Below are 144179 nucleotides of genomic sequence, written 5' to 3' on the forward strand. Positions count from 1 at the left end.
AGATCACGTAAAGATTGAAATCTATGTCACCAGATGTGTTCACACCTTATTATGTTTTTTGACCCCTTAAAAAATTGAAAAGAGAATATAAAGAAACTATTTAACTCAATATCTCTTTTTTTCCCCCGAGGAAGTAAAACTTGTGTTACCAGAGCGGGCAGAATTCAAGTTGAAGTTCGCGCCACTGATATGAAGTCAGATGTTGTAGAAGTAAGCAAGTGTTCAACCAGTTTGCCCCAGGTTATAACATTTTGAGCTATTTTACAGTTCTCATTTTCTACATTCTCGTGGCCACCAAAAAGTTATTTAAACTATATTTATTAAAATTTTAAAAAGTGTTCGCATTTTCCGTATAAATAGTGGCGAGTAAAAATTTTAATACGCTTAGAACTGGAATTTCATGCCTTGAGCTATTCCATTTATTGTCATTAGTAAAGCTTTTTTTTTTTTGAAAAATTAATTATGGTTATAATAAATAAGTGAAAAATTTCTAAAAAGTAAGAAATTTTCAAGAATTTTGATACAATATCAAAATAAAAATTAATATAGATCTCATTCCCAAAAGGCCATGATTTTAAAACTTCTCTTCAACTCAAAAGAATGCAAACGATGTTTTTTCTATTATTAATTTAAAAAAAAAGACATCAGGCAGACGATATTATAAAATAATTATATTAGAAATTATAAAATAAAATGATTGCAAGCGACGTCACGCCGTGATTAGGCCCAACTAAGGCTCCTATACTATCAGAGCTGACCTATCAAGCAATATTGGAGCAAACAAGCACGCAAGTTAACGTTATGTTAGTATTGTGCTTATGGTAGCTTTTTGCTCCAAAAATAGATAAGTCGGCCTGTCTAATTTAGGGGCTCTAGGCCCAACCATGTGGTTGCAAGTACCCAATTAAAAAGTTACATGCATTTCTTCATTTTTATACTAAAGTGATTAGTGGATTTTAAATTTTATTTTAAGTTTTGTGTGCATAAGTTGGCAAAGTTTTTATAAAAGAAAAACCTTGCTGAGTTAATTATGGCAGATTTCGTATTAAACTTGAATTTTTAAATTGATTTACCAATAAACGATATAAAGAGAGGCTTTAAGGGTACGATACATTTTTTGAATTTTGCCACAAATGATAAGTTTGGGGGAAGGCGATTTTCTAGCACAATAACCTCAGAAATCAGTTTCAACGCAGTTTCTATTTGTTTATTTTTATGTTCTAAAGAAAAATTATATATTTTTTTAAGCATTACAGGCTTTTCTTTCTCCTTTTGTAATGAAGATAAAAAAAAGAAGTTATAATTTGGTAGGAAACAAAAACCTCAATTAAACCGAATTACTTTAGCGCCAGAATTTTGCATTTTCTCCAAAGAAACAAGAGCAACAAATTTCAAGAAAAAAACTTTTAAACTTTTTTCTTTTATTAAAATTTTTTAAACTATATTATTTCTTTAATTTTCAGTAAACTTATTTCTTTTAAACTTAAGATTACGATTACACAACACGGTTACAAGATTTAATTTATTGAAGAAAACTAATTTATCTACATAGAGGATCAAATGAGTATTTTATTAATGTAACTTAATTAGGTTATGCTCATTCTCCTCAACTATTATTTAAAATGAAGTTATTTTAATCCATTTATTTTTTTGGTTAAAAATAACAAAAAAAGGCACAGTTTGCATTTTATTTGCGTTCTATAGAAGCCAAATATCATACATTTATAAAACATTATAATATTTTTAATATATCCTTAAGGCAGAATAAATAAACACGAAAAAAATATGCCTTCTGCTTGCGTCATTAACCAAACTCTAATTTCGTTATGGAGGTTAGTTTGTTAGAAGCCACAGCCATAATGAAAATGGTAGTAAATAAATAATCAGTGTTGACATGTAAGTTTAAAAAAATATCCCCTAAAATAAGTTTAGTGACTTATTTTTAAAAAAAAAATTTTTAAGAGAATGTAGGAAGAGAAAATTTTTTTTCTTCCAAAGAATGCACCAAAATTGCGTGGTTTCGCAGCGAAGTGAGAAAAGAATTATTTATCTGTTAATCGGCTGTCATCGATTTATGTCTTATTATAACTATGAATATTCTTCCGATGATAAACATAACATAAATAAATAATAAAAAATAAAATAAAAACATTTTTATTCATATTTTGGTACAAGGAAAAAAAATAGCAGTAAAAACCTATTTTAATGAATGCTTGATAAAAACAAACATAATTTAATTAAATTAAAGCTAATTTTTATATTATCTAAAATATAGGTTAAAATCAGATAATTTTTTTCCTTAAAATTACCAATAAGAAACTTCTAACTATGTCATTTTTAAGTATCCAACAAATTGATAGAAATACAGAGGTCTTCGTCTTCTTGATAAAACATTAACAATCTACTATCTTTTTCTTCTACTATTCCTGCTTATGTAAATAACAAACTTCATATTTCAACAGTGCTCATAAAAAATGTGCACATTGGTTAAGTAGGGAATGTAAAAATAGACAATGTGCTTGGTCATTATCTACGGTGAAGGCAGTGTGCGAATACTAATAATAAAAAAAATCAGCCTAATGAAATGTGAGAAAAAGAAAGTAAACAGATGTAACAAATTAATAGTGTGGAAAATATGTGTTTACTAGTATTTATGTTTATCTTACAGGAAAAAGTAAATTCCCAGTTTAAAATATGTAACAATAAAAATTCATCAAAATAAATATTTATGCATAAAGTATTTCAACAAGAGAGATAAATAAAATAGCTTATTGATAGTCGCAATTTTTCCATTTGTTGTATATTTCTCTTTTTTAACTTTCGACATAAATTGTTCTTTTCTTTAAGAACTGGCAATTAAAGTAAAAGGTGTGAACAGGGACGACAAACTTCTTCAACAGTTGGAAAAACTGCAAAAAATTTGCGCCAGAAGAAATATGTTTCTTCCAATACAATTGGAAGAAATTTTTATTCAAAAAGAAATATCGTACATAAAAACTATTTTTTAAACAGTTTATAACAGCAATCTAGTTTTAATTATAGTATTCATTTCAAAGCTACTTGAGGCATCAATTTTTAAATAAGCTAAAACGAAAAAGAAACAATAGAAAAGTAGATTTAATGAATTTATCAAGAAATTAAAATAATCGTAGTTCCTTAATATTTTACGTAAATGAGTATAATAAAATTTAATTTTTTAATTCTTTAACTGTTAAAATAACATAAATAAATATAGCAGAGTCCCGACTATCCGCTTTAACTTGAGCTACCAAATATTTTAAGTTTTTTTTTTAAAATCTAGTTTACTTTTGTTTATTTTTAAAACTACTGCTGAAAAAAAAATCTGAATTTTATCTTCCAAACACTCAAGAAAATGAAATCCAACATCTTGTTCCGATGAAATGATCGTTAATACCGATCAATAATATAGCGAAGATGATGAAGACAGAGACAATGAAAATCAACATACAAAACTTTCTCATACAGATGGACTAAAAGCTATCGAAAGTGCTATTGAATATATAGAACAAGAAGAAGAGGCAACAGCAGTCTTTCTGCTATCCCTAAAAAAATGGCAAAACAATACTGCAGAAAAGCGCCAAAGCATAAAACAGAAAATGATTAAGGACTTTTTTAAGAAAATTTCTTGAATTATAATATGAATTGTATGTGGTGCACTTGTTTAAATTTTGTATTTATCAAATATATTACATTTGTACCTACTCTTTTTCTTCCCTTTTTATACTCTTCGCTTTAACCGAGTTTTTCCGTAATCCGAGTAAGTCTTGGTCCACATTAGCTCGGATAATCAGGACTCTAATGCAGTTATTTATTTTAAAGAGTGCATGTGAAAAACTTAATTATTTTGGTATTATAATAAATTAATTTGTTAAAAATCTGTATATAACTAAAATAAATAATTTGTAAATAGTTATTTACTTAAAAGAGTATATGTGAAAACGGATTTTTTTTGGAATTATGATAAATTAATTTGTTTAAATTTTAGTTATTCCTATAATACTAATTGCTATATCAATATTCAGTATTTGTCCAGTTTGTTCTGATTTTTTCACTTTCTTCCGGATAAAAAGCAAACCTGGGTATAAATAAAAACTATAACTCGAAATCAAATTGAGAGGAATACACTTCATGTGTTCATTATCGACCATCGCCGATATTCAAACCAGGCAAACTTATTTTGGAAACAAGCATTCTATCCTGGTGCATCGCAGAAATAGCCATTTAAAAAGGCAATTGATCATCGAAGACTATGAGACGCTTATCGAAAAAGCTACTATGGCTTTCTAACAACATACTTTTCCTCCATTATTTTCTGTAAAAGTGGAACATTTTATTTTATTTTACAACCGTTGTCGAACAACCGACCCAATTACGTGTTTACGACTACTAATGTTCAACTGCGTAATCTTGTAATTTTGAACCTAATCCAGAAGACAAGGGAACTCCTGGATCAAGTATTGGGTGGAGGACTTTTTGATGGAACTACCCGCATTTGTGTTACAATGACGACAAGAAATTATCACAGTTAGCCTGATTGCAAGGGGACTATAACTCATGACCACTGAGGATATTTCACGTCAGCACTGCGGCTGGTGCAACACGGGTGCGGAATTGGTATCGAGCAGCCATCGCTGGGATGCGAACCCTCTATTCCCTGAGCCATCACGGTCTCAAAAGTGGAACATCGTAGTAAAAGTAAAGCAGATCTGCAGTAGCCAGTTTTTCATTAAAAGGATCATGAACATTAAAGGTTCCACAATTTTGAATTTTATGATCGTGGGAATGTGATCAGCATTACGCACCAGCTGCTTTTATCTATCAGACTAGATGGTACTCATTTATCTGAAACGAAGCGGGTATTAAGCTGCCACTGGAGATAGAGCTAGTATAGAGGAGTTTAACCAAGAAGATGTAAAGTGAAAAGTTAATGATAGGAATTCGATTAAGTTATTGAACTTTCTACAACAAACTAATTCCAATTTAAACATTTAGTCCAAATCTGTATCTTATTAAAAATTATTGCCCTCTCTTGCTGAAATACATACATCAAACTCTTTAAATAAGAAATAAACATTTTATAATACAATAAACTTGAAATAATAATTCTGTATTCAAACATTTCTCTCTCTTCTTTCTGATTAGATTTAATACAAACGAAAAGTTTTATATATATAAAAAAAAAATGCATAGGATCATGCGTCTTTGACAATGGCACACACATAAATCAGAAAAGATGTCAATATCGTTGCACACCGTACAGACTATAACAGTACTATAAACACTACACTTGTAAGTACATGAACACTTTGATGTCACAACACAACTACATTTATGATATGATAGAATTTTCCACTCACAACACTGGCGCCCACTTATAAAGAATATCGAAAAGAGCTTCACTTCAAGGAATCCTTTCTGACAGGGAGCAGGCAAAGAAGAAGAATTCGGTTTCCAAAATGTATATACATATTCTTTCTTTTAGATTATGAAATTCTCTTATTAGAATGAGTATTTAATTTCTGTTTATAATTCAAAATAGTATGTAATCAATTATATCAAATTTATAAAATTTTTACGAAAAAAAATCATTATAAATATTTTAATAGAATTTTGTTTATTGTTTTTAACATTTTAATTGTTATACTATTTGGAGAAATTTGTACAAAAATATTCTTGCAGTTAAAGCTCCCACATTTCACCCTAAAAAAATCAACCAAGAAATTCGTGTTTCAATAATTTTCAAGCTTAAAAATTGAAAAGCAGAGGAACTTACTTTTTTAATATTTTAAGTGTAACGAAAGTTAAATAAAGATATTGCAAAGCAAAAAGTAATAATTTGATGTAAATATAAGTATAAAAACTTACTTATAGCAAGACCAGAAAACCTCAATTAAATTTTAAATAGAATTTATTAATACATAAAAAAAAATCCATTAATACATAAAAATTTCAATCCTTGCTGAAATTGTTTGGTCTATTAAACTATCTGTAATCATTTTTAATTTATTTGGGGATAAGGGATGAAGAAGCTGAATATTAAATACTGTCAGTATTTTTAGATTACATTTTTAGCATGGATTCTAAAAAATAAATATCAATTGATTTAATAGAACACCTTGCATATTAAATTTCATTTACATAAATCTGAGTACATTTATTCATTTAAAAGATTAGACTTTTAATAGAAAATAATTTAGAATCAATTTATTAGTTTAGAATGCAAAATTTTAACATTAAGCAAAAAATTATAAGGAGAGGAAATTTATTATAATTCTGAAAATCCTTTATACTGACACAAATTATTTCTTCTAGCTTGAATCCAGCTAGGAATGGTACTTATGAAAAGTAATTTTGATTCAAAGTTACTTATTAAAAATTATCATTTAAGAAAAAAATTTTAAGTGGTTCTTTTTGTTTTGTTTTTTTGTTAAGCAAACTAACACTAACTAAAAAAACATTTAAAAAAGATACATTCATCAAACACCACATGAAAGATATTATAATACAATTATTGCATAGTTAAATTAATTATCTTAACAGAAGACCACATTCACATTTCATATAAAATACTTCTCGTTTGACTTCCTTTAAGTACAGATTAAAAAAAATAGCTTTATTTAACATTAAAAACAGATAAAAATTAACATTTTAAAAGTTAGGAACACTAGTATATCTAAAGCCATATCTTAAATAAACCAAAAGACAATTACTTAGCCAATCCACAAAAAATCAAGCATTATACTAATAAATACAGAATTTCACGGAGGAAAAAAAAACGTGTTAATTAAGCACCTAATTTTAAAATTCATGTGTTTAACATAAACTTGATGTATACTGTATTTACAAACCCTACATTAAACACAATTAGCTTTATAGGTTAACAGCTTTGACATCAAAGACTTTCTTTAGTACAAAACTGACTATCTTTAGTTTTCGTTTTGCAAAATAAAGAATAGGTTAAAAGATACATGATTCACAACAGCATAAATTTGAGCATTTATATAGAACTTTTTTAAAAATAAAAATGATTTTAATAATTCAATGTAACTTATTTATTTTATACTAAAAAATTATTCTACACATTTTAATATTTTAAGCAAAATTTATGAAATAATCATCTTTTTAACCTTCTAAATTTAAAGCACCTTGGCATGTTTGTTATAAATTTTTCCATGTACCATAGAAACACACGGAGTATAACCAATTTTGTTTATTTGAAAAGCAAGAGGATTTCTACTTCAATCTCAGTTCAAGGTAAACTGTTCGGATAAATACTAAATATTAATTCATTCAAAGTGACTTCCAAATTAACTATATAACTTAACATCAACTAAATTAAAACAAGAAGAGTTTTATTTTGCCAAAAATAAATAGCCTGTAATTTGACTTTTCTATAACTCTTGAATAAAGCACTTCTTTATAACATATCTCTCACTTTTAAGTACTCATTAAAAAAACAAATGAAATCACTTAAAAACATTTATTTTTAATTCATTGCAATTGAAATTCCCCTAACATCACACTGTTTGAAGAATTAGAAGAAATTTTAAAAAACAGAAGAAAGCAAAGAACTTTAGATTTATTTTTTCCTAAGAAAACAACTGCTATTGTTGTTTAATGATTGCAAATAAAATTAAAATGTAACTGTTATTTTATAATCGTAGTTATCACATATGATAATAAATAGAGGTCATTTGCACGTTAAGTGCCACACCAGTTATCAGTGGCGGACAGTGAAAACTTTCATGCAAAACTAAAAAAACTTACATTGTTTGAAGCAATTACTGAAAATGCATTAAAAATTTACTTAATTGTCATTTACTACAAATCAAATTTTTATTCATTTCAAATTGTTAGCAGTTTGCATCACCACAATACAAGCATTTCTAAGCTGTTACAAATAGCCAAAAGGTGATATCCTTAAAAATATGTGCGGCACTCAGTGTGTTAAACAGAAATAGAAAATATTATTAAAGGATAAAAAAGACTAGATATTAAAAAAATACTTAAATCCAAAAATTGCATGAAGCACAGTTAGAGTATAAAAAAAAAATCAGAATTTTATAAAAATTTGTATTATAAATTCCTATTTCTTAAAAACTTTAAAGAATTAGAATGAATTTTGCAAAAAAAAGTATTGGCATTTATTTTTCCTCAAGCTGATAGGCTCCCTGAAGATTGGATGGGTATAAAAGCGCCACTGCCCATAAAAACTTTTTAACCAAACTGGTTACAAAACAGGAATTATAATTAATAGTTAGGGACATGGTTTTAAAATGCAGGCAAACATAGTTCATAAAATTCAACAGAAGAAGAAAAGTTATAACCATTGTTTAGTAAAACCAAAAGTTGCACCATTGTTTAGTAATTTAATTAAAAATCTTATTAAAACAATGGATATTTATCTTAAAAGTTTTATTTCTTAAAAAATTCTATAAATAAATCTGCTCCACAAATAAAAATACCATTATCAAATACAATAAAATGAACGTAAATAAAAAAAAATAAAACATTCACCTAAAAATGAACAAATATACATTCAATGAATATACCGAAAAATGGCACATAAAACAATTCGATGAAACAGCTAGCTGCCTCTCCAAACACAAATGATATGACTTTAATGAACCAGATGGAAGGAGAAGAAATAATTCTTAACGGTTCACCCAACGTCTCATCGCCTCTTCCCAGTCCGTATTACATCCGTCGTCGTCGTCATCGGTTCGGACGTAACTCTCGTCGTCGGTCGTCAAAGACGCATGATGATGGAAGAGATCCAAGTCCTACAAAGGGAATTGGACTCATTCTTGTTGGTTGGATGATGCATTATGGGACTAATGTTCGTATCTGATTAGGTGCAATGTCAGTAAATAATGAAGGGAGAAAACAAAGAAGGTAAAAATAAGTGGATGTGGAAGAAGAAAAAAACAATATAAATAATAATTAAATGTGCTACACACTAGGGAGTTGCTTCGAACATGCAAAATTATTAAAACAGTAAATGTTTGAAAGAAATAAAAAGATAAAATAGTGGATGCAGTATTTTTTAAAAAAAATATTCAATCAAAAATAGTTGAAACACATAAATTATAAAGTTTTTTAAAAATTATACATTTTACAAATGAACTTAATAAATGTTGAAAATATTATCAGTTAATCTGATGTCATTAAATTCTTTTCCCATAATTAAGAAAACATAAAATTGAAATAAAAGTGTTAGAAGTTGATGAAAAAAATAAATTTTTTTCATAGGACATGCAATTACAAATAAAAAAAAGGATATCCCTTATAAATTATAAAAAGCTTTACGTCAGTAAATCAAATCAAAGAAAAATTACGTCAGTTTCAAAATGATACCAATTATGAAAAAGTTACGAAATTTAATAAGCATGCTCATTGACAAGTACTTTTATACTACAATTAAAAAAATGAAGTAAACATCAAATTTCTATTTAGCCAAAACAGATCCTCAAGTTAGCATGATCAAAAAATTTCATTATTTTTTTTGTACACTTTACTTTAAGTTATTTACTTTTATTTGATTTACTGACATAAAACTTTCTGTGATAGCCACCATCTACTTTGAGAAAATATGGGTTGTTTAATTTTTATTATCTCATAAAAGTAACCAATCAATAAATAAAATACCGTGTATTATAGAAGTATCCAAGGAAGATGTACAATTTTGAAATTTATATCGTTATAAAGAACCACAAATAATTATTTCAAGTTTCAACTTGTCTTCATGTATAAAAAAAAGAATTATTCAACACCATTTTAATGCTATTCATTATTGAAAATGTTTTCGTTTTTTCTTCATAAACTTTTTCGTGTAAAATTATAACAAAATTAAATTTATTTTCACTAAAAATATCCAAGTATGATATTTACTTTTTAATAATTTTTTGCACAGAAAATATCACTGAGAATGAAGTAAATATGAAGAAACTAAGCTTCTCAATTATGCTAATGATTTAATAAAAAGATTGTTCCAAGTCCTTTATTCTAATGATCTGTATTCCTTTATTTCATTTTCAGATGGAACAATAACATTCCTAAACTTATCATATTTATGAGTGCTAATTCATGTGTGGAAAAATCGATAATAGTTTACTTCTTTTGGAAAAATACCACAAGGACTATCTTATAAATTTGCAAGTGTTTGAACAGCATCGACCAAAGATTTATGGAATATCAAAATGGTAGTCAAGTCTGAATAACCAAAGAGTTAAAAAAAAAAGTTTTTTTTTTACAAGAGTCTCATAAGAAGTTATAGTAGTTATTTAAATCTAAAATTAATTAAGAACAAAACTACCTTCTCTTAATTCTAGAAAAATGAATAATTGTATTAAGGAAAAATCTCTAACGAATGCAAATGAATTGATCTGAAAAATAATAAGAAAATCAAATCGAACTATAAAGTTTGTACAGAAAGAATATTTTATTAAAGTTTTATTTGAAAATTGAGAAGGAAATATTTACTTTGTTTTACTCCTTTTTTCCATATGAGAAACATTAAATTAATGTTTTTAATATTTTTAGTATAACTTAATATACAGTAAAATTTTTATAGTTAAGTAAAAAAAAGCTTAATAGATAAGCAAAAAGAAGCCTTACTAGTTAAGGATAAGATTACAAAATGTATCATATAATAAATATAATATTTTTTTCCTAATAAAATTTAAGTTTAAAATTTTATTATGAGGTCAAAAATATTTCAACAACTAAAATATTACTATTAACTTTTGATTAACTTAATATTTAACTATTATACTTGAACTAAAAACTATTGAATGTCTTAAACAAAATATTTTGAAAAATTAAATATTTTTTTAATATTTGTAAGGGAGTAAACCAAAAGGGAAGAAATATTTATGTTCAAAGCATAAATCATTTAATGTCTTAACATAAAGCAAAAACTACACAGCTTTGACAAATACTGTATGTAATTTAATATGACATATGATATACATGGGATGGGTAAGAATTCGTGTCTCGATTAAGGCTTTGAGTCGATTCTGCATCGATTCAATTATTTTTTCAGCCCCATATTTAAAAAATTGGATTTTTTTATTGTAAGTTTTATAGAACAAATCATAATTGAACAACTATTTTAATTCCTAGGTTTAAAAAAACTAAATGGATTTAAGCCCCAGTGAATAATTCACACTACCTACAGTACAAAAATAAATAATATTCGGGAGTAAAATACTCTAATATAAAAATTTTTTCATATAAAATAGTTTGTTATTTATCAGTTTCAATATCTGCAACTCATATTATTTCTCTGGTGATTGAATACATACCCTTGGGTCATTATCATAGATCTCTTGGTCATTTTCTTCTTGAACAATTTTTCCATCGCCAAGACCAGACGAAGATAAATTGTTGCGGGCCTGGATTTCTTGCAAGAAGTGATTTTCTTGAGCTCTCAACCGTTCATCGCGCCAAAGTGTACCGCCGCCTTCTAAACTTTCAACCGCACTTTCAGTATCCTCAGTTTCAAAATCTAGAGAAAAATGAAATTAAGTAACTTCCTTGCAAAATAAACAGTTCTGAAGAATATGTGAAGGTAATAAAAGAGTCAATAACCTCGACTGCTGCTCATTGCTTTACTATCCAGATTACCATCTTCATCTTCAGATCCTAAAATGAATAAAATATGTAGGGAAAAAAAAAGAATAAATTACAAAAAATTCTTTTCCAAACTTTTCTGCTTAAACTACAAAACAGTAATTAATGTTCTAAAAGTTCTACAAAATGAAATTCGAAATGCGTTTTAACCAAGAACAATAAAAATATAAAAATAAAAATATAAAAATAAAATAAATTGAATCTGAAAACCAAACTATTAAACTACTAATGTTCTACTTAAAAAAAATTTTTTAATACTTAAATACATTAAATTAAATTTTGTGACAAAATATAAGAGAAATCTATGCATGAATAGATATTATTATGATTATTTATGAACAGATACAAGAAATCTATTCATAAATAATTCATGTCAAAAAATTTAAAGCAGTGAACTTATGGTGCATTTTTTGAACTACCTTAATATCTGTCTGTGGATACTAACTAGCTCACTAAAATAAAAGCATTATTTCAAAATTTTGACATTAAAAGCTGACATTAAATTGTTCTGCATTAGTTTCAATGTATAGAACAGGGGTGGCCAACCTACGGCTTTTTGAAGGATTATTTGTGGCTCTCGATAAATGTACCCGAGTTCCTGTTTCATTTTTGTGCTATTATATTTTAACAAAATTATTATCGTTCCTTGACGAATCGACAGACATCACAGATCTTCTGCAATTGGCAGTTTTTTTACATCTTGTTTCACCTGACTTCATCGTTAACGAAGAGTTATTAGATTTAATAGCACTTCAAGAGTCAACCCGCGTTTCAATATTAAAAATGCATTAGATTCCATAATGAAAACTTTTAATGTGCTTCTTAATTAACTTGTAAGCATTGCAACTGATGGAGCTCGGGCAATACTGGGTAAAAAAATCGGTCTCATTAGGATTTTAAGAGATGATTCTCAAATTCCACAATTCATACCGATTCACTGCATAATTCACCGAGAACATCTCGTTACAAAATATTTAAAATACTCTGATGCTATAAAAACAGTGTTACACATTGTAAATTACAGTTGCACCAATGCAAAAAATTTCCATAAAGAATTGAAGGACGAAGAACTTCTGAATGACATTAATTTCTTTTGCATTGTTAGATGGTTATCTAGCTACAACATACGAAATTGTTTTGTAGATTTGTTTGATCCGATAATTGCATTTCTAAAATAAAAGGAAATTCAGAATTAGACGATGACGAGTGGTTACAAGATTTAATGTTTTTAACTGATGTCATGGAACATTTGCAACCACAGAATTTACAATTGCAGGGGAAAGATAAAATAATATCTGACCTCTCACAATGTATATTTAGTTTTTAAACTTAATTACAATTTTTTCAAAAGGACATTAAAAATAAAACATTTTGTTATTTTCGGGAAATTAAAAAAAATTTGATTCAATGTTAAATAATAAAAACTGAACGACTATATAAAAGAGCTAGAAGGAATATTGACGGAATTCCCAAAATAGATTTCAAGACTTGAAATATCTTAAATCGTCTCTTGATTTTTTTTCTGAAGCTCTTTGAAATTAACATAATTCAAGGTGAGTGTTTTCCATTTCCAATATAATAATGACCCAAAAAGCATCTGGAGAATTAAAATTAATAGAAATGCAAGAAGATCAAGCTCCACAATTAAAATATAAGTCGATGTTGATTACTGAATATTGGAAATTTGTACCAGAATCAAAGTATTCTGAATTAAAAAAGGCTGCTTATCGAATTATTTCAATATTCGGGACAACATATTTATGCGAATCATTTTATTCCACTTCAAAATTCGTGAAATCTTAACACCGATCAGTATAATTAACCAGCATCTCAAAGAATTACTGAGAAGTGCTGTCACCAATTATTCAACAAATTTTAAAGAATTATCAAGAGAAGTAAAATAAATGTGTTTAATTTTTAATATATTTAAATTCAATATACATATTTTGTACTTTTATTTATATGTTTTCAATAAATATAATTTCCGTAAAAAAAATTTCATACCTTTTTTGCCTATCTTTTAAATACATATTTAATTGCGCCTCGCGAAAAATTCCAAATTTTGAAAAATGGCTCAACTATTAAGGAGCTTGGCCACCCCTGGTATAGAACAAAATGTGAAAAAAAAAACATCTTTGAGTTGCAGAATTGAATTATATAACACAATAATGTTGCTTTAGTGAACTACATTTTAAAAAAGCATTTTTATTATAAATAAAAAGAAATTTAAGTGCATAGTATCATATCTTATACTAAAAAAATAAGAAAAAACGTTGGCTAAACAAAGAACACTTAAAAAATTCAAAAAATTTTTTTATTAAGTTTTATTTAAGTAAGTATGAATACTGTGTGTTACGTTCAACACTCAAACACTATTAAAGCGGTCAAAACAATATTAAACAGTTTTATAGTAAAAACAACATCCACACTTTGCTTGCTGTCTCATAAGAAAAAATTAACCCTAGGAAGTCTAAAATGATTGTCCTTTGTTTTTTTCAAATATCTGGTAATTATCTGGTGGATAATAATTGGAAAGTAATTTATTTTATCAAAATTTGAGTGTTGGACAAGTTTAATGTAATGAATAAATCAAGAAAATCTGAAGATACATTAGAATGATTAGTTAATTCCTCCGGATAAATTATGCTTGCAGTATTAATAAAATCTATACAATTAAATCTAATAAAATCATCAACAAATCTGAAGTTGTTCCAAATGGAAATCGCAGCATTTTTTTCAAAATGTCATAAGAAAGGTTAGCTATAATACTTGAGAAATTAGTACCTTGTGGTAAGACAATAATCTGCAGAGAAATATCTTCACGGTTGAAGATAAAATTAGTAAAAAATGCAGAAATTAACGATGTTATGTCGGTATTCAAACTCGATATCAAGAATGTTATTAAAATCAAAAAAGTATGAGAAAAGAACATTTTTATGTTTGTCCAGTAGTATACTAATAAAAAAGGTCCTTGAAGTTAAAAGATTCAACAGGTGAAATGGAATTATTATGAGTAAAGTTAATAACTGGTTAATTATTTTTAATAATCGAAGTTAATCCCGAATCATATATAAAATTAAATAAAATGTTTAAAGTATTTAGCAAATGGTGAATTCCAATAACTATTAACACTGAAAATTTTAAAATTTTTGTCACAGAAAAGGGTAGTGATTCAAAAAATATAAGGAAACATATAGTCTAGATTAATGATTATTTAATGGAAAGTTATATGCATCTACAGTACTTTTTCTTAGTACTACCTTACCATAATAGTATGATCCATTTGATTCAGGACCAAACAATTGCGTTATTAATGATACAAGAAATGCTTCTTTATTTTACAACTCCACAAATGTAACTTAAATTGAATTTCAAACATGTATTACCCGAGTTGAGTTCTCGAACTAGTGATGACATAGCATTTGTGACAGAATCAGCTGCAACTAACAAGTCATTTCTTAAGCTCCTTGTGCTTCCTGATTGATCATAATTTGCTGTCACATTACTGGGAACACTAGGAGCACCTTCTGATGTGGGAGGAGTAGTTGGGGCACTGCGAGAAGAGGAAACAGGATAAGGTGTAGACAGTGGTGGAGATTTCGATGTAGCCGAACGGGGGGAACTATTTGGTGTAGATCTTGGGGACGTCTGATGATTCTGAAAGTTTCAAATACTTAAAATTTATTTATATCAAATCACAAAGCTTCTTCTTTAATTGATATCTCTATTTATTACAGTAACTATGCATAATCATTACTACAGTATAATTAGAAACAGTATAAACGATACAACTTAAAAAAAAAGTCTTATTATATCCCCAGTGAAATAATTAGAGCAAATCTCTACATTTCATTAAAAATAATGTGGTCTTATTGTTTCTCGCATCTACATTAGACAAAAGACAAACATGATAGCGTCATTGATAAAAGAGAAAGTCCAGGTATCTTAGGCGGACATCAGCATAAAAGTTTTTAAAAAAATATTACAACAGTATTTATCAGTCATACTTATTTATCGCCTCATCTTAATATTATTTTCTATTATTATTACATTTGTGATTTTTATTCAAAAATAAACTACAAGAGTTGCTCCTTTATTTTATATAAATAATCTCACGATATTACCTTATTTTGCAATATTTTATAACAGAGTTATTCAGTTAGCATTTTACAATTATCAAACAGTAAATGAGTTACATTTACTTTCATAGTCAATTTTATAAAAAACTGCACTCATTCAATATATGAAGTTAAAATGATGATAATAAGATCAAAATAAGTATTAAAAATTATAAAGCAATGTTAAAAATTAACTATTTGCACTATAGCTAAACAATCTCCTGGGCAAAAAGTATTAAAAAAGTTTTTAAAAAACCAACAATTATTTTTTTGTAAAAAAAAGTTTGTTAAAACTTAAAATGATATTTGAGAAAATTATTAGTTAAAATATAATTAAAAGAAATTTGTGAAACTATAAAAATTTTAGAACATCTTTCATTTGAATATTGATCTAAACAATCTGTTCATAATCAAGAAACAAAAAATGTTACAAAGAAAATGTGAGGATAGGGAAGAGAAATGAGCAGAACCTCTCACTTTCACATGATTTAATGTATGATTTTAATTACAATAATCTATTTCATTGTAATAAACCAATGTAAATTGTCAAAACATTTCTATACCTTGAGCATTTTCATCAGAGCCTCCAGCTGCACCATTAACTCCCTTCGACTCTCTTGAAGAGTTGAAAGATGACTTTCTAACTCTTCTTTCCTCTGCCGAAGAGCCCTTAATTCGTTAAGCAGAGTGGGATTCTGTTCATTTTGTAATACAGCATCCTCTTGTTCCTGCTGTTTTCTCAAGCGAACAATCTCCCTCATTATTTCTCTACAAAAAATAAGAGATTTCTTTAGTCGATGAGTGCAACATTTTTTTTTTATACAATTGAATATTGAAACCTATTTTAATAGTATTTTTAAAAAAGAAAAATTGCTTACAGACCTGTTTTTTGTTTCAAGTTGAGCAATAAGATCACGCTGCCTAGTTGTGTCCATGTTTAAGCTGAGGTCTGATGGACTTCGCATCTAAAACAAAATTTCAAATTATTCGGATTGATAAGCATTTCATATCATTCATTTGTTCTTGAAAATTATTTGAGTTTGCTTAGATCTGCTACAATAGTGGCTTTATTTGATTTTGTTAATGCATAAAAGAAAATTATGTTGCATAAAATTCTACTCTTATAGTTGAAATTATGTTATTCCACCATTAAATGAATAAATAGTAAAATTATTTTTTTAAATTTCAGATTTTAATACCACCAAAATGACAACAAAAAGAACCCTTTATAATGGAAAATGACATGGAAAACAATACCTTTTAAAACACTGTTTTAAAGTAAAATGTGTGTATACTAATTATTTGAAGTAGCGTAGAAAATAATTAGATATCAATTATCATCACTATGTTAGCTTTTTGATTTGCTTACTTTTAAACATATTTTAACACATTTGTATTGATTGGATATTAACTATTTATAAAAATATTTTATTTCAAAATATGACTTAAAATTTGTTTGAAAAAGTTTTGAGAGAAAAATTATACAACCCTAAAGCAGTTTTCAAAATAATTTGCCATTTAAAAAATAAGAGCTAAATGCTTACTGTACTTCTGGTATCAGCTAATCGCGCAGCATACCTAGCAATTAGCCGGTGCTCATCATCAACTCTGTTAGATTCTAGGCTAAAAAAATAAAATGTTTATGATGAACTTAACCAGTAACTAAAACACTAAAGAAAAACAGAAACCAACTTAGAAATTACCTCCTAGTTGTTGATCTACCATCTAATGAAGACATATCAAAGGAGTTACTCGTGACATCATGAAAACCATTATGACTGGGAATGGGGGATGGAGGCCTTAGGGGGAAAAAGATTGGGTTATTTAAAAACTAAGTATTTTATCAATTAATTCATTAAAAAAATTAAAACATTCAATATTTTCAAAATTTAATTTGATTTATTATTTCATTAGTAATTATGTAACTTATAGCATAATTTATCCTTACAGCATACAAATTTCACATTTTGAAAAACTTTTCAGTACTTACAAAACATAATTAATGTATTCTAATATAAGTATGAAAATTGAATGAAACAAAAATGAAGACCAGAATTTAAGGTCAGCATGTTAGCAAAGCAGTGAATTCCCTGATAAAGTACTGTTTAAGCCAACAAACATAACATGCTTTAAAATTTGTTTGTTTTTATTTAAATTCTCACATTTTTATTCAAAATTAAGAGATTGAATTCACATTGAGTAATTTCAATAATGTAAGAATGAGTAATTTCAGAGTACTTTCAATAATGTTGAAAATCAATGTACAAATAATGTTGTGTTTAAAGGTTAAAGAATTAATAGAATCGGAATACTTTAATGTTTTATGCTTTACATTATATGAAAATAATAATTAAAAAAAAAATGACAAGAATTCCCACAACAGTTTACTGTGTACCAAGGGGTAGTAGAAATTATTATTCCACGGTTTTGGGACAACCAACAGCATGAATATGAAAAAAGTGGTTAGCATTGTGCACAATAATAAGGAACACCTTGCAAAAAAGAAACACAATCAAATTCAATTTCATTTGCATAACACTTTTTATCATATATTTGTATGTAATCATTAAAATTTACTACATTTACATATTCGCAACTTAAATGCAAAATTAAATGGGATGTTTTCGTAGCTTCTGAATTTTTTATGATTTGTGTGAGAGATAAATAATAAAGTATCACACAGCTTGGATTTTACACAGCCTGACACACTCTACTCTAATTTCCTAACAATAAATTTCAACAAAATTGTTAAAATAAAGCTCATTTTATACAACAATTATTTATTCTGTCGTTATTTCCTTAGGCATCGTAATAAAGATTTTTTTCTTCACAGAAATGAAACATGAACACAAAGAATATTTTTAGAGTATTTAAGACAGTTCTTGTTATTTGTTCATAGAGAGATTCAACAAACTTACACAATGTGTTGTAAATTTAAAGTTCTTTCAGGTTCTTCAGGAAATCTTGGTATAGAGGCAATTTGTTTCTCAGGAACACATCTAAAAGATTTCTTTAAGGAATGGCCCAGTTGTTTACTTGGAGATTTCTGAAAAGATAATTTATCTTATATTCCCCCACATCTTATCAATGCTTAATAATAATAAATTTCGTTTCTGAACTATAATTTATGAAAAAAACAACATATTTGCACATGTAACTTTCCTAACACCATCCTTTACCAAATAAATGTTTTAAAAAACATACGGGTAAAAAATAAAACTATTTCTAATTTTTCACATAAAAATATTTAAGAAATTAATCCAATATTTATGACATAATGAAAAAATAAAATTAAAATATATTAAACATTAAAGTGCTAAAACGCATTTTGGTATACTAGGAGATTACACCAATCAATGAGAAAACCAAATCATAATTATAGAAACTAAGAAGGGAAATTAGATTTACATTATACTTTATTACTGAATTATTAAATGATCAAATTGAAATTCTTACATTTATTTTTTATTTAACTCTTAGAATTATATGTCTTTTAATTTAAGGGGAAAAAATAAAGTATTACAAAATATAAAGCATTCATATTAAGAAGTATTGCACACAAATTATCAGTCTTCTCAGAGATTGACATAATTAAGAGAAAATAAAAACAAAACTTTTACGAAAAAAAAAAACATAATCTTCTTCAATAGATGATTTAAAAAATAAAAAAAAACTGTGAGCAATAAGTAAAAACTTGAGTTAATCCATATCAGATCAATCCTATGCTCAATTTTAAGGTAAATTGCTGAGAGTGAGTAATTCCACCAATTTTTAAATTCAAGATTGTCCAAGTTATAAACATGTTAAAAACTAAAATTTTGGCAAAAAAAACTTGCATCAATACATAGAAATGACTACCTTTTTTTAGTAAAGGAAAATTCCAGCTGCCATTAAAAAGTTAAGGAATTAATCTTTAAATCGTTACCCTATCTTTATGAAGTTTTGATCTTAAATATCTCGAATAATGTATTTTTACACATAAATGTTTTTTAAAATTTTTTTTCATCCATGTACTAATTTGTAGCTTGTAATCTCAAAAGGAGGGGGCCGGGATAGCCTGGTCGTTAGGGCGCTGGGCCCTAATGACCAGGACCCCGCTGACCGAATTTTCCCGTGTAGTAAAGTAACTGATGCATGTTAAATCTGTTGAGTCGCAAAAGTCATGTTCCCATGAGTCATGTTCCTATAACAAATCAATACCTCTCGGTGTACAGGATTGAAGATCGATCATTCTCAGATTCAGGTCAAAATTACGATCTGTGGATGTATGAATGGGACCGCCCTATAAACGGGTGCGACATATGGTGTGGCAGAAGTTGAATTCTTGGCCATAGATGGCGCCACTGGAAAACAAGAACAATCACACCCCCTCTGTCTAAACAGGCATACATCAACAACAACAATCCCAACAGGAAGAACTTGCAGAGATATATTGAAGCAACTAAACTATGAGAGACTAAGCATAGTACCTATGGAAAAGTGAGTCAAAACGTCAATGTGAGTCATTGTCATTCCGATAAAAGTTTAGCAAGTATGAAACATGCAAATTTTTTATTAAAGTTAAAATATCATTCATATGAACAACGTTTATCTACCACTGTTGGATCCAAAAAGGACACCAAAAAATAGCAACTTTGATTTTAACATGAATATTTTAATTTCAATTCATAGAATTGGGGCGGGATATCCTTGTTGGCAGGGTCATAAATTCACTTTCGTGAGGATGGGAGTTTGAATCCAGCTAGCCAAATTCCCTATGCAGTAATTGGTGACTGGTGCGTTAAATCTGTAGTGTCACAAAGTCCTCCATGTTAAAATAACAAATTGTACTTCTGGGGGTACTGAATTGGAGATGGATCGTTCTCTGGTTGAAATCAAAATTACGATCTGTAAATGAATAAATGGATGCATGAATGGGTCCACCCTATAAAACCATGTGAGATATGGGTGTAGCAGAAGTGAAATTCTTGACCATAGATGGCTCCGTTGGAAAACAACAACAATCGCTCCCTTTGCATTAACGGACTATGACAACAACAATTAATATTGTATTGAGAAATCTTTCGTCACTGGCTATGTGATGAAAATTCATATTTGTCATGGATGTTTTCTACTTATTCAAATTAAAGATGGTTCGATAGAATGACTTAATAATAGAAAAAGAAGTTTGTATTAAGTTTCTTTTTGTTATTAATTGTTGGATTATAAATCCATTGATAACATACCCAAAAGAAACTTTATACATGGGAACATTCAATGCTAATGACTCTTTTGAAAACAGAAGTAATGTATAATTACAAGACAAAAAAAACAAAAATACAGTAATGCAGTTTTGGTAACAATAAAGAGAAGGAAACAAATCAGTTAGTTGCAACTAAAAATATACTTCATGCATTTAAGGTCATCGAAATTGTCTGACAAACAATTTAAAGTTAGAGATTTCCATATTTGTTTAAAATACAATGAAATTAAAACAGGAGAAATATTTTTGTAAGTGTACTAACATAATAGGTATATTCCTTCATTTCATGTTGACTAGTATGACTTCCAGATACACGACCTCTCCAAAAACAATCCTGACAGAGCTGATAGTTATAACATTTCTGACATCTATATCTGAAGCCTAAAAATGCTTCACGGTTACATCCATCACATTGTACAGGATGCAGTACTAAAAACAAGAGAGGTAATATTACTTTTAGAATAACTCACACATTCATTTACAAGTGTAAATAAATAAAATGTTTATAATAATTCTACACTCTATCTGTGTAAAAATACAAGGTCAAAAACAAAATTGTTTTTAAAAATTTACTATGTGGAAAATTTTTTGAAAGCTACACAATACAATGCAAATATAATCAGAATATGAAAGAAAATCATGAAAAAATGAGAAGTATATATATATTTTACTATATCATGTGTTGAAACTGATACTTTTATTCGGTTATTTATTTATATCTTTTTCCACAATTTCACAAAATATGCATCTTCTGAAATTTTACTTAAAATTTGCATCAAATTGTACTTTTTATATTTTTGGTTTTTTATACTAATAAAGATAAAAATTCTTTTATAAGTAATTTACATGAAATAATTTAATGTAGGTATAAATAACCCATTACAGAATATTCACTAAATAATATACATAATCAATAAATTTAAAGATATTTTCTCAAACAATGCCTCTCTAGTATTTAATAAAATGTTTTTGGTAACTGCACATAATAAATAGGATACAATAATCAAAATGAACTAGATTAGACTGAAATAAAATGTATTCCTTTAAAGCACTTTTTGTGTAGCTGCGTAATAGAAGGAAGGTATACTTTAAATAATGCTTTGGGTACCTATTTTATGATACCGGTAGCAGAATTTACTAATTCAATCTGCAACACTATCCTCAAGAATTCAAACTTGGCTGCGATTTCAATGCAGCTAGACAAAGATTATTATCCTAAAAATTAAGCTAAATCTAATATTTAATAAAATGTGAAAATATTAAAAAGTTATACACAAGAACTTAATGCTGGTGAACTTTAATTTCAATTTTATACCAACTTCAGTTTTGCCCAAAGGGAAAAAAATTAAACCCAATAAAGAAATCAGAAAGGTTCAACTCGCACATGATAATATCAAATTAAAATCTTTTCATTTTAAAAGAAGTTAACAGAATTGTAATTTACGGTGATTTGCGTTTATTTAAAGTTTTATCAACTGAAACTCATTATCATGCTATGATATGTACTTTGCAAAGAAATAATATAATAACCAGAAAAATATTAATATTAAGTGTCTTTTTTTAGTATCAAACTTGTTTAAAAAATGGAAAACAGCAAAATATTTCANTTCATTAAATACAAATTTAAATTAGCATCTTTTTGAATAGCCCTGGGCTTATATACCCTACTGAAAATAAGTAAACAAAAAGAAAGAAAAAGAGCATGCATGCATATTTTGAGTTGGATTGCTAATTAGATCTAAGTATAATTACCATTTTAATGAGACTGATCATCATAAAATAACCAAAATTGTAAATATCATTTAAGTTAAACAATTGATTATCATAAAATTATTTACCATTTTCTACACTAGCAAGTCTATGTAATAAAGGTAACCATACAATGCATGCTGGAGCAGGATCAGACATAATGATGTCTAAAAAATCATTGACCGTTACTTTGTTCATCTAAAAATAAAGAAATGAATATATAAGGCAGCTACTTAAAGCAAAATTATAACAGTGAATTAGTGCCAGTAACAATCAGACTATTTTAATACAATAAAAAAAACATCTTTTCAAAAAGAAATAACATGTTCTATTTGAAATATCACATTTTATTTCCTAATATTAAACTTTTAAGTATTAATGAAAAAGATCTTAAACTAATAGATAACTTTACAAATAAATACAAATAAAAGATAACTTTACAAATAAATACGTAAAATAAAAATTTAGTATCTCTTATTAATTACAACAATAAAAATCATTAATAACGTGAGTTTGATATAAAAAAGATTAGATATTTTCACCATTAAATTCTTCTTTCAAATAATTTTTTAAATACAAATAAAGACAAATGTTACTAAGTCGTGATAAATCTACAAATTTAAAAGAATTAAATTTCTGAAACTATGTCCGCTATGAAAAATATGTTGTTTTTTTAATAGTTATAATTTATTTTTATAGAATAAGGTAAAAAAAAGTGACAAGTTATAAGGCAAACATTAAAATTAAAGAATATCTGTGAAAAATAGAGAATTTTGAATAGAGATTTCAATAAAAAGTTAAGTGCAAAAATTTTCTTCATAAGATAAAAGAGAGAAATATTTAACAGCAGTTTATTTTTCTTTTAATTTTTAAAATTAGAAACTTTCTTTTAATATCATTTTTAAAACATAGGAACTACACTACTACGACCATGACATTTTAAAAAAGTTAAGATTGCTATATAGTTCTTGGAGTAATATTACTCTTTTATATGTTTAAATAACTTTCTACAGAAAGAAATCTTACTACTTTTTAGGGGAAAGGGATCATATAAATCAATATTAATTTAATAATAATTTATTTATTTCAAATTACAAAAAACTTTAAATTAATTGCTAATTGAAAATAGGTACATACTCCATCAATTATAGTAGAGGGAAGATTATCACGATAACCAAAAGTGGGCGATTCATGAACAGAACATGGAACTTGTAAAATTTCTCTCAGGAAGTCTGCAAACTTGCTGTGAACTAGGAGACCATTATTGTCACAAATAAGAGAAAATATATCTGCAAATAAAAGAAAATGTACTTGTGTTCTGAATAATTAAAATGCAGCAATCATAAAATAAATATTTAATTCTGAATAATTCAAAATTTCGAATCATGGAACATACATTGTTAAACCTTTTTAAAATCCTTAAACTTCGAAAGAGAGTAATATTTTTGAAAACTTCACTGAAATTCTAATCGAAGTATAATTTTATGAAAAGTAAGAAATTTTATTAAAAAAACAAAGCAAGACGATGCCCTAAAACAAAAAAACTCTAAGAAAATTTGTCAGCATTTTTTTCTATGAATCAGTACAATAAAAATAATTTAAAGAAACTCAAAACAACTTAAAAAAGATTAAAAAAAACAAACAAACAATAACCGCATAGTTTAAATCATAAAGCAAAATAAACTATTTAATTTAAAAAAAGAAAATTATTTTAAATAATATTAAACACACTACGTTTATAAAATATTTTTTACTCAATATTTGGAAAAAAATTTTTTTAATACATTTATAAAATGACAAACGAAACCTTCTCAATTTAAAAAATTCAATAAATTGAATTGGTAAACAGATACAAAAAATGGAATTACCTAATTAATATGAAGTAATGTGCACCAAACAATTAAATCGAATCAACTAATTAATTTAATTAAATTGATAATATTAAATAAAAATGGAATAATTTATATAACGGTCTAGCATGCAAAATATTATTAGCTTAAGTTTGATAATAAAATATAATAAATTGGAATCTACAGCAATAATTGGAAATTTGAAAAAAAAAAATTCCTTTGGTCTTTACATCTGAATATTAAAAGAAACATTTCGGCAAGAAAATATATTTGATTAATTAGTACAGAAGCAAAATTATTATTCTTAATTTATAAATGCGTATTTATATACATACACAGTGATATGATGTGTTGACACACAACTATAATTGCAAACTAATTTAGAAACAAAATCTACATTTTACCAATGAATGATTCATATCAAAATTTTACTTACATCTAAGTTTATCCATAAGTTTTCCAGAGCACATTGTAGCTAAGGCAATTTTAATGGAAAAAACTCGAACTTTACCAGTATCTTCTCTGAAAATGAAATTATAAAAAAATTATAACTTAAATGTTCTGTCGTGAAAAGATTATAGTAACATTTAAGTTTAGATTTAAAAATTATTATTAAAAGAATTATCAATCTAGCGTATTAAAAATTCTTATCAAAAATACATATTAAAAAGGATTCTAAAATGAAACTTAATTATTATTAGTTTTTTTGATTGAAGGGAAAAGAACTTATAGTATACCAAATATTGTTTGTGTACTGAAATGTTTTTCCCAATTAAAACCTCTGATGGATTTTATATACAACTAATAGTAGCTTCTAAAAAGTAATTTATCTTACAAAAGAAAGATATTCAGAAAAGAAAAATAATTTAAAATTTGCTAACAGTTGGAATACATTGCACTAGCAACAGTATGACTAAAAATTTTAAGAATATTTGAAATTCATATTGTAAAATCCCTTTGCTAAATATATGTTATAACTATATTTCATCAGATATTATATTTTACGAGATAATGATGAANAAGAGAATTTTTTAAACAAAATTCAGAGGAAATTTTTTTTAAGTGAAATAATGTCAAAAAAAATTAAAGTTTTATATTTGCAATAAAAAATTCAATGCACAGCACAGATTTCTACAAAACTATATTAAATGTTACCAGGGGTCTGTTTAAGTTTTTCTGAGAGGTAGGTACCTATTTTGTGAAAATTTTGACATAATTTGAGAAAAATTAAAAATTATTTAAAAAAATCAGCACAAAAATATGGTCAAAATATGGATTTATCGTTTCTTAAGGGATACATAAGTAAAATTTTAAGAAAAAGTATTTTGTGAAACTACCGTTTTTCCTAAAGTTGAATTTGTGAAGGTACCGCTAAACGGTAGTAAATTCGGCCTGGACAGACCCCTGGTTACAGATTATTATTCTTTTGAAGAAAGTTTAATAACTTGTTTAAAGTCAAGGAAGTAAACTTTCTCAACAATGAAAAAAAAAGTTCTTTTCAAACACCTTATGATAAAGTTTTTTCTCTCAATGAAATACTCACGGATCGTAAGCAGAAAGGAGCCAGTTGAGCAACAACGAAGTACATTGGTCTAAGTCTATTTGCTGGACCGCAGGAAGGCGCTTATTCAATTGAAAGTATATCGAGGTAACTAAGGTTTCCAGTCGAGGAATATTTATCTCTATTCGAGGTTCCAACGAGTTCATTCCATTTTCTCGAAAAGCTTCAATCACATTCCAAATATCAACCAAATGCACTACAGAAATAAATGAGCATGAAAAATATGTAATTAGGAAAATTCTTATACCTCACTTTAAACAAAATAAGCAAAGAAAAACATTTAGGCATTTTCAGACACAAGAATTTTTCAACCACTTCATTAAAATATTAAATAAAATAGGTGATAGAAATTTGCTAATTCAATTGCCTATTTTAACTTTTTACAGTAAATAAAAAAAGTCTAGACAAAATAGGATTCCATACCTAAAAGTCTGATTTATGGTTAGTATTTTCTTGCAAATGAAAATAGGATGAAAAAGAACTGGACTTTAGTAATATGCTCACATAATGGGGAAATGTTTATGTTTTATGATTTTTGGTAAAAAATTGCCAGCTAGGAAGTTGGGCATAAAACAAAATGTTAAATTTTGAAAGTGAGAAAAACGTTAATAAAGATAGAATAAAAAGTTGGAAAAGCATTAAGATGTAAAAACAGACAGAATCTCTGATGAAGGCTAAAAGAGTACACAATAGGATATGTAGAAAGCTCAAAAAAATATATTGTTTAAAAAATAAATGATTAAGATAAGTTAAAATCTAATTATCTCAATTGTATTCAATCAAATGAGCAAAATGAGGAGAAAGTAATTTTATACTCACAACTAATTCGTTTCTGAATGAATCTGAGTTTGCAGGCAGTACGATAGGAAGAAAACTTTATCACATCAAAATTTTGGGTTTCTGAAAATAAATAATAAACAAATTTTAGTATTCAGAAGAAAATGTTGAGAGTAAATCAGTAATAAAAAAATAAATCTTACTAAGCTCTGCCATAAGATGACAGTAATCAGCACTTGGTCCTTGGGAACCAGAGCCATAGCTCATATTGTCAACATATTGAACTGTATCCATGAGCACTTGTAACACTGCAAAAACAATAATAATTAAAAAAAGAAACATTTCTTTTTAAATATTTAAGGATTTATGGAACCCTAAATGATTGAACTTATTTTAGAAGAACCTTGACTTCATATATAAAGTTCATTAGCAGATATGAATATACTAACCAAAAAAGGACTACTATATATTTTGGAAATTATCATCAATGTTATCATCAGTGTTATTATCAATGATAGTCTTGAAATTAGGTTTCAGACAGTTTAATTGACAGGGCTGAAACGGCATCTGAATTTGTTTTTGATGCGCGCATAAGATGAAAATAAATTAAATAAACTGAATTATGGTTTTTCAAAAAAGAATTGCCATAAATGTTGAGAAGAGTTATAAAAGATATTTGTTATATTTTATTGTTATATTGAAAGATGTTATATTTTTTATTCAAGAAATTTTGTTACTTTATTTTGAATTGAAAATTTCGATGAGAAATATTGACGAAACTTTTTATGAATTCCTTTGATAATAATACATGAGGGGTTTTTAGTTTATGAGAAATGTAATTGAAACAATATTTCAGTAGAAAGCCGCAAAGTAAACGGGACTTTCTTAGAGCCGTCAACTTTCATTAGGTTAATTAAAAAAAAAACATGTATTAAATTTACAAATCCGGAAAAAAAATTGCATTTTAAAATTTATAATTAAAAAAAAAAAAAATTCTGAACTAATATAACGTCATTTTTAAAGCAAGTAAATGAATAGAATAAAATTTACACAAAGCCTTAGAATTTACAAATGTGGGGAACTAATGCAAAAGAACACAAAATATTCAGTACGAGAATCGAGGCCAAGTGGATTTGATTGTAGTTCTAGACAGGAAATGCAACATGCAAGAATCTAGTATTGTACACTATGAAAAGAAAAAAGTCATTGATAACTATTGTTTTAATGGTCCGATTTTCACGAACTAACAGCTTTTCTTAATAATTCAAAGGACTGACCTGAAAAATTATAATTAAATAGTGCAAACGATATTTTAAGTTAAGATATCCGACAATAAAATCTAAAAACATGATCGTTCTGGTTAAGTAAAAAAAAACGGCTGAATGTTTAGGACTATAATGTCAATTTCATTTTTCTGCGTTTTTTGCTTAATCTAAGATACTTTTTTATATTTATTTGTGAATTTTATTATTTCATTTGAAAACGAGCGAAAAATTTTGAATTGTATACTATACAGATTTTTATTCCACTTTAAACTTATGCAATTTTAATTGACAACATACAAGATATAAGCGAAATCGGTCGTATTATTTCTGATGAATGAAATTTAAAAAAAGACGTATATTATCAATTCGCAAGATGTAATTTTCCGACCAAGATATTACAAATTTGTACATTTTTCTCTATGCTAATAACTGAAAGAAATTTCTTTCAACTCGCCGAGTCAGCTGTGAACAAAATCCAAGTGGACGCATTGATTTTCATAGAAATTGACAGAAATCTATCAATTCGCGAATAGAAAGTATTTTAAATTTATTTGTATCTTCTCAATAACTTTTTTTAAATTAGTATATTTTACTTTGAGGGCAGCCATTTTGAAACCATTAATATATACTATCCCCCTCCTCACAATGATCTCCCTCCCCCTTCTTCGATTAGCAACAGAAAAAAGAAGCTTCATTACAAATTCAAAATTCATTTACTTAGTAAACTTAATATGCATCACATAAGTCAATAATTTTAATTTCCTTCGTATGAAATAATTAAAATAGCACAATTGAAGCAAATTAGAAAATGATTAACCTTCAAAGCATCCTGAAACAGCAATAATTATTTCACATATTTTCCCAGATGAAACTCTGTCTTATAAAAAGAAAATACTTTCAAAAGAGTTATTTTAAAAAGTGCTCAGACATTTTCAGTTAATGTAATGAGTTATTAACTTCATTTCTTTTCTTATTTAAAAGCGGAAATATTCTAATTATGTCTTAATTAAACGAATCTAATCAAACTACTTTTCCGTGTGCGACGAAGTTTATTAAATCTAGAGAAAAGGGACGGGAAAAAATTATCAAGTCAATTAACCACGCGAAGACCCATTTTATTGCAATTGATTACTTCATAATTATGAGATAATGCCAGCAGTTCTTTGAAAGGATAAATCAAGCATTATTATAACAATGGAGGAAAAAAAATTATAATGCTCAGGTTTTCGTGACTAACATAATTATTCTTAATATATTATGTTATATTCTTAATATATTATATTTAACTACTTGAAGTGAAAATAAGAGGAGCACAACGTTTTTCTAAAGATGCAAAACAAGCAAAAATGATAATCTAAACAACATCTATGAACTTGAGGAAATAAAATATATACCTAATTAAGTTCAATGGCTTGTCAACGAGAAAATGAAAAGAATTTTTAATTAAATAGTGCAGACTATATTTTAAGTTTTTAAAAAAAGTAATAAGTAGGGATTACTAATTGCATTAAAATTCATAAAGAAATGAAATGTATTGACAATATTTAATTTTGAATAGATTTTTTATAAAGTACGATAACAAATGTGACAAAATGTATTTAGTAATTATTGATAAGTAACTATGAATCTTCGTTCTTAATTAAGAACAACCTGAGAATAGTCACTCAGCAAATATATAATTTTTCATAGTATAAAGATAATGAGCTTGAGTCTTACGCATACTTTAATATCACGATTACTGACAGTAAATATTTTAAAAATTCAGGTTGATTGTGCAAACGAGAATCAGAAGAATAAAAACATTCAAAAGATAATATGTATTAATTTTTCTTATCAACAAAACTTTAATACATGACTCTTAAAATAAATGTCAAATTTATTGTATAAAAGTAATAAAAAAATTATTCTAAGTCAATTTTATCCAGATTACAAAATGCGTTTAATTAAAAATGAATTAAAAACGGTTCGCACATTCGCTGCTTTTTTTTTATTTATTATTATTTTTCATAGTATTTTTTTTATTCATTCTAATCGTGTTTAGATAAATATTGATACATTTGTTCAAACAGTTCTATTATTTTTAACAACGTAATGTTGTAGTTTTTTAAGTAATATTGGTGCAGTTTTTTTTAAAGAAGTTTTAATATGTAACTAAAGAACAACCCCAACAGATAATTCAAAAATTGCAGGATGAGTTTCGAAATGAAGCAGACTAGAATGTACGCATTTATCTTCCGAAAAAAAGGATATAATGTAATTAATTATATCATTATTACTTCAGCTATTTATTAAAATTATTCTAAACACACCGCAGAACAGAAACCTAAGTTTCATATATTAGCTAACAGACAAAGTAACAAGAAATTATGGAATAGCATGAGCAAAAAGAACTTTTCTGATACGTTTTTTGAAAAAGTTACCAGCGATACTAAACTTATTATTCAATTGGGATACGAATTAACACTGTTTTTCGAAGCTTTGTCACCAAGTTGAATGAAAAAGCCATAGTTTAAGTGCCTTACACTTGAAGCAATGCGATGAGTTTAAACTATGTACAATATATAATATTGCCGAGAAGAATTATCTGGGTTATAGAACGGACAACTTAAATATTTTAAAAGTTATTAAAAAATTTTAAAAATCACCAATTTGGCGAAATTTTACAACCTAGATGAAAATTATCAAGATCACTGACTTACAGTTTTTGCAAATTTTTATGAGCCCAGGTAATGCAGCAGTGGAGTAAGTTTTCAAATATTAAAAATTTAGACTACAAATATTTTTCATTTTCATGAAACTGCGACTTTTCTCCATTTTGACGTTTTGCGCAATTTTTAAAATAACTGAGGTTAAATAACTGAAATTGATTCACCGCTAAACGGGGGATTCAAAACTAGGATAAATTTTTAGACCAATATTATGGGCTGTATACCTTAAAGCTTCGTGAATGTTCTTTTCATATCAATTATGATTTTAAAAATTATGTAATTTAAAATAATTATAGAAAAAATTATTTAAAAAGTTTATAGTTTTATAGTTAAAACGATCTATGTAAACATTTATAATTTATAAATCGAACAAAGTTTCAGGATATTTAACCAATTACAAGTGATATTTGTATTAAATTTAATGGGAAAATAAAAAGTAACTACCTATATTACATAAAACGGTTATAAAATCGATGAACTTTCTCTTTTCACTCGTTGGCATATACCTAAAGCAGAGCAGTTATACGCCGTTTCATTATTACATATTATAATTCTAATTTTGTTTTGTTTATATAAGCATTTTTCATTTCTTTTTTCTTTAAAACTTTATGCTAAACTCCAAGACTTGAAGTTGTTGTATGTCTGAATATTGAAATTTAGCAATGTGTGCATAGGAAAAATAAAACTTAGAGGTTACGAATTGCCTCAGAGAAATTGTGAATTGTTAACATTTCATTCAACGTAAAATTTTCTACCTAAGATTTTAATTTTAACCTTTTTATGATTATACTAATTTTCTTAAACTCTTTTCTTTGGTTTTTATATGTTTTACAACTTTGTGATAAAATAAAGGACTTATAGTTGTTGTGCTTCGAAACACTTAAATTTAGAATTGTGTACTTAGGGAAAATCTATTAACTGCTAGCAATTTAAAATTAATATTAAANTTTTTTTTCTAGTAGAGGATAGTCTACTTTACTCGTCTGTCAATTAATACTAATAATATATTGGACTTTTTGTTAGTTAAAAATAGTTAAGTAAAAAATGTTAAAATTGACACCACTCTCCCCTACTTAGGGAAAATCTATTAACTGCTAGAAATTTAAAATTAATATTAAAATATATATACTTAGAATCTTGTACAGAGAAACCAAATATATGCTCAGAATTCTGTACAGAGAAAAGTTTTATGAACAATTTATTCCAAACGGTAGTCTTTAAAATAGTAAAGAAAGCTAGAAGTTCAAAGCTAGAACGTGCTCAGGTGGGAATTGCTGAGAAGGATTCTAAGTCAAGTTTAAAATGCGCTCACTTTTATAATTCAACATTAAATTTGTATAAAAACTTCCCGTGCACTTTTTGAATGCATTTCAAGAAAATATATTCCGAAGACTTTCAATACATAAAACATTTTAATACATTGTCTTTTTATTTCAACATTATATTTTAAATAATAGTATTTCATACAAGTTCTTGAATGAGCTCTCAATCTTTTTTTTCCCTTCCTATTTCTGCACATATCTTATAAATGAATGCAGGAACTCTAGATCCAACTATAAGTTTATTTTACAAAAAGTTTATTTTAGTATCACTGTTATTAGATTAAGTTCAATTTTTAAGCTAATTTTTCTCAAGGGGCAATTTTGAAAAACTTTTTAAAATTTCATATTCCTGCAAAAAACAATACATTTCAGATATAAATAGTTCACCATGTTGGTTTTCTATGCACTGATTACAGAATAAGTTCCCACTGTAAGCTGGCTTTTTAATAACTTTTAATAATCTAAATCGTCCTATAATTAGCATATAACTAGACAAATGAGGTGGGATTAAGCTACGATATGTTTGCAAAATAAGATTATAACATTTTAGGAATACACAAATTTAAAGACTCGCTCAAAAGAATAACTAAAATTAACATTCAGTATAAAAACAACAAGGACAATAAAAAAAAAACGAAATTCGTCACGCACACGGGTAATTTTTAACTATAATCAAAATAGGAATCTCCAAAAATGACAAAATAAATAAATAAATGAATGAAAAATCTTAACAAATTTACCTCAGAAAAGAAAAAAAAAATATTCCAAGGCAACAAGCGAACCAAAAAAATAAATAATCTCATTTGCTCACGATTAAATACATGAAGACGTGCTTTTCAAACAAGCACGACAAAAAGAGCTCTACGGGAAAAATTCCAAGGCTCGAAAATGTTTTTCCATTATAGAACAGGAAACGATCTCTAACAACATTATTTGGTGTTTCCTTTCTTCACGGAGATAGGATATGCTCCTCAGGCATCTGGAAAATGTTCTTAAACAGTTTAACTCAATTAAAAACTCGCTCCCAATGCACGGGCCAAAGAATCTTGGCGGTAAGGTGAAATTTAGAATAACGCCCTTTGTGAAAGAACTTATGACGTCACTTGACGATTATGCGATTTTTTAACATCATATTTTGTGTTGAAAAAGCAAATTTCCACGATGTTAAATTTAGAACTTTCAGCGAGAACACTGGCAAACATTGAAAAACCGCACAACAAAGGATAATGTTCTAGACGAATGGATGAATTGAGGAAAATAGAACTCATTAAGATGACCGAAATATTTTTAATTAGTAAAAAAAAAATGACATTTTAGCAAAGAAAAACTTAGCAATAATCACAAAATAATATATATATATAATTTATTTTTAATAAAAAAAAAACGCAAAATCTTAAAAATTTATTGAAAACAATCCGATTTCAATATTTACTAGCAAATCATAAATTCCAAACGATAAGTTTGACTTTAATTTATTCGTTAACATTAGGGCATGAACTACACATCAAATAACAATCATTTTGCTCATATAACCTATAACGTATTTAATTTCAATGCGTAGTAAGAAAGTAAATGGCTTATTTATGCTAATTTTAAGGAACTACAAATTCACGTTAATAATGCGTGACTCCACTTAAACAAAAGATTCACGATTTTATTACGTAACCGAACTTGAAAGATAGATTATTAAGAATCAATCACACAATAGACAAATAAATACAACTCATTATTTTAATTGACTTGTTATTACTTCACTATTTTAAAATTTGTACATTTTAATTGCTCCATTAATTGACAAACTAGTGGGGGTCGTATGTTGTAGGCAAGTTAATCGGACGACGAAATACATTTTTTTTAAAGTCAAACGAATATTTCAAATACATGAATAGTGGAAAAAAGTTTTTTCTTCTTATTTTTACTCTAATTTTCTTTTCTTTATTTCGAAAGCAGCAAAGAGGAACTACATATCATGTAGAAGAGATGAGTTTGGGCTCGTTTAAGGAAGTCCGAGCTCCTCCTAGCCTGACTAATTTTATTTCGAACCCATCCGAACCCGAGATACATAGGATCAATGTTCGTCAGATAAAGGCCAAATTTTACGGTTTTGCCACTTTGTCTCTACAGTCTTAAACAAGGAAATTAATCATTAAAAACTTTTTTATCACTAACCTGCGAAAAAAAAACTAAACAGCGTGAAACACCAAAATGACAAGGAAAAAAAATTTAAAAAAATCCAGGAAAATCAAAATCTTAAACCAAATAAAAGTTTTTGACATTTAGCGTTAGTCTCACTAAGAAAAAGCACCGAACAAAAGTTGCAGATCACTGTAACTTATAAATTTCACATTTATGTTTGCATTTTATGACGCGCCCTTACAAATATATTACATTTATTAAATTTTACATTAATAACTGAACCAAACAAATGAGTAATAAAAAAGCTTATGAAAAGTTTAGCGTGATTCTGAGCTAAAAACCATTTTTTCAGTAAACAAGGCCAAACCCGTCTCATCTTTATCAGGAAACCAGGAGAGAAATTGAATAGCTTTATATCACGATTCTCGTAATTTCGACTATTTTAACTAACACTGAACCGTAATAGATATGGGGATAGAGCGTTCGCCTTCCAACGAGGCGAACCAGGTTCGAATCCTGGCGATGGCTGGTCGATACGAATTTCGCATCCAGCTTGCAGCGACCACAGTGCTGACGTTAAATATTCTCAGTGGTAGACGGGTCAAGGGTTTGAGTCCCCTCGCCGCCAGGCTAACCGTAGGAGGTTCTCGTGGTTTTCCTCTCTATGTAACGGAAATGCGGATTAGTTCCATCAAATAGTCTTCCACGAAGGCAAATTTCTCCCAATACTTGATTCAGAAGTACCCTTGTCTTCTGGATTGGGTTCAAAATGACAAGGCTACGGAGTTGAACATGACTAGTCGTAAACCCAAAAACTGGATTGGCTGTTCAACGACGGTTATAAAATAAAATACCACATACATCCGAGCCGCGGTGAGTCAGGGAAAAGAGTGCTCGACTTCCAATGAGGTGAATTTTGTCCGAATCCATTCTGGGCTGATTGATATGAATTCTTTTCCCGGCTCACACCGACCACAGTACTGACGCAAAATATCCTCAGTGATAGACGGATCCTGGGTTAGAATCCCTTTGCTATCGGGCTAAACATGGGAGGTTTTCGTGGTTTTCTTCACGTAGAACTAGCCCATTTCCGGGCTAGTTCCATCAAAACGTACTCCTTGTAAACCAGTTTGTCCTAACACTTGTTTCAGGAGTTCCTTTGTCTTCTGAGTACGGTTCAAAACGATAAGGTTTCGGAGTTGAACACTGATAGTCGTAAACTCAGAATTGGGTCGGCTGTTCAGCTCGATTATAAAATAAAATAACACATACATCCAAATTTAATACAAATAAAATTAATAATCGACATTTCAAAGAAGGAAATAATTATGAAAGCTGCTTTAACATACAGGGTGATAACAGAAAAATAACTATGAACATGTCAACAAAAAAATTTTAAAATCTAAAACTATTTTTTTTGTAATTTTTTCTCTGTTTTTAATGGTTTTTGTCACACTTCTCGCGAGTTGCCGCGAAAAAAGGCAACGCTTGGCAAAAGTCTGGTGTCACAATTTCTTGTGCTAAAAATATCGTAGGCAATTTAGTTTAAAGATTACGTTTTGATTTGGAAATTTTAAGTTTTGTTACTGTAAATGTAAACGTGAAAGCTACGCAATCGTTTTTAACTCAATTTTTGATATCACAATATCAACACAATTTTAATCCCTTTACTTAAACGGTACGCTTTCCGGTGGGTCGATCATGTCGGCTAAGTTATTTTACAATCACCCTACACATAAAAATCAAGTTTCGCTGTAAATTGTAATTTTTCGTTAATTTGGGCTAATAACGAATTTTATTGATTATTATTTCTTTTCATTACTGTTTAAAAACAAGAAGATAAATACAAAGGGTATTTATTGTACGAGCAGCGCAGAGATCTATTTTTTTTCTTCAAATTTCTTCATAGTTAATGTAAACTCAATAATATGAAAAGAGCATTAACCTAAAATGTTTTCTTCAAAAAAAGTTTTTTCTTTAAATTTATATGTATTTATAATTATGAATTTCCCCTTAATTCATACTTAAAGAAACATCTGGACAAAATGCATTTATTTTTAAATGCGTGACAACCAAAAAGCATTTATGAAAGAACTCATTGTAAGTGTCATGAAAACATAATTTAAGAATACTACATATTTCTTCCATGAGCGAAAAGTAAATGCTATTCGCATAGTAAACAAATTTTGTAAAACATCTCGCCCTGAACTATGAAATGAAATTGTTAATTTGAAGAGCATTTAAAAATTCTTCATTCCAGAATTCGAAGTTTTTATTCATAGATATCGGATCAAGTTTTGATTGCACATAAAAGACATTCAATGAAAGGAAGATGGCGTGCAATGTTACCGGAATCACAAATTAGTCACGAATATTAGCTTGTTATTAAATTATACGTCAATCAAGTCATTCGTGGCCAAAGCAAATGACACAACTTCCGTAGATAATTACGAAATGACGGAACAGACTTTGGAACTCAATCAACGATATAATTACGAAAAGGAATATGAGAAATGGTTCAATGTGTGGAAAGAGACTATTTATTTTGGACTAAGTCAATTTGAAATAACAACACGAGGCATTATTTGTAGTTTCCCACCTTAAAATATACAAAATGTAACTACTAAGCTAAGAAATTACAAAAATTCATAATCAAACTAAATGTTAATGTTAGTAATGCAACTTAAAATCTTATTAAAGAGTGTTCTTTCAAACTCTTGCTGCACGTAAAATTTAAAGAAATAAATAAATAAACAACAGCAAAGAATCTTCCGCTTGATTCAAAGATTGAACTTATAACTATAGATACTATTTAATTATACATTATAAGAGACGTTGAACAACCGATCCAATTTCAAGTTTACGTCTATCCATCTTCAACTCCGAAGTCTTGGGATTTCGAGCCCAACTCAGAAGACAAGGGAACTCCCACATCAAGCATTGGGCCAAGATATTTTTCGGGGAGTACTTTTGATAGAACTGACATGCATTTGCGTTAATGGAGAGAAAAACCACGAGAGGATTTCAATACGTCCTTTAACTGTTGGGCTAACCATGAGAGAATTATTAGCTTTTGAACGTAATGCACTCTTGAAGGTTAGGTGTTTCCCAATGCTTGATCTTAGAGTTCTCTTGCCTTCTGAGTACGGTTCAAAATGACAAGCCTACGGAGTTGAACTTTGAGCAGCAAATTCGATATTGATCAGCTGTCCAACGACCGTGATAATATAAAATAAAAAATATAAACTTGTACAATAATTTCATATGTTAAGAAAGAAGTGCACAAGGTTTTAAGAATTATGTTTCGCTTATATTTAGCGGGAATAAAAGAGAGGCGTTCTTCAGATTTAGAGTATTAATTTCCCATTTACCATAATCCTGTGAAACGAAGATGTCATTTATTTCTTGTATTACAAAAATAAAATATTCTCACATGAAATTCGCATAATTATTTTGGTTTAATCGATGCTCTTCCGGATAGGGTTTAAAATTTCAAGAAAAGTAAGTTCCGGAAGCATTTTATTTACTACGTCATCAAATTGGACAGAATAGAATATTCTCTCTCAATATTAAAAAATCGCAAGGACTGATTTCCGTTGCTGTTTTGGGTGTCAAACTAAACGTTACATTTTGTAATACTGCCCAAAAACAATGAGACTTAGTAACTTGAAAGGTATACAGGAATTACGATGGAATTAAAAAAAAATTATATTCGATACTTTCCTCGAGAATTATTAACTGTTAAACTTGTTGGGAAAAAATTTTGCATGCTGAAAAGACTACATTAATTTATAATAAACTTAACGGTTTTTTTCTTCTTGATTCGAAATTTAAATTTGCAACTTTTAAGTGCTTTATTTACGAACTTTTCTCACTCTTTTTTTGCTTACGTTGCATTTTGCTTTGCTGTTAAAAATCTATAAAACTTAGGAACTTGAAATTACGAAAACGTGTAGAAAAATGTATAATAAATAAAAAATACGATTCCATTGTTAGTTCAAGAATTTTCAACTGTTAAACTTGTAAGGAATAAAAAAACGATGTTGGTCAATCTACTGTCCGATGACACGCAAAATAAAATTTGATGCGCAATTAGGATCATTTAATAATATAAGAATGAGAATTTTTTTTGGAAAATCTCATTTGTTCAAAGGTTATTAAGTTTTCCTGATTTTTTTTTCAGGTTTCTTTTTTCATTTTAGCTTAAAAAATGGACCATTTATCTTTTGTTATAAAAAATGTATTATTACTTCACGATANCAATTAAACAGTGAGTGACGGCGCTTCACTCTTTATATGTACACTGTATGGTATGCAGCATGCAGGGATAATGCATTTCATAAAAATTTGGCGACCCCAAAAAAACTTCTGGCGACCCCTAGTTTGCGCACCACTGGCTCAGGGGATAGAGCGTCCGTCTTCCAATGAGGTGAACCAGGTTCGAATCCTAGCGATGGCTGGTCGATACGAATTTCGCATCCGGCTTGCAGCGACCACAGTGCTGACGTAAAATATTCTCAGTGGTAGACGGATCAAGGGTTTAAGTCTCCTCGCCGCCAGGCTAACCGCAGGAGGTTCTCGTGGTTTTCCTCTCTATGTAACGCAAATGCGGATTAGTTCCATCAAATAGTCTTCCACGAAGGCAAATTTCTCCCACTACTTGATTCAGAAGTACCCTTGTCTTCTGGATTGGGTTCAAAATGACTAGGCTACGGAGTTCAACATTTGTAGTCGTAAACCCATAAAATTGGGTCATCTATCCAACGACGGTTATAAAATTAAATAAAAGTTGTTAAGCAAAGCTTAACACTGATCCACCGTTAATGGGTCACCGGTATTCCCTGGATGTCCCCCACAATATTTAAATTTTGTTTCATGCTATAAACCATAAACTACTTTCAATGAAACGGAAAAAACTACATCATCAAATGGCGCACTTCATTTTATTCCTAACGACATGAAACAAATCAAATACAGGAAAAGTTAAATATGAAAAAGAACGTCGGAATAATAAAATTGTATTATTAAATTAAACTGATATCAAAATAAATCTGGCACAAAAATATTTAAAAAATATAAATAAATACTAAGTCTTCATTACGTTTCAACTTGGAAAAAAAAAACATTTCATAAATTAGAATGTTTCTGAACTGACTTACATTTCAACGCAAGATTATTTTTAAACGACGTTACACAATGTTTATCGACAACGTTACCTTCGCAATAACCACAACACACAGAATAAAAAATGTATCTGAATGTTGAATAAACAATCAATTTTTTATTACACTCTGACTAACCATAGAAGTGTTTTTTCCTTTTTCGAAAAAGAAAAAGCAAAGTAAAGATGATTTTTAACTGCGTATTCAGTGTTTCATTACTTACAGAAATGATATCTTTTTTAATTTCTATTTTGAGATCATAGCACTGGCCTATTTCTATTTATGTCATCTATATTTTTTATTACCATTTTTTAATTTATCATATGAAGACATGTCTCATTAAAGACACAATCCCGGAGAAGAAGATTTAATTCCACTGACGCGTTATCAGTTTACGTTACTGCCCTCTTATTAGACATTATTCAGTGCAAACTGAAGTAAACAACTCTACGTACTACAAGATAAAAGGGAGAGAAAAAAAAACTAAAAATAAATATTACTCTAAATAAATACATACCCAAAGGAAATATGTATTAAGTAAGTTTTCAATGATGTAAGAAATTCAAGAAACCATTTAACGTTTAAGAAACAATGCCTCACTTGCTTACACATACATAAATTAAGCAAAAAAAAAAAAGAACTTTTTACACATCATAACTTTTAAAACTTCTAAACTATTAATTATAACCACTTAGTTTTCATCTTATTTNAAAACTAAAAATAAATATTACTCTAAATAAATACATACCCAAAGGAAATATGTATTAAGTAAGTTTTCAATGATGTAAGAAATTCAAGAAATCATTTAACTTTTAAGAAACAATGCCTCACTTGCTGACACATACATAAATTAAGCAGCAACAAAAAAAAACATCATAACTTTTAAAACTTCTAAATTATTAATTATAACCACTTAGTTTTCATCTTATTTGATTTAGCATGAAGTATAAAGACACAATATAAGAAATATAAGAGATACAATATATCGCTTGTCTACACAGCAATGCAAATACATAAATAGGTTGCAAAAACATTTTATACGTAATAGTATTCTAACGTTTAAACAATTAGTTCCAGAATTTGTTTTGATCTCATTCGATTAAAAACTAACAAAAAAATACATTCAAACCTAGCGTTAACGTCATCTCGAAGGGAGAGAGAAAATTTTTTCGCCTTAAAAGTAGTTCACGTTATCAGTTAAGAAATTTTTTTACGAAAATCGTACAATACACAGCACAGAAATTTTCTATTATCTATTTCTATCGTTTTCTAAGCATTAAGTAAGTTCTATTATGAATATGGAAGTTAATATACATTCCATTTCATTTAAAGTTTATATTTTGCATTTTATATTTAATCAATAAATTCTATCATATTCTCATAATAAATACAACTAATTAGTACTTCAAAAGTTAACAAGTTTCGACTGCAATAAGAAAACCACGCAACATTAGTCCAGATAGCAATGTCAGGTGCGAAAATAAGGCATTAGTCAAAATTTTTTCGCATAAAACATTAGTCTTTACTATGAGTTCGATCGACTAGAATTAGGTTTCATTCGATTCAGCGTAATAAAATACTTAAGAAAAGAATACCTCACTTGTCTTGATAGTAATATTTAAGTTTCTCTCCTTTTTAATCCACTGTGCAGTCACATGTCACCATTGTTTTTCTTATCCAATAGAACATACCAGGAAAAATTAGACCACCCACAACATTTAGTGAAAATGACCACCAAGTCCTAATAAAAGAAGCAGTTTGAAAGAGACTACTTTTTTATCAATCTCATTTTAATGAAGCACGTTTAGTTTTATATTATATACAGAAATATAAAAACCTTTTTTCCTCCCATCACAACAGAAGCGAAAATAGGAATCTTATGAATAAAAATTCTTTTTTTAAATTTATCTATCAGGTTGTAAATCATTTTCATTAAAATATAATAATTATAAACAGCAATAAGGACTATGCGTAAGACTTTCTCAATAATAATCAACGTTTTTACCCTAAAATAAGTTAAAAATGCCTCTAATTTAAAATTACAAAAATTAATATTTAAAATTACCATTATATTATTATTAATACCATTATTTTATTAATTATTTTGGCAATCTAAAACTATAGAAATGTAAACTATATAAATTATAAAAAAGTATAAAAAATAAATAATAATCGAAACTAATATTGGTCACTAGTTTAATGAGTAGCGCAAATACTTGTAAAAATAATATATTAATTAGCTACTGAATCAATTTTAGTCCAACTAACAAATTTGTTAATTTATCAAAACGATCCGTACAGAACATATTGGGTGTACTACATACATTAGGTGAATCTTTTATTCGAATGAAGTAATTTTTTTATTCCAATTTTGGGTTGGAAAGCTTGGATCATACCAAACCGTAGGTTATGCTTCCATGCATGAAAACTAGCAAATTATATAGCGCTATGACATTACATTATGGACAAAATTAATTTGTTACATTTAAGTTTATCTTCCTGCACTTTAGCAACGGTTTTTAGTTTATTTACATTAATCTTGTTTATTTATTTCAGCAAAGCACGGCAAGGGTCGTCCCTTAAGTCAAGAGGTACATAATTTATTTATTTTTGAGAAAAAAAACTGAAAACAAGTGCCAAAAGCAGGAATATCAGAAAAAAAAACAGCTGAGGAAGGCCAGTGCCCATCCCAAGCTGTCAAGCCATTGAGGAAAGAAGGAACTAGTATTTCTTAATATCAAAAATCTCAGAAAGCACTCATTTTAGCTAAGTTAAAAGTAAGTCATTTGAAGCACCGTAGAAAGTTAAACGAAGAAATTTAATCTCAGAAACGAAAAAGGATAAATGTCTCAATTAAACCATAAACGTCTAAGATAAGACATTTCCAACAATGAACAGCCCAACGTTTTGACTCTCGCACTTTGAAGAAAAATCAATTAAAACATCATACACTAAAACCCTTTGAAGATAACCACTTGAGATGAGTCTCTTCCAACTTGATAACATTTCAAGACATCTTTCTTTTTTAACTGTGGAGACAAACAGTCAGCAGAAATAAGAAAGAAAGACACACTATCCAAGACAAACAATAGAAGACTGGTTTCGAGGCCACTGGAGCATCCAAGAGAAAGAAGGAAAAAAAATTATATATAAACACTCGTCTCCGAAATTCTTCGTGAAGTTCACTCTATTTTTGCAATCAGCTGTCAAGTCTCAAATATTGTCGAGAGAGGCCGAAAAAAAAAGTGTGTGTATAAAGGAAGTAACGGTCTCTCGAGATGGCTGAGATAACTTAACTTTAATTGACAGGGAATGAGTGGGAGTATTTGTACTAATCTCAGTAATTTCTTTCATATTTATTGGAGATAACAGATAGAAGAGTTCAGAAAAAAAAGCACAATACAACTCTTATCTACAGAGGGCCAGTATGCCTGGATTTTTATGAGTTGCAGCATAATAGTTAAGAATAATATCTCATATACTTGCCGCCACTTAAAATCAGTTATTTTTAATTAATTTAATAATAACCCTTTCTCATCGTTAAACAACAAAAACGAGCTAGATTATCATAGGCATAGCAGAGAAAAATACACTTAAGGATTATTCTTACTAACTTAACCATTTGTTGAAAAATTTCTGTTAAACATATTCCTCCCCCCCCCCCAATTTCTATTNTCCTCCCCCCCCCCCAATTTTCTATTAAGTCAAAAAAAAGTTAAAAAATATTATATTTAGCATTTTATTATTAAATGATTATGAAATACAGCATGAAATGATGGTGTCTTTTTCTATATTAAAGGTAAAATCTCCCAAACACATACACTTCCAAACAATATTTGCACTTATATTCAGTTCCTCAGATCGAAGAAAAATTGTTATTCGTCATTGAAATTACTTTAATTTACAAAATCAAACATTAATTACAGAATATGAAGGAGAAAAAAAAGTTTTTTCGAACTGCTTTTTTTCTTTCTTTTTTTAAATTTCATATTTTAGTACAAGTATAATTTAGATAATCTAACAAATTCTTTTAGAAATTATTAGACTTTTTTCCCCTTTTTTTTTGAGAGTTAAAAACACTAAAATACATTTTTGATTGTAATTAGAGCGAAAGAAAGAAAAAAAAATACATATATGAAAAGGACACAGGCTTTCCATCCGTGTCAAAGGAATAAATGTAATATAATAATTTATTTATTATATACATAAATCAAATTATCATGTCGCAGTGGCTCAGGGGATAAAACATTCACCTCTCAATGCTGTAACCCTGGTTCTCATTCCAACGGTTGGTTAGTTGTTATGAATTCTGCTCCCGGCTTGCACCGATCACAGTACTGACACGAAATATCCTCAGTGATAGACGGATCATGTGTAAGAATCCCCTTTCAGTCGGGTTAATCGTGAGAAGTCTTCGTAGTTTTCCTCTGCATGTAACGCAAATGCAGGTTAGTTCCATCAAAAAAACCTCAACGAAGGCTAGTTAAACCCATTGCTTGATTCAGGAGTTCCCTTGTGTCTGGGAGGGGTTCAAAATGACTACGCTATGCAGTTGAACATTGATAGTCGTAAAATCAGAATTGGATCCACTGTTCAATGTTGGTTATAAATGATGATGGTATATACAATGATTTAATTAAATAGTATTGTAATACATTATTTGTAGATCCTATAGATAAAATTATATCAAAACAAAATCTGGAGCGCTCTTAACAGCTTAGGATACGCTCTTTTAAATTCTCAGAATATATTAAAGTATGCACCCTCTATTGTACTACACTTTCAGCGTGTATAATAATTTATACGTGAAAAAGGGGCGGCACAACAGAAAGAACGCCGGAGACGGCAGGAGACCAACAACGGACCAATTTAACATCCATAAAAGTAAATTGAATGATCTAATTAAAGCGTTCGGTTGATAAAAAAAATTTTATTACACCTTTAAAGAAGGAAGGATGCCTATTGAGAACTATATTGTTGAGAGAAATAAATAAAATTCTCTTCTGATAACGAAATCATACTTTAAAGCGAAAAATCACAGAATAAAAATATACTTATTTCAACAAAAATTGCCTTTATTTTTTTAATCTAATAAGTTTTTTAGCGTAGAAATTTTACGCATTTTTTTTACAGTTCAAATAAACAGAAGATGTAATTTAAGAAAACCCAGCAAAAAAATAAAATAAATAAAACAATAATAAACAACAAAAATGAAGTACATATGTCAACTCACAAAGAAATGCCTTTTCTACATATTAAATTTGAATTTTTACGAAAATACTAAAATGCGAAAGAATTCACTATTTAAAGTGTTTCTCATTACAGTGCAGGCATTGTTTAATAATTAAGATTTTACAATAAATTATCACGACCTTTTTTCTTCCTTTTTTTTTTCGTATGTTGAACTTAAAGTCTGGCATCCTAAATTTTTCGGCAGTTCGCCTCACTTTTTATTTTCATGGATTGAAAATAATCATAAATAAAAATTCTAACAAAACAGTTTTGGATGAAATGTTCTAAAATCTTTAGAGGCAAAATTGACGTTAATAAAATTTAAGTTTTTTTCATGATATAAAAATTTTGTAAAATAAAATTCGTTACCTTAGTTTCCTGAATAAGATTATGTTAAAAACAAGATAAAGTTTTGATTGGCACTTAACACTATTTACTGAAAGATAGAGTATAATAATTAATAACAATAATGAAAGACTGGTTTTCTTTATAGAAAGAATTTCTTTACAGAATCTTAATTTATGTTATATAAATAGTGTACTTCCCATACTAAATTAACATTTACTTTTTTATAAAACTATTTCATCACGCTGATATAATTTACACCTTAAAGCTTACTTTTCGAAAAAAGAAGTATAAAATTACTCATCTGTCATCCCACAACTAGGCAACCTTGACAGATCTTTTTTTTTTTCTTTTTACTTCATATTTCTAATATGTGATGCGCAATTTTTTTAAGCTGCCTTCTAAGGTATCATTGAACAAAAAATGTCTATCAAAGAAGTTCCAAAATAAATGGTGAGCTGGCGCCACTTAAATAAGATGCAATTCGGCGTCATATCTAAGAGCTTATTTGAATGCAAGTTCACGTATTCCGAAACTGGAAGGAAAAAAAAAAAAGATAAACATTTGAGAAAATAACGTTTTTTTTATTTTTATTACTATTGAGCAGGTTGAAAAACATAATGTATTTAAAAATTAACTATTTCGTCGAAAATGTCTTAAAAGCTATTATTCATATCAGCTCACATTAATAAAATCTTTATTAATTTTTTAAAAAAATAGCTTTAATAATATTCCATACCGCAACAACCACTCATTAGAGGATTCTCAGCAAGAATAAAATTAATCCGAACGTTGCTTTAAACCTTGTGGCAGAATCGTGGCGCCATTGTTGCAGAACGTTGCAGAGTTCTTGCAGAAGGATTTTTCCTTCGGGAATAAAAAATTTTGTTTTTCTTTCTGCAGAAACTTCGAAAGATTTTATTTTTTCTTCAGAATCATATTCAAAAGATGCCTTTCTCGAGCATCGGAGTGGGGGGGAAAATGCTTGTGTCTTTTCTATTCTCATTGGAGAATAATGAAGTAAAAAAATTTGTTTTGTTTTCTGTGGAAATATTCGTTCTAATTTTTCATGCAGTTATTACTGATTTTCACAAAGATTTTTAAAACAGATATTATTTATCACAACTAAATCTCGAAATGAAAACACGCATTTAGAAGAGTCCCCTTTTTGAAGAGCCCGATTCGCGAGATTTCGTCGTCTTTTTTTTTTTCGGCAGTTACGGCAACAGATTTTACGATTTTTTTTCTTTTTTTTTGATTTTTTAATAAGATGATGAATTAAAAATGTGAAAAAGGAAATAATTAATGTTTTATATTTTTACAAATTATAAGAATATCGCCCATAATATTAAAAGTTTAAAAAAATCACATATTCAGTTAAAAAAATTATTTTATTTGATCCAATTTTTATTTATTTATTTAATAGAATTTTCTTTTTTTGAAGTTAATGCTTCTATTAATTTAAATTAATAACATATATACTTGTTATTTTTAAATATCTTGCAGAAAGATATTAGTATTAGAGAGATATGTCGCAGAAAGCCCGAAGAAGTTCTACCACGGGGGGCTGTAAGATCATTTGTCGGCTAACAAAATCAACCCCCAGATTTATTGAATTGGTTACTATTCAGCGTAAGAATTTTATTTATATATATTTTTTAAAATAAGATTTAAAAGTTTATTTTTTACACATAGAAAAACAATGACTTAAAATATTAAAGCTTAACAAATATTTAAGAGAGATAACTATACAACAAAAATAATAATAAAATAAATACTGTATTTGTTGGATGCTGCTTAAAATTTGGTTCTCTGATTAATATTTAATTTAAACACATTATTTCACTAAAAAATGTAACTTAGAAAAAGGTTAACTCAGAAAAGGTAAGATCAATAAATAAGAAAATTTTTATGTCTAAATTCATAGGTTTACAACGTGGGTGAAGACCTTTAAGCATGCAAGGTAATGAGGAGATAATAGGAGGAATTACTAGAGGGTCATAAATCTATAGATTGAAAATTAGTATTGAGGACGCAGTAAAATTCATAGATGTGTTCGTTTGTTAACAAAGATTTATTTACATTTTTAACTCAGCATATAATATTTGTCATCATAACATTCATGTAATTAAAATTGTGGTTAAAAAAAAAAAAAGTTTTTTAATGATGGAAAAGAAAATACTGTAAAACCCACTTCACAATTTTAACATTTCGCAACGCCATGATTTTTCATATGAATTAGAAATTTTCGTGTCCCTACGGCTAACCTAAATTTTGCCAATAAGATTGATCTATTTATTAATTAAATAAAAAATGCATTTAAAAGTAATTAGAAATTAACTTTAAGGGTAGGTTCAAATCCTAGTGTTGGCAGGTCGACATGAATTCTGGCCCCGAGACGCATCGATGACATGAAATATCTTCAGTGGTAAAAGCAGCATGACTTAGAAATTCGAAATTCTCAGCCGTCGGGCTAGCCATGGGAGTCTTCGTGATTTTCCTCTCTATGTGACGCAAATGCAGGTTAGTTCTATCAATAAAGTCCTCCATTAATGCTAGTTTGTCCCGATGGTCAATCCAGGAGTATCCTTGTCTTCTGGACTGGGTTAGTAATAACAAGGCGGCTACGGAGTTAAACTTTGATAGTCGTAAACTCAGAATCGAGTCGGCTGATATATATATAAGTGAATGTGTGTCTGTTTGTCCTTTATAGACTCCTAAACCATCCGACAGAAAGCTATAAAACTTGGCATACAGATAGTTCAAAGCACGAGGAAGGTTTCTGTCGACATTAGAACATTCTGCGACAAACCGTTCCAACGGTATCTGCGAAAATCGAAATGGAATTTTCAGATTGGTCAAAAGTTAGCCATAGTTTTAAATTTTGATATAAACGATTCAGTTTTCAAATATCTCGAAGATAACATGAGTGATATTTTCTATCTAATAGCTCTATTCATTTAGAAAAGTAAATTACATGTGCTTTAATATTNTTTTAGGTATAAAAAATAAAAGTTAACATGTTATGAGGAGCTCTAGAAAATTTAGAATTCTTTAAATACTTTAGTACTTAGTTAAACATAAATGAAATATTACATACAATTGAAGAAATTACCCAATAAGATATTAATAAGAAATTACCTATAATAATAAGAAATAATAATAAGTAATTACCCATAAAAGAGTGGCTTGTTAAAAATTGGGTAACTAGTTAATTTAAAATTATTTACATAATTTTCGATTTTGTATTTTTTAAAATCTGATATAGCGCATTAAATAGATGCAAAATGCCAATTTATTCAAGTTAAAAAGCTGTGGAAAATAATGAACTCTTCCAGTTCAAATCAAAACTTTCTTGAATAAATTTTTTATTTATTTATTAAATGGAGAAAAAAAATTTATACTAAGAGACTTTCGTATTCAATTATTTTTTGTATTTTGTAAAAATGAAACAGAACAAAATAAACATTAAGAATGGTTACCAGAGACACATACTTCTTCAGTGTTCACTTTGGTTATTTTATCTGATAGGAAAAACTGCAATTTTTCATAAATGCATGCATCTTTATTTATTTAATATATTGTTATTAGAAAGAAGAAAAAAACACTTTTTTATAAGAAACACTAAAAAAAAAAACACTTTTTTATATATATATAAGTGAATGTGCGTCTGTTTGTCCTTTATAGACTCCTAAACCATCCGACAGAAAGCTATAAAACTTGGCATACAGATAGTTCAAAGCACGAGAAAGGTTTCTGTCGACATTAGAACATTCTGCGACAAACCGTTCCAACGGTATCTGCGAAAATCGAAATGGAATTTTCTGATTGGTCAAAAGTTAGCCATTGTTTTAAATTTTGATATAAACGATTCAGTTTTCAAATATCTCGAAGACAACATGAGTGATATTTTCTATCTTATAGCTCTACTCATTTAGAAAAGTAAATTACATATGCTTTAATATTTAATTATAATTCGCGCAAGTTTCATTGTTGTTTTTGAAGGTTTCATTGCTGACAGTTGTTGTCATTTGAAAACTATTAGATTGTTTATTATTACAAAGTTTTCGAATTCACATTCATTTTATTTCTTTCATTTAAAAAAGAGATTTTTGTTTTAAATTTTATCATTCTTATATTTCTTACTTAATTTATTTCATTTTTATTATTTAAAATAAATATGTGAATTTTCGATTCGGCAAATTTGCGACCACTGTCAACTTTTACATTTCTTTTTGTTTGAGAGAGAATATTTGCAAAAATATATGGCCTAAACGTATCGGTTTTAGTAGATCAACATCTCAAACACGCAAAAAGAGAACTACCCGTGTTTCAGAAACATCGGCGCAACGGGAAAAAAGACTTGAAACTAATCGAGAACACAATGCTTTAGCCCGTTCCTTAGAGAAAGAGCAGCGGGAAAGAAGACTGTTGACGAATCAACTACGCACCACTCAAGCCCGTTCGTCGGAAACATCAAAGCAACGGAAAGCAAGAATGAAAACCGATAGAGAACTCACTACTCAAGCCAGTTCGTCGGAAACATCAGAGCAACGGGAAGCAAGAATGAAAATCAATCAAGAACGCAATTTGCATTTAGATGCTGCCAATACCCTAATTTGAATCTCAGTGCATTTCACTATGATCCGACAACCAACTATAGTCTTCACCCAAGCGTCATCATCGGAAAAAAGGATCAATTATGTATGTTTTGTAGTGCTCTCAAATTTAAGAATGAAACAGCTGGAATTTGTTGTTCTGGAGGCAAAGTAAAACTGCCAGATTTAACGTCGCCAGCCGAGCCATTATCAAGGTTCTTATCAGGTCAAACAAACCAATCGAAAAAATTTTTGGCGAATTTAAGCCGGTACAATTCGTGTTTCCAAATTACTTCATTCGGTACTACAACAACAACAACAACCATATGGGTTACCAGAGTTATTTATTGCATTCACATGCAATCCTGCTTGAGCTGAAAATAAACAGCTTTCGTAACCTAGGCAAACATCATCGGATCTTCATGATATTACTGCATGTGAGTTAAAACAAATACTAAGCTCTATACTTGGTTTCATTGCGAAGCGTCATGTTTTTCGAGAGACACAGTGTCTGATGTATTCTATTGAATGGCGAAAAAGAGAATTGCCACATGATTTGGCTTATTGAAAAAATCACTCCATGCCAAATTGGTCAGCTGGTGATATCAGCAGAAATATCTGATATCACCATTAATCAGACTTATTTCAGATCATCATTCAAAATATGTTTCATGGTCCGTGTGCATTACCATACATGTCTGTTTGAAAATGCAGTAACGATATCCTAGAGAATTAACTGCTGAGACTATCACTGTTTTTTTTTCACCATTAAATAAAATTATCATTTAAAATCATAATCGCAAATCTTATTTACACCCTTAAATACAAAATTAAAATTCAAACTGAAAGTGTTGCAACGTACACACGGTACAGCTAGTAATTTTATAAAAATAAAGGAAATAATAAATTATGCGTAATTAATTAGATATAAATTTAATTACAGGTTCCTAAAAGCATAACTGGTAAAAAAAAGCTTTTACTCTGGGAACCCGTGGCTGGGTGGCGCAGTTGGTTTGTCGTCGGGTGAGCCCAAGTCTGCGGGTTCGATCCCCGGCCCAGACACCGGATTTTCGGGATGCAGAAAATCCTCAGCGGCCATGTCGTATGATTATGCGGCATGTAAAAGATCCCTGGAGTGCCTTATTGTCTCTTGGCATTTCCGGCAAAATTAAATTCCTAGTGCACTTTAGCATCCAAATAGAGTCTCGGTGCTGCCATCTAGTGTGGCAGAAACTAGACGTCCAAATTAACATGACCAACGGTATCTCACCCATTGTGGTGGTCCTGAAAGAGTGGATACCAACTCTGGAGAACGCACAAGGTCTGCTCATCGGCAAGACCGATTGTGCAGCTTATTGGAAATAAAAAACTCTGGGAACCCCTGTGACCCTCACAAGAAACCCTAGGGTTCCACGAAACACAATTTGGGAACTGCTGGTCTAGTGCACTGTGCCATTTATCCATCTGTTTCTTTAAATTTATACCACCTATAAAAATTATTTCAATAGACAAAAGTGATGTTGCAGGACTAAATAGAAGTTTCAGAAAACTTGAAGTAACTTCGAGCCAGTGGCGTAGTTTTGGGGGACAAAACCCCCTCCGAAATTAATTAAACATTACATGCTTGATGAGTTAGTAGAATGTTAGTACAGTTAGTAGAATGTAGACGTAAAAAGTTTACATTTTTCATTTTTTTTAAAATTTAAATGCTTAGAATATATATATATATATATTGATATGTAACGTCGTTGCCGAGTGGAAGGATTAAAACAGGTCGTAGGCAGGGAAGGAGGGTACGAAATTTATTTATTAATTATTAGACAGAGCAATCATGAAAAGGGTACACGAAAAGTTGCGCTCCTTGGTTATATGTTAGGGAAAATCTTGCGAAGTAAAATCCATAAATGTCTTTATTTAGAGAAAAGAGGGAAATCTTAGAAATTACTATTGGTTTATGAAGTAGGTCGAGTGATTCCCACGAAGATTAAAGGGAAAAATGTCCTGCTTTTAATTAATGCATAGTTGAGCCAAAAATAGATTTAAGGACAGGATGTGAATCTAAAAGTGTGAGAAAGTATTTCGATTAGATTAATAAAATAAAAGAAAAGGATATTCAGAAAAGAACTAACATAAAAAGATTAATTGAAGCTTTTTATGTTACCGCTGTAACATAAAAATTTATTATACCATGTAATTAAATAATATTTTTTATGTGATTTACATAATGTTTAAGAATTATGGAAAAAAACATGGAATCAGTATTGTCCACTTATATATTAGGTTACCACATACATACATAATATATTAAGATACTACATTAACTTGCTCATTCCTTTCCTTCTCTGAAAGGGGCATTTCTTGCCCTTGAGGTGGTTGCAAGACAAATGGGCTTAGTCATACTCGTAGAGAAAAGAAAATGGGTCCAGACCCCTATCTTGAAATAGATTTGAAACAGTAAGTAGTTTTACTTACTTAGGATCAATTATTTATATTGATAACAGAATGTCTCCTGAAATAAAATACTGACTCTATCTGGCAAATAAGGTTGTCTATAGGCTGAGAAGATCTATTAAGCTTAGGTTTCTTTCTAGAAAAACAAAGTTTTTAATTTACAAAACTATTGTCAGGCTGGTCTTGACATATGCTACTGTAGCTTGGACAATGAAAAAACTGGAGGAAAATTGTATCGCAATATTTGAGAGAAAGATTTTGAGGAGTATATTTGGTAGTGTAAATGAAAACAATTACCGGAGAAGGAGATTCAACTTTGAACTGTACAAGATCTACCACCAACCCGATATTATTAAATACATAAAAATAAATAGAATGAAGTTGATGGCCCACGTAATTGGAATAAATAATAACAATACAATATAAAAGATATTGCTTTTTAGACCCACTGGAACAAGAAAGCGAGGAAGGTCCCAGTTGCGATAGGCTGACTCGGTTGTGTCTTTCTCGCAATTAATGAAAAAAATTGGAGATCAAAGATAAATCGGCAATCGTTATAGAGAAATCTTCAGAGGAAGGCATTGGCCCACATTGGGTAATTTGGTCAACTACAATGATGACTACATTGACTAGTATACTAAAATAGGTTAACTATTACCATAAATTATTAAGCATCACTGTCATCATTAAATGTTGGTCAAATGTTTAATAGCATAAATACCGAAGAAAATTTTTTTTAATAATATGCAAAAAAAAAATTNGTTCAACAAGTGTCAAGTCTACAGTTTTTTTTTTATATATATTTTAGAAAATCACATAAAAAATTCATTAAGATTTGTTCCGAGATTATTTTTTTACAATGCTAAAATCTTGTTTTTCTTCTGACATATTTTCGCACAATATGTAAATGTACAAAGTATCTATTTCAATGATATTTTCACAAATATTATGGAGACAGCATGCAAATAATTACTTAGAATTTAAAATACAAATTTTAATTAACAATTTGTAAACCAACTTCGAAGAAAAATTTGTAATTATTCATTTTGAGAGAGGGTAGGAACAAAATCTTAATATAAAATAAAACAATGACAAAAATCTCTTAAAAGAAATTAATAAATAAAACTAATTAATTTTAAAACATACTTTAACTCTTAAAGAAGTTCATTCCAAAATACTTCAGCTCGTTTGAAGAAAATTTAATGCTCTACTTTTCATCCTAATCCAGCATAACAAAATAGTAGACCGGAAAATCGAATAAATACTAAAATTTTCTCATAACATTTGATGTTTCTTAATTAAACAGATTAATCATAACTTTTTTATTATGCGAATTTTTGCCACCTTCGAGTTAATTGATCCATAGAGTCAAGAACTTCCACTCGTTCTCTGACACTTGAGCAGCGATCACTAAACGAAACAAATCTAAACAAAAACAAAAACGAAGTTCAATTTCTATTCACACAGCTTCAGTTTTCACACTGATGTAAATCATTTTTAAGTGATTTTAAAGAAATAAATGAAAAAGAACAAATTTGATTCACTTTTATGCAGATGTTCTAGACTTTGCACCGAACAAAAGAGTTTATTTTATCCAAAATAAATACTTAAATAATTATATATATTTTTCAAATATAGCTGTAACCATGATTCAGAAACTGACTCGTCTGTTTATTTACTTTCTAACAGCTAACAGCTCTTTTACAAGAAACAGAAGTGCTTGTATTTTATAAGTGTAACATGTATAAATTAAGGAATGTAAGAAAAATAAAATATTTTCTTCATTCTAAAATTTAATTTATTTACACTTTTGAAGTTTGCAAGAGGGATTTGCAGATTAATCTTTTGAATTCACCCTCAACCTTAAGTATGGATTTTTTTTTTTTTTTGTCTATGATAAAACTTATACAGTACATGCAAATTATCCGACAAAATATAGACTCAAGTATTACTTGTTCTGTAAACTTCTTTGCTGTTTATTTCTTATTTCCACAGAAATTATGGTGTTAGGTTGGGCGTTTCTAAAACTTATTAAATCATCTACGATTTATGATATGAAATTAAAGAATAAACTAATTTCCTTGGTACGTATCCATTTCAGAGGGGGGCTGTAAAAATGGACAAATTGTTATTGACGCCAATGAAGCTCAATTAAATGTAATAGTTACTAGTATTGTGGTAATAGATTATGAGATGAATTGTGGTAATTGGTAGGTACCCCTAAACTACTTTAAGTACTGATTATGGGTTTTTTACGACCCCCCGAAATCGATACGTATCATGTTCTGTTTCTTAAAATTTTAATTATTTGGTAATAAAAGAGTGTTGCAGGGGTTTATGTATCTTGTAAATTCCTTGTAATGTGCTTTGATTTATTTTTCTTGATGATTGATAATTACAAATGTAGTATAATATTTTTAGTGTTTGTTGTTTCTGCTTAATTTCAGAATATTATGGATTCTTTTCAAAATCTTTCTAAGTTAGAAGCCGAAAGTATTCAGAAAGATTCCAGTGCTGTGGCAAAAGCGGAATTAGAAAAATCAACTCTACAGGCCAGTTCAACGAATGTTAACAAAGATATGTCCACTGCACTTGGACTTGTTCAAAACGATTTACTTGAGAGTGCAGAGATAACAAAATCAGATGTTGAATTTGGAGTAATGGAAACTGTATCATTAGAGACATCAATTCAAGAAAAAAATCTTGATATCCAAGTGAGTGTCAGATTTTAAAATTCAAGTTAAAAATAAATATTTTATGCATTAAAATTGGTCTTATTTCGCGTAAAAATTTAATAAATGTTAAATGTAATTAAAGTAATGCTTAAAAAATGTTAAACTTATAAAAAATTAACTTAATAAAATTTCAAAGCTAAGTTATTTTTAGTAAATGTGTGCTGTCCAAATCAATAGGGATCTACTTAGGATCTCGCTAAGATCTTGAGTTTTGTGTTAAAGAAAGCACCTCAAACTCATGGTTAGGGTAACTCAAGTTTAACAAGAAAATTTTTATTATCTTCAGGAAAATTATTTTGTTAAAGTTGTTAGAAAAAAATTTTGTTGATCAAAGAATGAAAATGATTTTTTTGTAATTAAAAAAATGAGGCTTTAATAAAATGGTTTGACTGCTTAATAAACTGCCAAGTATTAAGTGATATAGTTTTTAGTGCCTTGAGTGTTGTTTGTTAAACAATGTTCTCAGGGTCACAAATTTAATCCCTTCAATCTTAATGAAAACCGTAAATGAAATGTTTTTTAGTGCATTATAGCACTCTAGTGCTCGGTTTTAACGAGTGCTCCGATTTTTAAAACAAATTGCCTTTGTCCCCGTATTCTTGTTTTAGGTGAATTTGACTGTATATGTGATTTACCAATATATAACTTAATTTCTTTATATAAATTTAAGTTAACCGGCTTTAGTTCAATTTCAGCAACAAATATTTATATATATATTAGCTTTGATAACGCTTAGCAGCATATTTTAGTAGATTTTTTAATAGTTTGAAATAGGTAGAATTACAATTGTGAAGTTTAAGAAAAATTATATAAAATTAAGTGTGGTACCTTGGAGGGACCTAGTTATTGATGCTGTTTGATGTTCTGTGCACTTTTTATTTTTAACTTCACTGCTCTTGCCTAGTGTTTTTTACTCTAATGCAGTGATTCTCAACCTTTTTTTTTTGTCGCGGCACACTTTTAACGATATTAGATATCATCTCTAACGATTAAATAGTTTATGATTATAATTTGAAATGTAAAATAAAATAATGTAATATGTACTGCAAAAACAACGTTTATTAAGGGATTAATTACACATGAATAATAGGAATACTTTTAATGAGAAATTTGAGCTTTATGTTTTTTGATAGTTTCATTTATATTTGGTCTTAAAAATGACAATGCTACTCTCATATCGTCTTCTACATTTAACAGTCTCGATCTTTTTTTCATTTTTATGTTGGTTAATACTGAAAATCCGAATTCACACAAATAAGATGTAGAAAATTGTAATAATATTTTTAAAGTTTTTTGTTTTTGCTATCATGGGATAATCACATCTAATGTTAATCCAAAATGAATTAAGTGATTCTTCCGAATATTTTAAAATTAAATCTCGATTGTTAGAAAGCGAAATAATTTTTCCTCTTCATTCGAAGTAAATTCAATTATTTAACTATATACATTTTTAAAATTTGGCAGCACACTTTAGGAATTTTGCGGCACACAAAAGTGCCGCGGCACAGTGGTTGAGAATCACTGCTCTCATGTTTTTTTAGATTGAAGGGCCATTGTCTGGTTGTTGTTATTTTTTATAAATTAGCAAGTTGTTTGCTATAGATTAATGTATATATAGATGTACAACAACTTATTTATTTATTTATTTTTTAAAACTATGTATGAATTAATTATTTTTCTTTTTTTGCTATTTTATTGAGACATTATTGCATTTTTTTTTCCAGACTGCCAATGCAGGATCAAATGACTTGAGTAAATATTTTAATGTAAATGATATTAATAAAGAAATTAAAGATAAAGAAGGGGTAAACTTCTTCATCGCTTTAGCTGAAAATCCAGAAAAAATTCAACAAACTTCATTTCCTAATATTGAACAAAGAAATATACTGGATGATAAACAGAATGAATCTTATTTGGAAAAAAATACAGTAATACCAGCCACTGAAATTCCTATAGGTACATATATTTTATACTCTACATAATTGGCTTTGGGAATCCATTTATCTTTATGAAAGCTTATTATTTTACTTTTGATTGCTTGATACAGTTTATATTATGCTAACATTTTAAACAATTTTGCCATACATTTAACATTTCAAGAAAAATGTCTATTAGAATTTTGCACTTATACAAGCAACCCTATTTCTATTTTCTAAACTGTACAAAATTGTACATTGAGTAGTTATAAATGATTCTAAAAATGAACTAAAATAATAAAAAATATAGAAGTAAAAAATATATATATATTTTAAAAAGATAAGTAACACTGTATTTGTGGAAATAAATATATATATGGTACCAAAAATAAAGTGTTACTTAAAAAAATATATGCTATCAGATAGCAAAATGTTTTTAAATTTTATATTTTTTTTTTATTTTTACGAATACTGAAGCAATTCCCTTCTGCATCTTTTGGGTTAGACTAGTGCTGTTTATCTCCACCCCCCTTATTCTAAAGATGCAAAATTTTGAAAACTATGAAGAGTAACCCAAAATTTACATAAGATTTAAATTAAATAGAAAACACAGTTTTTTTCTTCAAATTATAGTTTTTTTATTTATTGAAACATAAAGTACATAGAGTAGGGTTATATATGGAATGGCATATTGGGCAAATAAGCTTCACAGCTTTGCTGACACATACTCACTCTTTTATTGAAATTTTCTATAACCATTTTGCATAAATTAGGCTGAATTTCGTTGACCCAGTGTTGAATCTCTTCCTTTACAGCATGGGTGGACCTAGGCTTGTTGTCTTAGATCTTTGACCTTAAATAACCCCATAGATATAATAACCATTTTCAACTGTTATAACAGTACTTTTTAGTTTTCATTTTGAAGTAAACCATAATTTGGTTTATATCATTCATTTTCTGCTTATGTATATTCATCAAAAACAAATTTAGACTAGACACAGCGCAAGGACTATAAGTTTAACTGTCGTTCATAGATCCTTATTTAAGATTATTAATAATATAACGATGAAAGATCTTCATTCCTCTAATTAAATATTTTAAAAATAGTCTTTTATCAGTTAATGCCTTCACCTTAATAGACTTTATTAAGAAAGTCAGGATTGTGTGAAAAAAGTTAGAATATATAGGAGTCAGTAGCCGAAAAAAATTGGGAACTTCTGATCTAGAGGACCAATTCATATCACCAAAACAAGAGAATACAGGACCTGGAAATGACCCATGCAGCAATTGAATTGGTTCATGAGCTGTATGGCGTGTCGTAGAGTCTTGTTGAAACTACATGTTGTCTAACATGTTACCACTTGTAGTCTTGTTGAACCTTATCAATCCAGTCTCCTTAAATTTTTCAATAACTCTTTTAGTTGACGCAGTCAAATCAATATTCCAACCATATTTTTTATGAAATTTGTGAACTGTCGCAGCCAGAATTTTATTACAAATATTGTTCAACAGTGAAAATCATATATGTTCATTTCCTATAGGGCTGCATTTTTACCTAACCCTATACTTTAGCTGACAAACTGTATTATTTTTTCTTTTTTCTTTTAGTTGCTGATACTTAATTAATTTTTTTATTTAATTCAAATCTTGCATATATTTAATAATCATTTGTTTACATTTTCTGATTAATTTGTTATTTTTGATTTTTTTCTAATCTAATTATTTTTATTCATTTGCTTTCATCTCAAAGACTATTCCATATTTATTAGAGTTAAAGCCTGGCTATCTGAATTCAATTAACTGGAAAGCTCAAGTGACCAGAATTTTTGGAAACTCATGATTTTTTTTGTTGCTAAAGATGAATTGGAATGTTGAAAAACATGTAAATACTGATGGATCTTCGATAAACGCCCCCTTTATTTTAATTTTACTACTTGATTATAAGAAGCAAGTATTCAGAAGCTTATTTCATTTCTTCTAATTTTTTTTATTTATTTTAAAGATTCTTTTTGTGTTGAGCAATGATTAGTTTTCTCTCCTTTACCATTATTTTTTAATAACCGTCAATTGTGCTAGTTTTTTTATTATTCAGATGGGTTATCCCCCCCCCCCCCAGAAAATAAGATAGTACTAAAAATTAAGATTTTTGGATGCTGAAGTATCTGAAATTGTAGAGTCCTGCCTACTCTGGATAGTCAAACTTTTATTAAATTATTTTTTTAATGTTCCCTTAGCAACATTTTGCCTTATAATGCTGTATTTGTTAATTTTTTTCTCCATTTAATGGTTAATAATTTTATACCACTATGACTTCAATTCTCGTAATAATTGTGTGTATTACTATTAAAATGTTTCTGAAATGTAATTACATGATTTATTTTACCCTCATTTTTTAAAAAATATGTTTATAATACAATAACCTGCCTGTAATATAAATATATATTATATATATGTATGTATATTTAATCAGACAGTGGAAATTGTAAGGATGATCCAGCCCCTCCTCTCTTGAAATTCTTTTCTGATGATAAAAGTGGTCAAGATAAGGATGGAAAAGCATTTTTTGATAAAATAGCTGAAGATAAAATAGTTGGAGCTTTAGAAATTGAACAACCCACCTTGAAAATACCTGGTCTTGATAACTTTCTGGATTCTTCTAACTCAAGCGATATTGAAGATTCATGGATACCATCAGATCGGACTCGGCAAATTTTAGTAACTTTGGTTACATCAAAAGGACAATTCATACCAGATCCAAATGACTTAACTATGCCTGGAGTAATAATTGAAGAAGAAATGGTATTACACTATACTAACTTATCATTAATATGTGTGTATGTATTGCTTTTCAATTGCATAAGGATAAGATGACCACACATCCTCTAATTCTGCAGTCTGTCTCAAATTTAATTGGTTGTGCTCAAAAGATTTCAAACTCTCTTAAAACAAAAAATGTTTCCTAATTTTAGCATGTGTCCTTAAACTTAGCTGAAAACGTTTAGTTTTTTTATTTTTATCTGCAGTAAAATATAAAAAAAATGCAGAAACGTACATGTTTTTTTTATTTATTTATTTAAAAACAAGATAGTTTTGTCTAACAGCAAGTGCAATCAAAAAGCAAAAACAGCACCCTGCTAAATTTAAGGGATAAAAACGCAATACTCGTCTTATAATAATTCTAGCAAAATGTAAACAAATTTTAATTATATGCATATTATGTATTTCAAAACTACTTAATAATGAAATCAAGTTTGATGAAGATGGTTATCAATTTAAAAAAGAATCTTTGTTGCAGATGTAAATTAATATTTTCCATAAATATTTTGTGATCTGAAATCTTAATTTTTTTGAGGATTTTCCGTTGGTTTGTCCTCAAATCATGGTTTATAAATCTGTTAACCCTATATTGGGGAAACCAAGATACAAGGTGGCCTTTATTTTTGCTGCAACCTAACAAAACTGTTGGCATAGATACTATTAGAACTATATGTGATTTTGATTAAGTGGCTCAGTTCTCTGTTTTTAAAACATATCTAGTTGTGGCAAAAGTCTTTGACAGTAATAATGATCTAATATATCACATTTTTTTGTTACTGCTTCAAGTTGGGCAACTTAGCTATGCAATTTTCGTATGCATGGATAGATAGCTCTGCATTGATTTTAAATATTAAAATTGAAAACTGTGGTGTTTGCAATGAAAAGTAATGCCGACTACGATTGTAAATTTTGCAAATAGTCTTTATGTCTAATAAAACAAACAGACTTAACAAAAAATTTACTTTATTGTATCATGATTACAAACACTTACAAAGAAAAAACTTAATCTTAACTCTGCTTAAGATTGTTTTGATGAAAGATTAAGTACTCTTAAAATAAGCTGAAGTATTAACAGCTCCATAACACAGGATCTAATAAATGGAATGCGAAATAGAATTTGGCTTAATTTTCAGCTAAGTCCCATTAAAAGAAAGAAACACGAAAAACGAAGCAAAGTGCTTCAGCATTTTGGTGTTGTGTGCTCAGCAACTCAGTATGTGGTTTCATTTTCTAAAAAAAATAATTGAGTTCTGAAATTCACAATTGGAGAAAGATTTGAAAATTCAAGCATATCTTGTGTAAAAAATTTTGTGTGAAAATTCATGAATTCAAGTCTGTTTTAGGCATTTATTTGTTAGATCTATGCAAAGATTAAATTTAATACTGGATATCTAGATCTTTTTTTAAAAAAAACTTGTTAGATGTAAGATAGATATTTTATTACAGTGAAGCTTCTAGGAAATACCACCTCTATTTGTGACCACTTTTAGGAGACATGGAATTTTTTCCATAGACCTTATGTTAAAAATAACCTTTAGGACAGGCTATTTGAAACCTCTCCCAGCGACTTGGCAAACATTTGCACCAAATTCAGAAAAGGTCAAATAAGGTAACACGAAAAAATATGAAAGCAAAAAATTTTACAAAAGAAATAAATAGGTTAATATATAATATTTGTGTGAGAGGCTCTTATGGAGAGAGCTCTTTTTGACGATCTAACCTCATGTTGCAATCAGAGTGCACTAGAGACGATGCTATCAATGAGTTACTTTTTGAGTTGAAAGTTAAATTAGGAAGAGAAAAAAAAAGTTATTTTAGAAATAAGAAGCATTTCAAACAAACCTTTTCTCATCTTTTGAAGCTTACCAATTTTTATGATAAAGAATTAAATGCAAACTTAAACAAAAAACATAATTATTTATTTATTTAAAATATCTTTATCATTCATAATTGGCAAATTTGTTTTTACGCATAATTATATCGGTTGGGATCATTTTTATAGACACTAAATTTTAATCATCGATCCGTCTTTTCATGACAATAGAAGTGGCATTTCCTTAATATTAAGTGATAGTCACTAGTAATAAGACTAGTCACTAGATACATTCTCAACTCACTGAGTACATTCAAGGTTATATTAAGTACGAGACATTGGTTGAAGCAGATATTTATTACATGGTATTTTACAATTCTTAACAGATATAGGTAATTAGCATTTCAGTGAACTCCAAAACAATGTCAGTCATGTGATTGCTGGTAGAAGGAATTAGCTTAAAATTATTTTCTCCTTGTATTGTTTTTTTTTTCTTTTTGTACACAGAAGACTTTTAAAAACTTTTATTTTTATGCGCAAAAGTAATAATTACAAAATTTAAAGAGAGTACATTCTACAACATGTTAAAGAATATATATTGACAAAAATTACATATTCCTCTTTTTTTGTATTTAAGTAGTTGTCATTGCATTAACATATAATGTAATAATGTATAAAAAAACATTGTAATACCATATTAAAAATTAATTCAATCTAATTGTAGCCAAATTTACAAAGAGGCAAATATATCACATTGGTTAAGTAATTCTTCTGTTGCAAGTAAGAATTTGAAACAAAATTACTACTCATTAAAATGTAAGTTTTAAATAAATAAGAAAAAAAACACTAGAGAGAAATCTTTCAATACTTACTTTTCAGGAATTATTTTTTAGATTACCACCAATTTTATACTTTTGCGCTTGCCTAAGTTGTTCCTTCATTCCAGCCAAAGTTATTCTGGAAATTTTTTCTCATAGTTTATCTACAGTTGTATTTTTGTCAGTCTATTATGAATAAAACAAATCTGCCTAAAAAAAAAATTCAATATTATGCAGGAATTAGAACTTAGGAAGAAAAAAGGAAGATGCTTGTAAGGGCAGAAAAATGTCTAGCTAACGAGTTTTTGCTAAAGTAGCGAAATTTTAATTTCAGATTAGAGGAACTTCGAGAAAACTTTGACGAAATATAAATTATTAATTCACAGACTTCCGCAAATCAACAATTTTGAGAATTGCTAACTTCCACGAGTTAGTGGAAGAATCACAGGCCTGCATTCTACATTTAAATTGTTATTTTATTTCATAGCTGAAAAATTTAGAAAAGATGATAATACATTATTATTTATTCCCCTCACTACTATCAATAAATAATGAAAATTTTATGCAGAAAGAAATTTGTTCCATGAAAATTTTGTATACATCCTTCACTAGACTAAGTGTAGTTGAAGGACAAACTCTTCATTAAAATCTTCGTTGCCTGGCTTTTTTGCGGCTTCAATGATATCCACTTAATTGAGATGCTTTGCTTAGCTTGAATTATTTTTACCTCCATGCAATAAGTAAATTACATATGAAAATAGATTGAAATTTTATTGAAGGAGATCTTTAAAACACAAACTGTTTCTCTAAAGTCTTTTTCCTTTTTGGCATATTTTGGAGTTTTTAATATTGGTTTGTTAGTATGATTAGAAAAGTTAATATTTTTTAAATTTTCATGTTTTGCCATATTTTTTTTCAATTCAATGATTAAATTTTACATTATTTTATTTTAGGAAGATCCTGTGAAATTTTTATTGATGGAATGCAACTCTCCTTTTGCTCAGCAGAGAAAGGCTTTGACGGTAAATGATGTTTCTGAAGATGAAAATGGTCTTAAAAAGCTGATGGTAGGTGTAATTGTTACACATAAGCAAACTTTCGATTTCCTTGCAAGTTTTTCAAACTGACGTTCTATTTTTTTGTGTGAGGATGCAATAATGATCTCTTTGATTCTCAATAATGTGAAGTATATTTATATACTTCACGTTTTGAAATTCAGAGGAAATATAGAGTATATCTATGTACTCTATATTTCACTAAATTTCAGATCTTATATCACGACAACTTTGCATATATTTCTTTCTTTTTGGAAATGGAAAAGTGAAAAAAAAAATGTTGGTCTCTATTCTGATGAACAAATTAGTTCTTATGTTTCAATGAGCACTAGAATAATCTTGCATTAATGGAATAGAAAATACTATATTTTGTATGAATCCACTATAATGGAAGTGTTGCTTTACTGGGAGTCTTGCTAAAGTGCATTGACTGTATTATATTTAATTGCTTTTGTACACAACAAGAAAGTATTAATTTTATTCTAGTAATATCAACATTTATTTTTTTAGGTAATTTTATTGAGTACTTTTTAAGCTAATTTAATATTGCTCTAATTCTTAGTATAACTGCCAAAAAGTTTAAGTTCTACTGAAAAAAAACAACTTGTTACCAGTTCAACAAATATTCATTGTCTAATAAACAATAAAATCTCAAACATTCCAGAAATGAAAATATTCTTATAAAATTTCCATTTCTTCACAAATACATTCTATTAAACCATTTAGTACATTCTATAGTGATCACCATTTGCTCTTCAGTAACGTTGTTACAAATTGCTTCATAGAAATAAAATCACGTAAAACCTAATTGTTTATGGTTTAAATTGAATTTCCTGAGTACTATATTCTTGGCAATCAGTGTAAAAGATGTTGTATAATTTATAATATATGCCAGTATATATGATAACTATAATAGCAAATAATATACCACATTTATAAATAAAAGCTAGTTCCCACACTGCTCTATGTTTGTTTACAATACTTGTTATAAATACTGTTTCCAAACATATGAAAAAACTAATTAATATTTTTTTTCCATCTGAAGATTAATAGGAACTTTGATAAAATTGAATGAATGGGTCATTCTTACTGAATCTGGTTTGATCATTTTGCTTAAAATGCACCAATTATATTCTCAATTTCTTAATGAATATTTTCCATGATATTTTTATTTTGATGAAAAAGTTACAATAAAAAATGCTTTTAGTGCTGCAGTGGAAAATATTTTGTATTAAAGTGAAAAGTTTCTTTTTAAAATATTTTCATTCAACTTGGAATCGTTTATTTATAACAAAAAGAGTGGGATGGATAATCTCAACTCTTCTCTTAACATTAAAACAGAATAAACTTAGTTGTCTCTTTTCGAACAGTATTGTCAGATTATCTTGGAGCAGAAGCTGACCCAATCTTCTTAATTACTAAGGAGCTGTGATTTTTTTCTTAGTTTTAAACAATAGCAAGCTTTTTTTTCTTTAAATTTATTTTTAAACACTTGCCTTACTAAGTATGAAGAAACAGTGTTTCATTTTTGCAAATATCATAACTAAAATATCATCTTCTTTTGGATTTGAATGTATTTTTTAAAATAAATCTAATTTTAAACAATGTATTTACCATTGACAGGAAGGACAATGTTACCATGCAGCTATAAATCTTACAAAACGACTCTTAACATCTTGTGGTCAAGGTCCTGGTAAAGATGGGAAGCCGAGCACTCATACTCCTTTTTCTTTAAGAGTACGTAAACGTTTTTAAACCAAAATCTGAACAAATATTTATTTTAAAGTTTTTATTTTTAAACAATATATCCTTAAAGTATATGGTTATAAATTAATGTTCAAGCAATTTTAAAATATATATTTTTATTTTTCAACATTTTAGATATGGTATACTCGCTTGGCTTTATTCATTAAACTCAGAAAGTTTTCATTGGCTGAAGTCGAAAGTGCTGTTTTTGGAGTAATGGATAAACCAGATTTGTATTATGAATTTTATCCAGAAATTTATAGAGGAAGAAAAGGTAAATAAGTATATTACATTCAAGTTGACCCCTTAACCTAAAAGCCCAAGATAACTTGAGCATTTTCAATCTTTTACAAAAAAATGGTTAAGTTAAGAAGTTAAAGATTATAAACCTACCTAAATAAGGAATTTTTTAACATCTTTTAACTATATTGTTTTTAAAGTTAAATGAGACATCAGTTGTAACGTTTTTGGTTTCATAACAATGACGTGTTAGCAAAAGTGTGTAATTTTTTCTTTTGATTCTCTAAAAGTACTGGCTAATTTTTATTACAATCAGCGTAAGGCAGTAAACTATTTTTCCTAAGTATATTAATTATTTATGTGCCAGATTTTGTATAGATTTTCCTTTTAAGAAACAAGCCCTGCTTCTTTTCTTTCACACTCATAAAATTAGTTGTAAAAAATAAAGGATATTCGAAAATTCTTTCATTCAAAGCATTTCAAAGATACTTTTTATTCAAATAAATATCTGAAATGAAGCTTTTTCTTAAGTTCTCTTTTACGTATCAACACTTTACAATTTTAATGAAATAAAAGCTACCATATTTTTGATAATCTACTTATTTCTACAATTTTAGGTTCTATGGTACCATTTGCACTCCGTCTTCTTCTAGCTGAACTTCCTCAATATCAAGGAAATCATCAAACTGCTTTGGATAACATGTATCGAATTCTCAATATTGTACAAAAGGTAGTCACTTTTATGATTTATTCATAGAAAGTGCAGGTTATAATTTTTATCTATAAATCTAATATATTACAAGTTAATATTGTAAAAATTTCTCTCATTTTAATGCAGATGTTGAACAATGTTGAAAGTGGTTGCGCTGAAGATGGAAGCATGATAGAACTATCCGACCAAAGAAAAGCAGGTAATTTGTTTTATTTTTAGCTGTACTGTTTAAGTATACAGGGTTTCCACTGGAAACAATATTCCCTGTACATATTATACACAATATATAAGAGGAAACAGTGTGCTCTTATTTGAGTTATATTGGAGCTAATTATGCTATTTTTAATTGCTGAAAAGAAACATACTTAAAACAAATTATGCCATAGTAAATGAAGTATAGCTGAAATATCATCCTTAAATATCCCATAAATTGTGCTTTGAGTGGCATCCATTTTTTAAAAGACAAAAATAAGAAACAATATTCCCTACAGTTTCCCAGTTTGTGAAGAAAAACTCTAAAATTCCCTGTATTTTATAAATTTTCCCTTTTGAGTGGCAACCCTGATAAAGAACATCACAAGTAAAAAAATATGAATTCTTTAGTGTACACTGTACATGAAGAAAAATAGACTTTTCAGCTGATTTGCTACTTGAGCCAAGTTTCTAAAAATAAAACTATTAATTTCTACAAAAATGTCCCTGCCAGGACCAGAATCTTTATGAAATAAACAAAAGGAGAACAGCAATTTTTCATGTGATGAGGCAAAGAGTCTGTAACCAGAACTTTATTTGGGGTCAGTGGTTCAAAGGTTGTGACGTTATAGTAACTGATATGAAGTGAGGAGTAGGTAGATCGAACACTGACTACCTGGCTTTCATCCTCAACCTAATTTCCATTTATTTGATGCCAACAATTAACACATAATTATGTAAATTTTAAACTCAAAAAGAAATTGTTGCTACTTCTTATGTAATATGATTTACATGGGCTTATGTTATGCTTAAGATTTATACTTCCTAGCAAACCGCCAAAACTCTAATTTAATCAGTAATATCTATGAACTGACCCCTTTCAGTTCATTGATCTGTCACAGGGTTAATGTTGTTACTTGATTTCAAACAGTTAGAATAAATTTGATTACCAAAAGAATTGATTCATTAATTAGAGTTTCATATGTTTGTATTATACTTAAATTGGTATTTGGTTCATAATTAAAAGAATAATGATAATAACTTTTTATAGTATGTCACATGTTTCACCAATTTATTATTTTTTTTTAAAATACGTTGTAGTCATTTACCTTTTTAAATTGTTGTATTTAATTAGCTCAGAATTTCTTAGCTTTTTATGAAATAAAGAAGTTAACTAGTATTAGTAAAATTATTTTTTTTTATTTACTTCAATACTGTTCATAGTTAAAAGAACTGTTAATGTGAATACTTTAAAAAAATGAGACTATTTTTTATAAATTTAGGTAATTACATGTTTTCCGTTATTGTATATGGATTAATATTTCCAATAAAGCCATATGTAACAACATGTTTTCCGTTATTTAAACTTTTAGATAAACCATTAAGTTTAATTATCATATTATTTAGCTTCATTAGAAGTCTGGAAACGAAGAGAAAAAGGGGTATTATTTTCAATTCTGAACTGTGTACTTGCACAAAAGGTAAATTGCTCTCATTTTATATCTGTAAATTTATAATTATAATACAAATGATTTATTAACTCAAATTATTTATTAATTGGTTTTCCCAATCTTGATACTATACTCAAAGATAAAAAAAATAAAAGGCTAAAACATTTTCAAAAATATCTCTAAATTATACTTAGAAACATATTTAAATTCTAAAATAAAAATCTTAAAAAGTAGTAAAATGTAAATTTTATTTAGAACACAAATTGAATTTTGATATCTTATTTTTTCCTAACTAATTATTGAAGATGTCTAAAAGGCAGTTCTAATAATCTCTAAGAACCTGTTTTATAATTATGAGTGAAGTATGTAAAAATCATCTGCTATTACACATTCGCAAGATTAAATTCATTTCCAAATATAACCAGCACAGTAATTAATTTCCTTTTACCTAATCTGTTTTTCAATGCATTCATATTCAAATACGATGGATCTTGTTAAAGATATTCTTTCTCTATTGTACTTTTTTTTATCAAAATATGTTTACTAAAGTTTAAGTATCTAAAAAAAAAAATTGTTTCTACCCATGGAAGCCAAGATGGGAAGTTCTTGTGAGCTTCCAAAGATTTTTATTATTCTGCAAATTTCGCTTCACCATTTGGCTAATTTAAGAAATTTCATGCTTGCTTTAATTTAGAAAACTAAATGAAATTAAATAAATGTATTACACATTTTTGATGAACAAAGATAGATATCTGTGTTTCAATTCTTATATCTTCTTTAAATCTATTTTCCTCCCTGCCTTTGAAATGCCAATTTGTCCCATTTCTGAGCAAGTTTCATCAGAAATTGAGAGACAAGACGCCAATTAGAAAAATTTTAAAGTGTATCAATGAATAAGTAAATACAGTTTGGTTGGAAATAAAGGCTTACGTTACATGAAGTTGTAAAAAAAATATTGATTCTATAACCTACTGCAGAAACTTATCTTAATTTTTAAACACATAAAAATTTTCTATTATTGAAAGTAACAATGTACGTAAACAATGCAAAATTAAATGTTAAACCTACTTTTAATGTTTATCAGTACTTTTGATTATCTTTCTATATTTAAAAAAAAAATAAAATAATAATCATCGAGCATGCTTCTCATTGTCAGAACTCAAAAACTATTACTTGAAACAATATGGCATTTCTCACATTTTTAGAGAATTGATAGACCATTCCTGTATTAAAATGTTTTAGATATGGTTGTTATATTTTTAATTATTTCATGTCAAATTTGAAGTTTTTTTTTTTACTATTTTCAAAGGAATTATGATATTTTGGAATTCATATATGCCGCATCCACATTGTAAATAAATAATTTGCCTCAATTTGTTTAAATTTCAAATTAGTTTTAAAATTGTTAAACAGTTTAGATTAATGGTTTTTCGGATTTTTAGGAAATTCAATCGCGTAAAATATTTTTTCTTTTTTTTTGCAGCCATGATACTCTTATGAATAAAGATCAACAAAAAAAAAAGCACAATTTTTGATCTTTTGTCAAAATTTTCAATTCGTTTTTGATTTTTTTTAATTGAAATTGTTTTTTATATAGCTTAAAAGATTAACAAAAAAAAAATTTTTTTTTTTACCGAACAAATATAAAATATTTTTTTTCAAATAATTAGTGGTCTTGATGTTAATATTTCTCTAAACTAATATTGCTAATTTTTCAATTTATTCTTTGCCTTCAACTCTTGTGCTTTCCTTTCTCAATCGTTTATATGACCTGTAATGTGTGATGTCAGTCTACTTTTTCCCTCCTACTTTTAAAGTTTTTTATTCATTTTAAAGGAATTATTTTTTAATTTAAATATTTATAATTCTAACTTTTAAACATATATGTTATATTTAAAGTTTAACTGTCTTTCAGGTTGCATTTCACTATTCAAATGTATTTACCATATAAAATTGAATTTAGCATTTTTGGATTTTCATTCTTTTGATTTACAGATAGCACAACAAGTGAACCACTTTCAAGATATTTTATTTTTATTCAGCATTCGATTACCTAATTATTTGTTATTCGATTCATGGGATAGTGTAAAATTATTTCTTCATTTTCGCTAGAAATTAATTTCTTATATTTATTGATCAAATGGTTCATTATTTATTTGATTGACTTTGAAAGTAAAACATTCTGCCCAACAGCCTATTGTGAGCCAAGGGGTTCAATGAGGTTAAGATTCTACAAACTTTTTTGACTAACTGCCTCATTGAGGCAGTGTGGTCAGCATTGTGCATAAATCATGGATTCAATAATCACATTTGAACTAAGGCAGGGGATCGAACATCAGAGCTGCATAATAACAGTTCAGTATCCTCAGCCACTAAGCGATCATGGCTCTTTTGTTAGTACAGGGTGCGTAGCCAAATCTTTGAATCAAAAATAAGCACTTTTTAAAAACTTTTCAAGCACTTTACAAAAATTTTCAAGCACTCAAAAAATTCATATTCAATCAATGAAATCATCTGTTTTCATCTGTATAAAGAAAATTTTAGCTCATCATGTTATTACTTTTGTAAATATTAATACCCGGATGCCCCCTTTGGGGCGGGACGGGGTTTAGCAATAAAAAAAAATATTCAATCAATGATATTATTGAAAAACAAAAACTTTTTATAAACAGTTTTAGCGTTAAAAAAAACCCAAAAAGAAACGGGCGTAAATCGAAACAATCAGTACTTTCCCACATCACCGAGTGAATTCAACTTGACCCTGAACTCAGAACAAAAGTACCCTTACCCCCTACGTCAAAAAAAGTGTTAGAAGTAAAATAAAATAAACAAGAACAAAATTAAAATAAATTAAAAAGAAAAACATTTTATAAGGATCTGATATTCTCTATCCGAATTGAAGCACTCGGGTCTCGGTTTAAAGTGTGCGCGCATGCACAAGTCATAACGTGGGTAGGACATGAAGTTCGCATGAATGATTACGTAGCAAACTCCCCATTTTTCGTGAAATGCATAGGATCCACCAGATATCACTGGAGAAAAAAAAAACTTTCGAAAAAAAAGCACTATTTAAAAACGCCAGCTGAAAAAAGCACCTTTAAAAGCTTTTAAAAACGAAATCCCCAAAAAAGCACCTTTACGTACTTTTTACAAACGCTACGCACCCTGTAGTATAATTAATTAAGCAAATAATCGTTAAATCAAAAATAGATTTGTGGCAAGAATATAAAATACTGGGGAATATCAGTAACAAATTAATTCTTTTTTTTTTTATTGAAGCAAATGAAATTGCACACATATTTATGATTCGGTCAGATTAGGAATTTCATTCCACAAAATGGGAATTCCCAAAAATATTAGTTGGCAGCACCACTGTTTTATTTCTGAAACAGTTTGTTTAAAGGCAGTAAATATGAAACTCAATATATGCAATTACAATCTCTCAAGATAGCCTTTTTGTAGCAAATATTATATAAATTTTGTAATAAGCATATTTTTTAATCAAGCAAATTAATTTACTTAATTTTATTAATTTTGCAAATGTATGTCAAGTGTTGTATATTGTTCTTAGCGTCTTAGGAACCAAAGATTTATTCGAATAATTTTTTTTTTTAGCTCTCACTGTATTTTTTGTAAGCTGATACCACCGCCCTTTTTATTCTTTAAGAAATGAAGCTTTGCATTTGTTTTTAATTATTGTCATTAAAATAAAATTTATAGTTTAATGCTCATCACGGTTTCTAACATTTAGTAATTAATCATGTGGTTTAGTAAACAATAAAGTTTCTATAACCTGTAAATTTTTTAATAGGACTATATTCTAGCTGTTTCTATAGCAAAACTCTTGATAGAGAAAAGTGGGAAAGATACAGCACATCTTCACTCTGCATTAGGCAGAATTTATTTGCAAGTAAGTGTAATTTATATCTTAAAATCAAAATGAGAGAAAAAAAATTTTATCTAAATTTCTAGTTATACTATTTTTTATGTAATAAAATATTTAAAAAAAAAACATTTCTATGGTTTTGAACTAAAAATTAAAAATAAATATTAGTGTAACTTACAAGAATCAAGTTTACATAAGCTAAGTTAATTTTCCAGAAATATTTTTTTTCATTTTTTATCAAGTTTATCTTAAAATGTGTTGCAAGAATTTATTAAGAAATTTTTAAAGAAAGGAGATGAAAAGTCAGCAGCTTATATGATGCTATTATTGTTTGTAAACTGGCGACTTTTCATCTGCTTTCTTTACAAATTTTAAAAGAAATTATTACAACACATTTTAAGATAAACTTTATATAAATTGAATGTTATATTTAGACAATTAACTGAAGCAACATCAACTGAATTCTTAGAAGTTATATTAAAATATTTTATTTCTTAATTTTTTGCACAGAACCATAGAAAAGTTTTTTTTTTAATGATTTTATTTCATACGACATCTTAGAATTCATTACGCCTTGTTTTTGAAAAATTGAGCCTTATTTTTTTTCGCAACATTTTCTCATATTTATAAATTTGGTACTGTCATTAAAACTTTATTTGAATGCACTTGTATTGCATGTAACTAGAGAAAAAAGTTTTTATAAATCTGCTAACCTGCATAATTAATTATATTATGCTAACCTGCATAATTATGTCAGTGACTATGGTAACGAGGTGTAACTATTTCAAGTAGGGGTTTGGGGTCTTGCTTAGGAAAGGTTTTAGGTAAAGGTCAGCAAAAGAAAGGGAATCTTTTTCTTTGGTCTATTGTGTTATGCCTAGAGAGAAGAGGAACTACCCTCCCTGAAATGCGCTATTCTTGTTTCCGTAGCAACAGATGACCTCAGACTTTATGGCGGGGGGAGTTCTTACCGCAGACAAACTATAATTCTTTAAGCCATTGGTAATAAATTGCATAGATTAAATACAATAACAAACACAGTAAAAAATTATAGACCATAATTATAATTGTTAAACTGGTCCTTGTGCTGGACCTAACTCATAATCTGATGATCAATTAACCCCACGTTATGAATATAAAATAATGCCTATGTTTGATTCTTGTTCCGACACAGAAGATTGCTAAAAACTGGTAAACTGAAGGAAAAAAAATTGAAAAAGTTAATTTCTAAATACAGTCCAGTTGAACAATGTATTATGTTTATCATATTCATTCGTAAACAGTGAATTTGCTAGAAAATTTTAAAAAAAATAATGTTTTGAAAAGTCTGTATAATGCAACTTAAATTTCTAAAAATTTTAAATTCAGTCTAAATGTGGGATGTAACACCAAAAACTAACAGTTATTATAATATACATTTATAGTTGTAGAAAAAAATTACTGCTTATCTGAAAATGAGGAAATTCTCTATCTTATAGCACGATGTTAACTAAATGCTTTAATTAAATATTTTTGTTTTTATTAAAATTTTATGTTTAATTTTTTGAATTTTTCGAAAATTATGGAAAATGACATATCTTGAGATGGGAAAATATTTCAGAAAAATCAAGACTATCATGCTCTTTATACAGATGATGTCTCTGTAACATATGCACTTAATAATGTAATTTTAGTTCATTATTATTTACATGTAGAATAAGTACAAATGAAAAATTCAAGTTTAGCTTTTATAGTTTTTTTTTAAAATTATTCCATAGCCATTGCTTTTTTAAGATTTTGGTTAAGTGTCTTTAATTAAAATATTATAAGGAAAGTCAACGAATCAAAATTGAAAGAAAAAAAATAAAGCCTGGTAATATTAAAATATTATATTTTTAAAGTGTTTAGGTCTTAAATATATACATAAAAATTCCATTTATTGTAGCTTGGTGATGTGCAAAGTGCTGAAAGCTATTTTAGGAAAGCCACAACAATTGCCAAAGATAATTCCACAGATTTTAGAGTGGAAGAAAATATCAACAAGTTAGTATTCAATAAAGGATACTTCTTATCCTTTAATTATTGATTATGATAAAAGCTGGTCTCTTAATCTCTAAACGAAGTTAATTGTAATTTTAATAATTACTTACATTAAGAAAAGCTAATGAAAAATTACAACGAAAAATTCAGTTTAGTTATAAAACTGCATAATTAACAGATGCATAATTTTTTTTTATTAAAAAGGAACAAAAATCATGTCACTACCTAATTTACTGTCTTTGAAACAGGGTTGGCAAGTTTTTGACACATGACGGTTTTTACCGGTTTATACCATGGTTTTTACCGTCATGTCAAAAACCCATAGTTTTGATAAAACTGTATTTTAATTTGAGTTTAACCGCTTATGATTTAAAATTAACTCATTTTGGGGCAATAAAATTAGAAAAAAAGTTGTTAAAAGATATTTAAAAACAGATTTTTGCGTTTTCCCAACATGATTATATCAAATCATACTATTTGAAGTAAAATATTAGGATACTGAACAAAATTTTCAACATTTCCAAGCAACATTTTGTTAGGCATATTACATTATTGAAGAATGTCAAGTCATTCCTGACTTAGAGTTTGTTAGTAGTTACAACTTTTGAAAGTTTTGTTTAGCTTATTTCTAATGTTTAAGAAATGCCAAATTTTAAATTCTTCATTTTAGTTCTTGAATTAATTAATAGTTCCAAGTTTTTTTTTGTTTGTTTATTTCTAACAATTAAGAAGTGCAAAATTTTGAATCCTTTGCAAATCAAGCTAGAATCATAAAAGTTAAGTATCACTATTTTCAATAAGTATATTACAATATTTCTGTATGAATGTATATCCTTCTATAAGAATACATGTATATAGTTGCAAAACCAATAGCAATTGTTTACAAATTCATTTATAAAGGCACTTAAGTGAAAATAATATATTGTCCGCTATATGCCATAAATTAAAGAAAACAGTAGGTTTTTGACAGTTTTGACCGGTAAAAACACGGTTTTTACCACTGTCATGTCAAAAACCAGTTTTTGACGGCAAAAACCCAACCCTGCCTTGAAATTATTCAATGGAGACATTAAGATATGGGTAAAAAAACCTAGTCTATTTTTCTTTTTTTTTTACAAAAGTATAATTCTTTAAAAATTTTAAGTTTTGTTATATTTATCATTTAAACTCAAAAGGAATGGTAAAAAAATTAAAAAAAAAATTAACAAAAGTATGCAGTGGATAAAAAATGACATTTAATATTCAAACATTGAACTGTTTTAATCTAAAGGTTTTAAAAAATGTATTTATCAACAAAAAAAAATTAAGATCGTTGATGAACAGATGTTACCATTTGGACTTGGATCCAACCTCAGGTAAAAAGGAATATTGCAACTAAAATAATTTATTAAAAATGTATACCAGAGTGAATACTATAAATAACAGTCATTACATATCATCATTAACAAACTTATTCATTTTTGTTTATCTTATTGTTATCAAGTCTACAAATTACTTCTAAAAAATGTAATCAAAAATTTTTTGATTTTTACTTTTACTGAATTAAGCAGAAAAAAATCTTTAAATTAAAGACAAATGTCTACACTGTGTACAACAGTAAATTCGTGCCGTTCCAAACATAAAATCTGATCATCCTTTTACTAAGGTATGCAAGTAGTTTTACTTCAAATTACTTTAAAAAAAATTTTCACTTGACAATGAAAAAATCCTGAACAAAACTTCTTCAAAATTGAACTATATAAATTTAGTTTTTAATCATTTTTTATACGAAAATTAATCAAAAAAGTTTTTAACAGGAACTGATAATTGGAAGTAATAATTCTTGTAAAAAAGAAGTAAAAAAAACATTAAATATGACCTTACTATATTTCCATCATGAAAATTATAGTAGTGAAGCATTTAACTCATTTTAAAATATATTTTTTATAGGCCTTTTTTTTTTTTTTAAAGAAAAGAAATTTAGCTGTTACATGCCCATGAAATATCAAACTGATGAAAGCAAGGATTTACAAATCCCAAGTGCACAGTCACCTAAATAATTTTAAGTGGTGCTTAATATTTTGGTATGGTATATGTTAACAGAAAAGCAAAAAGTTGTTATGTTACTTTGCACTCTTATATCATGCTGGCTCCTAAAAATTCACCCTGGCTCCTAGGAATTTCGTATTTTGGAATTAAAGTGCAAGCTATATAAACAGAATTTTAAAGCATTAATATCTTCATTTAAAACTTGTTTTTAAGAGCATATTAAATTTTTAATTAATCTAGGAATGTGTGGTTTCTTTAATTCTTAAATTGAAGAATGACTTCTAAATTCCTAATAAATGTTATAACATCAAAATTTAATAAATAGTTAGGAATAAATATATAAATTTTATCAAATTTGAGTGAGAAATCATTATAGAAATGAAATATGATTAATGTTATAGAAATGAAATATGATTAATGTTATAAAAAATTATAATATTATGCATAGCCATAACATTTAATTTCGAACATAAAAATTTTAATTCTATGCATTTACTCAATATTTTATAAGCAATGACCTATTTTCTTAAAATATTTTAGTGCTTTGCTTGCTGTTGCCTGCGACGAAAATGAAAAAGCTTTTAAGTACTTTGAGCAAGCTAATTCATTCCAACCAAATGCTATGGTAAGGAAAATACAAATAGTTTTCATTTTATTTGAGTATAAAGAGATATTTACAATGCAATTAAAAAAAATTTTCTCTTTTAGCTTGTGAATAACATGGCAGTTTGTAAACTGTACACGGGGCAGTTGAAAGAATCTTTAAGGCTGCTGGAGTCAGCCATTCAACAATCACCTTCTGCTTGTTTACACGATGGCTTGATTTTTAATGTTTGCACACTTTACGAATTGGAATCCTCTCGATGTCCACAAAAGAAATTAGCCATGTTAGAATTAGTATCAAAATATGCTGGAGATTCTTTCAATGTAAATTGTTTAAAAATTCAAACAGCAAAAGCTTAGCCTGCACGAAATGCACTTCTGTAAAAAATTAATTATGTGATGTAAATAATAAAATTATCTTTCATTCAAAGTGTTCATTGCAACCAGGACACGTATTGTTGACTGCAACCTTTGAGAAATAGTTTTCCTTGCAATGGAAATGGATTTTTGTATCACAAGATGCACAGTTCACACCCTAGCAAAGAAACAAAATAATTGTTAATATTTCTACAATTTGTTAAAAAAATGCAACACAAAAATTCCTATTAATTAGTGTAACACACAAAATAAAATAAAATTACAAGAGTAATGCTATGTGATAATATTAAAATGCATTTAGAACAATGTGTAAAATTTATTAAAACCTATATGTGTTTTGGTATCAAATAGTACACCTTCATCAATGAGATAAAAGACAGGAATGGTAAAAACAGATGATTTAATTCAACAGAGGACTAAACTACATTATACTAAAGAGATAAATGTAGAGTTTAAGAGTAAAAATGACAAAAGATTGAAAAATTAAAAAAAAAAAAATAGGATTTCCAAATATTTGACAAAAATGGTATATAATTTTACAATTATATACCATTTTTGTTATCATGGAGAGAGAGAGAGTATTGTTAGGTCATTTAGAGTTTTTGATGATGTATAAACTCTCCCAAAAAACCAGGTTTACATATGAATCAAACTTGTAACCCTTTGTCCAACAATGTTTTAAAATGGATGAATGGTGAAATTCTGGATATAGCTTCGATTTTAGCCGGTGTTTGAGTGTTCGTTTAGTTTGTTCTATGTATGATAAACCTCATTGGTGTGAAATTTTGTATATTCCCCAGTTTGTTAACATATTTAATAGGTTGTTTGAGGTTCAAAAAACTGTACAGAGAAAAGATAATTTTGAATTTGTCTTTTGAGAGAATTTTAGATATCTGGGTTTGTTATATTCATGCTTAGGATTGTAAGCATATTTAGAAATCTGGGGAGAGGAGTATTCGACCATGTCAACCTTCTATGAAAAGGTACCCCAACATAGAGTCGAGTTAACATGTCTTATATACTAGTGAATTGTAGTTGTAATTTTGTAGTGGTAGATACGCTACAGTACTCCCCCACCAGAATTATAGGTATGATAGAATTCGATGAATGGATGCCAATAGTTGATTCATTGCTGTTTTGTGCGAAGCCGGGAGAGCTGTATTAAGAACACCGTATTTTTTTTAGTGCTGAATGTGAGAGGTGTATTAACTTCACGGTTGTAGTCGCTCCTGTGTTGCCGTTAGCAGTCGAGTGTATGCAAGCCAACGTTGTGTGCTCGAGGCTGAGTAGCAACAGTGCGAGGAGGTGAATACTGTTGCAGTCACAAGTAGCAAGTCAACTGTTCAATGTGGACCATCCAACAAAGTAGGCGTTACTGCCGATGTAGGCGTATCCAGATCAAAGTGGGCGTTTTTGCCAAGGTAGGCGTGTTCACATCACGTCCGGGTCACCAATGTGGGGAGAGTAGTTACAGACCATGTCAACCGTCATCTATGAAAAGGTACCCCAACATAGAGTCGAGTTAACATGTCTTATATACTAGTGAATTGTAGTTGTAATTTTGTAGTGGTAGATACGCTACAAATCTTTTTAATAATATTGATTACCTTGGGAGGGAAACTTTTATCTTTAATGGTTTTAAGTTGATCCAATTTACTTAGATAAAGAACAAATGTTAAGAGCTCTGACAGCGTTAAATGCTGCAATCTTTTGATTGGGTGGATGACAAAAGAAACAGCAAAGGGCTTGAGATGCACAACGGTTTTAAGACACTTCTCTTTACGGGGGTTACTAGAAAGTTAGGAAAAGGAAGTAAATTGTCCGATTCTCTTTTAGCTGTAAATTGAATGCACGGGTCTATGAAATTTAGAATGTTCAAAGTTTCCTTAATTTCTATTTGTCTTTCAGCAAAACAGTCTTCATTATAATGAGTGTAGAATAAAAACTATATAATCTCAAAAAACTAAAGTTTAAAATAATGCATGTAAATATCACTTAGTTTAGAAATAAATGGATTACCCATGGCCAAGCCATCTATCATCTTATGAAACCAATTATTAAAAATAAAGCTATTTTGAGCTAGAATTCAAAGTATACAAATTACCGAAATTATAAAAAATTGGTTGTAAAAACTGATTTCAGCTAAATTGGAAGAGTCCAACAGCTATTATAAATTACAACTTAAGATTCAGATAATTTTGTGTGTGTGTGAGTTTTATTAAATAATGTTTATTTCTATGACTTTCCATTCATTTTTTGTGTAAAGTTTTGTCATAATACACTTTTATCCACTTATTGCAATTATATAAAGATTTTTAAATTGCCCACAAATGAAAGACAAATCACTGACCTTTATCAAAACTTTGAAAAGAAAATAATCAAGTTTTCAAGTAAAAGACTTTTGGGAATTAAAATTAATAAAACATGTCAGAGATATTTTATAATTTGAAATAAAATTACTAAACTTTTGTGTTATTAAATAATTCGTTGAAACACCATAAAAAATTACAATTCAAATATTAAATATAACAATAGGAAAAATCTTATCAGAAAAAAAAATATTTCAATAAAGGAATTTGACATTGATTTCTATACCAAATTACAATTTTTAAATATACTACTAGCACAAGATCTTATCTTTACAAAAATTTCTGTAGCCTATAAGTACACAAAAATATTTTTACTTCTTGGATTTATAACTTAATTAATATTAAACATAAATTATATTTAAGTCCCAGAATTTCGTTTATAAATTTATTTTCATTTATGAAAATTTGTGAGTATAGAGAGAACGGATTTTAAGTATTGTAAGAAGGATCAACCAGTACAAGTAGAAAGAAAATTTAGGCATAGTTGATAGCAATTTTAATTTTGATTGAACCTTGATGCACCAAATGTAGAAAAGTTAAAATAAGGAAATACAAAAATAAAAATCGAAAAAAAAAAACTATTAATAAAACGAATAACTAGATCAAAATATTTGTGAGCGGCCATTATTTAGAGAGCTCTTTTTAACGATATCTGAAAGAGATTGGCAACCTCATGTTGCAGTCACAGTTAGTGCACTAAATATGATGCTATCAATGATTTTTTTCATAGGGTTGAAAGATAATTAGAAAAAAAAATTATTTTAGAAAAAAACTAACCATCTCAAACAAACAAACCTTTTATTTTTATTAAACTAAATTTTATGATATAAAATTAAAAGCGAACTTAGACACAAAACTGAATTTTTCATTTATTTAAAATAGTTCTAACATTCATAATAGATAAATTTGTTTTTACACATAATTCGATCAATAAGGGTCATTTTTATTGGCGATAAATTTTGTTCATTTATCCAGTTTTCGTGAAGCCAACAAAACTGGTATTTCTGCATCAAGAAAACGTCACTAAGTAAAATTAAAATAGATTACGAAAAATCGTACATTCAATAAAATTCTGAAGTTTAACGACCATTTTACTGTGGAACAGAGAGTGGTCTCTCTTGAGAAGTTTCACTGTATATTTTTTTTAACTAATTAAGTTGTGTTAAATACTCTAAATAGCCGCTAAAATTAAGCACAGAGAAAGTTTGTCGATTTTCTTTTTACAGACTGCCCCAATAAATGTAAAAAGGAAACAAATTAGACATCATTTTTTAATTAAATAAATTTAATCTGAAACAAGCCCATTAAAAATTGGGAAATTGTATCATAAATTGACGATTAAAAAAAGGGGAAAAAAAGCGAGATTTTCATTTTTGTAGCAATTAAATAAAATGTGAAATGCAAGAAAATTTTAATAAAATTTAAGCAAAGTATTAAAAAGAAACATAAATTGAAACTTATAGGAAAAAAATAAATTTTTTCTTATCTTTTTAAAAACATCTGATTTTTATTCACAAGGATACCTATAACATCACTCACCTGCAATACAATGTTTTTACAAACAGAGCAGCGGGAGACAAGTTCTCCATAATTTGTCATCAAGAAATGCTCTAATTCAACAATAGCCCTTGTACTAAAATATAGGCTGCCTTCTTGCTATGTACATAAAACAAAATGTTAACATTTTTGGTATATAAAATAATCTTGTAGATTTTTTTATAAGTAAGAATGATATGACAGTTCATTCATACATAATCTTTGGTTTTGTCTTATCAGAAACTAAATTAAAAAGCTTTTGAACACAAAATATTTCAATTTCTAAAATTATGGCACCGCTGACAATGCAATTATTAATAAAGACTATTAAGTAATAAGACTTAAAAATGCAAGCAGCAAATAATACAATGCAAACGCTAAAATATTGTTATACTAAACTATTATGGTATATTTCTTTACAGTAACATCTTCATCCACTAATGGTTGAAGAGAAGCCGTGATGGTTCAGGGGATGAAGCGTTCGCCTTCCATTGAGGTGAACCGAGTTCGAATTCCAGCTATGGCTGGTTCATACAAATTCTGTGCTTTTCCTCACAAGGATACCTTCAGGGGATGAAGCGTTCGCCTTCCATTGAGGTGAACCGAGTTCGAATTCCAGCTATGGCTGGTTCATACAAATTCCGTGCTTTTCCTCCCCATGGGCCAAACAGTCCTGTACGAAATCCAAATTTCTCCCAATACTTGATCCAGGAGTTCCCTTGTCATCTGGATATGGTTCAAAATGACAAGGCTACGGAGTAGAACATTGGTAGTCCTAAACCCAAAATATTGGTTCAGCTGTTCAACGATGGTTATAAAATAAAAATGGTTGAAGATGTTACTTTATTCGTTTTAATTTCCTTAGGCTAAGCATTCCACATCCATTCTGCATCACAGTAAAGCCAACTTTAAAAAAACAAAATAAAAACTATCAATTAAATACCACAGTTTAAAGAAGCTGATTAATCATGCTTATACTGAAAAGAATGAATAAAAAATTTATGTTTGCACACAATATAAAAAAGATACAGATGGAGAAGCCAAACAAATACTATTTTGAAACCAATTTAAAAAAAATATCAGTTTTAAAACACATTACTTAGTATTAAAAAAAAATAATCTGGCCAAACACCTTTTTAGTATAAATATTTTTGACTGTCCTAAATGCAAGCTCTGTTGCCTTGGGGAGGACATGGACTTGCCCCATATATCAGTCTGTCCTGCGCTCATCTCCACTACTGTGTGCGGACGCTACTGGGAGGCTAAGGCCCGTATGGGCTAAGCATTCTATTCTATTTATCTCTTTTGCCTTGCTTTTCTTGTTATTTTATCCTTTTTGTTCTTTTAAATTGGCCGGCCATTGGAAATATTAAAAAAAGTATTAAAATAAATAAGTCTTAAAATTCATTTTTGAGTTATTTAAATTCTTGGTTTATGGTAAGAAATTAAATGAAGTGAAATAAAAGCTATCATTATTGTTTAATTTTAGCAAAAATGCTTCATATAAATATCTTAACATTAAAGGTTTTTTTTTTAATGGAAAGATTAAATGTATTACCTCAAGTAACCATCCATCTTTATTAAATCTTATAATAGTTTCATTTGCATCTTTTATTCTAATATCCACAGCACTTGCATTGTTTAATACAGTAGAAGATGACACTTTTCCATCTTCAGATTCTACAATACCAATTATCTAAAAATACGAAGCTTCTTTTAAATTCTACATTTTAAGAAATATTTTATTGTAATTAGATAGCTGGAATTAAATAATAATGTCATTCATTTAAATTTAGCAAGTGTTAGTAAGTCATTTAATAATATTGAGAAAGGAGCCATGTTAAAACATAACATAATTAGAATAGGCTTAGGATTTTAATAAAACATCATTTTAAATGAACATAATGCATTTTTCCCCTTAAGTGCTATGCAATAAAATTAAAACGTTCATAAAACCTGAATACAGTTTCCTTAGTACATTATTAATTATATCTTCATTTAATTTTAAGTTCTTCGCAAACTGTAAGCTATTCTGAAATTTTCTTCAGAACACAAATTTTAAATAGTGCGTAACATGCCAAATGGACATACAACTTTGGCTTTACTTGATTGAGTACTGGGTTCAAGGATCTTGGGGGAAGCAATCTTGTGTTTCATCTTAAAAATGGTGTTGGTATAGTCCATGTCTGAGAGGCAAGTGAAGTTAGCATCTTCGCCTACGCAAATCACCTTTAAGGAATTATGTATATTATACACAAACGTGCAAACATTGTTGGCAGAAAATTTCTTAGTATCGCTCATTGTAAGCAAAAAACATTCAAAATTTACACTCTAAACAGTCACTTTACCCTGCAGTCAATATTTTTAAACACAGATCAGAGAATAGAGCATTTGCCCTTCAATGAGGGGAATCAGGTTTGAATTCTAGAGATAGCTGGTTGATACAAATTCTGCACCCGCCTCACACTAAATAACAGTGCTGGCGTAAAATATCAGTGGTAGGCGGATCATGGGTTAGAGTCCCCTTACCGTCAGGCTAACCGTGAGAGGTTTTCATAGTTTTCCTCTCCATGTAATGCAAATGCGGGTGAGTTCCATCAAAAAGTCCTCAAAGAAAGCAAATTTTTCCCGATACTTGATCCAGGAGTTCCCTTGTCTTTTGGATTGGTTTCAAAGTTACTAGACTACGGAGATGAACATTAGTAGTTGTAAATCAAAAATTGGGTTGGCTGTTCAACACCGGTTATAAAATCGCAGAAAATAAAAAAATTTCCGTGATGTAATATTAAAAATTTAAAAAAAAATTCTAAATTTTCCAATTTTAACCCACAGGTCAATTTGCAGAAATCGACCTGTGAATTTGATCTGACTGTGAATTGACTTCAGAAATTGACCTTTTAGAAAGAAAAAAAATATCAAGTTATGAGAAATTTTTTTTTCTATTTTGCACAGCCATTCTTTTCCTGTGATTACAGGCATGCTGGTATGCATGATAAATAGTTTTTAAAATTTAAAGCATATTTGAAAAAAATTGATGATTTTTAAATAAATTTTGCCAAAATAGGTTGAAAATAGTTTTAAGAATTTATAAATATTGCAATATTTAAGAATTAATTATAATTGTTAGCAGAAAGCTTTATACAGTTGAACCTGTCTATCTCGAACCTCTTTATCTCGAAAACCTCTATATCTCAAAATTTCTAAAATTCCCTACATTTAGTGACTAAAATCAATGTATTTTCCATGTTTATGTCGAAATTTTTTTTTCAAAACCTCCGTTTTTCGAATTTCTAATAATAGAGCATAAATGTCAAAACATTCTTTATCGGTCGAACTCGCAGACAGAGATAAATTTCGTGAATCCACAGGAAGTGGGGATGAACAGGTTGGGGGTGTTTCTTGGAATTTCAATCACTATTCCTGCACTTCCTTAACTGGAAAGGAATACGATTCTGGCAGTAAGAGTGGGGTTAATGAGTAGCGACCATCAGGAGTCAGCTTTTCAACACAAATAAGAAAGCTAAGAATAGAAATTCCTTTTCATCTCAAAATTGCAACCCATGGATCAAAGGATAATTAAGAGTTTTAAACTGAACTACGGAAAACAGTTGGTAAGCAAACTTGTAGGCGCCATCGATGAAAAAAGTTAGATGCCATCAGAATTACTGTTTTGTCTGGAGAAATGTGTCGGTATAAACTATCCAAAATAGTTTTAAAATGCTGGTTTTAAGAATAGCTGTGAAGATGATGAATAAGAGGTTGAAGGCATCAGTAAAGAGGAAGAAACTGTTAATGCTGAAAATGCAGTGCCAGATTTGCCAGAATGGAATGTAATAAAATCTGGATTTAATGTTGACATTAATTTAGAAGATTTTTACAAGTGCCTAGCAACGTGCGGAACATTGACCGATGCGGAAATCATAGATATTGTCAAAGGAATACAGATGAAGAGGAAGAAGCTGAAGATCAGATTAATGAATCAAAAGTGAATGCAAAAGAGGTAGAAAAGGCTGTAGAATTCTTATAAACTATTCTTGAATTCCAGGAAAGTGTTGGCTATGAGGGATTTGCGTTTTTTCTAACCTCAAAAGAAAAATCGAAACAAATAAGGTTATACATCAAAAATCTTAGAAAAATTATTTTTAGTGTTAAATGTACATTAAAAATTTTTTATGTAAATAGATTAATGTGGTATAATTAATTTAAAGAAATGTCTATATTTTTTCTACTAAAAACAATTAAAGCACTTTTAATAGAAATTCTTAATTAAATTTAATTTTCTTTTAAAGTACCTGTATAACCCGAAACCTCCTTATCTCAAATTTTTCGCCCGTCCCGTGAGATTCGAGCTAAACAGGTTCGACTGTAATTAAGATTTTGTGTTCAAGGAAGGTTTTTTATTTTATCCAGGGATGAGATTAGCCAAAAGGCAAAAAAGCTGAATTTCAACGATGGTAAATTTTACNTTCGAGCTAAACAGGTTCGACTGTAATTAAGATTTTGTGTTCACGGAAGGTTTTTTATTTTATCCAAGTCTGCCTCTAAGTGGGGTCAATAGTGGAGGCTATCAACAATGCTAAGAAATTTTGAAGTGTTTTCATAGGAAACTTGTGGAACAATTCGCTTTCTAAAAGTCTACATTTACTAAAGAAAGAAAACAATATGAATAGTACAGAAATGAGCATGCTAAAGTTTCAGTCCAATAAACAAGAACCTTCCCTAATGTCTATGCACCAAATAATTTCCTCTTTATTGGGTGCGTGCAACCTCAGAATGCCCTCAGGGAGGGGTTTTGTCCCCTATCCTATGGTGTATGGTTATAGACTCTTTGTTAGTTCAGTTAACTGATCTTAGCATTCCCTGTGTCGGGAATGCTGATGACGGTGTTATTGTTGTCAGAGGCAACCATGGTAAAACAGTCTCTGATATCATGAATAATGCACTTCTAGAAGTAGCTAGATGGTGCTCTGACTCTGGCTTATCTGTCAACCTGTCCAAGATAAGTTTTGTAGCCTTCACAAGAAAAAGGCATCTTGATCTAGGTCAGGGCTGTCCAACTGCAAAGAGCATATGGGCCAGAATTCCGGTCACTGATCACCTGGCGGGCCGCAGTTTGAAAAAGTTGAACAATAACCTCTTACCTCTTATACAATAACAATTAATAGTTGAATTATTAATTATAAAACAATGGAACAGAAGGATTATAAAACAATTTGCTTACATTTTAATGGGAAAACTGAGGCCAATCAGCCTGAATAAGAAGTTGGTGGGCTGCACAATATGTGTTGGAGAGCCGCATGCGGCCCGCGGGCCTCCAGTTGGACAGCCCTGATCTAGGTAATGTATACTACCTAGACTATAAATTGGAACTCACAGAGAAAGTCAAGTTTCTCGGGGTGTATTTTGACTCCAAACTTAATTGGGGTTATCATCTAGAATACTGTATCAGTAGGGCCAGGAAGATTTTCTGGTCTTGCAGAAATGCTATTGGTAGAACCTGGGGATTATCCATCAAAATAGTCTACTGGATATACTCAATGATTATTAGTCCTATTATCACATATGGCGCAATTGCCTGGTGGTCAAGGACTAGATTGAGCTCTGCCAGGTCTAATCTTAATAGACTACAAAGAATGGTCTGCGTAGCCCTGTCAGGCTGTCTTAGGACCACGCCCACAGCTGCTCTTGAGAGCTTGCTTGGGCTTCTTCCATTGAATTTACTTATTGAAGTCGAAGCTCAAACAGGCATAAAGCGTCTTATGTACCTTGGCCTATGGAAAGAGTATTCCAAACACTTGTCATGGGGTTATTTTGTTTCACAAGTGATGGATATACTCTCTTTTATGCCTAGTGATTATATGTCACGAAGATATGCTTTTCACAAGCCTTTCAAGATCCATTTTCCTACTAGAGATGAGTAGTTTAATTCTCCTCAGAGGCTTAAAGGCAAATGTCTAATACGGTACACTGATGGTTCAAAGCTTGGCCTCAAATCAGGAGCAGGAATTTATTGCTCCAATGATGGTACCAAACTTCACTTTCCCTTGGGAACATATGCCACTGTTTTTCAGGCTGAGGTCTATGCCATCATCTTGTGCTGTAAGATATGCTTAGACAGGGGATATCAAAATATGACTATCCGCATCTGTTCTGACAGTCAGACTGCTCTCCTATCACTGCCGAAGTGTAAATTCACCTCTTTGCTAGTATGGGAATGTTTTTCGGTCCTCTGTGACCTATCTACTCATAACAGGGTATACCTGCATTGGGTACCTGGACATATAGGTATTCTTGGAAATGAGCTAGCTGATGAAGCAGCACGGGCTGGCTCTAATGCAATTTTCTGGGGCCCTGAACCTGCATGGGGAATTTCTCCCACCTCTTTTAGGGCATCTATATTCAAGCTCTATGGCAAAATTTGCCATGAGCGATGGCGCATCGCTGACAGTCAGAGACAAATTAAGGAGCTGAATCGTGACTGTCCCAGCATACGACAAAAAAGAGCTTTTAAAGTTTAATAGAAACAGTTTGAAGAAGATCATTGTTCCTCTTACTGGACACTGCATCTTCAGGAGACACCTATACATAATGGGAACTGAATCCAATTCTCTTTGTCAAAGTTGTCATCTTGAAGAAGAGACATCACGACATATACTTTGTGATTGTGAGGTGTATTCTGCTCAAAGATTTGAGCATTTACTGCAGCATTGCATTAAAATCTGGAAACTGCAGGATATTCCTGTAAGGTGCTTGCTGAATTTTATTTCAGCTATAGGGCTTTCATGCTAATCATGATTTAGGGTTTGGGTACAATAGACCTCTGGCCGATATGCCCTGCTCTTTGGAGCTGCCCAACCTCTAAGTCTACACCAAATAATAGAAAAGAAGTAAAGAGACAAACACCTGCAAAGTGGTGAAACTAATAGGGACATAGAAACAAGTTTGAACAGAGAGTAATCGTTTCATCAGATTAATATAATGATACAATTAGATACAAAATCGATACATAATCGAAGTCTATGTTTGCTCTTTGTTGATATGATTCTAAACTGAAAATTTTTTTTTAGTTAACTTAATACTTCAAAAAAGAATTTATATAAATATACTCACTATTTTCATGATTTCATCATTTAAAATTCTAGGTACTTTCAAGTACTTAGTACAAAATATCACATAAAGTGATACAGATCCTTCACATAAGAAGGACCATAGGAAGTGATTTATATAATACCTAATGAAAACATTATTAATTAGAAACTGCACATGAGAACAACTGCAATTTGGATTTGTTCTTTAAATCATGAGTGAATTTTAGATTGTTCCTCCTTTTTTTTTAACAAATAAATATTGTTATTCCGTTATGTACAAACTATTTAAACAATAGTGTTTGTTCCACTCTGCACTTTTTAATTCTTGAATGTGTATCAACTCTTGAAAGGACATTGCAAATTAAGTTTAGGTTATTTTATCATAGTTTAACAATGATTATAATTTAATGGTACAAAGTATGGGTTACATAACCACCTAAGAAATTCAAATTCAAGGTGGTGTGCCGAGTAAAAAAGGTTTTGCTTGATCTAAATTAATTCAAATGAAACCGTAAGAATATACAGTATATCCTCACATTACAGACACTCCTAGAAAATAAATACCTCTCATTACGTGCATCTTTTAATGCCACCTGAAATTTCCATGAATAAACCATTATGTACCTCGAAGCGAATAAAGCATGTCAATTTTTTGTCTTATCCATAACTAAAAATATTTTTAAACTGTTTCCGTACTAAAGTATTAAAAAACTGGCATTCAAAAATACTTTCTAAAGAAGAACCAAAAGTGAAAACTTTATATGATGTTCTAATGGTATTGAGGAACTGAGACATTTTTACCTATCCAAAAATGATCAAATTGGTGTAAAAATGTTAAATGGTTTAAAAATGTACCATAAAAAAAAACTTCTATCACATCTTTCTTTTAAACCAGATAAATAGAAAATTAAGACATTTATATACATCAAATCTCATCATAGATGGTTTTGTACTCATTTATCTGTAAGCATTATAATTTTGTTAAGTATAAATAAATATCGATCTTTATAATTATTAAAGATTATTTAATTATTTCTATATCATAGTACTTCATCTAAAATCAATTTAAGGAGTTAGCCTTCGTAATAACGTACCCTTCCCTTAAACAGACTTTTTTTTTTATCCCAAGAGTGTCCGATTAACCGAGGTTCCACCATATTTATCAAGCATAATTTGTACTGATTCAATTTATACTTACGATTCTTTTAAAAAGTTCTAAATCCTTCGACTTATATATTGTATTTAATCTTGATAATTCATCATTTGCTGTATTGATCAGAACATAATACTCTTCACCTGATATTTCATCCTTTCCTTTTTTAATAGCCAGATTATGAGGATTGATTGCATTATTAATTTTTTCAACAAATTCTTTCAAATCACCACGCTGAGCTGTTGGAAAGTAATAAATCATTTAGTAGATTACTTCTTTTAAAACTAAGAATTAAAAAGGAACCATGATGGTTATTCACTTAAAAACAAGTCATTTACAAAATAATTTATAAATCTGAATAACAGCTTAACAGTACAATTTATAAGGAGAATGAAATACTTCATCGAAAGACATGATTTGTGAATAAACTTTGTTCAACATGACTATTGAGAGAAAGAGTATATTTGCCTATAATTTAGTGGAGAGAATATGTTTGCAAAAGAAGAAATGAACAAAGAGTTGTGTAGAAATAAACCATGCTCTAATGTAGGGCACAATCCTTTTCACTAGCATAGCAGGTTGGTTAATGAAAGACCAAAGTAACATGGCAGGGTAATACAATAATTTTTGCATAAATAATATATATATGTGTTTTAAGCACTGAATTTTCTTTATCAGTAAATTTAGTAACATATTTTCAGAAAATTAAATGCTTTTAATTGTTAGAATTCATTCAAAATTGAAAAAACTAATACTTTTTCTAAAACATTTTTCCCCTTTTATCAATAATTGGTCTCTCTCTCTGTACAGGGAGAAAATATAAATTCTAACAAACAAACAGAAATTTAATGATCACAGAATGAAAGTGTTACAAAAAATAGATACACATTTTAATGAATAATGTAAATTTGAATTAAATATTTTGATTAAATTTATAGGATTTAAACAAAAACCAAAAATTAAAACAAAATAGTTACAGTAGAAAATAAAATTTAATATTTATTTGGTATAATACTTCAAATATTATTTCAATTTCTTGAACTATTCGAGGTTTTACAATTTTAAGTAGGAAACATTTTCTTTTTCACTTTTTTCTAAAACAAATTTTTTAGAAGAAAAAAAAATCTAAGCATCAAAAAAATTTAAAACAATAAATAACAAACAGTGAGTAGTTTAAAAACTTGCACTTTCATCCTGTTTCCAAATTATAAAAAAAATATTTAAAAAAATTACATTAACAGCAGTGAATATAGTAACCAAATAAACTTTTAATTACTTTGTAACTATTTAATTTTTTGAACAAAATATTCAATATTAAGAATTTTTTTATTATGAGTATGAATATTATGAGTATGCATAAGCTGAAAATAATTAAAATAAGCTAGGTTTTTTTTCAAAACAGACATATTATAAACAATGAAAATATTGAAAACAATGAAATTCCTCCTTGAATTTAGTTATTTTATTCTGAATTGAAAGGCTTGATAAGAAATACTTATGAAATATTTATAAATGCATAATCTTTTCATAATTTATTCAATATATTGTTACTGCAATATATATATATACAGTAGGGAACCGATTATCCGGAACGATCAGGACCATCGTTATTCCGGATAACTGATTTTTCTGGTTTTCTGAATCGCTACAAAAAGCCGTTTTTTTATTGTTAAACCCAACTAAAAAATTTTTTTTCCGGAAATAATCTTAAAAAGAAGAAAAAACGATGNGGTTCAAAATTACAAGGCTACGGAGTTGAACGTAAGTAGTCGTAAACCCATGAACTTGGGTCGGCTGTTCAACGACGGTTATAAAACAAAATATTTTTTTCATTCCTGTTTCATGCAAAAAAGCTCATATAAACAAGCAAAATATTAAATAAATTATGGATTATTGATTGGATATAAATATTATTATTATTGGTTAAAAATATCCCAACTCTCAAAACCCCTGCCTGTTATCCTTCCGTAGAACACCTTTCGGGAGCTGCTGTTCTAGACAATATACAGAACTCAGCTATTATATAAATAGAGGGCGCCAAGTTAATCATTAGTAAGGATCCCAAAGGGACCATAAGTTAAATCAGTTTGCTCATTAATTGAAATTGGCAGAAATAATTAAAAATTAAGGCTACAAATAAATGAATCTATATAAAGTTTGGCATAGCAATATGTTCCGTTATTGCAATCAACTCAAATCAACAGTTTTTTATTCAACTATTGGCATGCTATTGTTCCATGGCTCACTTGTTGATTCATGATGACAAGACAGTAAAGAGAGATCTCATATTAATATTCTTTATTTAAGATCTAACTATAATTTTGAAAAAAAAAGTTTTTCTTTAAAACTCTTTTAAAGGGAATTGAATTTCCAAAAACAGTCCGATACTTTTTTGACAGCTTCAATAATATAATTCTCAAGAAGTTTATCAAACATTCTAATTTAAAATTGCGCCTGTTGAAAAATTTTATAATGGCTTTTTAACATTGCGTAAACATTACATATATCTATTGAAATCTGTAATCAAGTTAAATCAGAACTTCCAATGAAAGAGTGCAACTAAATATATAATTAACTATCATCTATTAACAACTACACGCATAAATTTACAAGGAATTGTTTTTCTTATGCTATCAAATTGTTTATTCTGTTAACAAAATTTATTTAACAATCACATTTATATATATATATAAATATAATTGTTAACACACACACACACATATATATATATATATATATGTGTGTGTGTGTGTGTGTGTGTGTGCATTAACTTTCTATAACATAAACTTTTTACATGAAAGAAATGAGAAAAGAATAAAAAATTTGATATTACTTAATTATTTTGAAGGCAAATTTCATATCTTATTTTTAAATTTCCCATTAGGATTATATTTGTTAAACAGCTTTTTAGACTCATTATAAATGCGACATATTTAAAAAAGTAAAAATGGATAGCTAAGAATAAACACAGAATACAATTTTTTGCATGTGCAACACTTCAAACTTTACTCCCACTCTCTTGATCATTACATCACTTGTATTTGTGCGTACAAGGACAATCCAAATCTAATATTGGCAGTTATTATCATTGATGTTGAAAAAAAGAAGAAAAAAAACGAGAAAAATGGGTGCATATGCGCAAGAAATCTACTCCGAAAGAATAAACTAATCAGGTAAAATAATGCTTAAAAAAAATTTAAAAAAAAGAAACAGATTTGACAAATCAGCACTTTCAGGATTGCAGGTTGCAAACACAAATATTTTTTACATATGAATGCTGCTTCCACATAAAGACAATCTAAAACTTTATATTTAGATTTTTTTGAACAGAACTACAAAGTTTAACATTGTTTTATTTAATTTACATCCTTACATTTTCTTAATTAAGCCTAATAAGACTTGCAGTCAAACACAAAAATAAGAGGTATCTTAAGAGGTAGAGAATGCCTTGAAATACAAAGAAGTCGGGGAAGACAAAACGGTTCCAGAGATTCTCGCCCTTCAAGTTGATATGTTCTGCTCATAAAATGCAGTAAGGAATATCAGCAAAGCTACTACAAGGTAAATGTGCCTGAAGAAAGTTGTGTCCAGTTAGTAGCCTGAAATCCTGATAACCATAAGGAGGTCCCTTTAACACATGACCTTAAGAGGCTCTCTTGCTAATATCAAGCTATACTGTTGATATATTTACTAAGTTTGGTAAAATCTTATTTAGGGTTCTTTAGACAATAAAAGTAAACCGATTCACCTTCTTTATTTTAATTATTAAATATATAATATGCCAACATGTAAGAAATTGTAAAACTTAGTAACATATACTGAAAATAACTAGTAAATTTCTTTGGTAGCAGATGTATGGCCTAAAGAACTTATTGATGTGACCTTCAGGCACAAAAGGTTGAAGACCCCAGTCTACATAGAAATATACATAAAAACATGAAATAAGAACTTATTAAAATTTATTACAATGAAAGAATAACCAATGGAAAAACTGGGGATGTTTTCGTATCGGGATTTGCCAAGGTGCCAACTGGATTTTAAACTTGACAATCTTTTTAAAAAATATATGTAGACGTGGTTATGAGTTATAACTTTTAAGTTGGTCCTTTTCTGTGAGTTTTCTTTTCTAGTTTCTCGAGGGCCGCTGCCTAGAAGTTGCGAAGACTTGGCGATTATTCTGCCACAGATCACGATACGGAAATCTCCCCAAAAATTTCATAACATCGAATCCTTAAAAAAAACTTACTGCCATTTTTTTCATGACAATCACGATGTAATCTTCTAATTTCCTCAGCACTGCAAATCTTTTTACCCATCATAATTTGAATAAACATTCTATGAGGATCTTGTAAAAGGCTAGACATTTTCTAAAACAATAATAAATTTTTTTAGACAAAATCATAAATGCATTTTTACGGAAAAGATGTACTTACATTAAATAATAAAATAATGATCAAATTTTGCAATAATTTGTTTTAAAATGCCCAATTAAAAAATACTAGCAAATTATTACAACTATATATTTTATTTAGAACCAAATATTTTTTTAAATATATCAGAACTATATACTTTTCAGAATATTTTTTAACAAATAACAAACCACTTAGGAAATTTTTTAAAATTTGGAATAAAAAAGGTTTTGAATGCTTATTTTTGTTTATTTGAAAGCTCTAACTCTAGCATTTGACAAAAAAAAATCATGAATACAAAGGAATGCCTAAGGAATTTTTACTGCATTCAATTCACACGCCCTTTTTAAGCAAAAGTTGGAATTTGATTGGTTGTTTGGGTTTGCGTTGGAGGTGCGTTAATTACGTCTAGTGAGATTGACCCTTATATTTTCATCATTTGTGGCAAATCCATGAATGAACAAATCGCTTGCAACTAGCAAAGACTTCTACTTTCATTTAGTTTCTAAAAAATAGAAAAAGTTATTGTCATCTTCGCTGGATAGTTTGTCATCATGGCTACCGATTGTGTTTCAAGTTTGCCGACTCCTGGATTTAAATTTAATAACTGTTTAAGGTAAGTATTTAAACTATCATTCTCAATCGATGGTACAAATAAAAAAAATTTCAATTCTTGTAGAAATGATCCCATTGAGAGCCATTGGCATAAAGGACAATCACAAATAGTTATGCCTTATGAAAAATTATTTTTATTATTTTAACGCAAACAACTATTTTCAATACTGTTACGTTGGTTTTTTCAGATTATAATTTCTTTTTTTCTTTTTTTTTTTTTCGTTGTAGTTTCATTAAAAATGTATGTTTAATTATATGGTATGATGCGTTATGGCGAATTACTAACTTATTGTTATTTGAATAAAATGAAACATTAGATTTAGTAGGTTGCGTTTACTTTGATTAAAAATATAAGTATTCTTTCATTGTTTTTTCTGGTAGGCTTATATATCTCGTTGTTACGTTTTCTTTCTTCCATTTTTTTTTTTTAAAGATATATTCAGGGATGAGATTTTTCCGCTTTTTAGCGGATTTCCGCTTTTTTCACTTTTATCTCTTAAATTTCAGCTTTTTTATCAAAAATTCAGATGTTCTAAAGATTTCATTTTTTTAAGTATTCCGCTTTTTCAGAAAATTCACTGATTTACAAAAAGAAACAGAAAATTCAAGCTACATAGCTACCAATCCTTTCTCATTTTTACTTATTTTACCTATTTTCTGCCCTTTTACACACAGCAGATAAGATTTTCTGAATTTTTTACCCGCCCTCCAGATAGATCCGATTTTCGTTGTTCAAACGACGCTGCTTCTGACAAGCCTTTTAGAGGTCCCAAGCCTGGAATATGCTAATATCTCGATTCTTATTCACACGATTTTAATATCAAACATAGCTTTTCATATTTGCGTGTTGCGATTCTTATTCACGCGATTTGAATATTGTACGTTGCGATTCTTATTTACGAGATTTAAAAATCCGATATTGTGATTCGTATTTANATTTGTCTACAGAAATCAGTGTATCTCATAGCAGGGTTGGCAAGATTTTGCCGCAGGTGGAAAAAACCATGGTAAATACTGGTAAAAACCGTCCTGGCAAAAACAGGTTTTTGCCAAGCAAATTGGCAAAAACCTATATTTTCCAAGATGAGAGGACAAAAACACATTTTTGTGACAAAATTATTCCTAAAATTGAAATATATACTATAAATATGAATAATTACAAAAAAATTAACAAAATTTTTATTCCATAATGAAATCATAATGTAATAATACACCATTTTAGTAGTTTAAAGCATTATTGATTGGAAAATTTGCAATTATTTTCTTTTTCCAGTGAAATGAACTTATTTTAAATTAATATAACTATAATTTAAAGCATAAAATATCTATCAAGATGTGTAGTTAGTTATTGTACAAATAATACTTTTTTATAATAAATAATAATAATATTATACAAATAATAATATTTATTCATTTGTAAAAAAAACATTTATTTAAGGATTCTAAAATGAAAAGAGGTCAAAAACTTTCAATCTTTTAAAAATTATTGCCTTTATATTAATTATTAATATGTTAAAAATAATTTTTTCATGTATTGTATCAAAATTATTATTCCTTAGGATCGATTTAAATTTGTTTCAAGTATTTTGTAATAATATTTAATCAGCAATTTAGATAATTTGGTTACCAGTTTTTGCTGGTTTTTACCAGGTTTTGACCAAAAAACCCTTTTTGCCAGCAAAAACTCCAACCCTGATGCAAACAAAAGCAATCACCTAAAAAGGGATTTAATTAAAAAAAATTTTTGGGGGAAAAAGAGTTAATTAACTCATCATCAAAATTTTATTTATAATTGCTGTTATTTATGCTATAAAATGCAAAATTCTTATCAAATAAAAAACAATTATCTAAACAATTGCTGATTGTCATGTAATTTTTCAAACTAAAATAGCAATTTTTATATGTTAAGGAGTTACTTTATATTTCTACTTCACTGGTATTGATATGTTTTAGAGGGCTGTAGTTAGATGAAATTATAATAAACACAATGATTCGGTCCATTGTTAAAGTTTTTTTTCTCCAATATAATTTAAAAAAGTAATATTACTGATATATTTGCTATAAATCACATAACAGTATTTATTAAAAAATGAAATATTAATGAATATTCTCAGTAGTTTTAATTTTCTAAACCAGGTAGTTTTTCAAGTAGTAATTGTCTCTTATGTGAACTGAGGAAAAATATAATTTCCAGCTTTATTTTTTCAATTGGTAATTTTTTTCCCACTAAATGTTAAGTATCAATGTAATCGTTTTTATAATAATAGATTAGTACATAATTGTATGTCAAAACATTATTTATTACCTTAAACTGTCAGGAATTTATTATTAAAGGGTTGCGCTTGCGTAAAATTTACTATTGTGGAAATTCAGCTTTTTTGCGTTTTGGCTAATCTCATCCCTGTATATTGGTGTTTGTGATGAAAATGAAAAGTATGATAAGCATAATTAATCATAATTTGCAAGCTTTAAGCTCGTGGTTCAATTGAATTTATACCTTATATAATAATTTTGCTAAACTGTTAATTTTTTTGCTTACTGAATGTTTCCTTTTTCTTATTATGGATTACCTTTTAAACTGAACTCAAACTCGACAACTTTCATCTCTTGACAATTTTATGTCATTATTTTAAATGCTGGGAGGGCTTCAATATCTTGATCTGCTGCAGAATAACCTCCAAATTTTAGCACAGGAAATTAGAAAAAAACACCAACTTAAAGAATATAACATGTAGTCACTCCCTGGGAAAACCTCTACATGTTTTTTCAAAAAAATTGTTTATTTGGAGCCACGATGCAGGGTTCGTTCTAGACGGGATTTGCGGGGCGCCCCATTTGTCTTTTGAATTAAAAATTCCACCCTGCACTGCATACCCAATGAATCTGAATATGTGATTTCTATTTATTTTTTCTTAATCTGATAATTTTTATACAATGTTATTAAAACAACCTGGTTTGATTTGGATCACTAGTTTGAATCACTTTTTGGCATTCTCAATTTAGATCTATTCTACCGACAATCCACATTGTTTATGAATCACTTTTCCGGCAGCTGTTCGTCATTTCTTGATTATTTCCTCATGAAATTTTGGATTCCAATGTAATTAATGTGTCTTGGCTAACGAATTTCATGGTTTGGTAATAAATTTTTCACGTGCTTGATTCGCGACGATTCCATCTTAAGTACACATTAATTTTCGATCGCTTTTTCTGCAAGTATTAATAATTTTTTCATTGACTTTGATATTGTTCTTTAAAATCCATCTTAAGTACACATTAATTTTCGATCGCTTTTTCTGCAAGTATTAATNATCGCTTTTTCTGCAAGCATTAATAATTTTTTCATTGACTTTGATATTGTTCTTTAAAATCCCGATATATTTAATATGTTATTACGACACGCAACATTTTTGAAATTCGAGAATTTTGCTGATTTTAAAACTAATTTATAGACTGTGCAAATTTAACTGAAGAATTATTTTTTAATTTAAATTTTATCTGGAGATAAAATTAAAAACTTTGTATATTTTGGGTCTCTGAAAAGTTATGAAAATATTTGTGTACAATGCCCTTTTTCGTGATAGGTACCCTTTTTTAGGGGAAAATAATGCCCTTTTCACTTTCTAGCACCTTGCTCTTTTTAAGGTCTAGAATGAACACTGCACAGAGCTCGTTCTAGGCAGGGTAAACATGGTGCAGCACCCTGCTGCCCTTTTAGTCAAAAGAATCCACCCTGTTGCCCCTGAAGTAAATTAGTATCCTGATGTAATAGACTCCATATCCTTTTTTTACCCTTTCTTTCCTTAACCCTTCTTTATTTTTTCCCCAAACTTTACAATGGATTTCTTAAACTTTTGTTATTTTTAACTCTTTTTAATTAGTTTGTCATCGCTGTCAATACATAGATTTATATGGGAAAGAAAAAATAGCCATCACACCCCCTTGTTGTACTTGTCTTTGAAAGTTTGCAGTTACTTCCACTATCATTGAATCATAATTATTATTAATCATATTAATTATTAAATCATAACTACAGACACTCAATAACATGCATTTATTAGGTACTTTATTAATCTATGCATGCATTTTAAATAAATTACTAAGCTAATTATCTCATAAAATTGATATATGTGTTAATTTATTAATAAAAATTGGTATTAATATGATTGCTTTGCTACTTTATGTAAAGTTTAAAAAAAATTTATTCTTTTACTAATTGACAATGTTATTATAAACGTGCAAAGCCCATAGAAAGAAATTATTGCCTTTTTAGTATAATGCCCTTTTTTTAAAAAACTTTTGCACCCTGCCCTTTTTTCTGCCTAGAATGAGCTCTGATACAATGTTATTATGGCATGACACTTTTTGACACCTAATCAAATTTAAAAGTACCAATTTCATGAAATATGGTACACAAAAGTTTTATAAACCCAGTACACAAAAACATAACATGACTTTTAATTAAATTATCTATTGTATTTTCGCACACTGGAACTCAATTTTAATGGTTTAAAGAAGTCACCCCAAATAAATTACTTAGTGTAGACGATATTTTAAGTTAAGAAACTTGAAAACTTTTGCTAAATTAATGTAATGTTTTTTTTAATAGGTGCAGATTACTGATCCTCTAAATGTGGGGAATAGCTGCAAATTTGGAATTATGACCTTAATAAATTTAGTCAGAAGAGCAGTAGGAAATTTGTACCCCTTAATGTTTTCACATAGTTTCTCATATCTCAAAACTCTGAATCTAAACATTTGCACAACTGTTGAATTCATTTATGTATCAAAAATCATTTTTGATATGAATTCATCGCTTTTTGTTTATTGTAAAGTATACAAATTTGAACATTATTGTTTAAGCAGTTTTTGAGAAAACAAATGCGTACCGACATTTTAAACATTCGATAACTTTAATGATTCCTGGAAATAGCTTAAAAATCGAGATGGAATTTTTTATTAACTAGAAAAAGTTGACTTTTCTATCTGTTGGTAATTCTAAAAATTACTTTTGCTTTAAATAAGTTAAATAAATATACCGATATAAACTTATTTATATTCATAATGTGCTCTGTAAATTTCTTAATAAATCTTTGCAACAAGGGTACACAAAGTTTTTTAAATAATAAATATTAAATATGTAAATTTTTTTATGGCTATTTAATAAGTCGACCTACCTTTTTTTTTATTATTTTTTTTAAATAATTTAAAATTGGATTTCATAATATTTAGTTTAGACAATGATGCTTATTTGTAAATGTCTCTTGTTCTTCTCAGGTAATCAGAGTGATCATATTATTACTTCACCATTTATCTAGATTTATTTTGCTCAAAAGAGAAAATTAGTCATACTTTTATGTTATTCAGCAAAAAACTTTTTCAATTTGATATAAAAGGCTTATAGCTAATCGATGTGCAACACCACTTCCACAATACATGTAGGCATGGAATTGCCAAGGCATTTTATAATTAGATTCTTGGACAAGCTTTGTGATCAGAATATTTTAACTTAGTTTATGATTTTAGCTTATTACTCTTTCACATATTGAAATATGTCATGCTCTGTTGTTTACTTATTTTTTTGTTACATAGTTATTATGATATTTAAAATTGTTTTTTTTTTCTTTCTTTCTTCTAATGAAGAAATGCATACATGACTTCAAAAGGATATCCTGTTCCAAAAGCTAAAAAAACAGGTACAACCATTGTTGGCATGGTCTTTAAGGTAAATTTTCTTCTTTTATAAACTATTTTTAATTAAGTTTCTGTTGATAGTAAATTTTTATTTGACATTGTAAATATATATTTCATGTTTCACTGTTAATTTAAAATAAGGTTTGTTTAGATAATAGCTGCTGGAAAGAAAATCAACTTTTACAAGCCAAATAAGTTGATATTAATGAATAATTTCTTTATTCCTCAGTATGGAAAAAATATTAATGATAATCATGTCTAATGTTAATCACTGTCATGAACTCATGAAAATTAATGACAAAGAACAGTGAAATCTTTACAGTGTTGGCATAGATGTACAGTGCACAACCCCGACAATCTTGAATAACTTTTGATCTAATAATCAATCTTAATGGTTCAATAGGGTGACCTGGAATATGCAAATTATTGCACATGATATTTTAAATTATGAAATTAGATACAAATTTACTTTTTCTCAATAAACATACCCTTTATTTTAAACGGCTTCGGGTTTCTGTCCCTAAAATATAGGGTAGCAGAGACTAGGAAATATGGCCCCTACCACTACAGTTTAATCAGGAGAGCGATACTAAGTTTGGACCCTTTATTGTTAATTTTACTTTTTATTGTAGAGTCCCAATCATCTGAAAAGGGAAGTACGCATCTTGGAAATTCTTAGTAAATAATTGGCACTGTCATTGTGGGTATATGTACTTCACCATTTCCTGAGAACTTTTTAAGCCAATTTTTAGTCCCTATCATTTGTCTAAATTCATTTGTCTGAATATAATTGCATGCAAAAAATAAATTTTAGTAAATATTTATTATTTTATTTAATAGTAGTCTGGAAAATTTTTTTTTAATGTATATAATTTTTTACATCATTTTACAGTACCTATATAATTTTTACATTGGAAAATACACACTTTGAACAAAATCGGCCAAATTGTTCCTGAGAAATTGAATTTTAAATATACAACTTTTTTAAACTTTGATTTCTCGAGAATTATTTGTCCGATTTTGTATTGTGCCATGCAAAATTACGCATTTGTTGCTGTAATAAATATTGTTTTTCAATCTTGTCATTTGAATTACTATGAAAGAAAATAATATGCATGCATCATCATTTTACCTTTGTTTCATATATATGTATATTTTAAGGATGGTGTGATTCTTGGAGCTGATACTCGAGCTACTTCAGGCTCAATTGTTGCTGATAAGAATTGTGAGAAAATTCACTACATGGCTCCCAATATGTAGTAAGTATTTGTGATGTTTATACTATATAGTTTCATATTAGGTTTGCGTGTTTCCTTGGCTTACTTTGTGATTGATTCTCTTTTATAAAAAGAGAACCACATAAAAGAATTTTTTTATCTTTTTTGCCCAAAGTCTGTAAGCTGTAAAAGGGACTGAATTTCAAGTTGATTAAGTGAATTGTGACTTCATGTGTGATTTTATTATGTATTTTGTGAATAAATGATTATAGTGCTGCTTGCAAAGCCTATATACACTAAAAACTCAACATCATAAACTTGTTGGGTGATACATAAATTCGGAATTTGATTAATTGCAAACTTATCAATTTAATAAATGTCCTGAATTTGTCATGTATAAGTAAGTCATAAAATTTGTAAAAGCATTCTTATTAATATTAAATCATAATTTATTTTTTTTTTGTAAATAATTGATCAATTTATATTTATTCATAAAATTAATTACTTGAATGTTATGTAAATAAAAATTTTGGACAATTTTTTTAACACTAGGTTGTCTAAAGGAAGTCTTTTTGACTGCTTTTTGGCAATATAGATAGATACTAAGTTTCAGTCTTTCTAGTGTTAATTGAACTATTATAAATTTAAGAATTGTTTAAGTTTACTTAATGTGTAACACATTAAAAGTGATACATTACTAAGTTGTGTTATTTAAAATATGTCTATTGAAATTATTAAAAATGTGAGTGATTTTGTTTCCATTATTCGTCCAAAATGAATATTCTGTGTTGAGCAGTATAGGCTAAATACCAAATATTTGTATGTTGTATTTCTAATTTAGTAGCAGCAATTCTTGAGCAGAATCTTGAATCTATTTACAATTTAAAAACTTCTTGAAAAGGTTTTTAGCAATTTTTTAAATAACAGGACCCTATTCGCACAAATTCACAAAAGCAGGACCCTGGTTGAAAGAATGTGATTTGACGCTTATTTTATATTCACAAATTAAAAATAGTTTTTTCACAATTTTACAAAAACAGGACCTTTCACAAAATGTCTGGGCAAACCCCTGTTTCATATTCACTGGTCTATTTCTTTATGTACCGTCATGTGGGGCTACTTTGTGCAAATTCGAATTTGGCACTTTTCAAGTGCTGCTATTCAGTATTATGTTTTTTTTTTCACATTAAAAATGTGTGGAATTTGAAGATAGAAGTCTCCTCTATTACTGCAAACATTTTTTCGAATTTTAAAACAATCTCAGAGTGTGTTTTGTTTATCCAATGTCAACAACTTTCCGAGAACGTCGGACGTTGAAAAGTGTGCGTGGAAACTTTAGCTGTGAAATGCAAAGACGTTGATAAAACAGTTGTCGTAGGTGCAAAATTTTTTATTTATATATTAATAAACAATTATATCATGTTAGCGTTAAAAATTTTGAAAATTAATAACAAATAAACGGAAAATGGAAAAAAAATGCAATGTGGGGCTATTTTGTGCAAAGTTTCATTCATTTTTTTCGACAGAAAAATGGTCAGGCGTAAAAAAAGATACCTGAAACGAGAAACTACCGTGATTACACTTTAGAAAAGCTGCAACAATGTTTGCAAGCAGTTGCTGGTGGTATGTCGATTGAAGAAGCTTCTCGGAAGTACAAAATCCACAGAAATACAATCTCTAATAAAACTCACAAGAAACACGTGAAACGCGATGGTAAACTATTATTTTTCTTCTACAAAGATTTTTCAATGAATTTATCAAATGATTTAACACATAAAAATATATTTTATAGGACATCAGGTGATTTTGACAGAAACTGAAGAGCAAATTCTGTCATGTTCATTCAAGCATGTTATTCTCAAATTTATCAATATTATAAATGTTTATGAATATGTAATAATTATTATTTTTGAAATTTCATCGATTTCAATGTTCAAAAATGTATATGGTTTCCTTTTGTTTAAACTCAAATGTTTTGAAATAAACATTCTTTTTAAGAAAAAATTCTTTATAAAAAATGTTTTTTTTAACACTGAAAATTATTTTCAAACTAATATCTTTACATATCTTGATGTTTTTCTTATTAAAAATGTCAACAATTAACTTTTTTAACAATTTTATATCAATATTTTACTGAAAACATGATTATTAAACTGAATTCCTATCGCTGCACAAAGTAGCCCTACCTGGGGGCTACTTTGTGCAAGGTATGTTTTGACTTATTATTTGCAAATATTACATGCAAATAATGCCAATATTGATCAAATTCACTCGTCTGAGTCTAGTTATGAATATAATATCGATAAATTTTACTAAAGTTTGAATTAACATGGTTTTTTTACATGTCAAAGTTCAAAAACTGCGAAATCCTGCACAAAGTAGCCCCACATGACAATATATATATATTTTTTTTCTAATTTTTTTTTTCAATAATTTTTTTTCAAAAATGAATAATAATATGAGTTAAAATGAAAAATTATGTTATTAAGAATTTATGAAATGAACCATGCTATTTTATGACAAAATCACGAGCAAAACCAAAGCAGTATACCACACCATCTTTATACATCGAATGCTAGTCCGGGAGCACGCTGATAATTTTTTTCATGGGTAGGGCTCAAAATTAAATAGAAACCACACTTTTGACTAAACTATTGTTATTTAGAAATGAATGGAAAATAGTATCTGCTGTCATGTAGTTGTTTGTCGACACGAACCTAGGGATTTGAGTTAGTTCAACATTTAATTACTCCTTTTAGATAATATTTTGATCTGTCAAAGCAGGTTTTGAATCACATATTAATCTTTAATCACATCACACGTTAATCTGTTGTATTTTCTGGAAAAAAATATTTCGAAAACTGCGCAAACACTTAAATTTCAAATAATTAAGAATTTTTTTTTTTCAAGTTGTTGTGGTGCTGGCACAGCTGCTGATACTGAACAAGTTACTAAGATGATAGCATCTCAATTGGAGCTTCATCGACTGGCAACAGATCGTGTCGTTCCTGTGTGTGTAGCTAATCGTTTACTCTATCAGTACCTTTTCAGGTTAGTATTTTGTTCTATAATCCTGTTTCAAAATATACTGATGTCTTTGATTTTAAGCCGCCATAAATTTTTGAAAAGTAAAATACTTTAATTTCTGGCATTGTTTTTCATTTGGAATGATTCAATTCTACGGTGATTTTATTCCGGGTGTACCCCAGATTTCCAGGTTTTTCATGTCATCTCTCCTTGTCTAAAAATTAGTAAACTAGGCTTTTTCTGTGCATCAAAAACTTATAATCAGGCAAGTTTTCAGTTCTGCAATCTAACATTCTTATTTTGAAACTTTTTCTAAATCCCATTGAAGAGACTTTTGTGTGGGATTCTTCCTCCAATTATATTCTTTTTGTTAGGTGGATTTTTGCCATTTTAAATTTTTAGAACTGTGTCAGAATCCGCTTTTACTGTGGCTCTTTTTCATACGATTTTAATATCAAGTTTGTCGGAAAACGTAAACAAATAGATGGGCAGTGTTTTCCTCCTTGTTTTGTCTCAACTAGAAGGAAGTTTGTGTTTTTGTAGTTAGTTATGTATTGCTTTTGACAGTGTTATGTTCTTCTCTTGAAGAGTTGTGTTTAGTTTTGTCGGGTGTAGTTTTCTTTTGTTGTATTTAAAGTTTTATCTTCTAATTAAACATGGTTGTACAGCTTTCTGTGAATTGTCAGTCTGTCAATTTTATAGTTATTAAGTATGTTTTTGTGCTTTTGGTTAGTTAAAATAATTTTTGAAGTAAGAATATTGTTCTCCTTGATTTTTCTGAAGTGTATTTTAAAACCAAACTTTGTATTAGCATAAAAAATATAGTCGCTTCATTTGTATTACCCATTGTTAAAATCAAAACTTTCTTATTAAATTACGTGCTAACAGGACTCAAATTCTAGAGAACCTAAAATGATTTTTTACCTACAAAACATTGGCACAGATAGCATTCATACAGTTATTATGTGACTGAACTTGTTTAAAAGAAAACAGTTTAATAAATTGTTGAAACTGTACTGTTGAACAATAATAATCCTTTAATAAATTTTTTACCATAACTAGTTATAGAGGATGGTGTACTTTAAATGTAAGATTCCTACTTTTGTGTGAAGTAGGGTTCTGAAACAAGCCAAAGCATGATTGTCAGATTGCTTGATTTGAAAAATCTGTGAATAAATGACACATTATCAGAATTGGAAAATTTCTGAATTCCCTAGTAGAAAATCATGTAGCAGAGCTTTGCAAGTAGCAAAATTGAAAGGTCTAACTAACTTTGGATCTAGATGGCAAAACATGTGAATTTGTATTACAACTTATTAAAAAGCAAGTGAATGTTTGATGACATCATTGAAAATATTTTTGAATTTCGTTGTAGTATCCTAGCCATGTAATTGTCATATTCTTCAGACTTAAGTGTGTAAGCTATTTTATTTTCCAGTTTATTTTTTGACCTTAAAACTCTTTAATTTATATATGTATATTTATAGAGTTTCAAGCAAATAAAGTTTTGGTAATATGCTTAAGTAGTAATTTAGATGTGCGGAGTTTTGCTGTAAAATTGAATTTGTATGATAATGTATCATTCGTTAAGAATTATTCATCTATATGTTAAATGTCAAGAATAAAATGATGTGCAATTATATTTTAACATAAAATTTTTAGAAGGAAATATTATTAACTGGTGAAGCTCTACTAAATTTGAATATACTTGATAAAATAAAAACGTAGATTATTTAAAGGTGGGAAAATTTTTGTTTTAAATGCTATTGATTCTCAATACCCACCCAATGTGAATGAAGAAATGTCAAATAATAATTTAAAAAAATGGAACAATAAAAACAAAGAAAAAATGCAGTAGCTGAGCTGTAGCAATGATTTCTTAAAGAAACTAATCAGAGCTGAATGTATTCCCAAGTGTTACGGTCGAAGAGAGAGTGAGTTTTAGTCAGAGTCAAAGCATTAGTTATGTATGCGGAAAATGAAATTACGTAATGCCGAGACTTTTTGGCAAATAATGTAGTTAAAATGAATTTGAGGATTAAGTGCCAAATGTTAACAATAATCATAGGAAAGAAAATGATCAGGCTACTTTATTTCTAGATTATCTGAAAAAGTTGTGTCAAATTAATTTACTTGTTTAATTTAAATTGAATAACTCACTTGAACAGTGAGAGAAACTCTCTATAGTTTGTATATCAGACTTACTCTAGTGTTTTAAATTGTAATAATAATATGCATTAAAATGTTGAAGCTTGTTTCTTTTGTTAGATATCAAGGTCATGTTGGTGCTGCCTTAATTCTTGGAGGAGTGGACGAAAGTGGTCCTAGTATCTATTCTATCCATCCTCATGGATCTTATCAAAAGGCACCCTTTGACTGCACAGGTTCAGGATCCTTAGCTGCAATGTCTGTCTTTGAAACTAGATGGAAACCAGATATGGCAGTATGCTACTTTATTGTTCTTCCTTTTATAGAGGCTTCACACCAAATGTTATCCAAATCAAACATAGTTGCCTTGAAATATGTTACATTTTCATTTAAAATTCAATTTTCATTCAATTAATTTTTTATTGCAGGTGGGAACCGTGTATATATAATATATATATATATATATANTATATATATATATTTCTAATTCCCTGTAGATCTTGATAGTTTATGGAAAGTTTGAAAATAATTTTCTTTTAGATTAAAATCTTAGCATAAGTGATAAATAATTTATGAGTAAAAAGCACTTAATTTGAAAGTGAATCTTAAATGTGATATCGTCTGAAATTTAAATTTCAGAACTTTAAGCTACATTTGTCATTTTTAAGTGTGACAGTTATTATAACATATTTATAACTCAAGCAATATTATCACTCACTTTAATGAAAGGTTTGTAATTGTCCTGATGATCGTGATTCGAAATTTGTCTTGATTTTTAGCTTTTTGCAATAACACTCCTGATTTTTTTTTAAATGTTTGAAACAGTCAAGTTTCTACGAATGCAGATTTTTAAATAATCAATTTGAAGTATTGAAAGATTTGTATTTTAGTTACAGTAGTTTTTTTTTTTTTTTTAAATTTTAGCTAGTAATGTTAATAAATATTGTAAATTTTGATAATTCGAACTTAGAGACATTATATACAAATTGTTGGACAGCATTTGCTATTGCTGGGTGGTGAAAAAAACAAAACAAATTACAACCATACATGTACTCAATTATAAGTTACAGATTAAGTTGGGCTAAAACGAGGAAATGGACAAACGGCTACTGTGCATTAACAACTAACAGCATGTTCTATATATAATTCATGTATATGATTCATTGTTTCGCATGTGTGGGAATTTATACCCTAATTATTGAATTGCCACTTCATCCTTACTTTGAAAATGATAGATTCCAATCAACGTTACAGTAATTATATAATTTTTAAATAGTAAATATATAAACCGTCCATTAAATTACTGTTACAAACATTGAATTAATGTTACTGTTAATTACTGAAAAAAAATTTTAAGCAACGTATTCACTGTGTTTTTGTTTAAAGGTTACGGAAACCTTACTTTCAAATAATTTGTTTGGGGAAATCTTGAACTTTATTAAAAATTTTTTTTAAATATTGTTATGAGGAAATATTAACTAATTGATGCTGGTTATTATTTTTTTTTATGTGCCTGTTCTTTGATGCAAATTTTCCATGCATTGATCTCAAATAATAATTATTTATTCAGTGCTCCATCAATAAAATTATACTGGAAACTATTAAAATATTTGGATCTACACAAAATAGTATATTTTATCATTCTTTTGCAATTAAATTTGTCTTTAGTATACTTCAGCAGGGTAATTTTTATTATTATTATTTTTTTTTTTTTTGTTGCTCTTATTAAAAATAGTCTGGAATGTGTATATTGTTCCAAAACAATGTCGTAATTTTTTTCTTTGGCCTTCTTCTGCAAACAAGGTCTGCTTTAATGAGTTTTATTTGTTGGTAATCACTCATGAAATATGCTTTATTTTGAAGCTATACATTTTTTTACTTCATTAATACTATTTTTGTAAAATGTTGATTACAACCATAAAATGTATGAACTTCCAGCTCATGGTAAGAAATAATTTCATCCACAACAGTTCATCCTAGTTTTAGGATTCTGTATTTTGCATAACCTAATCGAATGAAACCTGGTAGATGTTTAAAAAAAATAAGATGCTAACTTTTTGTCACTGTATTGATATAAATTCCAGTATTTAGTTGGCTAGGTTTTCCGAGTTAGTTTGGTCGGGATAGCGATCCAACATATGCACTCCTTAATACTAGTTTTTCTTTTGCATATTTTGCCATATCTCAAGAACAATTTAAGTGAGTGGAAAATTTTTTGCACACAACCATAAAATTCGTTTATCCAAAGAATATTCCATGCAAAAGAATGACATTTTAAAAATACTTACTATTTTAAAAATAGTAAAAAAAAAATTTAATAGTGAAGTTTACATTTTTTTACATCATTTTAACGATTGTTTTTTTACATGGCAAAATGCAACATTTGAGCGAAATCGGTCAAACAGTTCCTGTGTGGTTCCTTTTCAATTCACTTAAAAAGTTAAAGTTCTCAATATATAACAAATATGCAAAAAGTAAAACTATTATTAAGGGGCCCAATTTTTGGATCCCTCACCTAACCAAACAATGATTGCAACTATCCCCAATATTTTTGGGGTTCAGAACGTTTTGTGTTCAGTACGTTGCTGTGTCTGATTTTGTAGCTTAAAATTTCGCCTGTGCTTGTTCATTATCATATAAGTTTGTATTGTAATAGTTGTCTTCACTTCTTTCACATGCACACAAATTTTTTTTTTCCAGCTTGAAGAAGGGAAGGAGTTGGTTCATGATGCCATTGCTGCTGGTATTTTTAATGATTTAGGATCAGGTAGCATTGTTGATCTGTGTGTTATTACAAGTGATGGAGTAGATTACATCCGTCCCTATAAAGTTGCTAACGTGAAAGGACAAATGTGAGTTTTGGTTTTCATTCTCATTTTACTTTATTTCTTAATAGACTTTTGCCATTTAAAAATTAATTATAATAATTTCTTTTACAGTTTTGGAAAGTATAGCTATCCTCCTGGTACTACTCCAATATTATCTTCGCAAACGGTTGAGTTAGAAGTTGTTGAAACAACTGTAAAACAAAATGATGAAGATATGGAAGTTGAAGCATAAAAACCACTTAGTTCTGTAATTTTTTTCACTATTTAATGTAATTGTTTACATAAACATATGTTTTCCAATAAAAGTATTTTCTACAATTTTTTTCATGTTTTTATACATCAAAAATATATTTGTCACCTTACTGTTTTATGCATTCTCAGAAAAATTACGACAATAAGATATGATCAGATACGATCATTATGACAATAAGATATGATCTCTTTTATTATGTTTTTAATTATCATTCAAAATTAAAGGTTTAAAACAAAAAGTGCTGCTCCTTTATTATAAATTTATTGCATGATATTACTGTATTTTGCAACATTTAATAATAGAAATATTTAGTTTACCATTTAACAATAAGTAAAAAAAAATTCTTTTTAATAAGTTATATCTATTTTTTATAAATTGTTATGTGAAGATGTACTGTCAATTTATGCAGTTACAAGGCTTGTAGTTGTCCTAATATTCCTGATTAAGAATATTCTGTAGGAATTCCTTCCTTCAGATTCCTTTTTTCAACAAAATCGTTTTTTCAAACATGCCCTCTGTGAGAAGAGCTAATTTTTTTTTTACGCTAAAGTATTGTTACAATTCCTGTTAATTACAAAAGAATTAATCAAGTCTTAGGAAAAAAATTTTGTGTGTTTTACATCTGGTGTTTTGATCTAATAAAAATTGACAGATGTTGCATAACGTGTGAAATGTTGTATATGTAGAAACAAAAAATATTTTTAAAAAGAAAAATTGCTCTGTCAAAAAAAATTTCCCTCTTATTCCTATGTGCCCAATATAAAAGTCAAAGTTTCAATTCTACTACAAAATATAAATTTATTTATTGCATTGTAACTTTATAGTGTTTATGAATGAATAATTGTTTTGTACCTAAAATGATCTGTGGATATTGAAGTTGTTTAAGACAGCCGTTTCCAATTTATTTCAGCTACGGAACCCTAATTGAATATCATTCTTTTAACGGAGCCCTGATGATATAACTAAAGTATGTAAAGACATTTTGAACGTATTTGCTCATAAAAAACTGCTTTATTTTGAAAATAGTACTTATAAAAAGAAAAACATCCTTTTTTCATCTTAATTTATTTTTATGATCTTAAATTAGGTTTTATGTCCGACAGTTGAATTCACAGTTCTGGAGCTGAGTTTAGACTTGTTATGAATTTGATTTGGTATATTAGCATTAAATGAAAATGAATGAAATAAATTGAAAAATGGTTTTTAGGGAAGCATTTCTTTATTAACAATTTAGTTGTTTGTTTGGAAAGTACTAATGCAATGTTGTTGTCGTCAGATGCCACTAAGGCAAAGAAGGTTCCATTGGTGCCATCTATGGCCAAGAATTTGACTTCTGTCACCCCCTTTTATAGGTCAGATCCATTCATTCGTCCGCAGATCGTAATTTTGACCTGAACCAGACAATGATCCATCTCTAATTCAGTACCCCCAGAGGTACTGATTGGTTGCGGAAAAATGGAGGACTTTGTTATTCTGTCAGATTTAACGTGCACCAGACATCATTTAGTAGACAGGGCGTCTTCAGTCGGCTGGATTCAAACTCCCGTTCTGAAAAACGTGGGTCCTGCCAACCAGGCTATCCCAGCCAACTAATGCAATATGAATGCATGTACTTTTCTTAGTTTATTCAATGCATTCTTTGAAAAATTATCCCTTCTATTATCAAAAAAATGTACAATTTCTTTTTTGTTGGCATTTTACTTTAGAACTATTAATTCAAACTAAAATATTAAATAAATGATAAATATTAACCAATAATTGAATGAATGATGAGTTATTGATTGGAACTTTATATAATTACAAATTTGTAGAAAAAAGAAGTCCTTTATGTGAATTCAGTCCTAACTCGTTGAACTCTTGCAGGAACTTTGAACACCATTTGGAACTGCTGGTTTAAAAGTCTTAAAATTCTATGGTTTTTTTTTTCGGCGTTTTATTTTATTGTTGTTAGACTGTGTGCATCCTTGACGAAATATCCCAATGAAGAATCATGGTGAAAAGTATATTTAATGAACCAACAAAACATAGATGTATAGCAAAATAACATTCTTGCAATTAGGTAACAGAAGAGTAGCAACAAGCATCAATTAGTTGAGACACTCTCTGGATCGGTGAGGCAGCGCCGCTGTTCCGCAACTAAAGACAGTCCTCATTGATTTGTTAATAATAACGTCGGTCCGCTGACATCACAACAATTGTAACTGTAACGAACTGAAAGTTCGTCGTTGATCTTAGAGAAAAGCGTATAATTTAATCTATTTTCTCAAGAACAGAAAGGACAGTTTTCCTTAGCATCTAAAACACTGATACTAAATTGATGTATCGTGAAATACCGTTTTTTTTTTTTTTTAAATATTGCGATAAATATCGAATATACGCTAATAGAACGATAATTATTGAATACGATATCATCATGAGTGAGCTAGCGTCTTTATTATACTTAAAATATACTGAATTTTGAAAATTGAGGAAAAATGCTTCCCTAATAACCGTTTTAAATGTTTATTGCAGTAATCTTTAGTTATATAATGTCAACGAAAATAAATAATTTGGTTTATTTCATTCATTTTCAGCTTATGTATATATACGCTATAAACAAACTCATAACTAGACTAGATTCTACTCCAGCACTTCAACTGTCCAACATAACTTAAGATTAATGATAAATAAAAAATCTTTTATTTTATTTTGTAACCATGGTTTACGACTGTGAATGTTCAACCCCGTAGTCTTGTAATTGTAGTTAATTTACGTCGTACTAGAGCTGCACAATGGGCTATTGGCGACGGTCTGGGAAACATCCCTGAGGATGATCCGAAGACATGCCATCACAATTTTGATCCTCTGCAGAGGGGATGGCACCCCCGCTTCGGTAGCCCGACGACCTGCACGCGAAGTCGAGCACTTTACGGTAGAACAGTTTAACGAGGACCAATACCGCACACCCTCGGTCCCTACGCAGACTGATCCAAGTGGTCACCCACACGCACACTGACCGTAGCCAGTGATGCTTGACTTCGGTGATCTGCTGGGAACCGTGTCTTAACGATCAGTCCACTGCGGGACCTTGTAATTGTAAACCCAACACAGAAGACAAGGGAACACCTGGATCAAGTACTGGGAGAAATGTTGCCTTTGTGGAGGACTTTTTGATAGAACTAACCCGCATTTGCGCTTCATGGAGAACCTCCCACGGTCAGCTTGACGATAAGGGAACTCTTGACCCGTCTACCACTGAGGATATTTTACGTCAGTTTTGTGGTGGGTGCAAGCGGAAAGCGAACTTAATTCCACCGCTGGGATTCGAACCTAGCTCACTTCTTTGGGAAACGAACTCTCTATTCCGTAAACCACCGTGGTTTGACATTCGCTTATTTTATAACCGTCGTTGAACAGCCGACCCTATTTTGAGTTCACGCCTACTGATGCTCGATTCCACAGCCTTGTAATTTTGAACCCATTTCAGAAGGCAAGGGCACTCTTGGATCAATTGGGAGAAATTAGCCTTCATGTAAAGCTTTTTGATGAATCTACCTCGCATTTGCGTTACATGGAGAGGAAAACCTCCCACGGTTGGCCTGAATGCAATGGACTCTAACCCGTGATCCGTCTGCCACCGAGGATATTTTATATCAGCACTGTGGCCGGGTGGGGAAAATTTCTCGTTTTAAAAATTTTCAAGATAAAGTAGTATTTTACTTGTTAATACATTCACAATTGTCTTTACATACTTCGTTTATAAAATAAAATCGGTGTTCCGCAGAAAGATGGTTGGCTACCTACGGTTCAAAATGGGAACCGTTGGTGTAGATAATTCTTATTTTTGAAGAAAATCTTTTCGAAATGAAGCAAGTCTCGAAAATAAGTTTTTTTTTAAGATTAAAATGAGTATAGTCACCTTTCCGATAATAATAAAATGTAGGTTACGGTTTCCTGGCGAAAAAGCAACTATTTGTTGGTGGTAAAAAGTCTCGAACGAATGTGCATTCATTAAAAGATTTACTGATAGAAATCAGTAAATCCTTTATAATTCTTTGCACAAAATCTCATTACTGTGGGTCAGGTTTATTTTCTCGTTCCACCAAGATCAATTGAAGATAAGTAAATAAAGTTTATGGTTAACATTTTGAATGTCGGATATTTTTATGTGAGATTTCTTTCCACTGTAATGCTATTCGTTATAGTGCAAAGTTTTTTTAATCGTTTCCTTAAGAAAAAACTTTACATTATAATGATTAATACTGACGGAAGAGTTGTTAATGTTTATTTTGTAGAATTACAACTTTTTTTTAGAAAATTCTCTATAGTATGTGATGGAAATGTCATAGATTATAATGCGGCCAAAATACGGAGCTCCCGTTTTCTTTTTAGTTATTTATTTATTATTATTTTTTTGCGTGTCACTTTTTATTGATGAAAATTTTAATGGCTTTGTCAAATAAATTGTTATTGCAGACTCATCAAATACTAAACCCATATGGGTTCGTCTTGCAAGGGTCAATTTCATTTAGAAATCGAAATGTGACCCCAGGATCTCAATGGATTTCCTAATCAGTCAGACAGGGTTGGATACATGCGATTTTTGATTTTGTTGAAATTTTCAGGATAAGTTCTTTATAGCAGTGTTCCCCAACCTTTTTATCACCGCGGACCTGTCAACGCTTGATAATCTTACGGCGGCCCGCTGGGGGGGGGGGAACGCTGATTGTTTATATTTTATATTATTTTGGTTTATTAATTTAATTGTATTTAAAAATGCCTTCAAAATAAAATACAGTAACACCAAAAAATAAGTATAAAGTGATTTAACATTTTAACTTCTTAGAACGTTAAATCAATGAGAGCCTTGAGCTTGTTTCTTTGCAATGAGACGGTTCCATCTGGGGGTAATCGGAGACAATGATACATTACAAACATTAAAAAATTTATGTCACTACCTTCAGGGGCCCCCTTTTTTTAAATAAATAAATGAAATTTTAATGGAACACAGATATTTTTAATTTGGGATATAAACCTAGGAATTTAAATTCAGTCTCAATGAAATGGGCGGCCCGGTACCATTTGATCCACGGACCGGTACCGGTCCGCGGACCGGGGGTTGGGGAACACTGCTTTATAGGGAACAATAAGGTACTTGCATTTCAAGAAGAAAAAGATAGCACGTACCCACACATTTGACCTATGACGTCATTGCCAGCTGATCGTTTATAGGCAAAATGGCTTGTTAAAGTTGAGCTAAGTTTCTCCACAAAATTTCGAAGGTTAATTCACGTGAAGCTAATTTAAAACAGCGCCCTATCGCGCATCAAATTTGTTGAAATATAATTATTTCGCGTTACTTAACTTAGATTTATTATCTGTTTAAGTATTTTATTGTAACCGTGATAAATTTTTACATTGTGTGACTTCGAAGCATTATTGGTTTAGTTTATGTTCCACATGGTTTCATGCCTGTTTTTATGTAAGAAATATATAGTGAAAAAAAAGTCTTTCTGAAAGAATATCGAATGTATCGCTTCAGAGAATCGATACTTGACGGGATTGGCTTACTCGAAATAGAATGGAAAGAACAGTTGCTGAAACGTAAGCAAATGCCACTTACAACAGCCAATCAGGATCGAGATACCCACACATCGTCACATGCAGATATCACATTAAACACGCTTTTCTTCTTCTTTTTGTTGTTGAAGTTTTGGGGTTAAAACTGTAGATTTCCTGAAAGTCAAAAAAAAAAAAAAAAAAAACACACACAGTTATACGATAGACACTGACCGTTATTTTATGTTCTACTGCGTTCAAACTAATTATTAAAACATAAATGCTTTTAAGTGAATCTATGTGTCCAAAGTTAAAAAATCATCGGAAAAAAAACAAGAAAAAAAACTGCTACTTTCATAGACTTTGACCGTAAAAACTGGCTGCACCAACAGTGAAGTACAAAAATATATATTTCTGCACAATACATATAAATGAGTAGTACCTAAAAACATTAACATATGTGTTTTGTATATGTGTCCTGACCTTAAGTACTAAGAAACTGAAATTTGCAGAACTTTCAAGGTTTTTAACTGCCTTCGCCTAAACTAGACAAAGATGATATTGGATAAGAAGCCTTAAGTATAGATAGGTTACTGATTCAGCTTTTCTATAATATGGCCCTAAATTTTTGAGGCCCTCACCTGATTTATTAAATACCAAAAGAGTTATGAGGAAGCTGTGAATTGTTTTAAAAAATGTGATTAAAGATTAATAGGAACATCTGAAGATGAAGGTTTTCGCGATGTCAGAACTTGCAAAGAGGGACAGATGGAACTTATACTTAGCTATCTAGACAAGTGACATATTTGTTCGATGTATTTTTTTACTCTAAATCGATTTAAAACTCATCTATGTCGAATAAATCAGATATTATAAAAGCTTTTATGGATAAAAAAGTATAGTACATTGTTGTGCAGTCAAAGTTTCAGTTCCTATGATAAAACCAAGTCAAATGAAATCAAAACCATATTATGAACAGTTTAATAAATATGTAATACCTTTTCTTGAATTTATCCTAAACATATATATGCCTACGAAATTTTAATCGTGACAAAAAAGAATATATTTCCTATTCCTATCTATAATCGAAGTGTTCCCACAGATAAAAAGTATTTCTTCGTGTCATTCATAGCTATTTCTTTTAAAAATGTGATGAATAAAAAAAATATTTTCGTTTATTACATTTCATTTATTAAATTGCTAAAAGATTTTCATTTATGTAATAAAAAAGGAAACTTTAATGTTTATTACGTTACAAAATTTAACATGCACTTTAAGTACGAGATTTTCTTTTCTTAAAGTTGAACTAGATAGGTAGGCTGCTTCATTTTTATTTATTTTTTTTAATAATTTAAGTTTCTATTGTTATATAGATATTGTTAGAGGATATATTGTAAGAGATGGATTGATATTTTTTGTTGAAATAATCGCCATTTTTAGAAGATGAGGCAATATCAAACCTTTAGAAATATAAAAATTTCAATATATTACACAGGAATTTTTTTTTCCGCATCAGTGTTTACCATTGATTCTTTGTAACGGTTGCTGGAAAAAAAAAAAAAAACAAGAAATTACCTCCAATTATTAATGATTTCAGATTTTACCTCAATTTGCAATTGTTATTGATTTTCTTAACTGCTTATGCAATTCCTTTTCTATTTCCGTTAGCACTCAATCAGTTATTTTCAATAATTTGTATGTTTTGCTTTAAAAAAAAAATTCTTTCTCATCATAAATAAAATAATCAATAAAGTATTTTATTATCATTAATCAATAATGTCCTTTTTATTCTTTTGTGAAAATGCTGACCAATCAGGTAGTTCCATGGTCATCTCTAATCTGAGTTCAGAGTTCTATAATGAGAATCGCATATTTTTATCGTTCGATTAAATCAGACCATAGAATCCGTTTGAAGAAAATGAACTACAATAACCGTTTCCTTTCTTCATGGTCTCATAACCACATTTAAATATCGGTGCAAAAAAGTTCAATTCTTTATGTCAAGCGTCGACCGTGTTTGTTCGTAAAAGCGGTAAGTTGCAATCAAGATGTCACCCTTGTTCTATAGCCTCAGCAGATGCATTTGGTGAAATGTTCTGGCGGGATCACTGGGAAATTCAGTCAGCAGAACATAGCCTGTCGTTTTTCGTTTCGTTCTTCGCGGTCGCTTATTCTTGACAGTTAACTGTCTCTAGGTTGACAAGATAAATGCCACCTAAGGCCACCAAAAGAGGCTTGATTCTCGAATAAGTTTTTTATATGCATAGTTTTTAAAAAAATGAAAAATGTGTCAGAAAAAGGTGTTCTAGGAAGTAGTTAACGCTATTTTTATGCGATGTGTAAAAATTAAAACGAAGCTCAGATATCTTTTTTGGAATCATTTTTTGTTTATTTGGATTTTCAATTTATTTTTCAGTACGTTCTGAAAATATATTTAAGAGGTTGCAACAAATTCTTAAATTTCGAAAAGAAAAAAACAAAAAGAAACATACGAAGATATCAGAATTCAAATGTCATGATTTAAATTTTTTAGTTTTGAAAAGAGAAAAATTTTTTCTTGGTAGTTTTCTAAATTTAGTATATTTAACTTACAAAATTGTTAAAATTTTTAAATGAGAATTTTATCAAATATTATCCGCATTGTATTCTTTCGTATGCCTTAATTTTTAATTAAATAATTGTTTCGACTGTATTAAAATAAATAAACAATAAAAATCTGATTTCTTCTCTTCAAAATATTGCAACAGCTTTACCTATTTGCATCGTTTACGCAAAGTGGAATAATTTCGTTAAAAAGATTCACAAAAATCCATAAAAAATTAGTTCATAGTAGTTAATTTATATATAAAGTTGACAAATATTTAAATTTTAGCAAGAATTTTAATTTATCTAGATCACATTAGACGGTTTTAAATTATTTATATGCTCAGATAGTAAATAGCCCTGCAGTGGACTGATCGTTAAGACACGGTTCCCAGTAAAACACCGAAATCAAGCATGCGGGTGGGCGACCACTTACACAAAGGAACCGAGGGTGAAGCAAACAACATCTCTACTTTTTATTTATTTTTTATAGGAGACTTTATTTGCTGTTGTAGATATGTTTGGTAGAATAAGTAATAGCAAAAACCTTGGCGAACATTATCCTTTGGTCAAGGCAAAAACTAATGGATTTCGACATTTTCATAAAAAAATGTAAGTGAATTGAAGAAATTATTAACTAGTTTTCGAGTACATTTTTAATACTTTTTATCTACTTAAGAAGCCGACTAGGCCATTTATGCATAAAAATTAAACACAAATCGTACTGCACAAATTTAGTTTGGCTAGCATAAAGTTTTTTTTTTGTCTGAACGAAACGGTGATGGCGTGTAGTAAACGGATTTTATAAACGGTTATGAATAGCCGACATATTTTTGTGAGCTTAGTACTATAAATCATCCACTTCGTAGCCTGGTAATTTTGAACCCAATCCAGAAGACAAGGGAACTCCTGGAGTATTAGGAGAAATTTGCCATCGTGGAGGACTTTTTGATGGAGCTAACCCGCATATGTGTTACAAGGTGAGGAAGACCTCGAGAACCTCCCACGGTTAGCCTGACGGCAGGGGGACTCCAACCCATGATCCGTCTACCACTGAGGATATTTCGCGTCAGCACTGTGGTCGGTGCAAGCCGGATGCGGAATTCGTATCCACTGGGATTCGAACCAGGTTCGCCTTATTGGAATTCGAACGCTCTATCCCCTGACCCATCACCGCTCTTCCCTGAGCAAAGATCTAGATTTTCCGATTCACTGACGGCAAGCTGTCAGGGAATAGAGCGCTCACCTCCCCATGAAGTGCCCCGGGTTCGTATCCCAGCGATAGCTGAGATTCGTATTTCACAGCCGGTTCGCACTGACCACAGTCCTGACGTAAAATATTCTCAGTGGTAGACGGATCATAGGTTAGAGTCTGTACCAGCTCCATCAATGTACATTATTGTCTTTGTTTTATTTTGTGTTCTCTAATTATAAGTCCGTTTGTCGCCAGGCTGACCGTGGTAGATTTCCAAGATTTTCCTTTCCATGTAACCCAGATGCGGGTTAGTTTCCTTAAACAAGTCCTCCACGAGGGCAAATTTTTCCCAATACTCGATTCAGGAGTTCCCTTATTTTCTGGATTGGATTCACAATTGCAAGGCTACGGAGTTGAGTCGTAAACTTAAAATTGGGTCAGCTGTTCAACGATGGTTATAAAATAAAATGAGCTTAGAGGGAGCCGTGGTGGCTCAAAAGATAGAACGTTCGTTTCACAATGAGGTGGGACTGATTCGAGATTCGTGTCTCAGCTTTGACTGGTCGATACGATTTCGGCTTTCGGCTCGCACTGACCACAGTGCGGACATTAAATATCCTCAGTGGAAGATGGAACATGGGTTAGAATTCCCTTCTAGTCGGGCTAACCATTGGAGGTTTTCGTGAATTTCCACTCTATGTTATGCAAATGTGGTTAATTTCATCAAAAAATCATAACCTTGTCTTTTGGGTTTGATTCAAAAACTAATAGCCTGTGGAGATGAACAACGATTGTCCTAAACCCAAAAGTCGGTTTGCTGCTGAATGCTGGTCATAAAACAAAAAAGAACGGATTGGTGCACTTAATGCTCTCAATCTTACAAGTTTTAACAATATTTTCGATAATGATATGATGTGATTGTTAAATATTTTAATTTTCAGCATTTATTAGTTCTTTTATTCAAATGCAATTTGATGGAAGCTAATGTGAAACTGAATATGTTTCATCTGATAACAAACAATAATATCTGAGACGCACGCATCCGTTGCACTGCTTCAAGAAAATCGTTTAATACAAGTAAGGCAACTGAGAGAAAGTATAAATTACTTGTAAAATTTGCATGAACCGAGGTCTTTATTTTGTAGCAAATATTTATAACAAGAGAAGGTTCGAATCGTGGCAGTTGTTACACATCACTTAAAAGCAGGAGTTACACTGTAGGTGTTAATGAAATAATTTGAAAACACATTTCTCTTCAATGGATTGACATGTCGACATTTTTGTTCGTTTGAAAATTTAATTAGTAAATTGAGAATAGCTGACATCTTTTTGTTAAATCCTTTACTCGCTTGAAATGAATGAGTAAATTCTCTCTTTCAAAATGGAGACAAATTTTTGAACTCNTGTTCGTTTGAAAATTTAATTAGTAAATTGAGAATAGCTGACATCTTTTTGAAAGAATTTTTTCAACAATATAGTGAGCGACACAGTTCAATTTGAAAAAGTTAACAATGAGTTAATTTTCGTTGGATTTTAAGAAAAACGCTGTTATGAAATCTTTTACATATACTTTTTAAATCCTTTACTCGCTTGAAATGAATGAGTAAATTCTCTCTTTCAAAATGGAGACAAATTTTTGAACTCAACTGGAGTTGATCTCACCTCTGTTTGAGTCAAATATTTACTTTGCGTTATTTCAAACTTGAGTTGCAGATATTTAAGCAGAGTTTTTGCTCAAGCATGATTTGGTGATTGGTAACATACCAGTTCGTAGAGACTGTTAAAAGTAGATTCCATTTATTTATTAATTAATTGAGTATGCGCCATAAGCTAGAATTTGCATAGTTTTATTTTAAATAAAAAACGATTTGGATTTCAGGTTGCTATAACGATTCGCAATCGCAACGCTTGGATACGCCCTCTAGCGGGAACGATATTCTCAGGCTTTTATTTACTTAGTTTTCATTTAGTTCCATCAGAATCATTGGCAGAGTCAGACGCCATTTTCTAAGCAGCAAATAAGAAGCAAAATTTCCCTAAGAAAAAGGCCGAAGAACTTGAAAAAACTCTCCAGAACATTGGTAAATCATTCGGAAACAAAACGCACCCAACATTTCAAAAAAAAATTTTCAATAATTTTTTTCTTTCCATTATCAACAAACTTGCAACCTATAACTTCCGATTTCGTGATCGCATACTGTTAAAGGTGTGTGTATTAAGGTAAAATATATTTTTTTGTCTTCATTTCATTATAAATTAAAGGGAAGTTATTTAATTCCACATTGCTTACATCATTTCAATGAATAAATGTGATTTCAGAGCGTGCAGAACTGTAATAGTTATAGAATATTCTTCTTTATAGAATAGCATATACTTTTGTATCTATATAATATGGAGAACAGCAGCAAAGAATCATCCGAATTACTTGAAATAGCGTCATTTGTGTCGATTATTAATACATTTTTATAGTTTTCTTGGCAAGTATTTTTTTATTTTGAATGCTTAATTTCAACTAGAATTCGGCTATTCTGTTTTTAAGTTAAATAATCTCATTGCTCTAAAGTTATTGAAATTCATATTGAGATCTCCGAATTATAAAATTTATTGTGTGGTATGTCATGTTAATTAATGAACGGATAATCTATGTATACATCTATTTGAGAATAAAATGTTAAAACGAGTAACATTTCATTTTGGAATTCTCCGGATTTATAAAGCAGGTAAGTATTATGATTTTTATAATAAAAAATTTACTTGTAAATAATTTTTGTTCTAATTTGATAATTCTTTACAGAATGATTTTCTACGTCTAATTAAGAACTTTATGACTTAGAAAAACAAAACAAAAAAGAAAAACAATATGAAATTTTCTTTTATATGAAGAATTTTTAGAATCTTTTTTTTAATTGTTTCGTAAGCATTCTTTATTTTAAGTCTTTTAGTTTATAAATAATGATTTTTTATTGAAACCTTAAATTTTTTGATAAAAATTGCTGTCAAAAAACGTTTTTTGCAAAATTAAATGATGTAACATTATGTGTTTCTGTATATTTTCTTCTGCATATTTTAATGTTTGAAGTAATATATTTCAGAAAAGTATGGAATATAAAGTTCAAATAGACCTTTAATATTAAATCATTAAATTTAATACAGCGATTTTGCAGGCATTGGGCTTTCTAATAAGAAAGTAAGACATTTTTTTTCTGTTTATTTACAAATATTTTTTCTGTGTGTTTTGGCGATTCCACTTTGCGGTTGCTTGCATAAGAAAGTATATCAAGCATTTTTCTTTTTTAAATTGAGTAAGACACAATAAGGAAGGATCGCTACCATGCTACACTGATGAAATCTCTAGTGCAACTGATGATCGTGTTGTTCTGCTAGCAATCATTTGTCTAAAATAACAACGCCCCCTATAAGCCGTTGCGTTCGCGAATACTTGAACAACCTGTGTAAATAAAAGTGTTATATTTTCTTTTGTAAAATGTAGTTTGAATTTTTATTTTAATTAAGTAGAGAACGACAGACTATTAAATTTTCAAATAGAATTTTGCAACAGAGACAAACGACATTCTCACTTTGGTTTAACGTTTCGTTGGATACTTAATTTTTACTTGCGATTACGTCTTTGAATTTTTTGAATGAAGAAAAAATAGAAGATCTTGTTAATAGAAGTTGAAATTCTAAAAAAGGTGCTATTTTACTTTTTGGCTAGTAAATATATTTTGTTATTTTTATTTTTAAAATGTTTTTTACAATATATTATATACACTTTCCATTTAAATTGGTTTTGTATGCAGCGTTTTTAAATAAAATACTAATAATAATTTCTTTTTCAAGAGGAATTTATTAATATTGAAAGTGTTTAATCTCTATGCTAATGGAATATTGAAAAATCTGATTATAGGTGATGAAGTAAGAATATAATCGGCTAACAGTTTCGAATGCTATTATTACTTCATTAATATTAGGAGAGCTGGTTCCGTTAAAATTTGCAATTGCGGGCAACTATGAAGTTAAAATCAGTCGATGCCGCTCCATTATTCCGTTCCATCATTCAATCCATCATTGTTGTCACTTGATAATTTTAAAAATCGATTATTATTCTCTCCAGTATCTCACAATTCCTGTCAATCAGTTCTGGCACAGAAGACGTAGCCACACTCCGGGCGATACTGAAAATGGCGTTCTTCACTCAATTTTAGAAAAGGATTTTTTTTAAAAAAATATTCGTATTTATCTATCAATTGATTGGTTCATTCTTACTTTATTCACTCGCAATATCTAAAACTGTTCATGATGAAAGTTTTCATGACGAAACGATAAGCGTACTCGTAGTAAATTGTTTATGAAATATATCTTAAAAATAACCGTTTGAAAAAATGACCTCGTATAAAGCACATATTATTAAAAGAACTGGCAGTCGTCACAGTAATATTAAACGATTATTCCTATCCATTAACTTTTAGGAAAGATTAGATATTCTCTACTCAGATTAATATTGGCTATATGTAAAAGTAAAGAAATAATTAAAAATCTGCATGCAATGCTAAATAAACAATAATAAACGTTTGAATATATCAGATGAATAAAGAAGTTATCAAGCCCGTTATCAGCAAATATTTTTGGAGATTTCCCAGGAAAATCTTTAATAATTATTTTAAATATGTATCAAAGAACAAAATATGTAAAATATTGTAAAAGTTTGTCTATGTTTCTTCTTAGTATAAAAATTACTAGATTTTGGTAATTATTTAATTATATCGGAAATTAATCGTTTAGTCTTGTTTTTAAATAGTCCCGATTTCTCAAAAAGTTCACCGAGATTTGAATGAAAAACTTAAATTTAAATGACATTTTGAGACGAAATAGAAGTATTTTCTACATAAAATATTAAAAAAAATTGTATCAGTAAATGCTTATTATATTAAAAGTATGTTTGACACTCAGGCTCGATGGGTACAAAATTTGAGCTTATGGTCATTACTCCTCCCCCTGTTTTTAAATTTTGAGAATATTAGCTTATTTGCTGGATGGTTTACTGGACCCTAAATTTCTAGAAAAAAGATCGTCCCTGGAAAACTTATTCTATTCAATGTCAAACAAGTGGTTTTTCTGCTGCACTCTCCGTCTTTAGTAAAATTTTTATTTGGAAAATTTTAACCTTTTAGTTGAACTAAAAATACATAATTAATAAAAAATAACTTATAAATATATTTTTAAAGCAAACAATACTTTAAAAGAGGAAAAAATAAATAATTTACTGAACATTAAATTTCTGTCTCGTTCGCCCCCCCCTTACCTTGCCCACCCCTTTCACCGGCTCTGATGTCAATGAATCCAACAAAGAAATTTCTGACTTTCTCGAAAACATCTCATGTTGCTGAAAAGAAAGTCATCTATAGAACAGACCTGAAAGTAAGAGAGAGAGAAAAACTGATAGCAAAGATATTTCATTTATAACTGGTTTTCAGTTATCTCTGTGTCTCTCATTTAGCATCAAATGTTTTGGGAGATTTTGCAAGGCAAAACTGTTGGCCACAATTCGAAATATTATCTTAGAAGCTTTCAGAAGTGGTAATTTTTTTACCATGAGGAAGTTTTTATCGACCCAAATGAGAATTTAAAAGCTTATTTCCTTCTGCAATAACACTAAAATTAAAAAGCATTCGAATTTAAATATTGTATAGAATGATTTACTAAAGCTGGAAAGAAGTTTCTCAGTTCATTTTAGTCAATCCGAATTTTGCATTGGCAGAAATGACACATGATTAACATGACAAGCATGATTTTTCAAATTGTGCTATGTTCTGCCATGTGAAATCTTTCAAAATTTTTGATGATAAAAAAAGACTGTTTACAGTATATAGGTATTAAAGACGGTATAGTGGTATTTCCATAATTTTGTCCAATTTCTGTATATATATATATCTAAAGTTATTGAAATTCATATTGAGATCTCCGAATTATAAAATTTATTGTGTGGTATGTCATGTTAATTAATGAACGGATAATCTATGTATACATCTATTTGAGAATAAAATGTTAAAACGAGTAACATTTCAATTTGGAATTCTCCGGATTTATAAAGCAGGTAAGTATTATGATTTTTATAATAAAAAATTTACTTGTAAATAATTTTTGTTCTAATTTGATAATTCTTTACAGAATGATTTTCTACGTCTAATTAAGAACTTTATGACTTAGAAAAACAAAACAAAAAAGAAAAACAATATGAAATTTTCTTTTATATGAAGAATTTTTAGAATCTTTTTTTTTATTGTTTCGTAAGCATTCTTTATTTTAAGTCTTTTAGTTTATAAATAATGATTTTTTATTGAAACCTTAAATTTTTTGATAAAAATTGCTGTCAAAAAGCGTTTTTTGCAAAATTAAATGATGTAACATTATGTGTTTCTGTATATTTTCTTCTGCATATTTTAATGTTTGAAGTAATATATTTCAGAAAAGTATGGAATATAAAGTTCAAATAGACCTTTAATATTAAATCATTAAATTTAATACAGCGATTTTGCAGGCATTGGGCTTTCTAATAAGAAAGTAAGACATTTTTTTTCTGTTTATTTACAAATATTTTTTCTGTGTGTTTTGGCGATTCCACTTTGCGGTTGCTTGCATAAGAAAGTATATCAAACATTTTTCTTTTTTAAATTGAGTAAGACACAATAAGGAAGGATCGTTACCATGCTACACTGATGAAATCTCTAGTGCAACTGATGATCGTGTTGTTCTGCTAGCAATCATTTGTCTAAAATAACAACGCCCCCTATAAGCCGTTGCGTTCGCGAATACTTGAACAACCTGTGTAAATAAAAGTGTTATATTTTCTTTTGTAAAATGTAGTTTGAATTTTTATTTTAATTAAGTAGAGAACGACAGACTATTAAATTTTCAAATAGAATTTTGCAACAGAGACAAACGACATTCTCACTTTGGTTTAACGTTTCGTTGGATACTTAATTTNGCCCGTATAGAAACGTTATGGGATAATCACAAAGATTCGATGACTGATGATATACGGTATCAACATCGCACACGTTGCAACGATTAGCATTCAGCGATGCTATGTACAACGAAGCACTGATTGCTATTGAGGATCTTTGCATTATTATTGCCAACTTGCCACTCAGTCATTTCGGTATGCCTTTGCCAAATCGAAGTGCATCTGATTTATTAAACACTGACATGAATCATGAACTTCAATACAATGCGATGGAAATAGCAGCGATTGTTACTCGCAATGTTCCACTAATGAATAAGGAACAAAGGAGCATTTATGACCGCATTATGCTTGCAGTTTCGGCAGGACGAGGTGGATTTTTGTTTTGATGCACCAGGTGGAACTGGCAAAACATTTATTATTTCGCTAATTCTAGCTGAAATACGATCAAATAATGGCATCGCGTTGGCCGTTGCATCATCTGGCATTGTAGAGTGGCAACTTTATTGGATGGAGGCAGAACAGCTCATTCAGTATTTAAGCTGCCACTAAGTATTCAAAACAACCCAGATGAAGTGTGTAACGTAAAAAAGCAATCGTCTATGGCCACAGTGTTGAAACACTGTAAAATTATCATCTGGGATGAATGCACTATGGCACACAAACATTCGCTTGAGGCGTTGAACAGGACATTGAAGGATATAAAAAACAATGACAAATTATTTGGCGGCACTCTGTTACTCCTTTCAGGTAATTTCAGATAAACACTTCCCGTCATTCCGCGTTCAACTTACGCTGATGAGATCAATGTTTGCTTGAAATCATCTCCACTGTGCCGTAATGTTGAAAAAGTTCAACTGAAAGTAAATATGCGCGTCCAAGTGCTTCAAGATCCATCTGCTGAAACATTCTCAAAACAATTGTTAGATATCGGTGATGGAAAGGTTACTAAGGATGAGACTGGATGCTTAAATTACCGGACGATTTCTGCACAATCATTGATTCACAAGATGCTCTCATTAACCTAATATTTCCCGATGTACACACGCAATACATTCATCATGAGTCGCTGTCAGAAAGGGCGATCTTAGCAGCAAAAAATGTGGACGTCAACGAATCTAATCTGAAGATACAGCAGTTATTGCCAGGTAACTTGGTGACATATAAATCCGTTGATGCAGTTTGAGATCCCATTGAAGCTGCAAATTTTCCAACAGAGTTTTTAAACTCATTGGATTTTCCAGGCATACCACGTCATAATTTAGTACTCAAAGTTGGATCTCCGGTTATTTTGCTTCGTAATTTGAACCTACCACGGCTGTGCAACGGCACGCGATTAGTCCTTAAAAAATTAATGAACAACGTTATCGAAGTCATTATTTTAGATGACAAATTCCGGGGTGAAAGTATATTACTTCCACGAATCCCTATTATATACCCACAGATGTGCCAATTCAATTTAAATGTATTCAGTTCCCCATTAGATTGTCATTTGCAATGACAAGGCCAAACAATGTCTGTTTGTGGCTCAGATTTGAGCACACCATGTTTTTCACACGGACAATTATACGTGGCATGCTTTCGAGTGGGCAAACCATCCAGTTTATTTCTGTTAGCTAAAGATGGAATGACAAAAAATATTGTACACTGCATTGCACTAAGAGATTAATATTGTTGACTAATATTTTCAGAATTCGTTGTATATATATAATTTATACAAAAAGTTAACATAAATTAAAAAAAATATTATTTGGTGTGTTCTTATTTTCACATTCCGTCATCGTTCACAGCGCTCCATGCCTCTTCCACTCACATACCACATACGCACACACTTACAATAAATGAGATATATTTTCATAGTCTGGAAATAATTCATATGGCAAAACAACGTTTGCTGGGTCAGCTAGTATATATATACTATTTCGCGGTTTGAAAATATTTCAGCATTCAAAGGGGCCTTTATTCACAGCTTTTTTACATGGTGAAAGATCGCCTTTTTTTTACCCATTATGAAAAAGTTCCAATTGATTATTTAAACTCTGCACGCAACATAAACAAATAACTGTGTAGTATAAAACTGCGAAACAAATAAGCACAGCGCATAAAGCCACAGAAACAATTCCCCAACTGACACACGTGAGAACGTGACTGAAACCGGTTTGTACTTGTTTACGTTCTTGTATCAATTGGTTAACATCGTAATGCAACACGTTACAAATAAACACAAATAGGGAGTATATAAAAAATTTCCTGTAAAGGAATTCATTGCACGTTTGTCTAAATATAAGAAGCATTGCATAGAAACAGTTATTTCTCGTTTTTGGTCTTGATATATATAAGCTTTCAGTTTGAATATTTGAAAAACAAATCTGAGGATCACTACAAATACTTTGCTTCTGTCAAACAGAGTCTTCTTATTCGGCAGTATATTAAAAAGAAGTAAACAGTGGTAGCTAATTTATGTTTAAAGGTAACAAGATTTGAGGTGTAAAGTTTCACTTTATTTTAATTATTTCAAATCTTTGAGTTTATGAGCTGAATCTCATCATTTTCACTCGTTCATTTATTGATGTATCATATTATGATTGACTATAGCAACATGTCTTCATTGTATAAAATGTGGCAAAATTCTTGACATAGAAATCTTCCACATTATTTTTTTTTTCATATATTGGACAGAATAAATAATTCTAATTTCCTTTTACTAGAGTGATTTTTATTTATTTTGTTACGAAAGTGGTTCGTGGCAGCTTTATTGCGATATTAATTTGATTTCTCTACATTAGTTCTCTATATTAATTTGAGATAAATTCTTTGCTCTTATAAATCACCAAATATTACGATTAGTAAATTAGCTCGTGTTTGCATTAGATCTAAAATAACGATTTCACGGGAAAATCTGGGTATTTTGTTAAGCATAGGACTTATTTTAGGGATAATGGCTTAGGTACATTTCAAAAAGTGAAGTAATGCTTGTTATTGAATTAGGTTCTATCGTGTGAGAAACTCAATAGTAGCAACAAAGAAAAATTAATAAGAGGTCTCGAGGGCATAGGAATATAATTTTTTCTGAAATAGAACATATTATTTCAATTGAAAGTTTCATTATAATCCTTGCAAATACTCACTATAATTAAAAAGAAACATCCAAAAAATTTCTTTTCACATCGATAAGTTTTATAAAAATGTTTGAAAGTTGAAAAAAACGGGTAAACCATTTTTTTTAATGAAAATCCATATCCATTGTTTTAGTCTAGATCCTATTCTCCAATCAACTTTCTAAATTTAAAAAAAGTTTCTGAATTACTACGTTAATGATTTCCCAGTTATTCAGTGTTTCAGTTTTATTCGAAAAAAATAATAATAATGGCTTTGGAATCAAGAAGCTGTTAAAAAAACATTCATATACATTGCTTAAAACAATTAAAGGATATTGAGGTTGATCTTGAACCTGGAGAATTCTTTGAATGATTGATGCATTTTCGACAGACGTAGTTAGGCTATACGAGATAAAAATGACATTCGTTGGGCAGAAAAAAAATGCGTTTTGTCGAGCTTTTGGGTACAAAAAGAAAAAAAAAACACACGACATACACACACAATTTGTACATATGGCTTCGTTGATACATTACATTCATCGAAACAGCGCGATTACTGAATTTTTTCCAATCGCGATCATTCTTTTCATCATTTTGTCTTACATTAAGTTGAAAGCCAAATCGAATTCTCTGCCGCTGAAAGCGTCGTCTTCAACGTCAAACTCAAAATTTGCATACTGCGAAGCTTGAAAACAAGATAAATTTGCATTTGTCCATTTTATGCACGCAAAAAATTGCCTTATACTGTTATTTTATACAAGACTTAATTGCTTTGAGCAGTGTATTTATGTCGGCGTAAGACTGGCTAACAGCCACCACATAGACTGCTAACCTTAAAAGTTCCTACCACAACTAACAAAACAAACATGATGGATAGGATAGGGGCCGCTGTGCGGCCCAGGTGCCCAGCTCAAAGAACAAAAGAAGACCGTAAGACTGTGCGTTTTCAGTGGGGGGGAGGGGAAATCATAAGTGCAATTACGGGAATTCTAATCATATATGTTTCAATAAAATGAAAATCATAACTATGCCATTTTAATACTTTTGGAACATAGATAAGCTTATTTTAAAATATCACGAAGCATTTTAAAATAATAAAATGTTCTAATTCTTCATTTACAAGATCTAATGATTCTCAAACATGATTTCGTAGTCTAAAACCACATTAGTACAAAAAATACCAAAAATTTTTTTTTTCCTCATCGGAAAGTTTATACCGTAAACCGAGGCGAGTCTACCCATCCAGGGGCGAGTCTACCCATTTTAGTTTTATTTAATTTTCACTATTTTAAATTGCAATTAAAAAATTTTTTACCGACGGAGGACTTAGTTCAGACTCTAAGGAAGATGGCGCTGTAGTTGTTCGATCCGTTTTTATTTATTTGGTGTCCTTTTAACCGACCTGTTCAAACGTCTTTTGAGAGATTTATATTGAAAATCAGCAAACTTTTAATTGGTGCTCCGTAAGTATATTATTATTAATGCTATTTTCACTTTGGTTAAGTGATAAACTTATAAGACTAAGATTACATTAATTTTATATGAAAAAAACAAACAAAAAGAATGTAAGTTTTGCTGTTGTAAACAAAAAGCCAGAATTCGCGGGGCGAGTCTGCCCATTCGTATTTAGTTTTAATAAAGCATAATAATATAATTTAGAACTTTGTTTGTATTAAAATTAAGTCATTTTAAATGAATTTGAGTGTATTATTTTAATTCTGCATTGATAAATTTATCATTAATAAGAAAATTTATAGGTTAAATATAAATGTAAATATAAAATATGTTTATTTTACCTATTTTTTCAATTTTTATATTACAAAATTAACTTTTTTTATTTAATGCAAGTTAAATAAATTATTATTTATAAATTATTATTACCTCCCAAAAGAATGGGAAAAGGATTTTTCATGATTCCCAATGTTTGAATTTCGATTTTGTTAATAATCTTTAATTATTATTATTTATTAATTATTTAATTGTAAATTTATATTAATTTTAATTTATTTTTATCAACAATAATCAGAAAAAAATGTTATTTTATAATGTTAATGATTATAAAAACAAAACTGTGATCAAAATGTGATAATCGATCAAATACTCAATTTGTGTTATTTTATGAATAAAAAAATGGAATATATAATAAAGTTATGAATTTTACTTCATAAATATCCTATATAGTAACTAAAATAACAATTTAATAGTAAAATTTGATTATTTACAATGTTAACATTCATTTTAGTAGAATGGGTAGACTCGCCCCATACGAGAGATTTGTCAGCAGTTCTATAAAAATATACAGTAACAGCGTAACTGTTAATATTTTGTAAAATCAATTTCACATCTTTAAAGAGGGATAAATAGCGATTCTAAAACACCTATTAAAAGCCTTTTTTCTTTAATATTTACAAAAGTTTGACCACTTGAAAGTTGACAAACTGAAAAAATGGGTAGACTCGCCCCGGTTTACGGTACAAATGCTTCAAAGCTAAAAAGAATTATAGTTTATAAAATTCGGGTGAACCATTTTTTTTAAATATAAAAATCCTTGTCCAGATACTTTTTTCCGTTCACTTTAGTAAATAAAAAAATTTCTGAAGTATTAAGTTAAATAGTATTTCAGTTAATCGGTATTAAATTAAAAAATGGCTTTAGAACAAATAGAAATGTCAAAATGCTGTCAAAAAAATACTTACATATAAACGTCGACCGTAAGACTGGTCATTTCCATTAGGGAAAATATTCTTAAGTGCAATTACGGAAATTCTTATCTTTTATGTTTTAATAAATAAAAATTATTAATAACATTGCCATTTTAGTACTTTTTTAACGTCCATAAGTTTATCGTAAAATATCACGCAGCAGTTTAAAATAATAAAATGTTCTAATTCTTTCAGTTACAAGTTCTAATGATTCTCTAACATGATTTCGGAGTTTAAAACCACATTAGTAGGAAATTCTATCATTTAACACTCGTTATGTGTTTAATGACCCGCGAATATCTTATTTAGAAGATGGACATTTTCTTCTCAGACAATTTCTTTTATTGAAAAATATGCGTTGGCTGATTGACCTATAGCATATCATAAGATACTTATGATATGCTATAGGTCATCTTATTATTGGTGATTGGAGCTGCTTTATTACCGGAAATCTGGACATTTTAATCCTGCGCAGACTTAGCTTTTACGATTTTCATAAGTTTTACGTTTCTGTTTAACACTCATTTTTCTCTAGACTTTCCGGTTTCTACATTGTTAAAAATTTTATAGCCATTTCTTTTTCTCGTTTGGAACGGAAAAACATTCTTTCAGAACGCAAAACAATAAAATTAATGAATAAAAAATAGATATAAGTGGCTTAGCAAAGGGGTTCGTCTACAACTAGAATTATTTCACACAAAATGGCGTGATGGACAAGGATGACCGATAACAAACTCAGTGCGGAAAAACGTTCTTTGCCGATAATCCGCAAACAATTACAAGTTCAAGTAACGGTATCTGGATTAAGAAAAAAAGTTCCTCAACATGGTAACAGTGGCCGTGGTCTGACCACAAACAGAGGCTTAGTGTTTTTGGCGCGCGTTTTGCGTAATGTTTGAAGACTTCTGAAGCGTAAATTTTTTTTTTTTTTTAACGGGCTATTGTGGGTCGAGGTGAAGGCGAGGGTGCCATGATTATTGTAAAAGACTTTTTCGAAATCCGATAAGTTCATCGAACTGTCACGGATTTCAAATATCGGTGAAAAGATGCGCGTGGTTCGGTCACGGCAGACTGACCAGCTGAAAATATTGGCTTCTTCCTGTATGGACAATGAAAATAAAAACGACACACTCAAACGGAGACAGTGAATTGAAGTGAAATGATTCAATTACAATTACTTTCATCCAGAAAGGCGATGATGACAAAAAAAATCAAGCAGAGCATATTAGAATGCTTTTCCTTTAATTTCTCGAAAAATTTGCATGCATTTTCGCCTACCGCCTAGTATTGTCTATAATATATCAGCTGATTCGAAATATTAATTGATATTTTAATTTTTTATTTATTTCCTAGAGTTCGATGCACTGAATGCATCAGTTAATATTTTTAGTTCAGATTAGGAAGGAAATGAAATGCTCCGTGCTAAGAAATTCCACACAAGCATCATTTTATATTTAATTACTAATAGCATATTAATAAATCATTGCTAACAGTTTATAATAATAAATTATTGCTAATAAAATAGTTTTTTTTTTTTTAACTTTACAATATTTAAAAACCAATATTGCAGTACCAAAAAGGTTTTCAGTTCGAACCTTTTTCTCCCGCCACAGCAGTTTTGGAAAATTAAAAATTGTTTAAATTAAGATATAAGACTAGAGATTCTAATAACTACTAAGGATTCTTCGTAGTTACGAATAATTTTTTTCAGTGGTAGTGAATTAGAAGAGAATTTTTTTCAGTGGTAGTAATTTAGAACAGAATTTTTTTTTAAACAAACATATATTCTTTTAAAAAATTTTTAGAACTTAAGAACTTGAGCATTCGCTTATATGATTTTATATGTATCTAATTAAATTATTTTTGTTTAGTGTTGGGCGAAATTCTTATAATTCTAATTTATTAAAATAGAAATACATTACCCTTGCTACCACTAGGGAAATTTTCCTTCTGAAGCTACGGAAAATCCGAAGTAGTTGGAGTCTCAGTAAAACTAAATTTAGTCATTAACTTTAGTTATCAAACCAGTTTCAGTTTTCGCTTTTAGTACTGTATTATAATATGGTGCAAGCGATTATAATATATTATAAATCTAAAAGCCGAAACTGATAATTAGTTTTGTAACTAAATATAAATAGTTAACATGTCCTGGTAGTCAAAATATCTCATTTCAATCCAAAAATTGCAGTAAAATATCATCTTTTTATAATTAGGATGGTATAGAACCTTATTATCGTTGCCATTATGATAGATAAAATTCAAAGTCAGAGTTTTTTTAGTCAGTGTTGGGAAGTTAAATTTTTTTGTTCAGCAGCCTAAGGGTTTCGTAAATTATACAACTATTCTTATTCACTGTGGTACAAGACGAAGACGATTTTTAGTCATAGATGCATCCTTATAAAGTATGCTTTAGACTATTGGGCTGTTTTTGACTATAAACTACTGGGTCCTCCGGAAAGTTGTGCCAATTTTCAATAGATGGATTATTACATTTTCTTGATCACCATAAAGATTCGGAAACTTGCATCTGTGGAAGTTTGATACATGCTTTGTTGTTGTTTTTGCTGCTTATCCTCATAGATCTGACATGAGTCAGATCAACTCCAAAGAGTTGTTGACAGCCAGAAAGTCGATGACAGGAAGTGGATCGGAAGTTAAGTCCGCCCTGGACAGTCCGACACAATCAAGTATATGTTTCGGTGAGGCTGGATGAACACAGCGTTTTTTACAAGTCGGGTAAATTTTTGTGCCACTTTCGAATGTTAGACATTTTAGGTGACCAGTTGAGAATCTGGCAGTCTGGGAACTTCGTGAATATTATCTAAACTGAAGTGGTTGAGAAAATAGGAAAACTTCAAACTGCTTTGATGAATAGTTTGCTACCGCTTACACATTTTTGGTGGAGAATTGAGGTCTCTGCCTTTCGAAATTCGGTACAAACTTACCGAGCGACATTCGCAAGTATAAATTGAAGGGCGCTCAGTTCGTGAAATGTCTCTTTTAAATGCCAATTAATTTATAACTTTGTTAGAAATCAATAGAATGCAATTAGAATAGTGTCAGACTAGTGTGGAAATTTTTTTTACAGATTTGTCAAAAAAAACAACTTATTACATATTAATTTTAACTCGTAAGGTATTTTTTAAGCAATTTGGATATTTCTCTGCATTCTGGTTTATATCTGGACTTGAAAAAGTTGTTTAGTTTTTCCATAATAAATTTTTAAAAAAGGTTGTTTTTGTCACATTAGCCCGATTGCACAGAGCTAATGTGATAAGACCTTTAACTTTAAACACCTTACTTTGCAAATTTCTACCAAAGTATTCACAGTGTGATTATGCAACTGCAAATGGAAGTGTACAATAGTGTTACCAATTTACAATATCTCATAGAGTCGATTTAACCCATAAATACAAAAGTTATTCAAAATCTCCTCTTTAGCCCCATGTCCATACTATCCCCCCTTCCTTCATATAAAGAATTTTTTTAATCATGTAGTAGATTTAAGTTTAAAAAAAAAACACTTTAAGCTGTAGAATTATGGGAAAATAATATTTCCAATGAATAATATGCACTAGGGACCCCACCCTTTGGTCGTTGCGCTCACTAGCTCATTTTAGATCCGTTCGCCCGCTCATTGGATACTTCGTCTCTTTTAATTTAGTTTTGAGTGCAAGTTATTACTCTCTTTTAAAATTAAGTTCTAAAAATGTGCAACATATACATCCTAAAAATATCCAAATACATCTCTTTCAGTTCATATATACATTACGAATTTATGCATGCACAATTTTAAATTTCATAATTTAGCAACATATTTTTTCCTTCTTTCATAAACTTATAACGTTTTTAATTTAATATAAACTCGTAAGATAAATAAAAAACCTCGGAAAAAGCTTAAGAATGCATAATTGACCGATCTTGGTTGATAAAAAAGCATCTTTTTTCAACGCTAATAATGAAGCATCAATAAAACGAAAATATAGCTCTAAATTATGATTGAGCCCGCGTAACATATTTAAAATTAAAATATCGTACAGCTTTAGTTTATATGAATTGCGCTTTGTTTAATATATTTATGCGCTTCGCGGAACTACTTGGGTCGAATAGTACTGAGAGGCCAGTAACCGAACTTTTATATATTTTTTTCTTGTAACATTTTGTCAGGTTCTCTGTCTTTGCAAATAAAAGAGAGTTGTTTCTGATTTTTTCACTTTTAGCCACTTATTTCTGCCCAACTTATAGCTCAGTCGATTTCAGCTTTTTATTAAAGAAATTTCGAGAAAAAATTTCACTCAGAAATTTGTAAGTATCAGTGTTCAAGCGGTCATAGTTATGACTGCTCACTCACTTGATATTTCAGTTTTCAGATCTTTGTTGGCAACGCAAGAAGGTCATTTCTTCGTTTTCTTAACAATCTACTTATTAGTGTTTAAATCTTTCCTTCTCGCTCCCGTCAAAATGGTAGGGTGAAGTTTCGCCCTCTATTTCTCGTGCCCGTGATATTACCGGGCTAGAGTGCTCAAAAGTAACGAGGCCAAAAAGATGAAAACAATCTATTATCTATGTCAGAATCCTGTTTCTTTTCTGAATTTATGCACCAGAGAGCAGAATTAGGCTATTTCAGTGTAGACAGTTTATTTTAAACTAAATGTCAGGACTCATCAAACATGTATAAAATAATAATGAAATATAAAGGGAATGCTATGTCACTACTCTTTTTTAGTTTAATTTCAAATAGATTTTTTTCGCAAAATAATTTTTTACTAAATAAATTTTAAAAAATAATTTTGTGAAATTAATTCTGACTATGTGGAACGTTTCTTCATTCCAATACTGCTAAATAATTTTTCACAACTGACTTATACTGATATTCAAAATTAAGAGAATTTTCAAAAGTCGTCGATTATTTAAATAACCATGGGAACAATTTTAAAGAAATCGGTGGGAAGATAGGTTGATGCCATACAAACAAAATAATCACTCCAACAGCTGCAACACAACAACACAGATCGTGTGTCACCATATATGGCAACGTTACTTTTAAAAAGTAACGAGTAAAAGTACAAGTATNGGAACGTTTCTTCATTCCAATACTGCTAAATAATTTTTCACAACTGACTTATACTGATATTCAAAATTAAGAGAATTTTTAAAAGTCGTCGATTATTTAAATAACCATGGGAACAATTTTAAAGTAAATCGGTGGGAAGATAGGTTGATGCCATACAAACGAAATAATCACTCAACAGCTGCAACACAACACGGATCGTGTGTCACACACATCGGAGTCGGAAAATATTAAAAAGTGGTTAAAAGAATCGAGCAAAAAACTGGGTTTATAAAGGATATATAGGGTCCCTTCCCAGTATATTTTTAATGTTATGAAGCTTCATACTGGTATTTCATGTAGAGGAAGTGGAAAAGGTAGATTTAGTCCGATTCATCCTGAAATACTGCTTCTAGGCCCTAAATGGTAGCCGGAAGGAAATCGTGATTATGTCTTACACCACCTAAATAAGATTGAGGTCTAGAAACATGGATGCTCAATTATTTTAATGAATATGTTCTCTTTTCTGAAAATCATAGAAAAGCTAATTTCTAAAAGACGCGTTGTCGAGCATTAAAATGAAATTAGGGCCAACAGCACCCCCCCCCTTAAAAAAAAAGGCAAATATTGGGTTCCAAGTCCCCATTTCTGTACTCAAACCAGCCACAATGCAGAGACGTGAAGGGGTGGCCAGTTCAGCCATCTCATTTGATGCCTGCCGAGGCCATCGAATTTCCATTTCCATAATGGTCAATTTCTCGGGGTAGAAGCGGGTTTTCGAATAATTCTCCACTTAATATGAACCAGACAACCCATTACAGAGAATCAAGGAAAAGAACGGTTTATGTCCATTTCTTTTACAAAAATGACCTTGAATTGCCATCTGTTGCATTTCGAAGATGCAACACTACGTTTTGACAAATTAATAGCGTGAAAAAAACGTTTCTAGTCGGGATTTATTATACAGTGAAGGTAGACGGCAAATTCTGCGAGATATTTGAGATGAACTTCGAATACTCGGGAGAATCGGGATGAGACAAGTGTCGAAAATTTTGAACCTGAAACATTAACTTCAGCTAGCCAGCTATGATAAAAAAAAAATTTAATTATTAAAGTAGAAGAAAGTGATTGAAACTGAAGAAAAGAGAACAATTTTACTCTCTAAATAAAAAAAACTGACTTGCGATGTAAAGTCATCGCATTCAAGCTACTGCGACGGATTTCCGAAGAAAAAAAAGTTTCCGACTTTTTAACTCGACATTAACCACATTTCAGAATTTTTAATGAGTTATGCGTAGTCTTCTTCTTAAGCTGTATTCTACAAGTATGACGAATCTGTAACCACAAAGGGATGTGACGTCGTTTCTACTATGATTCCACAAAATTTTGTCTTTAAAAGTTCGAGAATCGTACGTGTTCTGTGATTCATGCTCTAGCCGTGTTGAAAATTACACTGCAATCAGACTATTTTATTATTACCTGAATGAATGAGGAACGCCGTGAATAAGGGGAACTCGTACCTCGAGTGTGACAGACCCGCAACTGACTAAAGATGACCCCAAAATATTCTTCAAAACAACATTTTATGGCCACCGCATACCTGCTATATTCACCACCGAAACTGAATAAATAAATTTATTAATTCATCATTAAAAAATTGGACATAGGAAAGTTTTTGTGTCCTGGATTTTTTTAAAATTGAAGTTCGTCATATGCTTAAAAGAAAAGTTTAAAATTATATTATGAATTTAACCTAGCTCAGACAGATGGAATTTCGAATAAACGAATGATATTACAACAATTAACAGAGGTCAAAATTATGTATTTATCCAAAATTAAACTTAAAATAACTCAATATATTATTCGAGTTAAAAGTTGCTAGTATTGGAAGCATGCATTCTTTTTCTCTAATTCCAAGCATTCTAAAAAACTAGTAAATCATTATTTTCTAAGAAATCCTTTTACACGTTTCGCTCTCCTTTTCTAACGTCATATACAGATTCAATAATAGCTTTCTGTCCATTAAGTAATTCCACACAGCTATTACTGTTAAGAAAAAACGAACGTCAAAAACTGTTATAAAAAAAACACTTTGAAAGGTTAAAGCGAGAGGGAAGGGGAACAAAAAAAAAAAGCATCCGTGAACTTTCGAATTTTTGAGCCATTTTGTTTGCACTTCTGCTCGTGATAAGTGATTTCTAAACATGTATGGAAGCAGTGCTCGGAAATGTAACGAGAACAATTAACCGAACAAAAGAAATTGTTCTCACGCAAAAGGATTCGAGAGTTGAGGAATAAGCGCCATTTGTTTGTTTTGTAAAATACTTTCGCAGCTGTGAGGGAGGTTAATGATAGATTTTAAGACATCTTATACCTCTAATTTACTCTTATGTTCTTCTGATTGTTAAGGTGGGATGCCGCCTCGGTGTTCGTTTCCTGCCATCTTCTTCAGGGCGATGAACATCAAAAGTACAGAAATGTTCTCTGTCATATTTCTTTAGATTTAGCTATCGAAGATAATTTGTTTCGTTGTGACAATTTTGTTAAGTTTCTTAAGAAATTTAATAAATAGTAGTCATTTTATGTGAAAGCTAGCAGAAATTTAAATTCTTCTATGTTTAAATATTCTAATTCTTTAACCCATCTTCCAATCCTAATAATTTAATTAGTTTTAAACAATAATATTAACCAAATTTTTGCATCGTGTTGCTGTTGCTTGCGGCTGTGCCTGTGAGAAAGTACTTGAATTTCAATTTTAATTATTTTCAAGAGACGTCCGAGATATAGTTAAGGCTCTCCGTGTACTGAATCTTAGCAATGATTTAAAATCTGTCTGGCAGCCATTGCACCTCAAAAAAACCACCGTAAGTATGAGTTTCGGATTTCAGCATAGTTATGCTTCCCTGCACACCTTTCGAGGCATAACTTGAGTATCGCACAATACCTGTATATAGATATGCTGTTGTTCGAAAAAGGCAAGCCCCGTCACCAATAATTGGTATGGCAGTATACAACACCAGAGCATCGCTTATGTTTCAAATTCTTTCAGCCATTTGAGAAAGGATTGGAAATAAATTTACTAATTATTTCGTAACTAAGTTTTTGTTTCAGTAAAAATACTAAATTATTCTACGTAAATACTTAACGTATAACTAAATATTCAACACTACTTAAATTATTGCGTGAAATAAGTAAAAAAAATGAATCTAAATAAATGCTTAACGTGTGACAAATTTTTTAACACCACTAATATTACTTAAGACAACCTAATAAAATGAATAATAACTATAGTGTGGTTAATAGATTGAGAAATATCCGAGAATATGATGTCATTATACATACATAGTTAATTTTTTTTTAAAAATATTTTGTGTAATAATTGTCGGGAATTTAATTGATTTAACGCAATTATAAAAACGGTTTATACCCTCAGCAAAATATGTGTTTAGAATACTTATTTTTTTTAAAAAATTTAATTTAGTGATTGAAAATTGTTTGAATATAGAAATTTTTAAGTGACTTTCAATTAAGTAATTTTAAATGAGAAAATTCAAACTTAGAGCGGAATCATTTGAAAGATTTTTGAGCAATAAAAAATTAAAAATATGACATTTTGAATCTTTATTTCCCAGAAATGTTTCGACTGATTTCGTTTAAAAATTGAAATGTATCATTGAAGACATATCTTAAAATGATGCAAAAAGTTGCATATCTTGCAATTCGAAATATTTCCCCCCATTATTAATGAAAATGAAAAATGAATACTCATAAAAATGTATCTTATCGGTGAGAATTAAATAAGTGAGTGAATTAAGAGGTCCTAACTTTTGATGGCTCCCCTCCACAAATTTCTGGAATCATATTTTCTACATTTCGACTACATTTTCACCCGTCATATTTTGAAGGTCAAAAGCTCAAACCCCTCTAAATCAGTGCTTCCCAAAGTGTGGTACGCGTACCCCCGGGGGTAAGGGAACAGTTTAGCGGGGGTACGCATTATTATGCGAAATATCTTGCAACTTATTTAAAAACAAAGCTAGCCATGAAAATTTACGATTACGTATTTTTCTATTGGCTATTTTTTGCAGAATTAACAGTTAATAATGAGTGGTGTCAACAGCCAGTTGTCATTTTTAATTTTTGTGCAATTTTGTTTCTAGTTGAAAATACATTCATTTTTTTATTCGTGGTACACAGCGTTACGAAAAATTTAGAAAGGGTACACAAAAGTCATAAGTTTGGGAAACACTGCTCTAAATGAAGGGTATCTTTATTCCGAGAAACGATGTTTTTGGGCCTGATTTCATAGCACAAAATATCATTTGTATAAAAAGATTACAGTTTATTAAACCATATCATTGTGATGTGTAGTCACTCAGTACATAAACAAGCTCATTATCAGATAAAAAGTTTTAGTTTATACCGGGTTCTATCGTTTGATCTTTGATTATTGATTTTATTAAAACATGAAAAGTGTGGATTCTACACATTAGAAGGTTGTTTAAAAAGATCCAAAAAGAAATTGCTGCTGATTACACTGAGGAATCTAATTTTTTGTTGCATTTATGCAAATACTTGATATTGCCTCATTCGGTTGGATTTTTTGGGGGGCAGATTTTTTTTAAAAAAATGACATTTTTAGTCATTTTCTTGTCGAAATGTCTAAGTTTAAAAACGTTTGAAATTAAAAGGGAGGTCAAAAAATGTTGCGACCAACTTCTAGGGTAGTGAGGGCACATCGTCAGAAATCAAATTGCATGGAGCTCATGCCAGAAAGTTTATATCATAGAACGCCGCTAGGGCCGTTTATCTATGATTAACTGTTTCTTTGTGTGCTTCTGAGCGGGTAATAATAAGAAAGTTCCCCTAGCCGCAAAAAGAAAGCCATTTTACATTTTTTTCTTATTAAATCTTTTCTGTAAATTTTCCTTTGTATAATGTCAATCTACTGTATCCTATATTCTGAAAGACAAATAAATAAAATTACAAAGAATTGATTGTAAACTTGCATCAGTTTTGAGCAAAGAAGGCAGTTGAAGAGGAAGGGAGTGTGCAGCGAAACACAATCACAAAGTCGAATTTTGATAGTAATTCGAACTGTTTGGGTTTTCTAAGAATGATCACTGAAACGAAAATTAACAATTAAACATTCCAAAACTATTAGAAACATACTAAAATATGATCTACGACAAATGACAGTCTCAAGCCTGTAAAAAAATGTATAAGTTGCATAAAACATGTTGTCTTATATGTTGCGTTGCAATCCGCCGCTACAGTTCCAACTCGATTTTCGGTAAACCGTGAACAGTAGAAAATTTTGTTGTTGTTGTAATTTCTGCAAAATAATTGTTAATGGGTACAACTCAATACTATCGTTTGACGAGTAAGAATCTCTAAAATTAAAAAAAAATGGTGAAAAAATATCTTGCTCTGAGTCTATTTCAAAAAGAAATCATGTATTGATTACTACCACATCATCTAAGCAGAGACATGATCTATTTAGTGTATGTTTTAGGTTAGACTTGATAACCTCAAATTATTCCAAAAATCAATTTGAAATTCTAATCATTCTTAGTTAAAAACTTATAACCAGTTTATTCGGCTGTTTTCTCTTAGTTTGTTTCGAGTCTATTGATCTCGAATGGCTTCATCACACAGTTTCTTAAGGGTTAAGCAAATGAGTTTTTGTCCCATGCTTTTAATTAAAATCTTGCATTCATCTTTGAAATCTGCGTCCTATGAAACAAATGCAATCATGGATGAAATAAGTTTATTTTACAAAGACCACCATTACATGCACCAGAAGAGTTATAAATGAGTTGGATGATCAAAAAAAAAAGTTCGATATTTCCGTTTTGACCCCGACGAGAAGATTACCATTCTTTACTTTGTCTAACAGCAGAAGCCATTCCCAACATGCATTTAAATGCGCGAATCCGTTGTTAAAAATGAAAATGACTTCAGCTGCCGGAAATGGAAGACGGTAGGCATTTACTTTTACCTCTTCATTCATTCTAAATTTCGATACGTGTTGAAAAGAGGTCGATGAGATGGCTTGGAGTAAAAGCGTTCGAAAGCATATTGGAACAGAGGTTATATGTCTTCTTCTTCAAGAGAGAGTGGGATGGTCTTTAATCGAAGAAAACAATAGTAAGCGTAGGAAAATGCACTTCGACTTTAATTATTACCTCTAGTCACTGTGACAATTTAAATATCCCCCCCCCTCTCTTTATTTTGACTAGACCTGGTCGAGCGTGACTATTTTGTTGTGATTGAACTGAAAGTTGTTGCTTTTGAACTTCAAAAAATACCTCATAACTATTATCTCTCATAAGAAAAGTTATTTTTAATTTTTCTGAAACCAATACTGTTGCAAAAATGCAAATTTTTTAATGATGTATAAAGAACTTTTACGGAAAAAAAGTGGTATTCCAAAAGTTGCAAATTTAGAATAATCTAATACTTTCCAATGTTGAATACCATTTTAGTTTAAAATGATTTCACAATTAATTAATTTCAAATAAATTATTATTAAAACTGTGACGCTCAGTCACATACATTGAAAACATGTAAATAGTATTTTTGAGAAAAAAAGTGGTTATTTTCATCTGTTACATACCACTTTAGCTTTGAAAAGTACTGCACTTCAAAATTAAACTGACTGTAGATTCAAATAAAAATAACTGTGCTATTTAGATTTTATAATGGACAGAACTAATTATGTTTTTCTTTTTTTCAAAGAAAACCTGTTCGATACTTTTCGGTCAAGGAAGCGCGTTTTTTTTAAATTTTTCTTTATTTAACTTTTTTATAATTTTATTTAATTTTTTTTGCAAGCGTTTATTTTGATTAGTGTTTATTTTTTTATAATCGACGCTGAACAGTCGGTCGAATTCTGATTTTACGACTGTCAATGTTCAACTCCATAGCCTAGTAGTTTTGAACCCAACTCAAAAAACATGGTAACTTCGGGATTAAGCGTTGGGACAAACTAGATTGAGTGGAGAACTTTTTGATGGATTGTTGTTGTTGATTTACATCGCACTAGAGCTGCACAATGGGCTATTGGCGACGGTCTGGGAAACATCCCTGAGGATGATCCGAAGACATGCCATCACAATTTTGATCCTCTGCAGAGGGGATGGCACCCCCGCTTCGGTAGCTCAACGACCTGCACGCGAAGTCGAGCACTTAACGGTAGAACAGTTTAACGAGGACCAATACCGCACACCCTCGGTCCCTACGTAGGCTGATCCAAGTGGTTCACCCACCCACACACTGACCACAGCCAGTGATGCTTGACTTCGGTGATCTGCTGGGAACTGTGTCTTAACGATCAGTTCACTGCGGGACACTTTTTGATGGAACTAAACCGCCTTTGCATTACATGGAGAGGAAAACTACGAAAACTTCTTACGTTTAGCGAGATGAACAAAGGGATTCTAACCCATGATCCGTCTACCGCTGAGGATACTTTCCGTCAGCACTGTGGTCTGTGGGAATCGTAAGCGGAATTCGTATCCACCAGCCACTCCTGGGATTTGAACCTCCGTCGCCTTATTCAGAGGCGAACGCTCTGTCTTCTGAGTCACCGCGACTCTGTTTGGTGTTGAAAAAAATAGAAACATTCCACAGTAAAATAAATAAATAAATAAAAAAGTTGGGTAGGTCTATATTTTTTGGTGACTTTTTGCTTGTGCCTGCCTCATCGAAAAGTATCAAATATTCAAATGAAAGTGCTGTATTTTAATTTTTTATTTGTTTGAAAATATAAATCATCTTTTCAAAGACACAAATGGATACAGAATAGAGTACAGTGCTCTGTTTGTCCAGTACAAGCTTTAAGAATGAAAGAATTGTGTCATCAGTCCTTGAAATAAAGGACCCTATTCTCTGCCTTCCAACATTTGAGGTCGTGAAGTATTTTTACCAGTAGAAGCGATCTAAAACAAAATTTCATAAAATAAATGGTATTTTAGGAACAGAGATTCCGTCAAAAGATTTTCAATTAAATTCTGTTCATTTCTCCTCCACTCTGCAACACTCATCACGAGAATAACTGCCCTTTCAATTGCTCATAGGTAGTGAGTTCGAAAAATAATTTTAAAACAAATTTACAAATCAAAAATGAATGA

The 144179-nt window shown here is 29.4% G+C and overlaps 4 protein-coding genes across 14 annotated transcripts; 2 read left to right on the top strand and 2 right to left on the bottom strand.

The window, feature by feature from the left end:
• Positions 1–6282: 6282 nt before the first annotated feature.
• Positions 6283–53748, bottom strand: LOC107441198 (dystrobrevin beta). 4 transcript variants are annotated; one of them, XM_016054364.3, is made up of 18 exons: positions 53318–53601; positions 41141–41286; positions 27156–27260; positions 26995–27075; positions 26158–26371; positions 25051–25136; positions 23902–24053; positions 22854–22962; positions 21278–21444; positions 18692–18819; positions 17477–17572; positions 17318–17396; positions 16656–16738; positions 16337–16541; positions 15042–15312; positions 11614–11667; positions 11328–11530; positions 6283–8804 (listed from the first exon to the last, which is right to left on the bottom strand). In XM_016054364.3, exons 3-18 carry the CDS (start codon positions 27244–27246, stop codon positions 8676–8678), a joined length of 2148 nt encoding a protein of 715 aa, XP_015909850.1. In that variant the 5' UTR covers positions 27247–27260; positions 41141–41286; positions 53318–53601; the 3' UTR covers positions 6283–8675. The 4 variants fall into 4 exon arrangements, with proteins under 4 accessions (XP_015909850.1, XP_015909849.1, XP_015909851.1 ...); XM_071180232.1 differs by having other exon boundaries at positions 8704–8868; XM_016054363.3 differs by lacking the exon at positions 41141–41286 and having other exon boundaries at positions 53318–53748.
• LOC107441199 (trafficking protein particle complex subunit 12) lies at positions 53709–76632 on the top strand. Of its 3 annotated transcripts, none has more exons than XM_016054369.3 (14): positions 53709–54038; positions 54619–54885; positions 56631–56862; positions 59293–59621; positions 63224–63337; positions 64949–65062; positions 65207–65345; positions 65929–66041; positions 66150–66222; positions 67623–67696; positions 71478–71576; positions 73477–73574; positions 76140–76224; positions 76308–76632. In XM_016054369.3, exons 2-14 carry the CDS (start codon positions 54625–54627, stop codon positions 76560–76562), a joined length of 1986 nt encoding a protein of 661 aa, XP_015909855.2. In that variant the 5' UTR covers positions 53709–54038; positions 54619–54624; the 3' UTR covers positions 76563–76632. The 3 variants fall into 3 exon arrangements, with proteins under 3 accessions (XP_015909855.2, XP_015909857.2, XP_015909854.2); XM_016054371.2 differs by having other exon boundaries at positions 53803–53889; XM_016054368.3 differs by having other exon boundaries at positions 53813–53929.
• On the bottom strand, positions 76230–93513 carry LOC107441200 (Non-SMC element 1). 6 transcript variants are annotated; one of them, XM_043041944.2, is made up of 7 exons: positions 93327–93423; positions 92973–93093; positions 88772–88965; positions 82577–82714; positions 82044–82181; positions 80489–80605; positions 76230–76737 (listed from the first exon to the last, which is right to left on the bottom strand). In XM_043041944.2, exons 2-7 carry the CDS (start codon positions 93088–93090, stop codon positions 76624–76626), a joined length of 819 nt encoding a protein of 272 aa, XP_042897878.1. In that variant the 5' UTR covers positions 93091–93093; positions 93327–93423; the 3' UTR covers positions 76230–76623. The 6 variants fall into 6 exon arrangements, with proteins under 6 accessions (XP_042897878.1, XP_042897877.1, XP_015909858.1 ...); XM_043041943.2 differs by having other exon boundaries at positions 93296–93354; XM_016054372.3 differs by lacking the exon at positions 93327–93423 and adding an exon at positions 93160–93293.
• Positions 93514–93551: 38 nt separating this feature from the next.
• Positions 93552–108982, top strand: LOC107441201 (Proteasome beta2 subunit). The gene is made up of 7 exons (XM_043041942.2): positions 93552–93751; positions 99394–99475; positions 100606–100703; positions 103572–103712; positions 105957–106131; positions 108537–108688; positions 108776–108982. The coding sequence occupies exons 1-7, from the start codon at positions 93690–93692 to the stop codon at positions 108894–108896; spliced, it is 831 nt and encodes a 276-aa protein (XP_042897876.1). The 5' UTR covers positions 93552–93689; the 3' UTR covers positions 108897–108982.
• Positions 108983–144179: the final 35197 nt, after the last annotated feature.

Source organism: Parasteatoda tepidariorum, chromosome 4, assembly GCF_043381705.1.
Source record: "Parasteatoda tepidariorum isolate YZ-2023 chromosome 4, CAS_Ptep_4.0, whole genome shotgun sequence".
NCBI lineage: Eukaryota > Metazoa > Arthropoda > Arachnida > Araneae > Theridiidae > Parasteatoda > Parasteatoda tepidariorum.

What these genes read in the sequence shown, in the direction of transcription:
- LOC107441200 (XM_043041944.2), bottom strand. Translation starts at nt 93,090, where the DNA reads ATGTCTAGCCTTTTACAAGATCCTCATAGAATGTTTATTCAAATTATG. An exon ending in TAGAACTTTTTAAAAGAATC is followed by an intron (nt 82,715 to 88,771) that starts GTAAGTATAAAT and finishes AATTCCTTAAAG; the next exon opens with GTGATTTGCGTAGGCGAAGA. An exon ending in AATCAAGTAAAGCCAAAGTT is followed by an intron (nt 82,182 to 82,576) that starts GTATGTCCATTT and finishes TCGTATTTTTAG; the next exon opens with ATAATTGGTATTGTAGAATC.
- LOC107441198 (XM_016054363.3), bottom strand. An exon ending in CAACTTGAAACAAAAAACAG is followed by an intron (nt 16,542 to 16,655) that starts GTCTGTAAGCAA and finishes TATTTTTTGTAG; the next exon opens with AGAAATAATGAGGGAGATTG. An exon ending in CTCTGATGAAAATGCTCAAG is followed by an intron (nt 15,313 to 16,336) that starts GTATAGAAATGT and finishes TGAAACTTTCAG; the next exon opens with AATCATCAGACGTCCCCAAG.
- LOC107441199 (XM_016054371.2), top strand. Translation starts at nt 53,818, where the DNA reads ATGATTCAGAAACTGACTCGTCTGTTTATTTACTTTCTAACAGCTAAC. An exon ending in CTTTTACAAGAAACAGAAGT is followed by an intron (nt 53,890 to 54,618) that starts GCTTGTATTTTA and finishes GCTTAATTTCAG; the next exon opens with AATATTATGGATTCTTTTCA. An exon ending in AATTTATAGAGGAAGAAAAG is followed by an intron (nt 65,346 to 65,928) that starts GTAAATAAGTAT and finishes CTACAATTTTAG; the next exon opens with GTTCTATGGTACCATTTGCA.
- LOC107441201 (XM_043041942.2), top strand. Translation starts at nt 93,690, where the DNA reads ATGGCTACCGATTGTGTTTCAAGTTTGCCGACTCCTGGATTTAAATTT. An exon ending in TTGTTGGCATGGTCTTTAAG is followed by an intron (nt 99,476 to 100,605) that starts GTAAATTTTCTT and finishes GTATATTTTAAG; the next exon opens with GATGGTGTGATTCTTGGAGC. An exon ending in CTCTATCAGTACCTTTTCAG is followed by an intron (nt 103,713 to 105,956) that starts GTTAGTATTTTG and finishes TTCTTTTGTTAG; the next exon opens with ATATCAAGGTCATGTTGGTG.